The sequence below is a fragment of the Crassostrea angulata genome, chromosome 10, assembly GCF_025612915.1.
Source record: "Crassostrea angulata isolate pt1a10 chromosome 10, ASM2561291v2, whole genome shotgun sequence".
In the NCBI taxonomy this organism is placed as follows: domain Eukaryota; kingdom Metazoa; phylum Mollusca; class Bivalvia; order Ostreida; family Ostreidae; genus Magallana; species Magallana angulata.
Window position 1 is genome coordinate 39,027,651 of NC_069120.1, and position 119,305 is coordinate 39,146,955.

At 33.7% G+C, this 119,305-nt stretch overlaps 10 protein-coding genes, 1 long non-coding RNA gene and 2 pseudogenes across 13 annotated transcripts in view; 7 read left to right on the forward strand and 6 right to left on the reverse strand.

Moving 5' to 3' along the window:
• LOC128164544 (uncharacterized) overlaps positions 1–2,189 on the forward strand; it is a 2,753-nt gene extending 564 nt beyond the window's left edge. Inside the window, exon 2 of the mRNA XM_052828452.1 lies at positions 1–2,189. This exon is cut by the window's left edge and continues 306 nt beyond it. Within this exon, the coding sequence (XP_052684412.1) occupies positions 1–1,862 (1,862 nt within the window). The 3' untranslated portion in view covers positions 1,863–2,189.
• An 8,725-nt stretch (positions 2,190–10,914) lies between these two features.
• LOC128166903 (uncharacterized) lies at positions 10,915–14,529 on the forward strand. The gene is made up of 2 exons (XM_052832357.1): positions 10,915–10,974; positions 11,142–14,529. The coding sequence occupies exons 1-2, from the start codon at positions 10,968–10,970 to the stop codon at positions 13,301–13,303; spliced, it is 2,169 nt and encodes a 722-aa protein (XP_052688317.1). The 5' UTR covers positions 10,915–10,967; the 3' UTR covers positions 13,304–14,529.
• Positions 14,530–22,367: 7,838 nt separating this feature from the next.
• LOC128167861 (uncharacterized) lies at positions 22,368–25,693 on the forward strand. The gene is made up of 3 exons (XM_052833806.1): positions 22,368–22,452; positions 22,620–23,902; positions 25,507–25,693. Exons 1-3 carry the CDS (start codon positions 22,446–22,448, stop codon positions 25,579–25,581), a joined length of 1,365 nt encoding a protein of 454 aa, XP_052689766.1. The 5' UTR covers positions 22,368–22,445; the 3' UTR covers positions 25,582–25,693.
• LOC128167860 (uncharacterized) lies at positions 25,601–29,926 on the forward strand. The gene is made up of 2 exons (XM_052833805.1): positions 25,601–25,740; positions 25,917–29,926. Exons 1-2 carry the CDS (start codon positions 25,734–25,736, stop codon positions 28,094–28,096), a joined length of 2,187 nt encoding a protein of 728 aa, XP_052689765.1. The 5' UTR covers positions 25,601–25,733; the 3' UTR covers positions 28,097–29,926.
• Positions 29,927–31,315: 1,389 nt separating this feature from the next.
• On the forward strand, positions 31,316–32,379 carry LOC128168116 (uncharacterized). Its single transcript, XM_052834222.1, has 2 exons — positions 31,316–31,708; positions 31,805–32,379. Exons 1-2 carry the CDS (start codon positions 31,477–31,479, stop codon positions 31,942–31,944), a joined length of 372 nt encoding a protein of 123 aa, XP_052690182.1. The 5' UTR covers positions 31,316–31,476; the 3' UTR covers positions 31,945–32,379.
• Positions 32,380–34,716: 2,337 nt separating this feature from the next.
• On the reverse strand, positions 34,717–59,881 carry LOC128166214 (uncharacterized). 2 transcript variants are annotated; one of them, XM_052831225.1, is made up of 34 exons: positions 59,775–59,881; positions 59,498–59,546; positions 59,214–59,416; positions 55,571–55,628; positions 53,309–53,485; positions 52,722–52,852; positions 52,253–52,481; positions 51,839–52,027; positions 51,108–51,278; positions 50,790–50,854; positions 50,452–50,653; positions 49,927–50,094; positions 49,083–49,682; positions 47,151–47,318; positions 46,333–46,592; positions 45,960–46,122; positions 45,397–45,519; positions 45,030–45,268; positions 44,445–44,745; positions 41,921–42,072; positions 41,568–41,706; positions 40,058–40,184; positions 39,013–39,421; positions 38,795–38,879; positions 38,593–38,656; positions 38,195–38,259; positions 38,002–38,044; positions 37,412–37,681; positions 36,978–37,126; positions 36,810–36,876; positions 35,811–35,866; positions 35,352–35,451; positions 35,134–35,177; positions 34,717–34,917 (listed from the first exon to the last, which is right to left on the reverse strand). In XM_052831225.1, exons 1-34 carry the CDS (start codon positions 59,790–59,792, stop codon positions 34,805–34,807), a joined length of 5,397 nt encoding a protein of 1,798 aa, XP_052687185.1. In that variant the 5' UTR covers positions 59,793–59,881; the 3' UTR covers positions 34,717–34,804. The 2 variants fall into 2 exon arrangements, with proteins under 2 accessions (XP_052687185.1, XP_052687183.1); XM_052831223.1 differs by lacking the exons at positions 34,717–34,917; positions 53,309–53,485; positions 55,571–55,628; ... (1 more) ...; positions 59,498–59,546; positions 59,775–59,881 and having other exon boundaries at positions 35,096–35,177; positions 52,687–52,805.
• Positions 59,882–63,382: 3,501 nt separating this feature from the next.
• LOC128166215 (E3 ubiquitin-protein ligase TRIM56-like) lies at positions 63,383–68,403 on the reverse strand. Its single transcript, XM_052831226.1, has 2 exons — positions 67,143–68,403; positions 63,383–66,795 (listed from the first exon to the last, which is right to left on the reverse strand). The coding sequence occupies exon 2, from the start codon at positions 66,775–66,777 to the stop codon at positions 64,645–64,647; it is 2,133 nt and encodes a 710-aa protein (XP_052687186.1). The 5' UTR covers positions 66,778–66,795; positions 67,143–68,403; the 3' UTR covers positions 63,383–64,644.
• A 641-nt stretch (positions 68,404–69,044) lies between these two features.
• On the forward strand, positions 69,045–70,165 carry LOC128164605 (uncharacterized; annotated as a pseudogene).
• Positions 70,166–73,615: 3,450 nt separating this feature from the next.
• On the reverse strand, positions 73,616–81,709 carry LOC128164392 (E3 ubiquitin-protein ligase TRIM56-like). The gene is made up of 3 exons (XM_052828184.1): positions 81,559–81,709; positions 76,491–80,300; positions 73,616–75,607 (listed from the first exon to the last, which is right to left on the reverse strand). Exon 2 carries the CDS (start codon positions 80,293–80,295, stop codon positions 78,304–78,306), a length of 1,992 nt encoding a protein of 663 aa, XP_052684144.1. The 5' UTR covers positions 80,296–80,300; positions 81,559–81,709; the 3' UTR covers positions 73,616–75,607; positions 76,491–78,303.
• A 2,612-nt stretch (positions 81,710–84,321) lies between these two features.
• On the reverse strand, positions 84,322–88,268 carry LOC128164542 (tripartite motif-containing protein 55-like). Of its 2 annotated transcripts, none has more exons than XM_052828450.1 (2): positions 88,165–88,268; positions 84,322–87,722 (listed from the first exon to the last, which is right to left on the reverse strand). In XM_052828450.1, the coding sequence occupies exon 2, from the start codon at positions 87,716–87,718 to the stop codon at positions 85,712–85,714; it is 2,007 nt and encodes a 668-aa protein (XP_052684410.1). In that variant the 5' UTR covers positions 87,719–87,722; positions 88,165–88,268; the 3' UTR covers positions 84,322–85,711. The 2 variants fall into 2 exon arrangements, with proteins under 2 accessions (XP_052684410.1, XP_052684411.1); XM_052828451.1 differs by lacking the exon at positions 88,165–88,268 and adding an exon at positions 87,866–87,958.
• Positions 88,269–89,591: 1,323 nt separating this feature from the next.
• LOC128168345 (uncharacterized) lies at positions 89,592–90,982 on the forward strand. Its single transcript, XR_008241326.1, has 2 exons — positions 89,592–89,710; positions 90,151–90,982. It is a non-coding gene; the product is annotated as an uncharacterized LOC128168345 (long non-coding RNA).
• Positions 90,983–98,131: 7,149 nt separating this feature from the next.
• On the reverse strand, positions 98,132–104,672 carry LOC128164541 (E3 ubiquitin-protein ligase TRIM56-like). Its single transcript, XM_052828449.1, has 2 exons — positions 104,546–104,672; positions 98,132–101,838 (listed from the first exon to the last, which is right to left on the reverse strand). The coding sequence occupies exons 1-2, from the start codon at positions 104,584–104,586 to the stop codon at positions 99,906–99,908; spliced, it is 1,974 nt and encodes a 657-aa protein (XP_052684409.1). The 5' UTR covers positions 104,587–104,672; the 3' UTR covers positions 98,132–99,905.
• Positions 104,673–107,505: 2,833 nt separating this feature from the next.
• Positions 107,506–111,434, reverse strand: LOC128166680 (E3 ubiquitin-protein ligase TRIM56-like; annotated as a pseudogene).
• Between the last annotated feature and the right edge of the window lie 7,871 nt (positions 111,435–119,305).

Genomic DNA, 119,305 nt, shown 5'->3' on the forward strand with positions numbered 1-119,305 from the left:
TACCACCTGGGTATGTAAAACTTGCTGTACAAACCCCTCATACGCCAGTTGCGCACATAAAAGAATCAACACATCGAGTGAATGGAGATTACTATTTGTCGAGCGAAGAGTTTGTAAGATGGTTCCATAAATTAAACCCCAATGGAGTTCCTCATGGACCGTGTGTGATGGAAAGACATGAACAAGGACCAGATCATGATAGGGCATTTTGTCTGGAATTCAAAGAATGGCCTGTGTATGCAAACGAATGGGTTGAACGAAGAAGGTCATACGGATGGCCATCACGGGGACTCATTGAAAAAATCAAATCACAAGGATGTCATTTAATGGCCATTGGATCCAAGAAGCTAACAGGAAATTTAATTTCAAACAATTTAGAAAATAATAAATGGATTCAGGATCCTTTTCAGTGGAGACTGTCTTTTTCTCTTGCAGAGAAACAATTGATTTACTCTTTCAATAACACACAGTTTTTGACATATGGAATTTTCAAGCTTTTAAATCAAGAAGTATTTTCACAAGATTCAATTGTCTCAGACTGTATCTGTTCTTACTTTCTAAAATCAGCTTTGTTTTGGACAATTGAAGAAACTCCATCTGATTACTGGAAGCCAGAGCGTTTGGTTTTTTGTGTCGACATTTGCTTTCAAAGGCTACTTGAATGGACAAGAAACGGGATTTGCCCGAATTTTTTTATTAGAGAAAACAACATGTTCATGGGTAAAGTAGAAGAATGGCAATTGGAGTACACATCCTTGAAACTTTTTGAATTATACAGTGAAGGATGGAGATGCTTATTGCGTTGTCATTCCTTAATTCATTTAAAAAAAGCCTTAGAAGATGCCAGAAATAAGATAAGACCTAATTCATTTCCTACCTCAAACCCAGAGGAGGACTTCAAATGTTTGCGTTCCTCTGTAAGGGACAGAACACAAGTAGAAGGAAATGTGGACGCAGTGCTATTTAGCGAAATACTTTCAAGACGACCAAAAAGTCCATCATTAGACCTTCTGGAGTTAGAACTGAGGAATTCACTGAAACTGGAGGTTCAAAGAAGACTTGATACGTTTGATCTTGAAATACTTAGATTACGTCGGTTTCAAACTCTTCGTCAACTGGCTCTTATATATCTTAACATGTCTCTGACAAAACATACTACTCGAAAAAAGTATACATACATTCGAAAGGCTTTTTGTTATCTACATCTTTCTCGATTTTCGGATATATGCAAAGGTAATCTCACGCTTGCAACTGCCTATTACTGTTTAGGAAGGTTCGACTCAGCTCTTAAATACATCAAAAAATACGATGATATACTAAAGGAAGACCTTGGTTATATACATACACATTTACGACATGGTGTAGTTTACCAAACTCCGATGTATTGTTCAACCTTCTGCGGACGGGGATTAAGCAGCCTGGATAAAATGTCGTTGGCGGTATCATACGATTTTGAAGTCCATCGACCATTGCCTCTAATTCCAAATGAGATAGCGCTCGAAATAGTAATGATGAGAAAAACAGAATCCAGTCTTTTTATTCTACCCGGTCTATACTCAGTGTTTCTGAAAATTCTTTGTTACACTAACAAAAGCAATTTAAAAATGGTGGAGGAATTGTCAATGAAACTCAAAGAGTTTTTGCATTGCTCAAAAAAAGAAGACATATATATGAACTACATCATGCTTGCAGTAGCTTTTGTTAAATTAGGAAATTACGATAAAGCTTTGAAATATTATTGCTTGGCCCATGTCCACAAAAGAAGGTTTGTCATGTGTAACCGGGGTTGTCCAGAATGGCAGACTAGAACATCAGTTTTATTTTACATTGCTCAGATGCTTCAAAGTTTGATGCCAATATGAAGCACTATACAAAACATATGCTACGTCCAGTAAAAGGGCAAAATAAAAGTTGCAGATTTGCCAATGGTTAATTGTAATTTTTTCAGACCGATTAAATGTTTAGTCGTAATAAATTAAGTTGTGATAAATCATTCTTCTTTTTAGAACTGAACGATATGAATATTTATGCAAGATTTGTTCCATTTCCATATAAAGTCGTATATTTTATACAACCTAAACAGTTTTAATAAATTTAAAAACAATGCATAACATTGCGAACATTTAAAAAAAATGATGACTGTACGCTTCCAGTAAACGTTTGTTGTTTAAAAAATATTAAATTTTATTTCTCAGAAGGTTGTTTGATTATTATTTCAAAATGTAGTCTAACTCCAAAAAAGGAATAAAATCAATTCATGAAAATATATATGCCATTTTTTTTAAATAAAATTATAAATGCGTCAAAACACTGATAGATGAGTCTTAATGACCTAAACTTTATAGGTCCACTAAACTAGCGCGTTCTGTTGGGGTTATTGCGAGGATATTTCGATGGCAATAAACAAAAGATATGAATTCTTGTTTATCCTATACTTATTTTATATTTTATCATTTAAGGAACGAAATAAGTCGCAACTTATTTCTTTCTTCATCTTTCCGTTGACGATAAAGTCAAATAAACATGAAATGATGCTTACTTTCTGAGGCACATCATTCCATACCAATATACCAGGCTTGGGGTAATGCTAAATGTAATGGTAATGCATTGCAATGCATTACATGTTTTCAAAGTAATGCTAGTAATGTGTAATGCCTCAAAATTAGCATTACAAGTAATGCTAATGTAATGCATTACTTTCCAAAATCTAGTGTAATGCTGGCATTACATGGCATTACTTTGCATTACTATGCATATTTATGCATGTTTACTTTAAAAAATGTGATGAATAAATGAATAGTTGAAATTGAATTTGATTAAATTTATTTTTAAAGAAGAAAGAAATAATTCTAATTGAGAAAAAAATGTTTTGATTTTACATGTTTTATTAAAAAAGGTTTTTAAAAACTCATTTTTGAATTGTTTATATTACTAGATAACAGCACAATTTCATAACATTTTTAAGAGTGTTGTTATTAAGAGTTTTTAAACAATTTACTCTAATTAGTTTTCACTTCAATAAGAAATGTGTCAACAACACACTATGCCCCCAGGATAATCTAAGAATCAAAACAATCTATTGTTATAAGAAGTGCTAAACACCCCAATCCCCTTCCCTTCGCTATGTCACAGTAGAATAGGAGACAGACATGCACCTTTAAAAGCAAAATGAATGCACTGTTCATCCATGATGAAAATCAATATCACTTCCAATATTATAATCCATTTGAAAATAATCTTACTTATTTTCTCTCTCTCCCTCTTTCTGTCTCTCTCTCTCTCTCTCTTGTATATTATATATCATTACACTGTACATTAGTTTGGACTGATAGAAAATACAAGATTTATGTATTTAATCTATTATTGCACTTAATATATCCTAAGATAAAGATCGTCAAACAGTATTTTCCAGTCCAAGCTTTGACTGCTCCTGCAAAACATTTATTTACCGGTATTTTAGCCCGGAAGATGGATGCAGTTAAAAGATGAACCCTTTGAAACTTCGATCATAAAGTGCAACAGCAATCTTTTGTCTTAAAGTGTCCTCCGTAAAAAGAAATACGATTAAAATATATTAAGAAATATAACTGGGAAAAGTCATCTGTTTATAAATTAATAAAATTAAGTGTCCAAAATTATAAAGATTTGTGTAATCTGAGAATATATCTATATTTAGCTTTTAAAAACCGCAACATTATTTCATGAATTGTTTTTTGTTAAGCATGTTATCCTGTGTCTCTATTTCATATCTGATATTGTATCATGCCAAATGTCTATAAATATCATTTTACTTATGTAATATTTTGTTCATATTGCCACAATATGATTATATATTAAGCAAATAAAGAAAGACTCTTGTTTATTCATTGAATTTGAACCTGATACTGAGCATGAAGCTGTAGATATGTTAAAGAGTGTTGTATATTTGAAACATTTGCAAAAACTCTTTATTAGCTTTACTTAAAAAAAAAGTAATGGTAATGGTAATGCATTACTTTACTCATGTAATGGTAATGTATTGCGTTACTTCAAGAAAATCAAGTAATGGTAATGGTAATTTAATGCCCAAATTCATGAAGTAATGGTAATGTAATGCATTACTTTACAATGTAATTAGCCCCAAGCCTGCAATATACCAATGCCAGTTAAAATCGCGAACGTTAATTTATGTATTTGTGAAAGGATATGCTTAAATCTTACAATTAAGTATTTCGAATTGCATCTTTATCAAACTTGCTCTATATATAGTCACAATTTAATAAAAAATGAAAATTGCATAAATTTTTATTCATGATACCATATACATCTACCCGGCACTTAGTAATTAGTTTTTATGTCGCCGCCTGACACATCTATGTAGAATTTCGATTCAATATAGCATAATTTTTTGATCATTTAATTTCATTCATGAAAGGGGATTCTTGTGACATTTTTGTCATTTTTCACAGAAAACAGTCAATAAGGAAGAAAATGAATGGGACACGACAAGAATTTCCGATATGCCATGGCAGATTGCTTTATAACTCTTCAATTAGAAACACCGGAAGCATGTAACTATAAAATATTGTTGACTTTCCTTGTTTACGCACACGTCAATGAACTTATTCTTATAAAACAAAGTGATATCTTTAGTTTCCAACAAAATACTTACAAATCTGATATTGCGTTTAACACGATGGCAGTTAGGAGCATGTTATATCTTAATTTACTATTTCAACAATTTTCTATGAAGTCAAAAATGTTACATTTTCAGTATCAGAATACGGTTGAATGTATTTCTTATCAATTCAGATTTTGTTTGAGGTGTTTATGAATGATAATAAAATGTGTTAATAACATACACCTATCTTTGACTTAGGAATCAGATCACCGTGGCTCGACGATTCTCATTTGTCATATTTAATTGCGGACAGTTTGTTGAATGCAATTGGGGATCCAGACTTGCAAAGAATACGGCGACACATAATGGATGTTTTAGATCAATTAAGTTTTTCAAATAGCCAAATGGAAGTGATTAGGTCTGGTGGGTGTGCAGAGGGATTCTGCATGAAAGGAACAGATGTAGATCAAATGTACGTGGATAAGTTGACCAAAGTTGTTGCAGAAACTCCCAAGAACCTTTGCACTTCTTTAGCAGTCGTCAAACTAATGCAGCTCTCAAAAGTACCACCCGGGTATGTAAATCTTGTGGTGTTAACTCCTCATACATCAGTGCCACATATAAGGAAATCAATGCAAATGGTAGCAGGCCAATATTTTTTGTCGAGCGAAGCATTTGTGAGATGGTACAAGGATTTAAGTCCTGATGGAATATTACATGGACCATGTGTAATGGATCGAAGTGAAGCTGAAACAGATCACGATAGAGCATTTTGTCTGGAATACACAGAGTGGCCTGTATATGCAAACGAATGGCTTGAAAGGAAAAGGTCATTTGATTGGCCACCAAGACAACTCATCAAAAAAATAAAAACCCTGGGGTGCCATTTAATGCCAATTGGATAAAAAAACTAAGGGAAGATTTTGTGGCGGATCACTTTGAGAAGTCAATGTGGATAGGAGACCCTCTTCAATGGAGGCTATCTTTCTCCCTTGCAGAAAAGAAATTAGTTTATTCGTTTAATAACACACAATTTTTGGTTTATGGCATTTTCAAGCTTTTGAACCTAGAGGTATTTTCACCAGATTCAATTGTCAAAGACTGTATCTGTTCTTACTTTCTAAAAACAGTCTTGTTTTGGACAATTGAAGAAACTCCATCTGATTATTGGAAGCCAGAGCGTTTGGTATTTTGTGTCGACATTTGCTTTCAAAGACTTATTGAATGGACAAAAAATGGGTTTTGTCCAAATTATTCCGTTCGTGAAAACAACATGTTCATGGGAAAAGTAGAAGAATGGAAGAAGGTTGGGGACTGCTAGCCGAAGTAATTCTTTCATTCATACTAGTGCTTACAGTTCTCATGGTAACAGTAGACGAAAACAAGCAGCAGTTATCTCCCCTAGTCACTGGTTTATCGATAGTTGTAGGAGTTATGGCGGGGTAGGTACAGTTTAAATACTATACATATCCTATAGTATAATCAGAGCTTTTAAAAAAGAAATCAAAGTACTGATAGTCAGACACAAATTTATGTATTAATCAAATTTATTTCACAAGATTTGAAAATGGTCACTGAAAAGTAGGTGTTGTATTGTTTAAACAATCTTATAGTGTAAAAAAAACCTCAAACAGCTTTGTTTGTAAGCGAATATAGTTTGCCGAACTGCTCTTTAAAAAGTTAGAAATTTTGATATCATCGAAAGTCCGAATTCTGTTTATGACTGATCTAGGGCATCGTTGACCGGCGGATCCATGAATCCAGCAAGAAGTTTAGGCCCGGCCGTGTGTTACTCTCTACATCAGGACGGCTCCTATGTGTGGAACTATCACTACATCTATTGGGTGGGGCCAGCAGCGGGGGCGGTGGTGGCAACCCTTGTGTTTAGGCAAGTCAGCGTTATTTTCGCAGACTCAAAAGTTAAATTTACAAAAGTATGAGATTTAGTGTAAATAAATATATGTATCTACTTTCAGATTTCTTTTTGCCTCCGGTTCCAGAGAACAGTACAGTACTCCATGTAGAGTCTGGTGGTGTTCAAATCAGAGAGAGAGAGAGAGAGAGAGAGAGAGAGAGAGAGAGAGAGAGAGAGAGAGAGAGAGAGAGAGAGTGTGTGTGTTTGTAAGAAGTTAATCATAATAAATCTTCTTACGTACTCACATTAAATTTTATATCTCAAAAATCAGTGGCGTTTTTTTTGTTTTTAATTTAATGCCACACTAGAGTAAATATGTTTCTAGTTTACATAAGGATAATCTACCACATTCTTGCTGTTGAAATTAAAAAGAAAAAAACAAATTAAAAATTTAGCATTTCTCCACCACTGGAAATGCCATTGATAGGGTTACTAATAATAGTGTCCTTTCTAATATGATCTATTTTAACAAATAAAATATACATCATGATTATTTTATATCAGAAAGGACTATAATACCAGAACAGAAGCAAATGCTGTTTATTGGTTAAAAATATAATGAAGTCTTAATTATAAGTTGCTACAGTAACTACATATGTAGTAGTTCTTTTTAAGCGCTAAGCGCATGTGCTAGCGCTTATTAGGGATGCACCAAATCTCACGATCTTTTTATAAGCGCCACCTAGTGATCATGCTGACCGACGCTCGAATTCTAAAAATAATAAGATCATGGTATCTTTAAGTTTCTATTTAGATCCCAGGTTTTGCAAAAGAACGTAGAGTTGTGGGTTTATTTAATCAAGATCAGAACAAATGGCAAACTTTCACAATATCAGTGAAGTCTGAGGGTGCATTGGCGATTACACAACTAAACATGCCACGAGACATTTTATGCTGCTATTATTAGTTGCATGTTGGGTGACCGCTGTGCGATGTAAACAAAGGATGGCAAGTGGTGCAGATCTCGGAGTGTCAAAGCATGTGATCAGAGATATTCCCTTGTCTTGTTGCTATATCAAAAGTTTACATAGAAAAAATTTGAGACCCTCAAAGGCCGACAAATTTATCAACGTGATATTTTTAAAAATATTTGTTGTGTAACTTTGATCTTTTGATTCATGTCGTGATTTTCTCGTGCAATTTGTCGATTTTAAATTCAATGACATTTAGTCATATTTTACGGTTTCAATTGGTGAAAAGGTACCGTTAGTTTGTTTTCACTCACTGAGTAAATGTATTCAAAACTTGCCGTAAACTGTATACATCAACAAGGTTAGCATTTAAAAAAGGAAATAAAGTCAGCCAGCGGAATATTAATTTTAGATCAAAAGTGAATGTACAACCTATTAAAATACAAGATATATAATGTCCAGAGCGATATTATGCGGGTGTACATTGAGTTTTCACGCTTTACCTTAATAACTGTAGGGTAGGAAACGGGCGTGCAGCGGTACAGTGTATGACTGCACATCAACTTTCGTTATTTATAATTAGACTTTTAAAATTGCAAAAATCGCTCTCTGAATTTTAAACCTTATATCCACTAAAATTCGAGAAATGTATATATGCGGACTCCGGAAACCCAGGGACAGTCAGTTTCATAACTTTGAATTTCTTAAACCAAGAATGTCTATATATAATTCCTTCTCAGAATTCCAATGTACACAAGCGCAATCGAATTTTCATCCCAACTTAATTAGTCAGTCCGTGGGCTGACTAATCACTTAATATACATTACAAACTCCTTTCTTCAAACTGATTGAAATGGTATGGTCAGGATCTCATACATATGATGCATTATCATGAAACTGTTTTTTCTTTTACTTTCTGTATAATTATATTTTTAAAATATTAACAATTAACAATGATTTGAAAAAAGTAGCATTGAGGCTGGCTTAGCACTTTACAGTACTCTGAGTACTTTGATTTTTAATGTAAATGATTAATGGGTAATTAAAGAAAAACAGATTTTCGATCTTAGATGAAAAAATGAAATAAAAAGCAGCCATAACGAGCGGCAACGGCGACTCTTAACAGGTGCATGCTGATGATTCTATTGGCTATCAATCGAATGACATCGCATGTGATATAACAGGGTCAAGGTTAAAGGTCTAGGTCAAACAAACATCCCCCCCCCCCCCCGGCGAAGAACGAGATGTGTATGTGGCAAGTGATGGGGGTGTTTCATAACGTACATATAAAAAATCTACCATTTGTTGCATATCATGCATTGCCCAGAATAAATATTTTAACTAGGTAAAAAAAATAATAAAAGGTCAAGGTCACCAATATAGCGGGGTGAAGGGCATTTAATATTTTTCCTCTATTTGTGAAATTAATAAAATTCATATTGTAATTACTGGTATAAGGGGACATCGGATTATTTCACTTTAATTATTCATATCTTACGATTTCAGAGGAATAGCGATAACAAGCACCTCTTACATGTACAATAGGGCCCGGACAACGTTGAAACTATTTCATGATGGGAAAGGAAGGACTTCTTTATGAAATGTCTCAAGAATTCTTTTAAATCCAATTCAATACAAGCAATTTTTTCTATACACTTTTTTAATTGACCGAGGAAAACGCTTTTATTCAGAAGAAATGCAAAAGGTCTTTCACAAGAAAGGTGGAAAGCCTGACAAACTTGAACCTTTTTTTAAGCATAGGCTTGAAGAGGCTTGGTCGTGATTTTTTTTCATTTTTTCTGATTAAATGTAAACAATACTGAGGTAATGCATTTTTATTCGTTAAATAAAATTTGAGTGTCATTTGTTGAGTTATAAGCGAGTTACAAGCTTGCAATTCTTTGCTATGTAAACAAAGCCTTTGTTAACATTTTGTTAACAATTGTTAACAATTTAAAGTAAAAATTATGAACATGCCCTATTTACGGGACATAGTCACGAAGGGCGCAGTAAGTTTCAAATTTTTTTGTTCAATGCTTTATGTTGAGACTGCTTCAAGATATTTATAACAAATAATCTGAATTTGAGTGTAAATCAAAGTGTTATAGGCAACGTACGTACAATATAATGTTATAAAGTTATATAAACAAAGATCAGGCCATGTTTTGCTTATGTATTGAGAGCTGAAAAGCAAAGTTTCATATGAAATTAAAAGTGACCTACAATACATGTATATACTGTTTATTCTATTTCTTCATGAACTAGAAAGCAGAAAAAAATCTGCTAAAATCATAATTTTTACTACAGCCTGGCCTTAGTTATTGCTTCTACCGCTTTTTGATGATTTTTTTTTAAAATTACACATCCCTATGAAAGAAAACAATTGATATCTATAAAAGGAAAAAATTCCAAGAAATCCCCATTTTCAATCATTAAAGATTACAGGAACGAAAACAAACTTCTTAAGGATAAATATAGTGGGAAATGTTTGCCATTCGGAACTCACTCAGAATACCAAGCATGATTTTTCAAAGTTATTATCCGGGCTATTTAATTAATGGCTAGCGCTGATAAAATTCAAACTCCCATTAGAGTTGTGTATTGAAACCTTAAGCGGTAGATGGGGCGTTTCAAAACAGATAATCTGTACATTTTGCATATTAGCAGATGAATGTATTTTGAGCACAAAGGTATATATGATTATCGAAATATCAAGTGAAATGTGGTGAAGCAAAAACTCGGAACAGAGTATAATATATGTACCAAACATAAGCAAATGTAAAGTAGAGCCTTGATCTGATTTATAAGAATAATGAGCTTTGTATCTTTAATATCCTTCGATAAATGACATAAATGATTAAAAATACATCACCAAAGCATTGTAAAATCAAAAGTAGATATCTAAAAGTTTAAATCGGGACCATGCCTCTTTAATTAGAAAAAAAGAAATTCTGTTTTTGGAATAAATACAATCATATTGATGGCATAATACATGTTTCCTACTTCCTGGTACAAGCTCACCAATACACATGTAGTACATTGTAGTTTAGTGTCGTGACTGCTTAATTAATCCAAACTGCAGACATAATGGTTTGAATAAATGTTTTTAAAAAGTCATAAAACTCCCCTAAGATAGAAATGTTGACTCTCTACTTGATTGAAACTCAAAGCTAACGCTTGAAAAATAGTTCCAATATTTGAACATTGTGTGTTGCTAACGTTATTGTCACTATGACTTGATAAAAAAATCATTGCGCCTCTATCCAAAGAAATTACAAATTGATATAAAATATATATTTTTGCTATTGAGGAATGATGGAAGATAATTTGACGCTGCTCTTTATGTAGTTTACATTCACATTAGTTCTATAATACACTATAATTTTGTCAATGAATTACTCTCAATTTAGGAACAACCGGGAAGCAGGCGCTAAATAAATGTCCTTGTATGCGCGCATGAGTATGACATTGTGATAAAACCAAGGAAAATCACGGAATGCGATATATTTGAACTAACCATTGTCTCGTTGCACAGAAAGTGATGGCGGGTAAGAGCAATTTACATTTAAATAATTCAATTTCGACAAGTTACTTTGAAGTCGATAAAACTTCATGGTATAATCATGGTGGGTGGTTCAAAAGTTTAATCATATCTTCTTGATGATGATAATTAGTAATCAGAAATCTAATTTATTATTTTCCCCCTTAAAATCAGGACACTCGACGTTGTGGATAGATGATCCTCACCTGTCCTATCTAATTGCGGACAGTTTAGTAAATGCAGTAGGGGATCCAGATTTGCAAAGAATAAGACGACACATTATGGACATTTTGGATCAATTGGATTGCCATAATGACCAGATGGAAATAATTAGAGCTGGTGGATGTGCTGAGGGATTCCGCATGAGGGGAACAGATGTAGATCAAATGCATGTTGATAAACGGACCAAAGTAGTTGCAGAAGTTCCCAGAAACCTTGGAACTGACATGGCCGTCGTCAGATTGTTGAAGACTGCTGATGTACCACCTGGGTATGTAAAACTTGCTGTACAAACCCCTCATACGCCAGTTGCGCACATAAAAGAATCAACACATCGAGTGAAAGGAGATTACTATTTGTCGAGCGAAGAGTTTGTAAGATGGTTCCATAAATTAAACCCCAATGGGGTTCTTCATGGACCGTGTGTGATGGAAAGACATGAACAAGGACCAGATCATGATAGGGCATTTTGTCTGGAATTCAAAGAATGGCCTGTGTATGCAAACGAATGGGTTGAACGAAGAAGGTCATACGGATGGCCATCACGGGGACTCATTGAAAAAATCAAATCACAAGGATGTCATTTAATGGCCATTGGATCCAAGAAGCTAACAGGAAATTTAATTTCAAACAATTTAGAAAATAATAAATGGATTCAGGATCCTTTTCAGTGGAGACTGTCTTTTTCTCTTGCAGAGAAACAATTGATTTACTCTTTCAATAACACACAGTTTTTGACATATGGAATTTTCAAGCTTTTAAATCAAGAAGTATTTTCACAAGATTCAATTGTCTCAGACTGTATCTGTTCTTACTTTCTAAAATCAGCTTTGTTTTGGACAATTGAAGAAACTCCTTCCGATTACTGGAAGCCAGAGCGTTTGGTTTTTTGTGTCGACATTTGCTTTCAAAGGCTACTTGAATGGACAAGAAACGGGATTTGCCCGAATTTTTTTATTAGAGAAAACAACATGTTCATGGGTAAAGTAGAAGAATGGCAATTGGAGTACACATCCTGGAAACTTTTTGAATTATACAGTGAAGGATGGAGATGCTTATTGCGTTGTCATTCCTTAATTCATTTAAAAAAAGCCTTAGAAGATGCCAGAAATAAGATAAGACCTAATTCATTTCCTACCTCAAACCCAGAGGAGGACTTCAAATGTTTGCGTTTCTCTGTAAGGGACAGAACACAAGTAGAAGGAAATGTGGACGCAGTGCTATTTAGCGAAATACTTTCAAGACGACCAAAAAGTCCATCATTAGACCTTCTGGAGTTAGAACTGAGGAATTCACTGAAACTGGAGGTTCAAAGAAGAGTTGATACGTTTGATCTTGAAATACTTAAATTACGTCGGTTTCAAACTCTTCGTCAACTGGCTCTTATATATCTTAACATGTCTCTGACAAAACATACTACTCGAAAAAAGTATACATACATTCGAAAGGCTTTTTGTTATCTACATCTTTCTCGATTTTCGGATATATGCAAAGGTAATCTCACGCTTGCAACTGCCTATTACTGTTTAGGAAGGTTCGACTCAGCTCTTAAATACATCAAAAAATACGATGATATACTAAAGGAAGACCTTGGTTATATACATACACATTTACGACACGGTGTAGTTTACCAAACTCCGATGTATTGTTCAACCTTCTGCGGACGGGGATTAAGCAGCCTGGATAAAATGTCGTTGGCGGTATCATACGATTTTGAAGTCCATCGACCATTGCCTCTAATTCCAAATGAGATAGCGCTCGAAATAGTAATGATGAGAAAAACAGAATCCAGTCTTTTTATTCTACCCGGTCTATACTCAGTGTTTCTGAAAATTCTTTGTTACGCTAACAAAAGCAATTTAAAAATGGTGGAGGAATTGTCAATGAAACTCAAAGAGTTCTTGCATTGCTCAAAAAAAGAGGACATATATATGAACTACATCATGCTTGCAGTAGCTTTTGTAAAATTAGGAAATTACGATAAAGCTTTGCAATATTATTGCTTGGCCCATGTCCACAAAAGAAGGTTGGTCATGTGTAACCGGGGTTGTCCAGAATGGCAGACTAGAACATCAGTTTTATTTTACATTGCTCAGATGCTGCACAGTTTGATATGAAGCACTATATATACAAAACATATTCTACATTTAGTAAAAGGGCAAAATAAAAGTTGCAGATTTGCCAATGGTTAATTGTAATTTTTTCAGACCGATTAAATGTTTAGTCGTAATAAATTAAGTTGTGATAAGTCATTCTTCTTTTTAGAACTGAACGATATGAATATTTATGCAAGATTTGTTCCATTTCCATATAAAGTCGTATTTTTTTATACAACCTAAACAGTTTTAATAAATTTAAATACAATTCATAACATTGCGAACATTTAAAAAAAATGATGACTGTACGCTTCCAGTAAACGTTTGTTGGTTAAAAAATATTAAATTTTATTTCTCAGAAGGTTGTTTGATTATTATTTCAAAATGTAGTCTAACTCCAAAAAAGGAATAAAATCAATTCATGAAAATATATATGCCATTTTTTAAAAATAAAATTATAAATGCGTCAAAACACTGATAGATGAGTCTTAATGACCTAAACTTTATAGGTCCACTAAACTAGCGCGTTCTGTTGGGGTTATTGCGAGGATATTTCGATGGCAATAAACAAAAGATATGAATTCTTGTTTATCCTATACTTATTTTATATTTTATCATTTAAGGAACGAAATAAGTCGCAACTAATTTCTTTCTTCATCTTTCCGTTGACGATAAAGTCAGATAAACATGAAATGATGCTTACTTTCTGAGGCACATCATTCCATACCAATATACCAGGCTTGGGGTAATGCTAAATGTAATGGTAATGCATTGCAATGCATTACATGTTTTCAAAGTAATGCTAGTAATGTGTAATGCCTCAAAATTAGCATTACAAGTAATGCTAATGTAATGCATTACTTTCCAAAATCTAGTGTAATGCTGGCATTACATGGCATTACTTTGCATTACTATGCATATTTATGCATGTTTACTTTAAAAAATGTGATGAATAAATGAATAGTTGAAATTGAATTTGATTAAATTTATTTTTAAAGAAGAAAGAAATAATTCTAATTGGGAAAAAAATGTTTTGATTTTACATGTTTTATTAAAAAAGGTTTTTTAAAACTCATTTTTGAATTGTTTATATTACTAGATAACAGCACAATTTCATAACATTTTTAAGAGTGTTGTTATTAAGAGTTTTTAGACAATTTACTCCAATTAGTTTGCACTTCAATAAGAAATGTGTCAACAACACACTATGCCCCCAGGATAATCTAAGAATCAAAACAATCTATTGTTATAAGAAGTGCTAAACACCCCAATCCCCTTCCCTTCGCTATGTCACAGTAGAAAAGGAGACAGACATGCACCTTTAAAAGCAAAATGAATGCACTGTTCATCCATGATGAAAATCAATATCACTTCCAATATTATAATCCATTTGAAAATAATCTTACTTATTTTCTCTCTCTCCCTCTTTCTGTCTCTCTCTCTCTCTCTCTCTCTTGTATATTATATATCATTACACTGTACATTAGTTTGGACTGATAGAAAATACAAGATTTATGTATTTAATCTATTATTGCACTTAATATATCCTAAGATAAAGATCGTCAAACAGTATTTTCCAGTCCAAGCTTTGACTACTCCTGCAAAACATTTATTTACCGGTATTTTAGCCCGGAAGATGGATGCAGTTAAAAGATGAACCCTTTGAAACTTCGATCATAAAGTGCAACAGCAATCTTTTGTCTTAAAGTGTCCTCCGTAAAAAGAAATACGATTAAAATATATTAAGAAATATAACTGGGAAAAGTCATCTGTTTATAAATTAATAAAATTAAGTGTCCAAAATTATAAAGATTTGTGTAATCTGAGAATATATCTATATTTAGCTTTTAAAAACCGCAACATTATTTCATGAATTGTTTTTTGTTAAGCATGTTATCCTGTGTCTCTATTTCATATCTGATATTGTATCATGCCAAATGTCTATAAATATCATTTTACTTATGTAATATGTTGTTCATATTGCCACAATATGATTATATATTAAGCAAATAAAGAAAGACTCTTGTTTATTCATTGAATTTGAACCTGATTCTGAGCATAAAGCTGTAGATATGTTAAAGAGTGTTGTATATTTGAAACATTTGCAAAAACTCTTTATTAGCTTTACTTAAAAAAAAAGTAATGGTAATGGTAATGCATTACTTTACTCATGTAATGGTAATGTATTGCATTACTTCAAGAAAATCAAGTAATGGTAATGGTAATTTAATGCCCAAATTCATGAAGTAATGGTAATGTAATGCATTACTTTACAATGTAATTCGCCCCAAGCCTGCAATAAACCAATGCCAGTTAAAATCGCGAACGTTAATTTATGTATTTGTGAAAGGATATGCTTAAATCTTACAATTAAGTATTTCGAATTGCATCTTTATCAAACTTGCTCAATATATAGTCACAATTTAATAAAAAATGAAAATTGCATAAATTTTTATTCATGATACCATATACATCTACCCGGCACTTAGTAATTAGTTTTTTATGTCGCCGCCTGACACATCTATGTAGAATTTCGATTCAATATAGCATAATTTTTTGATCATTTAATCTCATTCATGAAAGGGGATTCTTGTGACATTTTTGTCATTTTTCACAGAAAACAGTCAATAAGGAAGAAAATGAATGGGACACGACAAGAATTTCCGATATGCCATGGCAGATTGCTTTATAACTCTTCAATTAGAAACACCGGAAGCATGTAACTATAAAATATTGTTGACTTTCCTTGTTTACGCACACGTCAATGAACTTATTCTTATAAAACAAAGTGATATCTTTAGTTTCCAACAAAATACTTACAAATCTGATATTGCGTTTAACACGATGGCAGTTAGGAGCATGTTATATCTTAATTTACTATTTCAACAATTTTCTATGAAGTCAAAAATGTTACATTTTCAGTATCAGAATACGGTTGAATGTATTTCTTATCAATTCAGATTTTGTTTGAGGTGTTTATGAATGATAATAAAATGTGTTAATAACATACACCTATCTTTGACTTAGGAATCAGATCACCGTGGCTCGACGATTCTCATTTGTCATATTTAATTGCGGACAGTTTGTTGAATGCAATTGGGGATCCAGACTTGCAAAGAATACGGCGACACATAATGGATGTTTTAGATCAATTAAGTTTTTCAAATAGCCAAATGGAAGTGATTAGGTCTGGTGGGTGTGCAGAGGGATTCTGCATGAAAGGAACAGATGTAGATCAAATGTACGTGGATAAGTTGACCAAAGTTGTTGCAGAAACTCCCAAGAACCTTTGCACTTCTTTAGCAATCGTGAAACTAATGCAGCTCTCAAAAGTACCACCCGGGTATGTAAATCTTGTGGTGTTAACTCCTCATACATCAGTGCCACATATAAGGAAATCAATGCAAATGGTAGCAGGCCAATATTTTTTGTCGAGCGAAGCATTTGTGAGATGGTACAAGGATTTACGTCCTGATGGAATATTGCATGGACCATGTGTAATGGATCGAAGTGAAGCTGAAACAGATCACGATAGAGCATTTTGTCTGGAATACACAGAGTGGCCTGTATATGCAAACGAATGGCTTGAAAGGAAAAGGTCTTTTGATTGGCCACCAAGACAACTCATCAAAAAAATAAAAACCCTGGGGTGCCATTTAATGCCAATTGGATAAAAAAACTAAGGGAAGATTTTGTGGCGGATCACTTTGAGAAGTCAATGTGGATAGGAGACCCTCTTCAATGGAGGCTATCTTTCTCCCTTGCAGAAAAGAAATTAGTTTATTCGTTTAATAACACACAATTTTTGGTTTATGGCATTTTCAAGCTTTTGAACCTAGAGGTATTTTCACCAGATTCAATTGTCAAAGACTGTATCTGTTCTTACTTTCTAAAAACAGTCTTGTTTTGGACAATTGAAGAAACTCCATCTGATTATTGGAAGCCAGAGCGTTTGGTATTTTGTGTCGACATTTGCTTTCAAAGACTTATTGAATGGACAAAAAATGGGTTTTGTCCAAATTATTCCGTTCGTGAAAACAACATGTTCATGGGAAAAGTAGAAGAATGGAAGAAGGTTGGGGACTGCTAGCCGAAGTAATTCTTTCATTCATACTAGTGCTTACAGTTCTCATGGTAACAGTAGACGAAAACAAGCAGCAGTTATCTCCCCTAGTCACTGGTTTATCGATAGTTGTAGGAGTTATGGCGGGGTAGGTACAGTTTAAATACTATACATATCCTATAGTATAATCAGAGCTTTTAAAAAAGAAATCAAAGTACTGATAGTCAGACACAAATTTATGTATTAATCAAATTTATTTCACAAGATTTGAAAATGGTCACTGAAAAGTAGGTGTTGTATTGTTTAAACAATCTTATAGTGTAAAAAAAACCTCAAACAGCTTTGTTTGTAAGCGAATATAGTTTGCCGAACTGCTCTTTAAAAAGTTAGAAATTTTGATATCATCGAAAGTCCGAATTCTGTTTATGACTAATCTAGGGCATCGTTGACCGGCGGATCCATGAATCCAGCAAGAAGTTTAGGCCCGGCCGTGTGTTACTCTCTACATCAGGACGGCTCCTATGTGTGGAACTATCACTACATCTATTGGGTGGGGCCAGCAGCGGGGGCGGTGGTGGCAACCCTTGTGTTTAGGCAAGTCAGCGTTATTTTCGCAGACTCAAAAGTTAAATTTACAAAAGTATGAGATTTAGTGTAAATAAATATATGTATCTACTTTCAGATTTCTTTTTGCCTCCGGTTCCAGAGAACAGTACAGACCTTCCATGTAGAGTCTGGTGGTGTTCAAATCAGAGAGAGAGAGAGAGAGAGAGAGAGAGAGAGAGAGAGAGAGAGAGAGAGAGAGAGAGAGAGAGAGAGAGAGAGAGAGAGAGAGAGAGTGTGTGTGTGTTTGTAAGAAGTTAATCATAATAAATCTTCTTACGTACTCACATTAAATTTTATATCTCAAAAATCACTGGCGTTTTTTTGTTTTTAATTTAATGCCACACTAGAGTAAATATGTTTCTAGTTTACATAAGGATAATCTACCACATTCTTGCTGTTGAAATTAAAAAGAAAAAAACAAATTAAAAATTTAGCATTTCTCCACCACTGGAAATGCCATTGATAGGGTTACTAATAATAGTGTCCTTTCTAATATGATCTATTTTAACAAATAAAATATACATCATGATTATTTTATATCAGAAAGGACTATAATACCAGAACAGAAGCAAATGCTGTTTATTGGTTAAAAATATAATGAAGTCTTAATTATAAGTTGCTACAGTAACTACATATGTAGTAGTTCTTTTTAAGCGCTAAGCGCATGTGCTAGCGCTTATTAGGGATGCACCAAATCTCACGATCTTTTTATAAGCGCCACCTAGTGATCATGCTGACCGACGCTCGAATTCTAAAAATAATAAGATCATGGTATCTTTAAGTTTCTATTTAGATCCCAGGTTTTGCAAAAGAACGTAGAGTTGTGGGTTTATTTAATCAAGATCAGAACAAATGCCAAACTTTCACAATATCAGTGAAGTCTGAGGGTGCATTGGCGATTACACAACTAAACATGCCACGAGACATTTAATGCTGCTATTATTAGTTGCATGTTGGGTGACCGCTGTGCGATGTAAACAAAGGATGGCAAGTGGTGCAGATCTCGGAGTGTCAAAGCATGTGATCAGAGATATTCCCTTGTCTTGTTGCTATATCAAAAGTTTACATAGAAAAAATTTGAGACCCTCAAAGGCCGACAAATTTATCAACGTGATATTTTTAAAAATATTTGTTGTGTAACTTTAATCTTTTGATTCATGTCGTGATTTTCTCGTGCAATTTGTCGATTTTAAATTCAATGACATTTAGTCATATTTTACGGTTTCAATTGGTGAAAAGGTACCGTTAGTTTGTTTTCACTCACTGAGTAAATGTATTCAAAACTTGCCGTAAACTGTATACATCAACAAGGTTAGCATTTAAAAAAGGAAATAAAGTCAGCCAGCGGAATATTAATTTTAGATCAAAAGTGAATGTACAACCTATTAAAATACAAGATATATAATGTCCAGAGCGATATTATGCGGGTGTACATTGAGTTTTCACGCTTTACCTTAATAACTGTAGGGTAGGAAACGGGCGTGCAGCGGTACAGTGTATGACTGCACATCAACTTTCGTTATTTATAATTAGACTTTTAAAATTGCAAAAATCGCTCTCTGAATTTTAAACCTTATATCCACTAAAATTCGAGAAATGTATATATGCGGACTCCGGAAACCCAGGGACAGTCAGTTTCATAACTTTGAATTTCTTAAACCAAGAATGTCTATATATAATTCCTTCTCAGAATTCCAATGTACACAAGCGCAATCGAATTTTCATCCCAACTTAATTAGTCAGTCCGTGGGCTGACTAATCACTTAATATACATTACAAACTCCTTTCTTCAAACTGATTGAAATGGTATGGTCAGGATCTCATACATATGATGCATTATCATGAAACTGTTTTTTCTTTTACTTTCTGTATAATTATATTTTTAAAATATTAACAATTAACAATGATTTGAAAAAAGTAGCATTGAGGCTGGCTTAGCACTTTACAGTACTCTGAGTACTTTGATTTTTAATGTAAATGATTAATGGGTAATTAAAGAAAAACCGATTTTCGATCTTAGATGAAAAAATGAAATAAAAAGCAGCCATAACGAGCGGCAACGGCGACTCTTAACAGGTGCATGCTAATGATTCTATTGGCTATCAATCGAATGACATCGCATGTGATATAACAGGGTCAAGGTTAAAGGTCTAGGTCAAACAAACATCCCCCCCCCGGCGAAGAACGAGATGTGTATGTGGCAAGTGATGGGGGTGTTTCATAACGTACATATAAAAAATCTACCATTTGTTGCATATCATGCATTGCCCAGAATAAATATTTTAACTAGATAAAAAAAATAATAAAAGGTCAAGGTCACCAATATAGCGGGGTGAAGGGCATTTAATATTTTTCCTCTATTTGTGAAATTAATAAAATTCATATTGTAATTACTGGTATAAGGGGACATCGGATTATTTCACTTTAATTATTCATATCTTACGATTTCAGAGGAATAGCGATAACAAGCACCTCTTACATGTACAATAGGGCCCGGACAACGTTGAAACTATTTCATGATGGGAAAGGAAGGACTTCTTTATGAAATGTCTCAAGAATTCTTTTAAATCCATTTCAATACAAGCAATTTTTTCTATACACTTTTTTAATTGACCGAGGAAAACGCTTTTATTCAGAAGAAATGCAAAAGGTCTTTCACAAGAAAGGTGGAAAGCCTGACAAAATTGAACCTTTTTTTAAGCATAGGCTTGAAGAGGCGTGGTCATGATTTTTTTTCATTTTTTCTGATTTTAATGTAAACAATACTGAGGTAATGCATTTTTATACGTTAACTAAAATTTGAGTGTCATTTGTTGAGTTATAAGCGAGTTACAGCCTTGCAATTCTTTGCTATGTAAACAAAGCCTTTGTTAACATTTTGTTAACAATTGTGAACAATTTAAAGTAAAAATTGTGAACATGCCCTATTTACGGGACATAGTCACGAAGGGCGCAGTAAGTTTCAAATTTTTTTGTTCAATGCTTTATGTTGAGACTGCTTCAAGATATTTATAACAAATAATCTGAATTTGAGTGTAAATCAAAGTGTTATAGGCGAGGTACGTACAATATATTGTGTATAAAGTTATATAAACAAAGATCAGGTCATGTTTTGCTTATGTATTGAGAGCTGAAAAGCAAAGTTTCATATGAAATTAAAAGTGACCTACAATACATGTATATACTGTTTATTCTATTTCTTCCTGAACTAGAAAGCAGAAAAAAATCTGCTAAAATCATAATTTTTACTAAAGCCTGGCCCTAGTTATTGCTTCTATCGCTTTTTGATGATTTTTGTAAAAAATTACACATCCCTATGGAAGAAAACAATTGAAATCTATTAAAGGGAAAAATTCCAAGAAATCCCCATTTTTAATTATTAAAGTTTACAGGAACGAAAACAAACTTCTTAAGGATAAATATAGTGGGAAATGTTTGCCATTCGGAACTCACTCGGAATACCAAGCATGATTTTTCAAAGTTATTATCCGGGCTATTTTATTAATGGCTAGCGCTGATAAAATGCAAACTTCCATTAGAGTTGTGTATTGTAACCTGAAGCGGTAGATGGGGCGTTTTAAAACAAATAATCTGTACATTTTGCATATTAGCGGATGAATGTGGTTTGAGCACAAAGGTATATATGATTATCGAAATATCAAGTGAAATGTGGTGAAGCACAAAACTCGGAACATAGTATAATATATGTACCAAACATAAGCAAATGTAAAGTAGAGCCTTGTTCTGATTTATAAAAATAATGAGCTTTGTATCTTTAATATCCCTCGATAAATAACATAAATGATTAAAAATACATCACCAAAGCATTGTAAAATCAAAAGTAGAAATCTAAAAGTTTAAATCGTGACCATGCCTCTTTAATTAGAAAAAAGGAAATTCTGTTTTTGGAATAAATACAATCATATTGATGGCATTATAAATGTTTCCTACTTCCTGGTGCAAGCTCACCAATACACATGTAGTACATTGTAGTTTAGTGTCGTGACTGCTTAATTAATCCAAACTGCAGACATAATGGTTGGAATAAATGTTTTAAATAAGTCATAAAACTCCCCTAAGATAGAAATGTTGAATCTATACTTGATTGAAACTCAAAGCCAACGCTTGAAAAATAGTTCCAATATTTGAACATTGTGTGTTGCTAACGTTATTGTCACTATGACTTGTTAAAAAAAACATTGCACCTCTATCCAAAGAAATAACAATTTGATATAAAATATAAATTTTTGCTATTGAGGAATGGTGGAAGCTAATTTGACGCTGCTCTTTATATTATGTAGTTTACATTCACATTAGTTCTATAATACACTATAATTTTGTCAATGAATTAATCTCAATTTAGGAACAACCGGGAAGCAGGCGCTAAATAAATTTCCTTGTATGCGCGCTTGAGTATGACATTGTGATAAAACCAAGGAAAATCACCGAACGCGATATATTTGAACTGACCATTGTCTCGTTGCACAGGAAGTGATGGCGGGTAAGAGCAATTTACATTTAAATAATTCAATTTCGACAAGTTAGTTTGAAGTCGATAAAACTACATTGTATAATCATGGTTGGTGGTTCAAAAGTTTAATCATATCTTCTTGATGATGATAATTAGTAATCAGAAATCTAATTTATTATTTTCCCCCTTAAAATCAGGACACTCGACGTTGTGGATAGATGATCCTCACCTGTCATATCTAATTGCGGGCAGTTTAGTAAATGCAGTAGGGGATCCAGATTTGCAAAGAATAAGACGACACATTATGGACATTTTGGATCAATTGGATTGCCATAATGACCAGATGGAAATAATTAGAGCTGGTGGATGTGCTGAGGGATTCCGCATGAGGGGAACAGATGTAGATCAAATGCATGTTGATAAACGGACCAAAGTAGTTGCAGAAGTTCCCAGAAACTTTGGAACTGACATGGCCGTCGTCAGATTGTTGAAGACTTCTGATGTACCACCTGGGTATGTAAAACTTGCTGTACAAACCCCTCATACGCCAGTTGCGCACATAAAAGAATCAACACATCGAGTGGGAGGAGATTACTATTTGTCGAGCGAAGAGTTTGTAAGATGGTTCCATAAATTAAACCCCAATGGAGTTCTTCATGGACCGTGCTTAATGGAACGATATGAACAAGGACCAGATCATGATAGGGCATTTTGTCTGGAATTCAAAGAATGGCCTGTGTATGCAAACGAATGGGTTGAACGAAAAAGGTCATACGGATGGCCATCAGGGGGACTCATTGAAAAAATCAAAACACAAGGATGTCATATAATGGCCATTGGGTCCAAGAAGCTGACAGAAAATTTAATTTCAGACAATTTAGAAAATGTTAAATGGATTCAGGATCCTTTTCAGTGGAGACTGTCTTTTTCTCTTGCAGAGAAACAATTGATTTACTCTTTCAATAACACGCAGTTTTTGACATATGGAATTTTCAAGCTTTTAAATCAAGAAGTATTTTCACAAGACTCAATTGTCTCAGACTGTATCTGTTCTTACTTTCTAAAATCAGCTTTGTTTTGGACAATTGAAGAAACTCCTTCCGATTACTGGAAGCCAGAGTATTTGGTTTTTTGTGTCGACATTTGCTTTCAAAGGCTACTTGAATGGACAAGAAACGGGGTTTGCCCGAATTTTTTTATTAGAGAAAACAACATGTTCATGGGTAAAGTAGAAGAATGGCAATTGGAGTACACATCCTGGAAACTTTTTGAATTGTACAATGAAGGATGGAGATGCTTATTGCGTTGTCACTCCTTAAGTCATTTAAAAAAAGCCTTAGAAGATGCCAGAAATAAGATAACACCTAATTCATTTCCTATCTCAATCCCAGAGGAGGACTTCAGATGTTTGCGTTCCTCTGTAAGGGACAAAACACAAGTAGAAGGAAATGTGGATGCAGTGCTATTTAGCGAAATAAAGGTTTGATTCAGCTCTTAAATATATAAAAAAAATACGATGATATACTAAAGGAAGACCTTGGTTATATACATACAAGTTTACGACATGGTGTAGTTTACGAAACTCCAATGTATTGTTCAAACTTCTGCGGACGGGGATTAAGCAAAATGGATAAAATGTCGTTGGCGGCATCATACGATTTTGAAGTCCATCGACTATTGCCTCTAATTCCAAATGAGATAGCGCTTGAAATAGTAATGATGAGAAAACCAGAATCCAGTCTTTTTATTCTACCCGGTCTATACTCGGTGTTTCTGAAAATTCTTTGTTACACTAACAAAAGCAATTTAAAAATGGTGGATGAATTGTCAATGAAACTCAAGGAGTTTTTGCAGTGCTCACAAAAAGAAGACATATATTTGAACTACATCATGCTTGCAGTAGCTTTTGTAAAATTAGGAAATTACGATAAAGCTTTGCAATATTATTGCTTGGCCCATGTCCACAAAAGAAGGTTGGTCATGTGCAACCGGGATTGTCCAGAACGGCAGACTAGAACATCAGTTTTAATTTACATTGCTCAGATGCTGCACAGTTTGATGCCAATATGAAGCGCTATATATACAAAACGTATTCTACATTCAGTAAAAGGGCAAATTAAAGTTGCAGATTTGCCAATTGTTAATTGTAATTTTTCCGACCAATTAAATGTTTAGTCGTAATAAATTAAGTTGTGATAAATCATTCGTCTTTTTAGAACTGAACGATATGAATATTTGTGCAAGATTTGTTACTTTTCCATATATAGTGGTATTTTTTAATACAACTTAAACAGTTTTAATAAATTCAAAAACAATTCATAACATTACGAAAATTTAAAAAAAATGATGACTGCACGCTTGCAGGAAACGTTTGTTGGTTAAAAAATATTAGATTTTATTTTTCAGATGGTTGTTTGATTATTATTTCAAAATGTAGTCTAACTCCAAAAAAGGAATAAAATCAATTCATGAAAATGAATATGCCATTATTTTTAAAATAAAATTATGAATGCTTCAAAACACTGATAGATGAGTCCTGATGAAACTTTATAAGTCCACTAAACTAGCGCGTTCTGTTGGGGTTATTGCGACGATATTTCGATGGCAATAAACAAAAGATATGAATTCTTGTTTATCCTATACTTATTTTATATTTTATCATTTAAGGAACGAAATAAGTCGCAACTTATTTCTTTCTTCATCTTTCCGTTGACGATAAAGTCAGATAAACATGAAATGATGCTTACTTTCTGAGGCACATCATTCCATACCAATATACCAATGCCAGTTAGAATCGCGAACGTTAATTTATGTATTTATGAAAGGATATGCTTGAATCTTACAATTAAGTATTTCGAATTGCATCTTTATCAAACTTGCTCAATATATAGTCACAATTTAAAAAAATGAAAATTGCATAAATTTTTATTCATGATACCATATACCCGGCACTTAGTAATTAGTTTTTTATGTCGCCGCCTGACACATCTATGTAGAATTTCGATTCAATATAGCATAATTTTTTGATCATTTAATCTCATCCATGAAAGGGGATTCTTGTGACATTTTTGTCTTTTTTCACAGAAAACAGTCAATAAGGAAGAAAATGAATGGGACGCGACAAAAATTTCCGACATGCCATGGCAGATTGCTTCATAACGCTTCAATTAGAAACACCGGAAGCGTGTAACTATAAAATGCTGTTGACTTTCCTTGTTTACGCACACGTTATTTAACTTATTCTGATAAACCAAAGTGATATCTTTAGTTTCCAACAAAATACTTACAAATCTGATATTGCGTTTAACGCAATGGCAGGTAGGAGCATGTTATGTCTTAATTTACTATTTCAACAATTTTCTATGAAGTCAATAACGTTACATTTTCAGTATCAGAATACGGTTGAATGTATTTCTTATCAATTCAGATTTTGTTTGAGGTGTTTATGAATGATAATAAAATGTGTTAATAACATGCACCTATCTTTGACTTAGGAATCAGATCAACGTGGCTCGACGATTCTCATTTGTCATATTTAATTGCGGACAGTTTGTTGAATGCAATTGGGGATCCAGACTTGCAAAGAATACGGCGACACATAATGGATGTTTTAGATCAACTAAGTTTTTCAAGTAGCCAAATGGAAGTGATTAGGTCTGGTGGGTGTGCAGAGGGATTCCGCATGAAAGGAACAGATGTAGATCAAATGTACGTGGATAAGTTGACCAAAGTTGTTGCAGAAACTCCCAAGAACCTTTGCACTTCTTTAGCAATCGTGAAACTAATGCAGCTCTCAAAAGTACCACCCGGGTATGTAAATCTTGTTGTGTTAACTCCTCATACGTCAGTGCCACATATAAGGAAATCAATGCAAAGGGAAGCAGGCGAATATTTTTTGTCGAGCGAAGCATTTGTGAGATGGTACAAGGATTTAAGTCCTGATGGAATATTGCATGGACCATGTGTAATGGATCGAAGTGAACATGGAACAGATCACGATAGAGCATTTTGTCTGGAATACACAGAGTGGCCTGTATATGCAAACGAATGGCTTGAAAGGAAAAGGTCTTTTGATTGGCCACCAAGACAACTCATCAGAAAAATAAAAACCCTGGGGTGCCATTTAATGCCAATTGGATCAAAAAAACTAAGGGAAGATTTTGTGGCGGATCACTTTGAGAAGTCGATGTGGATAGGAGACCCTCTTCAATGGAGGCTTTCTTTCTCCCTTGCAGAGAAGGAATTAGTTTATTCGTTTAATAACACACAATTTTTGGTTTATGGAATTTTCAAGCTTTTGAACCTAGAGGTATTTTCACAAGATTCAACTGTCAAAGACTGTATCTGTTCTTACTTTCTAAAAACAGTCTTGTTTTGGACAATTGAAGAAACTCCATCTGATTATTGGAAGCCAGAGCGTTTGGTTTTTTGTGTCGACATTTGCTTTCAAAGACTAATTGAATGGACAAGAAATGGGTTTTGTCCAAATTATTTTGTTCGTGAAAACAACATGTTCATGGGAAAAGTAGAAGAATGGCAATTGGATTATATAGCCGTTAAACTTTCTGAGTTACATAATGAAGGATGGAGGTGCTTGCTACGTTGTCATTCATTACACCATTTGAAGAGAGCCTTAGAAAACGTTAGACTAAAATATACAAGTACTACAAGTTCATTTTTCATCTCAAACCCAGAGGAAGACTTCAAATGTTTGAAGTCCTCCATAAGGAATGAAGATAAACTACAAGTTGAAGCAAACGTGGATTGTGTCTTATTTAGCGAAATACTAACCAGAAAACCCAAACTTCCGAATGAAGTCGTTCTGGAAACAGAACTGAGGAAATCGCTTACACTGGAAATCCAAAGAAAATTCGATGCTTTAGATCTGGGAATATTAAGATTGCGTCGATTCCATGATCTTTGTCAGCTTGCTCTAATATACTTGAATATTTTTCTAACAAAAAACAGAACTCGAAGTAGTTATACATGCATTCGAAAAGCATTTAGCTACTTACATTTTGCTCGTTATTCTGATATAAGCAGAGGGAATTTAACACTTGCAACTGCTTACTACTGTTTGGGGAGGTTCAATACAGCTTTGAGATACACCAAGAAATATGATGACATACTTAGTAAAGGCCTTGGTTGTATTCACAACCGTAATCGTTCACGTGTTGTTTACATGGATACGAATTATTGTCAAAACTTCTGTGGACGGGGACTCAGCATCTTGGAAAAAATGTCACTGGCGGTATCGTACGACTTTGCAGTCTATCGAACAATGCCCCTCATTCCAAATGAAATAGCGCTGGAGGTAGTAATGATGAGAAAAACAGAATCGCGTTTTTTCATTCCACCTGGTATGTACTCGTTGTTTCTGAAAATTCTTTGTTACACTAACAAAGGCAATTTAAAAATGGTTGAGGAATTGTCAAAAAAGCTTGAAGATTCTCTGCGTCAGATTGAGAAAGAAGACCTGTATTTGAACTACATCATGCTTGCAGTTGCTTCGGTTAAATTGGGAAACTTCGGAAGAGCTTTGCAGTATTATTGTCTGGCTCATATCCACAAAAAAAGACTGGTCTTGTATAACTTTGATCGCACGGAATGGCAGACTAGAACATCAGTTTTATTTTACATTGCTCAATTGCTTCGAAGTTTGATGCCAGTATGATGCAGAAAAAAATCCTATTATTGCTCCTAAAAGTCTTTAAAAGTGTTTGTGAATACGCGTGCAGAAGAATTCGTAATTGATGTCTTGCGTGGAATTCCGTTATCTGTGGGGAAACTAAGAAATATCACATTTCCTGGTTCAAATATAGATGCCACTTTAGTCTACAGTAGCATTTTAGTACAAATATCAGTATCCTTATGAAAATCAATGAAACACCTATGACAGTATTATTGACCGTCATGTGAATCTACGTGAATCTATAAATGGAGCTTGATTGAAATCACATTCTTTTATGGCATCTATGGATATTATGTGCAATTCTAATAGAATCCCCTGATTCATACTTGTAGGACATAATGGGTGTTACTTTCTGGACAAAATCGAAAGTGATTTAAATAACGTCTTGCTTTTAATCAGCGAAAGAATTCGATATATTTTCAAGTTTTATTTTTAATAAAACAATAACACAATAAAACAGGAACAAATAACTTTGGTAAATAAATGTTAACATGTGCTTTTTTGGTTTTTGGATAATTTTTTTTGTGAAAATACTTCAAAGAATATAGCCCAGCTTTTTTTTTTTGAATTCGATCTAAATTCAGAACTGGTTTTCTTTGTGAAATCAATTTTTAAAAGAAAAAACCCCTCAGAATTTAGCTTCCCGTCGATATTCAGTATTAAATAAAGCTAAAACTTAAGTATAAAGTAGTTACGTGTATATTGTGTAAAAGTTTGTTAAATTTTTTTTTATAACATGAATTAAATTAACAGACATCATCAAGAACAAGTTTCCCAATGGCCACATCGTAACACATAAGTAACAAAACCCACCAATTAATCGTAATTGCTTTATGCTATCAAACACAAGTTATTTAGACAATTAAGCACAGAATCTTGTTTAAAAAGACGCAAGATAAACAGAGGGACGAAAAAGGTACAGTACCGATCAGACCCAACCTAACACCAGAGTAAACCCCAACTAAACCCTGGGTTTACTTTTGGTGTTTACCTGGGGTTTACTCTTGGTTTGCTTTTTGAAAATTTGGGTCCACTCGGGGTTTACTTTGTTTTTACTCTGGGTTTACTTTGAAATTGCTTTTGAGGTCAACTGTATGCTTTGAAGTGTGAAGCAGACTAGTATTTTATCATACCATCCTACTGCCTGTAATTCCTACCCTTTGTATATTCCGAATACACAGTAAGGGTCTGCTTTCAGGGGTATACTTCTGACTGGGTTTACTCTCTGTGTCCACTCTGCAGGGTTTACTTTGGGTTTACTCTGGGTCCACTCTAGTAAACCCGAAGTAAACCCAGAAAGTAAACCCAGGGTTTAGTTGGGGTTTACTTTCTGTTAGGTTGGGTCTGATCGGTACTGTAGTCAGAATAGCTCACTTGAGTTTTCAGCTCAGGTGAGCTTAAAATTATAGATTGAACATTAAATGTTAAAAACACATTGTTTTTATTTATGGCTTTTTTTTTTAAATTCCTTTGGACTGTCACTAATTTGATCTAATTTTGATATTGTTACGAATTGGATTCTAACCAAAAACCATATCTATTAATGGTAAACTGACATAACTCCGACACAAGAAAGTTTAACGGAGTTATACACAGTTCTTCAAACACCGGTATACATGTAAATACTGAAGTTATTCATCCATTCTTCTTCATAGATATCAAATTAACTTTAAAAGTCATATTCTGCACTGAAAAGATAGATTCACTAAATATTTTTTTCATAACCTGCTAATTACGCGGGTTATGTATTTTTTCTGCAATGACCGCGACCGGCATATCCGCATGAACCACCGAATATGTTTAAATGAACGTACTAATCACCCCTGCGAATGTGTTCGGAATGTTTTCTTTATGGTTGCTAAGTAAGTAATAAATTCAGAGGAGTTCGAATGAAAGTTCACGAGACTTCACCGATATTTGTTCACTTCCTGTGAAATTTCGAGCGGAAGTATAAGTGTTCGGATAATATTCTCAAAATACGTAAGTACTGGTCGTTTTTCATATCACATCCTACTGTGATTTATGTTAAAACAGGAAAAGCTTTCAAGATGTATTTCTTATTTTACCATCTAGCAGTTATTTATATTAAACGATAATATTCAGAACAGAGTTATCGTTCGTGTTCAAACACGTGTAGAGTGGTTGAAAATATAACCATTGGGTTGCTTAATAAAATCATAGCCATGTTTGATGCTTGTGGTGTGCTATACCATATTTAAAAAAAAAATAATTGGTGTCTGTTTTGCATTAAAACTTAGTATATCGAGCCATTTTCAAGGAACATTCTGCATAAAATGGTATAGTCTGTTTCACTATTGATGTTATTACTAGGTCAGGCGCGGATCGAAAATTAATCCTCGGGAGGGATCTCTTTTAAGCATGTTAGTTGTTGCAACAGCAGACAAAAACTTATTTTTGTATAGTCACATTTATTTCTAGAACACATTTTATTCACCAATTAATGAAGATAAAGTTTAAAATCAATAAACCTCTAGATTTTATATTTGACTACTATATAAAGAACCTAGATACATGTACTGTGAAATAGACTTTATACACGAGGTACGATTTTTACTGCGAAACTGAAAGGGTCAAATAAAACCACGTGGTCTAAAATTTGAATGACAATAACATTCGCAGGGGTGTAATGAGCGGTGTAATAATGCTGATCTAGTTTGGTTTGAATAATATCAATATGTACGAGTAATATGTTTACTTTGATTTAAATATCTTTATAACATACGGGTGCTTCCAATAAACAGTTTTGTACATGTTAGTGACTTGACAATGATTACTTCATTTGAATGTGTAATGGCAGTATTGCAGAACTGAGTTCTTGCGTAAGATAATGAATCTACAGTATTTGAGAGAAAGAGAGGGAGAGATTTTTTATTAAAAATTGGAGTTTTATGCCACAAAATAACAGCCAATAATGGGTGAAAACTTTATAAATCATACACCTGAATCAAACAGGTCACAATCTCTTAAAAATCGGCATTTTTGTTCTGAAAAAAGAGAGCGGCGGATTTTTTATAAAGCAAGATCTTTTTAGTTTCTCATTTTTTTCTTACTAAAGATACTTACGCTACACAGCTGCTGCAATCTGATTATTATTATGGGGGGAGGGGGGGGGGGGAGAGACGGCAGATCTGCCCATGTATAATCAATTGCACATACATGACTGTGTGATATCAACTATCTTTAGCTATTGGCTTTTGAAAGTGTGCGCCAATCATTCCCAAAATATGAATTTCGGTGCAGATTACTGTAGCTTGGGTTGATTGATACGTCACAATAAATGTGACGTCATAAAGGCGTATCATTATGATTCCCTGCTGTTGTTGGATACAATCACAAATTACATGGGTATTTTCCAAAGCTGTCTAGCAAGAAATAATAAGGTTGGGGTGATGGGAAAGGAGGAAGCTGAGGAGTACGAGAAGGTGATTCGTACAATGGTCACCGAAGAAGTGACGGAGAAGAAGGGGGGAGTAGCATTTGGCTTGTCCTTCATCTCAGAGGAGGGGACACCGAAACCAGTGCCGAGCAGACTGACGTGTGGCGACAAAGAGGAGGACTTTGAGAAATGGAGAGGTACAAAGTTCGACTGCATTCATAAAATAAAACTAAAATAATAATTAAATTTAAGAATATAAGCGTTTATGAAATTAACCCCATCCTTTTAAATAGAAAATCAAGAGAAGGTTCAGTCAGAAAAACAAGACCGTGCACAACAGAGAAGAGAAGAAGCTCTCGTGCAGAAGAAAATAGAAAATGCCCACAAGGAAACAGAGAGGCTGGAGAAATATGTGAACGCCGCTGATGGCTAGATGTGAACACTGCGAAAACTGCGTTGAAGTTTTGTTTGAGATTACGGACACGTAAATGTTGATAATATCAAGTTGATATTTTGGTGAAGTATTCTTTGCCAAACACTTTCGAACTAATTAAGGAGGGACATCCGATTTTTCCCACATGCGATTTCAAATGACTCACTGCCCATTGCCCGTAATTGTTTCCCTCTTAAATAGATATCATTTTGAACACTTTTTCTCAAAATTCTACTTATTTTGGTTTTAATTTTACAATTATCTCTTGTAAAGAGACAAGCGAGGAGTTTCCGAGGTATGGTCTATCGAACATCCGGAAATGCACACTCCACTGTTATATCGAGAAGTATCCCTTTTTAACACGATGTAAAATATCCACATACATCAATCAGGAGAAATCTGAATACAACCCTGTCTGTATTTTCTACACTGTGTTAGCGCTTGTATTTTATTTCTCTAATAAACTGAGTTTTAATTATTCTGAATTTGCGTTCAGTATCTCTGTCAAATTATGAGGACTTAAAAAAAAAAGAGAAATCAGTACAAGACAAGCCATGGTTTGAGTGAACTACAACAAGTACCGAATGGCGATCAGACCCAACCTAACAGAAAGTAAACCCCAACTAAACCCTGGACTTACTATCTGGGTTTACTAGAGTGGACCCAGAGTAAACCGCATTTAAACCCAGAGTGGACACAGAGTGTACCCCGATCAGAAGTACAATGTATTTTAATTTTCAAAATAAGACCCAAGTAAACTCCAAATTTAAAGTAAACCCGGGGTTTAGTTAGGCTTCACTCTGGGGTTAGGTTTGGTCTAATCGATACCGTGTGTGTGAGTGTGTGTGTTTCTTCTCTCTCTCTCTATATATTTTATCAATATGCGATACCAAGTAAATTCATGTTTATAAAAACTTACTTCATAACCAATTTCATTTTACATCCTTTAATTTTCATCACATTGTACCTTCTAACCACATACAATCATGTACGAGGGTCAATCAAAAAATACGAAGACAATGCGGCTGTCTATCATATATTTTTCATGAAAGTCATACTTAACAGATTCATCTGTGCACCAACACTTATGTTATTGATATGCGAAGTTTTGGTCCATTTGATGAAAGGGTATTTTTGTTACCCCTTTTTAAAAACAGCATGTTTTGTCACCACGGCGCACGGTAACGTTCAAAACATGACGTCAAGATTAAACAAGCACAGTTTATAGATAAACCCCATCTTTATATCCCGCTTAAGTCTCTTGTACCTTTCTCCTTACAATTTAAAATGGCACTGAACCACTTAACATCTTATTTGCACACATTTGCTCGAGAATCATAAGTTAGTTCTCCAATGTTTTCATTTTCTAACCGTGTATCTCTTAGTTTACAGTAAGGATAACCCTGAACGTCGGTTGACGTTATTTATTTACTGACCAAATATTTACAGATATTCTACTCTCTTTCGGACTGTTTTATATTCAAAATACAATGACCACCACCCCCACAAAATTTATTACAGTAAAACACAAACTTGCATATAATTGTTGACTTATTTTTTGCACCATTGAGCATTTTCACAGCTTGTATCGACTTTTACCTCAATTAAATCCATTTTATTTGTACTTCTCGTTGCGCCATGACGTCAGGTGACGTCGATGTGTTTAGTCAATTCTAAAGAGGACTATCTGACTTTAGTTACTAATATCTGTTCGACAAAACAATATATCCCGTCATTATTTGGTACATAGAATACCATGACTATACTTAATTCGAAGTTTCAATATAATTTGGTTTTCAGCCAAATTTATAGAGATAATACTTTCAACATTATATGGTTTATTGTTGACATAACACAAATTTTGACCGTGCGCCGTGACCTCATTTTTGCAGGATTAAATTCTAAATAATTCTTAGAAATGAAGAAATTTATTAACTTTTTTTCTTGCAAATTGTCTGAAACTACTGCTAAATTATGTCTACCAAATTTAGTAATGATATGACGTTAAGTAACATAGCTATGACAAAAGTCTTCGTATTTTTTGATTGACCCTCGTACATGTATACATATTTGCAAAACGCATAGCGCTGCTTACTTGCATTATTTTGTTTTTATTTTAAAAAAAAATGGTGAACTAACGTATGGCACAATTACCGTTCTAATTCTTACATAAGTTTTCATTAATGTTTCTTTGATTTTTCTTAAAACAAATAAAACAAAATGGACTGCCGCTCCGTCAGAGTCAAGTTAAAGGGTTTGATAGTGAGAAAGAGTTAACAAGTGACATCTTAACGCGACGTATCAATTTTTCTGTATAAAACTTGAAACTAAAAGCTAACGTCTATAATTTCCCGAGAAAAGAGAAACATGACTTTTTTAAATCTCCATGTGACATATGCATATGGCACAGTTTCAAGTTGTAATACACACCAAAATCATGCGCATTTCAGTTCCTCAATTCTTATATTAATCAAACCTTCTTTAACAAACGATTTCCAGTTTTAAAACATACATTGTAACATCAAGAATTCAGCAATTTAAGGTACCACCAATTAAATTAATTACCCTTATCTCAGATTCAATATATATGTAATTAAATATATGTAAGAGATTATTCATATGAATTTTTGTTGTTATACGCAGTCCCTTCTGTGCCAACCTTTGGATCAACTTATTTCCGTTAACTGCTACAATTCATCTAATTTTCTGTCCCTTTTCGAAAACGACTAAATTATCTCAACATCTCAGCCATAAGTTTAAGTTGAAATTGAATAACAAAAAACATCTTGATGGGGTTAATGACACAATTTATTCTGACGATGGGTACATTGCTTTGCTCCTAGCCTCAAGGGAGGGGCCATCATTTCTTTTTGCTGTTCCGACCAATGGGTGGGGCTGATGGTGCCATCGGGGGTGGTGGGGGCGCAGGTGGTATGGGGGAGACTCCCACTGGTGGGGGTGGGGCTTCAGGTACTGAAATAAAACGACCATCAGAATGTGGAAAAAACTCGCTCCATGTGGCATGTATAAAACAACCTTTCATGAAATAAAAATGCATGAATCATATTCAAGAAATCAATGTGTGAGAGAGAGAGAGAGAGAGAGAGAGAGAGAGAGAGAGAGAGAGAGAGAGAGAACAGTATACTCAATATTAAGTACACTTGTTTTATAAATTAATCATTGACCTACCCACAAAGTATCGATCTCTTCCTGAAACTTCAACCAGTTCTTCTCTTCAAGAAAAGAAGAAAAAGGTCATGATTCAACAACAACCCAAGATTTATATCATTAAAATTGTTTCAAATAATACATAATAAAAACAGTCCAAGTCTCCTTCCACAGTCTCAGACTTTGATCTATTGATAATTTGATTACTTATAACAAATAATTGACCATTAGGCACTTACTCTGGGACATCCTTCTGAGCATTGTCCATGGGTTTGTCGATCTTTATGTTTCTGTGGTCACTGTAGGAATGAGGAGCAATGAAGGACAACTTTGCCTTGTCTGTCAAGTTAACAAAAATTTAGGGATATATTAAATTGCAGATCAAGCAGTTTAATTCTTTAGCATCTTTTTTAGTACATCTCTTTTTTTCTATCTTTTACCAAAATATAAGAAGTAGAAAATCTTTACAAAGATGAAATTAAAGAATTGTCAGACAGATTACTATAGGTCACTTTGAGGAATGTCACACAATGAATACATTGTACCCACAATGACATCTTTCATACATATATTCAGTTGTGTGAGAGTATGGGTACTGTACATGTACATTGTCATTTTGTCTATGACCCAACACTATATATTTATTACAAACTACCTCATGCTATTACACAAATACCAGTATTAAAACCAATACTTACCATCTTTGGGTGTGCTCTGAACATTTGGGTTTCCAACCATTATTCTAGTCTTAAATCTATTAAGTAACAAAGAAAATAAAAGTAAAGGTAAGCATATATGCATATATGTGTATCATTTTTATGTAACAATTTATACTAAAAAACTATAAAAAAAAAAAAAGCCAATTATGAAATAACAAATATATCAAAAACATTATATTAACAATTTTAAGTAATTTAATTTACCATGGGAATAAGATAAAAGACAAGTGAAAATCTGTAAATGTGACAGCAAACCGGATTTTCTTTTATGTGAACTGTATACATAATCCATGTCAACCCTAAATTGATAAACTCTACTTACCATATCCAGTGATATGGAGTACCCTATATGCAATATTGTGCCTAAAAATGACTAGGTTCAAAAGCTGGTATTTTTTTTCATAAATTATTAGAAATCAAAATCCTACCAATATGCAAACCTCTGATATATGTACAATTGATCTGCGAAAGAACAATTTCCTATCTTAAAAACTGTAGGAGGAATTATCCGTACAATGAGGGTACCAAATATGCAATATTGTGCCCAAAAATGACAAAGTTCAAAAGCTGGTATTCTTTTCATAAATTATCAGAAATCAAAATCCTAGCAATATGCACATTTCTAATATATGTACAATTGATCTGCAAAAGAACAATTTCCTATCTTGAAAACTGTAGGAGGAGTTATCCGTACAATAAGGGTACCCCATATGCAATATTTTGCCCAAAAAATGACTAAGTTCAAAAGCTGGTATTTTTTTCATAGATTATCAGAAATCAAAATCCTAGCAATATGCACAACTCTGATATATGTACAATTGATCTGCAAAAGAACAACTTCCTATCTTGAAAACTGTAGGAGGAGTTATCCGTACAATGAGGGTACCCTTTTAGCAGCCGCCCGCCCGCCATTTTCACCATTTTAATAACCGGATTTTTCCATTGGAAAACCCTGTGAAAAATGAAAGATCTACTCACATCATGGGTGGGTCAGCAGGCTGCATGTAGGAATTATGGACATCTTCCTGTTCCAAATATGGTTCCCCTGAAATTCAGATAAAAATACACAATTAGCGCAATTCTACATGAAATCAACAGCCATTGGTTGCTAAAAAATAACTCAAGTGGAGATATAAATGTACTGACTTTGAGGTGTCCTTGGATGATCATTCACAAACTCCGGCTCAACATCGTCTGTCATCACGATGCCACCCTGATTTCCAAATGTGGATGCCATGTTTGGCAACACCGTCCTTTGAGCAATACTACTCCGTGAATCAGTGCCATGCTGAAATCTAAAAAAACGAAATGAATGCCTGCTTGTCTAAATGCGAAACTTTAAAAACTGAATTTTTTACACATATTCAGTTGTGTGCTTGTAAAACTTGGATATCACAAACATATATAATTATCTCAAAAACCATTGATTTGTCAAAGTGAATTTATATAACAAACTACTGTTTCTTTATGTAATTGAAATTCTACAACATTTCAACGGGGTTATTTTTTAGTCTATTGAAACTGAAGATAGCATTTAAGGTTTGACTTTATCATAATCATGACCCAATTTAGGAACCAACCTATGGCTTGGAGATTGGCCCATACCAATATTATACATGGCAGAGTCATTTCCTCTGGTGGGATACCCTTGGTCAATCACATCATTAGAGAAAATTCTCTCCCCCTCCCTGGAGTGCATGGGAGGGAGACCACTGACAGAAGTCCCCCTTGTTTCATACACGTTGCCCTGAGAGTCTGTTACATATGCAACAGATCTATCTTTCACACTAGCTTCATGTCGACTTCGAAGAGTGTCAAAATATGTTAATGGTCTTGGTATATCTTCTGATCTGAAATGGAATCAATGGACATTATTTGGACTTTTCATTATCATTTGCTATACATTTATAAAATATGCTTAGCAAACGTTTAACATGTACTTGTAAGCACATTAGTAATAAATTCCTTATATTACACGGGTACTTAATTCCGCGATCCCGCTGGTTTGCATCACATCGCGAGAATATATAATCGTGAACGTGGAACTTTTCTCCTTATTTCTTTTAGTTCTCAGCTCTCAAAAAATAATGGCGAGATTTTAAAATCCACTTCTCCCAATTTTACGCGGAAATTAATTTCTCGCGTTTAATAAGGAATCTACATTAATTACCCATCATTTGTGTATCCTTCCATCTGTCTTTCCTGTGAGACACCTAATTTAACATAAAAGAGAGCAACTGCAACATCATTAATATAATTTCAACAGAGTTTTAAAATATCACATATTCAAATTTTGTTCATTTTTGAATATTTCTAAATTAGAGGAAGTGGAATATATTAGGGTTTTTTTTCCAATACACCACCTTCTTTACTGCGTCTTCTTGAAGAGCTTTTCTTTTTCTTGCTAAGGGACCCTCTTGAAGATTTTCTTCAAAATTATAAGTGCAATTACTATAATGATTATAAACTTAATAATAACAGATTTGTGTTTTTCTTATGTCATAGTGTCTCTAATAGGCCTAAAAGAAAAAAAAACTTATTTCTGTTGATGTTTTGCGATAATCAGTTCAAAAACTATTCAAGGGTTTATACCTTAAGCCAATTAAGTCACATTTTAAAAAAAAATTGTACACAGTACATGTATGAGCTGCACATTCTGATTTTTGTATGTAGCAAAATTTTATACTGGACAGAAGGCACATGGACTGGAGGCAGAAGAACAAACAGATATTTCCAGTGCATAAAAGTAAAGAAATGTTACCCCAATATGGCATCTAGAGCACCATCAATATTTTCTTTCAAATCTTCATCTTTCTCTGGGAATTCTATAATCATTAAAATGTATATATGTACCTATCTGGTGAAATTATAGAGACTTTCATTTGAAGTAGGTAGCATGTGGAATTAAAAAAAATATACAGGACCTGACTCATTATTTTCTTTTTTTTTTCTAAAACACATACCTTCCATGTATCCTTGTGGCATCTCATATCCTTGTGGCATCTTATGTCCTTGTGGCATCTCATACTCATTCCCTTGAAAAAATACCTTCAGCAAGAGTAAAATACAAGTATAATTACATATAAAAAGACAATTTTCATACTTTTTTAAAACAAATAATCTATGATGAAAATTTTCTTTCATCTATATACCGCAGATAATTAATAAACACGAGTCAAACCTGTTTGTTATGCATGGTGTTTCTGTCACCCCCGTAAGGTTCCAAGTACGTGTAGTCATCAAGGTCTTCGATAGTGTCATAATAGTTTTCTTCCAAGTGATGAGGCGGAATCTTGTAATGGCTAGCATCTCTGTCACGAGGCGTCGTAACGTTACTAGTATCCTCGTCCCGTGGCGTATTCAAATTACTGGTATCTTCATCGTCGTCTCTTGGCGTATTTACATTGCTGGTATCTTCGTCTCGTGGTGTATTGAAATTACTGGTATCTTCATCGCGCGGTGTGTTCAAATTACTCTCGTCCACATATTCATTCATGTTAGCCACTCCCACATTTTCTTTATTTTGTGCTATATGTAGTTCAGACTTCCTGATTTGTTCTATTGTCTGTAACTTGGACATTACTTTAGCCCTAAAACAAACCATCATTAATTTCAACATTTGTAAACTGAGATAAGTGATATTAATTCCATCAAGAATTTTTTTAAAAATCATACTGAATTACAGGATAATATTAGAGTCTTTTTGCCTTCCACCTTGAAATTGGCAAGGAATAGTTCATATATACATGTAAGGACTATTGAGACTCAACCATTGTGGAAGAAGAACTAAAAACTTCAAAATTTATAATGAGGTACTATCAGCGACAATAAAATGTGAGCCAATCTTAAATCCAATTTAATTTTTCATGTTTATTTGAAAGATTTTTAGTTCTATATTTTATACTTATTCATCCTAATTGGGATTTGATCCATCAACAAGCAACATTGACACAAAAGGATTTTAAATCTTAATCTCTCACAATTCTCTATAAATCAGGGTCAAAGAATAAATAAAATGATCCACTCTTCAAATGTGACTTGATAACAATACATATAAACATGCCTGGCTCAAAAAGCATATTAAATAAATTTCAGCAATTAGTGATAAATCATAAAAAGTCAAACATTCAATAATTACACCTTTGTTTAATACCATGGCAATTATGTCACCTAGAAAAATGTAGTACAATGTCCCAAAATAATCTTTCAACCCTTTGAACACTTACACTTTCTGTTTTCCCACTAAATCAGCTCTGTACCGACAGACCAAGATCAAACAGATGATGAACACCACAGGAAGGATGGCTGCCACAATGCGGACTCCCACCTCCTCCTTCATCGCCATGCTCCACACTGCAACAGAGGACTAATAAAGTCAAGAGATCTAACATCTACTGTGGAATCATTATTGTTCGTGGGGGACCAATGGCTTTCGTGCGTAACCCTTGTCCATGAATTTATACATCCCCACGAACCAAAAGAAAATCATTATTTTAATATATATTGAAATTATCCCTATTACACTATACCAACAAAATTATGTACCCACCAACCAAGAAAATTTTGGCTACCCACAAACATTGACCTCCACGAATAAAAATGATTCCACAGTACTTTGTATGCATACAGATCAACTGTTTGAACTATTGAAATGGATTTCATGGAATGATAGGTGGTTTATATTTTCAAATAATCCACACCAATTCAATTTCTTGCTCATTGGACCCGTGCGCGCTATTTAAATAAAGCTATACAATTAAAATTTTTTTGAATTTCCCAAATTCTGAAAATTTAGTTGTATTTTCTGTTCTATTTCCATTCTATTTTTTGAATTTTAAATCAATTTAATTTCATGAATCAGAAAAAAAAGAAGAAACAATTGTCAGCTAAAATTTATTTACGTACCACCTAAATATTTTGCCTGCAAAAAATACTGACAAACAAGAAAAATATAACTGGTGTGGCCTTATGTCAAAATATCATGCATTACTTAGATAATATTTTTCAGTATTTTCAAATATTTTGAATCATTCATTAGCATTATGGTTTATTTTTGTTAGGGAGGGAGGGGGTTGTAAATTTCAAGGTTTTCTCACTGGTTTGTAGTGACCAAAACTTTTTTTTTATCTAAGAGATACTATCCTTTGTTCTGAACACTTATGCATATACATGTATTAAAATGCCACTGCTTTTCTATGGCCTTTTATAGGAAAGTCCTACCAAAATAAGATATTAAAATGTGTGTGTTTATGGTCTCATTGAATACATTCCATTTGTCACCTCTAGATCAGGCAAAAATCAGACTCAAACCAAATCTAATTTTTAGTATACTATATACAGAGAAACATTTGCCCCTGTTTTATTCTTGCTATTTTTTCCCTCAATGTCAGCGATCAAATTTAACACTTGGCAAATTCCAATGTTTAATAATTTCTCTTTTAAACACAACTGTCTGGGTGAATTCAAAACAGGGCAAGACTGTCTGCAAATGTACAAGGGCAAAAATTACACGAGGCGAAAATAACCCTGCATACAGTCGTTAGCAAAGTTTTACTGAACATTCTCTTATACCTTTGAAAATTAAATAGCCATGTACTGGCCAGTGAATGAGGAAACTTTTGTAAATGCGTCTTTGTTTTATTTTGGAGGGTGATAAAACATGTAAGACGATAGATGAATCAATAGACGTATGACGTATAAATAACCATATAACCATATAAATCTACAGTATATTACCATTCACAGGAACAGGTTCTTCCACAATGAAGGCGTGCTGTACCACAATCACCCCGGAGTGATGAACGGCACACAGGTAGATCCCCTCGTGTCCATCCCCCACCAGTTCTAATCCACTTGTGAATGGCTGACCACGCAACTGAACAGAATTTAACAAACTAAGAATTAAAAGCGACATACACTTTATATCATTTGCTATTCTAAAAAATGTCAGCTTAAACTCAAAAAAATTTACAGATATATTCATACCTGAGATAAACCGTACAGTAATGTATTAGACATTGTCTTTGGTCATAACATAAAAGCCATATTAAATGTAAATGTAACAAAATTAAGAATGCATTAAGTATAACCTTGTCATGTATTCTCTTGGTTTTGTTCTCATGGACAAGTCTGTCGCCCTGAAACCACATAATGTCTACATCTTCCGTTTTCCTTGCGTAATATGCATAGTCACATTTCAACATGACATCACTCCTTTCACTTTCTTTGATGACATCACTAGCTAAAATATACAATAGAATACAGTATATGTAAAACAACTTTTTACACCTTAGCCAGTGTGTATAAAATAACCATAGCATACTGTTGGTAAATATCTTATACGACGTCAAGGTGCATGTGACGTTGTGAGACATTGCTATTATGATGTCATCATAATATGACGTCATGGTAACGTGACAATAATTATGTTTATGTTCAAATTAGTTTAGATAAACCAGTCAAAGCATTCAGATGTGTTTTCATTCTATCTGACTCAAAGACCACTATACAATCGCGACATTTTGGTGCCGTGACCAAACGGAGAGATGACTTCTAAACTTAGAGCAGTTCGTTCAGGACAAAGAAGTGCTGTAACAAGACTTTTGAGAAAATTGGAAGAATCCTTTTTAGAGGAAAACAATTCAGAGGATACAGAAACTATAATAGCGCTACTGGAGGAGAAACAAGACACGTTAGAGAAAATCAACAGCCAGATCCTACAAGAATTATCAAGAGAAGAAGAGATCCAAATGGAAAACAGAGATTCAGTTGAGTACATGTTACATTTAAGACTAAAATTAGCAGAGCTGACAAAGAGCGCTTCATCTACCAAGACTTTAGAGAATGTTCATCAATCTACATCGATCAATTTAAATGTAAATGCACAAGAGTTTGCTCAATCCAATGACACGTCACAAGACAAAATAGGAAAACCCAAGATTCATAACACCGTGGACAAAAAAGAAGATGATGATGATATCTGGGATTTACAGTCACTAAGGAGAGCCATAAAGGTAGAGCCATGCATTCAAGATGCTGGACAAGCTAGCAATCTAAGATCAAGCCAGGAATTCATTCCAGCAGCTACCTTTGGAGTTGGGTCAAGTCATAAAAAGATTAACAAGCCACAAAATATTGTGAAGCTATGTTTATTCTGCAATGGTAAACATTCACCAACAACTTGCCATATTATTCAAGATTGTGAAATGAGAATATCCATCATAAAAGAAAGACAAGTATGCTTCAATTGTTTAGGGAAACACAAAGTAAATAATTGTCAGTCACGTTTCAAATGCAGGATTTGTAAGAAGACTCACCACACCAGCATATGTTACAAGTCGCAATTCCTGAAGCCATCATCTAAGAGCTCAGTCACAAATTTAGAGAGGACAAAGGAGAAAGAGTCACATCAACTAGAGCAGTTAATCCAACTACATTACTCAAAACAGCTGAAAGGAGATCGAAGTAAAGAGGAAGAGAAAGTACCCACATCCAAGGAGACAAACACACTGAATACCAAACTACAGAAGAGAGAAACTGCTCAGTCAAGAACAGAAAAACAGAAAAAATCAGCTTCCAACACAGTCGTTAATAAAAAGAAGGAAGACCAAGCACAAGAAGATCTGGTGGAAAAACTTAAATCAGAGATTTTGCAGTTAAGGAGAGAGAATTTCAAACTAAGAAGAAATTCATCATTCAAGAATCACAAAATCCAGAAAATCCAGAGAGAAAATTCAGTTTTAGAACAGAAGATGAAGATCCTAGAAGATTTGAACAACCAGCTTCAAGCACAAATGCTGAAAATTCAATCCAACGTGGAAACATGCAGTGAGACCTTCACCACATCACAGGAAATGGCAAACAAAGATACAGCAGATTTGAGACACTACCTGGATGAGCTAGAACTTCGAGTGATCAATCTGGAGATGGGAAAGAATATTGCTACTTTAGAGGAGATTATGAAACAAAATTCATCCTTGATGACACAGCTATGGAAATTGGATCCATATACCCATAACAACTTGGAGAAATTCAACTTCTATAGAGCATTTGGAGAAAACATTATTCATCAGAGACATTACCACAATAGAACAGGAGCTACATTCAACGAATTCAAGATTGGAGAATTGGTCCAAGAACATACTGACTTTCCCAAAATATGAAAATCAGAGCCAGAGTTGAGGAGAAGTGAAAGACTTTCTAATTAATATTTCAAAACACAACGCGACCTATTATGAACTTTTAATATTTTTTAAATTGTGATTTTGTACATTTTGCGGCCCAGAGTATGTTGGTAAATATCTTATACGACGTCAAGGTGCATGTGACGTTGTGAGACATTGCTATTATGATGTCATCATAATATGATGTCATGGTAACGTGACAATAATTATGTTTATGTTCAAATTAGTTTAGATAAACCAGTCAAAGCATTCAGATGTGTTTTCATTCTATCTGACTCAAAGACCACTATACAATCGCGACACATACCCTATCTGAAGTAAATTATGATTGACACATATAAAAATAAAAAAATTAAGGTGTTTAAAAAGCTAAGTGAAAAAACGGATACTTTTAAATTGCAGTGTTGGCATCCATATCTTTATTTCTAACCTGTGTAAGTCATCCCCATAGAGTTAAGGAAACCTTTTACATTCATAATGGCTGCTCCCTTCATGTCCACTTGCTGCCCATTTATTTTAAGGCGATAAATGTAGCCCACGAACCCAGCATGTGTTTTCGCTCCTCTGTCCAGTTGATACTTATCCTCGATTTCCCCTCCACCAATGAACAAAGTTCTGCCAGCTGAGTAGTGTGGACCAATGGAGTTCAGTTCTATAGCTGGGCCATTATTCAATCTTATTTTAGCTGTTCTTTTCTTCACTACTAAGGAAATGTAGTACCAAGCTTTTGGCTGAAAACAATGTTATTCCCCCAAAAATTAATAAGACTTGTACAAGTATACATCTACAGTTTGAATATGTAATAGAAGAGAAGGAATGACCATAACCAGGCTCGAACTTGGGACCCTTCAGTTTAAAAACCAATTTACGCTCTACCGACTGAGCTAATTAAGGGCTAAGCCACTATAGCTAGTGTTAGTAGGAGTGTGGCAGTACTGAGTCCATTATATACACACTATTACACATACATTAAAACACATTTCCTCCTCCACTAGTGTTCAAACATTATAAATACCTGAATAATTCCTAAGCCTGTACACACACGTTTCTTGCCGCAATTAAAACAGAAATCTAGGACTGCTTTTTTCATCTTGATAAACAAGTACGAGTTTTCCTCATTCCCGACATTGAACAGCAGAAGACCACTCAGTCTGGAAGCGGAAAAAATGATATCCACGGAAAACCGGGTCGTTCCCACAACAGACAGCTTCATGTAGTTGTTGCCATGGAAAAGTGGATAGGCAACAGTTGGCTCTTGAGAAAGAAACGTAGAAGAAGCAACTCTTAATGAAATCATTTCAATCTAATCTGATTACAGTATCATTTTTTTTTTTTGATTTGTGTGATATATGCATGTAAATATCAGCCCCTTGAATTGATACCTAGCTGAAGATGATGAACTCCGACTTTTTTGTAGGGTGAACCATACTCTGCTTTAGAGGTATCTTTGAAGAGACTGAAGGCTCGGAAGTTCACTCTTAATGAGGCAATCTCTCCAACAAAGCCTGTAAAATATCAGATCCTACATGTAAAGTCTGAATCAATCTATAAAAAGTATGTATTCATAAGCTACAAGCAGCTTTATCAAATCTATAAACATAAGAATTATATTTTTAGAAAAACAATTACCGTGAATACTGTATATCCTGTTATTTTTATGTGTCACAAAATTTGTGATAAGGGAAAATGTTACATTTTTTTTTCTATGCGTCCGAGTCATCTTTAGCAATTTTAAAAAGTTTCTTATAGCAATTACCGGATATTATTTCTGCATATTCGATGTAAAAGTGATTGCGAAAAAAAAAAATCAACACAAATTAAACCGATATACTATAAGTTTTGAAAGTACATGTACACATCTATATATGTATCAGAGAATGTACTTTTCTGCTATAATCAATAGCTAATATATTATGTGGAGATTTTATTTTGCGCTTCGACATACCATTCTCTTTTGTTCTATGTTTGTCCCAGCCCACACTCATCATTGCATCAAAGTTCAACTCTCCATTGAATTTCACCGTCTTATTTCTGTGTTTCCCATCATCAACCCTCATAAATGCATGACTTCTGAAGATACTGACCAAAATAGTGTGCCAAATTTTTTTCTGGAATTTGATTTTATTAAACTCAATGTAGAATTGAAATACATACATTGTTCAGTGCTCAAGTGTTCTTGCCTGAGCTGATAATACATAAACTTAAAATCAACAAAACATATCAGGTAGTACTCAAAGGGTATATTTGTAATTCAAATGGTACATATTGTCAAAATCAGCAAAATGATGTACCGGTAACAGAAATGATGATTCCAATACCTTCAATTTGTTGGGATATTCAATTTCAAGTCCAAATTTTCCATCAGCAGCCTGCAACACGGGCTTTCCCTCTTCCAAGGTCAAAAGAACTTCGTGAGCACATCTGGTGTCATCGCATTTCCTAAAGCGATGTAGGAGCACCCCATCATCATTCAGAGGCTTAAACAGAATATACAGCACCAGAAAAGGTGTGGCTTTCTTGTGACTTTTGTAACTAAGAAAACCTTTGCCTTTAAACCCTATTCCTTTATCATCCAGATCTGAAAAATAAACAAATTTTTTTGGCAATAGCTTGTATAGGATAATAATTAAGAGTTCCGTAAAAAACATCTGTCAGAAAAGGGCTATAATCATAGAAGATGATCATATGACATTAATTTCCAGAGTATGACGTCACATTTGATACATTAAGACCCTGGTCATAAGTCAGCGTGCTAGATGAAATTAAATTAAGAAAGACAACTTTAAATTGAAATAAAGTGTCTAAATTATTTGAATTTCTTTAATATTTGTAAGATAATCCTTTAAATCAATTCTTGAATGTCACCTTACAAATGAAGTGTGAGCCTCATTTTTAACATATTTGTTGTCTTTTTGTTGATAGCATTTGTTGCCTTTTTGTTAAAGCATTATGGACAAAAACTTCTACTTCACTTTGATGAAAGAACATAGAGATTCTTATAAAAATTATACCTAGCAATGTGATTAATTCTGATTGAGGTGTCTCTAATGAAACTGCAAAACAGCTAGTTTTTATTACAAGAAAAAAATAAATATATATATTTTTTTTCCCTGATATGCAACAAATACTTCACTACCTGGACATGGTTTTTTAAAGCAGTGTGCAGTTTCCGTTCCTGATCCAACACAATTCTTCCCGCCATTAGGGAAAGGGTCTGTGCATGTTCTTTCTCGCACATGGACACCTTGCTCACACGTTTGACTACATTTTGTCCAGCTTCCCCAGTTGGCCCATCTGCCATCAACTACAAACATATTAGAGAAGGGAATCAAATCTACACAGAGAACTAGCATTATTTATATTTTTGTATTACTATAGATTTCTTATTTTACATAAGTACTTTAAGAGATTTTAAAATTCTTGAGATGACTTCTTCTCAAGATTTTACACGGATATTAATTCCTGGCGTTTAATTAGGAATCTACAGTATTTGATTTATCATAATGCAAAAATGTCCTTTAAAGGGACTTAGACACGATTTGAGCTCAAAATTCTAAAACTTATAGTTCCATTTTAAATGTTTATAATGATTAATTTGTGTATGTTTAATGATTTGTAAACAATTGTAAGTTAATTGGTGAGTTATAAGCAAGATAAAGAGTTTGAAATTCTTTGTTTTGTAAACAAAGCTCAAGTCTTCTTATTGTTTACATATGTGTTCTTTGGTATGAGTTTTGAATAAAAATTGCTTTTTCTGTCGATATTATTTATCAACACATGCTAAGTTTGCTACGAGCCATTTTTTCAAAGAAATGGTAATTCCATACTTTACATTATTGGTAAACAAATATAAGACTCAAGCTTTGTTTACATAAAAATGAATTATTACTTCTGTACCTCTCTAATAACTTCACTTCGAACATGCAAATTTTGGTCAATTACTCAAAATGCACAAGTAAATCATTTCATACATGAAAATTAAACTAGATGTACTGTGAGCAAGTTAACTGTGACGGTCAGACCGGTTCGAATACCGGCGCCAGATAGCTCAGTTGGTAGAGCACCTGACTAGAGATTCAGGGGGCCCGGATTCGAAACCCGGTCTGGTCCGTCATTATTTCTCCCATCCCGTTACATTTGGTGCCGTGACCAACCCCTGGAACTGACAGGTTAACTCCTGCCAGGGGAAGAGCCTGGGGTGATCTTCGGGGACGAAGATCATTTAAGGGGGGAGGAATGTGACGGTCAGACCGGTTCGAATACCGGCGCCAGATAGCTCAGTTGGTAGAGCACCTGACTAGAGATTCAGGGGGCCCGGGTTCGAAACCCGGTCTGGTCCGTCATTATTTCTCCCATCCCGTTACATAACAATCGATACCCCCCCCCCCCAAAGAAAATATAACATCTAAAGAATTTCTCTGTTAAAAAGTAATGGATGTACCTTTGTACTTATAGTGACCTTGAACAACATCAGGACATATTTATGGGTCACAATCAGCAATCTTTGTGTACAAGTTTTCCATTGCAAGATATGGCCTACACATGTATTATGTATTTATTTAAACAATGACCTTGAACTTGCAAAACTGACACTGGGTCAAGTTCATGACACATCCTTAAGCCATAAGCAATCTTCATGTGAAGAAGGAACTTCCAATGTTTCTCCATAAGAAAGGTATTCAGCAGTCACAAATTATAAACTTTTCTTTCATTGACCTTGAATTTGCCTGAATGACCTTGGGTCAAAATCAAGACATCTTTTGGGGCATCAAGAACTTCCAATGTTTCTCCATATGAAAGATAAGGACGATTGCACAGACATACTGACAGAAGGACAAGGTGATTCCTATATACTCCCCAAACTTTGTTTGCGGGGGCATAAAAATTAAAGTTTTGATCTAAAATCATGTCTAATTCCCAGTTGATCAATTGATGTCCTACATTGTAAATACATACATGAATAGTCATGACTTAAGTCATGGACAATACATACACCTATTGACTTAAGACATCAATCAATGAATCCAAATACAGAACATTTTTTAATCTTGAACAGAAAGGATCTTACTTGGACAGTCCTTTACATTACATCTGCTCCTCATGTGTGTGCCATGAGCAGAACAAACTTTCAACACCCTGACTCCTTTTGGAAGTTTTGGATTGTGTGGCTTTATCAGATTTTGTGTGTGGTGGTGCTGATTCCAGTGATATCTTGATTTCAAGTGGTGGCTTGCCACTGCTCGTTTACCACGCTTCGGCTTTGGCAAAATCTTTCGTAAAATCACTCTTAGTTTATCCTGTTGATTTTTCAACTTGTCTGCTTCATATTTGGTTTTCAAGTATTTTTCATAAGGAATTTCACCACTGTGTTTGTCCTGTTTAGCATTGTTATCAACATTCTTTTGCTTTGCCTTATCTTTACTGACACTGGGACCACTAGAGGTAGGACTAGTTTGCTTTCTATGCTGCTCCTTACTGATTTTCTTTTGGACTGGTGCTGATTTTGGAGCAGCCATTTTTGGTTGATAAGAATGACCACCAATGGCCCCTTTTGACTTTTTCCTGGGTAGAACAATACATTTTCTGGTACGGAATCTGGTTCCTTTTCGGCCACATGGTTGAGAACAGTGGCTCCAATTTTCCCACTCTCCAAACTGCAGATAGGCATCTTTTAATAAAATATTAAGCATATTTGAATAAAGTTACTGTCATATGATTCATTCCAAAAAACTGCTAACAAAGGTTTTCAAATGCATGTATAAGTAAAACAGGTTTAAGCAGGAATCCATACTTTTGCATATTTGATTCATCAATAACATTTAATTGTTACCAAAGGTTTTAACAAATTATGCATGTCCCAGGAGTTAAACATGCATGCTTTTGACATTGTTAAGTACCAAAATATGACTTACTTTTGCATGGTTTCATGTTGCATTTTCTTTCCTCTGAGGGAAACTCTGGGCAGGTCCCTCCTCCACGTGGGTAGGGGTTGTCACATTTCCGATATCTAGTCTCCACTCCCTGTCCGCAAGTGACTGAGCAGACGGACCAACTCAGCCAGGTACTCCAACCTCCCTGAACTGGGAAAAGACAGAAGAATAATCAGAAGGTTGAAGTTTATCATCCCTCTTCACACACTAATTTGTTCAAAAATTTTCAACCAATATCTACTTTTTATTATAAAGAGTATTATGGCCATAGAAGTTGTGGCCATTTTACGACTATACATATCTCCTCAAAAAAAGAGGTCTATATTAAGATATCAGAAAACATTCAAATTTTAAAGAGTAAATAATGCAATTTTTCTGAACTAGAGATTAGTTTATAGCTAAACAAATCCTTTTTTTAAATATAAGGGGGGATCTGAGGGTTGACTTGTTGACAAAGAGCCTCCTTAAAGCCAGCAAAATATTCAATATGCTCTACTCCTTCACTACCTGGGCATTTTGCAGTGTTGCACAACTGTCTCTGGAATATTTCTCCCGAGCATTTTCCCTCTGTCTTACAAGCTCTCTCCCTCCATCTGAATCCTCCCTCGCAAGACTTTGAACACCTAGTCCAATTGCTCCAGTTCGTGTAATTCTTCTCCACAGCTTTGATCAGCGGGTTACTGAACTTGTCGCCTTTAGCAGGAGTATCCTGAAAGAAATTATGGCATGGTCCTGTTCTTTCTATTCAATATCCAATGAAAAGATTTTTCAAATTTTGCAACTCAAGTTTGTTATTTTTGCATTCCATATAATATTCTATCATATTTATGAGATAAATCACATACCCCAGCTGTTGGTGCTAATTTTATTTGCAGCGCTGGTTTCTTGAATTTCTTTACTTCCATATCCCCTATTATGCATCAAAATATTATAACATTTATAAAACTGTCAGACTTTTTAACTAAACTGTTAAATGGAGAGATTCCGAGAGAAGCTAGAGTATGCAGACATTCAGGATAAAGAGAAAAGATAAAACTACAAATTCATTGTTGTGCTATTCATGTGCTACTAAAAATGGCCATTCAGCCACCATTTTCAGTTATTTCAATTTAACAAAAAGTCAAAGTTGTAACTTGTAAGAGCCACCTATTTACAAATCTTACAAGTTTCATCACACGGGCCTCGACAAATACTGGTTTCCACTTCGTTACCGATGCAGGACGCACTTCCTGTAGGGTATGGAAAATTACACAGGCGGAACTGCAACTTCCTGCCAATGCCACAGCGAGCAGAACAAAAATCTATAACCTGCCAGGAGGCCCAGCCTCCTTTTGCTAAAAAAAAAAAAATAAATAAAAAATCAAAACCCCTTTTTTTTTACTATAAAACACAGCTGTATTACCTGCATTTTAAATAAACAAGAAAACATGCAGCTTTTTATAGAGTAGAATTTACATTAAATATGCTAAGTACCATGCATACACCAGATTAAATTCAAGCATTGAGATTATTTAGCAAATTCCATCTGAAAAAGTTGCATGCGGCATTGGTGAGTTAATATACATTTACTTTGTAGGTCTTTCAAAAGTTTGGTAATTAATTTAAAATGTTTTGAGCCAGCATTTCCAATGTACTGCCCACAAATAAACAAAAACACAGAAGTCAAATTTATCAAATTAATTTTGACTTTATGTTTTTAATATCATTATAAAATTTTCCATTTAATTGTCTCAATTTACATGCATTAATGGACTGAATTCATGACACATTGAATTTCAACAAAAACTGAAAAGAACATTGTATAGACTTGGTCATGAAAGTAACAGCCTGAGGTTTTTCTATCATCTCATCCTAATTATCTAAGAAGCGTATGAATTTTTTACTTTTGATTTACCTGGACAATCTCCATTAAAACATGGTCTGAAGATGTGTAATGCATTGGTGTTGTTCCCAAGGAGCTGTTTCTGGCATTTATTTCGTACTAAGCATATCCGTCTTTTGGACTGAACTCCGTATTTCCCACAGGAAGCAGAACATGGCGAGAAATCAGACCAGTCCGAGAAATAATGTCCAAAAACCATATCTATTTCATCAAAGCATCTAGTGATTTATCATCACAAAATACATATGAATTAAATTTCCATACTATCAACTCTGTCAGCTTTAAATTATGAATGAAAATACAACTGCAGGACAATGCAAATTCAATTTGAAAATAAACAAAAAATATCTATTTACAATATTTCTTTTAAGAAATGTATTTAGATTTTAATCTAAAAGGTTGCATTAAGGGATAGAATGTTAATACCTGCTTTGTTGCACCTCCTTCCAAAACAATGATGATTTTGATAGGATTGTCCGATACACTGGTATCCCCCATTCCTAGGGTAGGGTTTCTGGCAGAACCTTTCTCGCTGTCGATAACCTGATCCACACACTGGCTGGCAAGCAGTCCACGAGCTCCATCTTGTCCACCCCCCATCCACAGGGCAATCTCGATTATTGAATATACACTGCAAACTGGCCCAATATTTTTCCTTTAATATGAATAAAATTGTTGATTAAAACTACTAACAAGCATAATTTTAGTAATGTTAATCTCAAAAGAAGTCAATCAGTTAAAAAAAAATGTCAATAGATAGCTTATATTTTCAAATTGTGTTTTACATAATCTTTTGTATTGAAAAAAAGGGAATCTTTTTCTCTTTTTTTTGGCTCCTGTTAGAATCCCTGTATACTTACATCCAATATGACACATGATACACAGAGTGACATACCATCTCCTTGCCATTGAGATAATGAGACACATCATCATATGTACAATGTCCAGATTCACATTCTTGTTTCAATTTTGGGAAGCCCTCATTCATATAACTGAAATATGTCTCTGCCTCCTTTCTGCCTTTTGCTTATTAAAAAAAAATTAAAAGGATTTAATTAAAACAGATAAGGACCTAATTATCTCATGCACATTTTTTTTTCATGATATATTTCCATTGTTCTTTTAATTACTTTTTCAAAAGACATACTATTACATGTATATTTATTTGATGTAATTTTTCTCGATCATTCTTAATTGTTTTATAACTCTGATAAATAACAGTATTGGAAGCATTTACTGAAACACAGCCTTTCCCTTTTACCAACTTGAAGCCTTTTTTCTCAAAATAACAAATAAAATATCAGTTTTTAGATCTGCTTCAAGATTTGCTTTTGTCTAAAACTAATTTAAATTTAACTCATATATTCATTAACATACAATACATATTTCTATCATGTTAACTTGTTAAGAATATTTTCACTTCATTTGTGATTCTGGTGCATACCTTAATCACCTGTCAGTACTTTTCAGTTCTTTGATTACCTGTCTTTTTACAATGTTTGATGCATCCCTTATAGTCAAGAGCTGGGCCTGGGCATAGCAAGCCATATCTTATGGGTATTGGGTTGTTGCACAGTCTGTTCCTCCACTGCTTTCCTTGTAATCCACACTTGACAGGACATTTGGACCAGGCAGACCATGCACTCCATCCACCATCCACTGGCAGGCATCAAAGATAAAAGTAAATACTAGCTTGCCAAAGTCATTATTAAATGTTATGAAAGAGTGCACCTAGCTACGACAATACATACTTTATATAGCTGACCTGACTCATTGTGTTTGATACTGTAAATGGCATGAAGTATTATAAGCATGTCATAAAAATATGACATATAATGGGGGAATAGCAAGCACATATAATTAATGAATCCAAATTAAGAATGCACTTAATTATGAGAACATAATGAAATCATACTACTCAGTAGTAACTTGCAGATATTTATGTTCATTTTATTACATACTTGATAATAAATATAGGGTTTTTTTGCATATGTGATACAGATGACATCACAAAACTTGTATTGGCCTCCAGGGCTGAAACAGGTAATCAGCCCTAAGGGCTGATACGGATCCGTATCACACCCCTTGCGGAACTTCTCTGCCTTTTTCGCTTCGGCATTTGTATACGTTACAGACGAAAAATAAAACATTTGTTACAGTCGACATTTTTAAATGCAGTTGAAAACTTCAAATGCTAGCAAATGTTTTAAAGCAGTAAACTTTTAAAACCTGAGTAAATTTCGGTTCTGTAGCTACATGTTTGTTAAAACAATTAGATCTCATATTATGTACATGTACAGACTTTTCTCAAATAATATGTAAAATCAATCTAATCAAGTTTTTTCAAAATTTTATTACTAAGTATGTAATAAATATAATAATAGATACCCTTTAATTTCCATATCAATACTTGTATCAGCCCTCAACCAATATCATCCCTTGGGCATTCGGCCCTCGGGCTGATATTGGAGTCTTGGGCTGATACAAGCTGTGATATTGAAAAGGGTATATATTATTCTCTATATATCTAGTTTATATTAGCTCTAATATATAGCTACTATACTCTCTCCCGAGATATATTCAATACACATTTTGCTTAATTACTCAATATCAATATACCTCAAAGTTAAAATGGATGTTCATTCAAAAGTATAAAAAAAATTACAAGATCTTTTTTAAAACTCCATCTCTATCTTATCAGGTTTCAATACACAGCATAAAAGAGTTATAGCACCTTTTCCCATAATTTCGCCTGTGTCCATGTTTGAATAGAGAGTAACAATTACTAAAATTTAACAATAGATACAGTACCTGTGACAGGCTGTCGCAATATAATTTTCAAAACATACAATAACATGCATTTGAAAAATCATCTTGTTGAGATTTTTAATGGGAAATGTTTACATCTTTCTCCATTAGGAAATACTTGAGACACCTAGCTCACATAACTTTTCAACACTATTATCCTTGTAATTTTCATGTCTGTTGCAATGCAAAATTCCTGTAGACTTTTTACTTTTGATAATGTATTGAAACCTGAAGCGAAAGAGGGGGTGTACATTTTAAACCGAATATCTGGACTTTTCTCATTCTAGTGGATGATGGTAGTTTGGCCAACAAGGCATTTATGATTATCAGAATTAATAAAAATTAAAAAGCAGTAGAAGCAGAAACTTGAGATGGAGTGATATTATATAAATAGTGCCTGTTTGGGAGGGTAACAGTTGAAATAGACACCCCGAGAAAACCATTGTCAACCGACGCGAAGCGGTGGTTGACAATGGTTATCGAGGGGTGTCAAATTCAACTGTTATCCTCCCAAACAGGCACTATTTATTTTGTTATACTGAATGTCTTAATTTTAAAGAAAACATCACTGCTTTTAGATAGGAGTAACGTGAATTCTAAGGCGAACCGTACGGCTATGCGCATGATTTTCACGCATGTAACAATTCTTAATGTTACCCGTTGCTAAGTGCGTTGCTAATGCTGAGGGTAATAGAACAGATTATGAACTGAGTCTACACCAATCAGATTTCAGTATTTAACATGAAGTATAACAAATACATGTAACATGCATGCAATCATAAAATTCTTAGCATTTAATTTTGACCAAGGGTATGATTTTCTCATATGGGCTATATAATCTTATTAAGAACAACCATCAATTCATTTTCACATTTATTTTAATAATTATGTTGTAACCCACTAACCCTTAATCTTTTCCAGTTAAAGGCAACTTACCTGGACATAGTTTGACTTGCTCGAATTTGAAGCAGTAATATATTTGATAAAATCTCAGCTGTAAAGAAATTCATAATTTGGTATCAGATTGTAAATGCAAAAACAAGAGGCCCATGGGCCACATCGCTCACCTGAGGAACAATAGGTATGATAAAATCAGCTTAATGGAGTCATAATACAAACTATCTGGACAATGTACAATAATACATGTAGATCCTGTATAAATAAAATCCATTTTCCCCCTGGATATTCTTATGTTTATAATCATTAGTCCCTTTTCTAACAGGATGATTTTATAGTCATATCATATGTTGAATATTGCAGTTCACAAAAAGATCCTTAACAATAGTTTATATACGGGATATAAACCTACAGCAAACTTTGAACCTTCTTGTGAGGCCAAAGAATTGTCCTGGGGCGAAAGTCTTAACAATTATAAAGAATCATCTGGCTGATTAGTTTCTGAGAAGAAGATTTTTAAAGATTTACCCTATATATTCCTTTGTTAAACTTTGACCCCCCATAGTGGCCCAAACCTACCCCCCAGGGGTCATGATTTTCACAACTTGGAATCTACACTACCTGAGGATGCTTCCACACAAGTTTCAGCTTTCCTGGCTGATTAGTTTCTGAGAAGAAGATTTTTAAAGATTGACTCTAGATATTCCTATGTTAAACTTCAACCCCCAATTGTGGCCCCACCCTACCCCCGGGGGTCATGATTTTCAAAACTTTGAATCTACACTACCTGAGGATGCTTCCACACAAGTGTCAGCTTTGCTGGCTGATTAGTTTCTGAGAAGAAGATTTTTAAAGATTTACCCTATATACAGTGGGGCCTCAGATATCCGGACGCCAGATAACCGGACGCTTCAGTTTACGGACGATTTTATTTGAGAACAGATTTTTTGTACGTTATTTTGTCTCATTTATCCGGAATTCCGCGTTCCGGATCCGGACGGTTTGTTTTTACCACAAAACACTGATTTTCAACTAATCTTGCTTCATTTTACCGGACGGTAAAATTTGATGATACCGCAGTCAGTACAAAAGATTACCCCTGTCAATCAAGTTTCACACCTTTTTACGTGCTAGTGCCTCATGAGGAGCTTGTATATACACTGACCTCCCAAATCACCTTTAAAATTAACGACAGTGTTGGCCAGACAGGATTAGTCACACCTCACAGCACGTGGCTTGGATATCTTAACCTGTGCACCTGTCAAGTACCATCGCTTTTTTAAACATCCCTCTATTTCAAATAAAAAATATGCTTATTAATCAAGAAAACTGGAACTTTTTACAAAGCTTTGTGTTTTATCTACCTATTCAAACGTTCTTTTTAAAACAAATTGTCCTATGAATGCTTTGTTAGATTAAGTCAAAACCGGAAGTACAGGAAGAAAACAAAATGAAAGCATATGAACTCATCAAAAGTGCATTATTATGTGTTGCTATTTGGTATGAAAGACAAAAAACCAGTATCAACACTGGGAGTCATTGTATACAACTACATTATCATAGACACATTTCAGATATCCGGACGCTTCACCTATCTGGACGATTGGACTTGTGGACGAAAGTGTCCGGATAACTGAGGCTCCACTGTATTCCTATGAAAAACTTCGACCCCCCGCCCCCCCCATTGTGGCCCCACCCTACCCGCGGGGGTCATGATTTTCACAACCTTGAATCTACACTACCTGAGGATGCTTCCACACAAGTTTCAGCTTTCCTGGTCTTATGGTTCATGAGAAGAAGATTTTTAAAGATTTACTCTATATATTCCTATGTAAAATTTCGACCCCCCAATTGTGGCCCCACCCTACCTCTGGATGTCATGATTTTCACAACTTGGAATCTACACTACCTGAGGATGCTTCCACACAAGTTTCAGCTTTCCTGGCTGATTAGTTTCTGAGAAGAAGATTTTTAAAGATTTACTCTATATATTCCTATGTAAAACTTCGACCCCCCCATTTTGGCCCCAACCTACCTCTGGATGTCATGATTTTCACAACTTTGAATTTACACTACCTGAGGATGCTTCCCCACAAGTTTCAGCTTTCCTGGCATTATGATTTTTGAGAAGAAAATTTTTGAAAATTTCTCGAAATTTTTCATCAATTTCTAATTATCTCCCCTTGAAAATGCGTGTGACCCTTAATTTTCACAACTTTGAATCCCCTTTGCCTAAGGATGATTTGTGCCAAGTTTGGTTGAAATTGGCCCAGTAGTTCTTGAGAAGATGTTGAAAATGTGAAAAGTTTACGGGCGGACGGACAGACGGACGGACGAACGACAGACAAAATGTGATCAGAATAGCTCACTTGAGCTTTCAGCTCAGGTGAGCTAAAAAGGAATACTGTAAACCAATTTTTTATTTGTGATGGCTAAGTTTCTCGATTTAACAGAGATAAACAGGTTAGCAACAATTTTTTCCTGATCAACCTTTTATAATTTAATTCTGTTTGTAATATGCAACATTTGATTGGAGAGAAAAATTCAGTTCAATTTGCATAACCTGGTTTGCACTTCACAATGCACCACCTTCAAAAACATACAAATCCGCTTGATGTTATGTTTGAATTTTGAACAGATTAATATCATATTTCAAAGTAAAACACATTCAATTTGTACAGAAAATTACAGAAAGTTAAATTTAAAAAAATGAACTCAATACCTACCCAATTTCTACTCATATAACCTGGTTGGAGCAATTTTTCGCCTTTTTATAATCTGCTTTGCGGGTTATAAAGCGTAAACTGCCCCAACCCAGGTTATACGAGCATAACTTGGGTACATTGTAGATATTGAGTTAATTTCTCAAATATTCATGCTCAAGTTATTTTTACACCCTTAGAGCAGACTAGCTGGTTCGCTGCAAGAGTTATCATTTGCAACAACGAGGCTCCAGCGAACCTTGTGAATATATATTGCACTCAAATAAAAATTGATGTACAGAATTCCATAAAATAAATACAGCTATAATAAAGTTTTTGCTTCCACCACTTTTTGCTTGATATTTCAATAATAGTAAATACCTTTGTGCTCAAACTACGATCATCCACTAATATGAAAAATGTCCAGATTATCTGTTTTGAAACGCCCCCTCTACTGCTTCAGGTTTCAATACACATCCCAAAATTGAAAGTCTACCGAGATCTTGCATTGCATCAGCCATTAATAAGCCCGGATAATAACGTTAAAAAATTGCGCGAGATATCCCGAGCACTTCCGAATGGAGAAAAGATATAAACATTTCCCATTATAAATCTCCGTAAGAAAATTGTTTTCGTTCCTGTGAAATTTTATGAGTGAAAAGAGATAATTGTTCAATGAAGATATCGTGGATATATTTCCTTTCATAGATTTTAATTGTATTTCTTTCACAGGTATGTGTATTTTTATTAAAAATCATCAAAAATTGATGGAAGCAATAACTTGGGATAGACTATAGTTTGCATATATTTCTCTTTAATATAAGGTAAATTATAATCTATAGAAAATAAACGGGTTCCTACAGATTTATGAAATTCGAGATAAAAATTCAATCCAGGATATTTCATAACAATACTTTGATTAAAATCAGACCTCAACTGCTCAACATGTATGTATAAAAGTTTAACGCATAGTCGCATACCCTTTCCAGTTGAGATACACCAGCTTTGAAAAAGTTCTTTGCTATCTTGTATGATAGAATCGCCGTTCTAGGACAGACATTCTTGGTTGGAGTCGCACATTGAGCAAGGAATCGATTTCGAAGTTTAGGAGAGGCTATCACATCCTGGGATTTGAGGAAAAGTTTTTCTAGATATTCTTTATCCTGTTTCGATAGCGCAGCTCCTAATAATGAATTCAAAACAGTAAAAGATCGTTCAATCAAGTTTTTTTTTCAAATTCGATGATGTGCAAATTGTCTCTTACCGTAAGAACCCTCTGTCACCAACCACAGAAACAAACAGGCCCAGTATGCCTGAAAATAGCAACGTGGAAAAGTGTTGACGAAGAACTGCTATTATCCGGAAATTTTCAAGAAAACGTCATTTTATGCAAACATTTCTTGTAGGGACATGGGGTAAATTAAATAATCTCATGCATTTTAGAGTTCTATAAAAGTAACCCCCGACAAGTGGGATCATCCTAACTGGGTGGAATAAAAAAAAAATCAAGTTGCACTGCATCAGTAGAATGTATGCATTACCTTACAAAACACAAACATCACAAGCGCGTTTTTTTCACATATTTGCTTCAACAGGAAATAGTAAATCTACCATTGCAGAAAAATCGCACGTCATCCAACTCAACATTATGACGTCATCAATAGGTGCGCTGATCTTTTTTAGCCTTCCGTACATCCACCCACATTAGGCCCTATATGTAAAGCATACATTTTAGTAGGTTTAAATTTTTATATAATGAAATCCGACAACTACAACAATAATTGTTATGTCTGCCAACGCATCCATTAATTCGGTCGTGCTTATATTGACAATGTGCATGCACTGCAGTACGTAACGTTACTAAAACTGAAGGTGGTTGAAAGTAGGCCTTACGTGTAAGGTCTACATTTGATGGGTTTTGTAAAAATCTTTACACATCTTGAAAGTATATACAGCAAAATTGAAGGTAAAGGAATGCAACGTACCCCCCCCCCCCCCCCCCCCGTTTTAGGGTTTTCATGATTTCGGGATTCGAAAAATTCCCTTGTTTTTTTCTTTCTATCTTTCTTTCTTCTTCTTTTTTCAAATTAAGATTTTTTGGATGAGACTGCCCCCCCCCCCCCCTCGTCACTTTCAAATTCCTGTTGTTGTTTCACCAACATACCAGCATACATTTTGTAAATTTTTATTTAATATAAAAGCTACATGATGAATAGTAAACTACGAAAGACGAATGGGGCCACATAAAAAAAATATTTTTATCTCGTAATTACGAGTAAAGAACTCGTTATTACGAGTTAAATATCTCGTAATTACGAGAAAATATCTCGTTATTACGAGTTAATTACCTCGTAATTAAGAGAAAAGATCTCGTTATTACGAGAAAAAATCTCGTTATTGCGAGTTAATTATCTCGGTATTACGAGATAATATCTCGTTATTACGAGTTAATACAAATACAAATACAAATATTTTATTGGCACAAACACAATTACAATAATTGGCAAAGGCCCAATGTATATATAAGAACATCATTGTATGTTTACAATAGTTGCATGTACAGTATATATATTTTTACTGATCTATATAGATCAGTTTAACATTTCCTTAGATTAATTGACATCTGTGTTCAAAGCAGTCATTAATGAATTTAACAGTAATATTTAAAATAGTATGTATTTCACTATTTAAACATACATGTTAAATGTATCTTTCTTTGTCCAAGTTATTGGCAATATTTATTTTACTTATCTTATAAAAATTACTAAAATAGCTGTTCCTTAGATGAGAATAGGCTTTACATTGAAAAAGAAAATGAGTTTCATCTTCAATTGCACCAGTTTTACAAGCATTACAATATCTTTCATTCCTAATTGTGGCATTATATCTACCACTTTCTATTGCAAGTTTATGTGCACTTAATCTTATTCTACTAATAGAGGATCTCTCAGATCTTTTCCTAAGTATATCAACATAAGGACTTCTTTTTCTCATATATAATTTTTGAAAAAATGAAAGTTTTTCTGAACTAAAAATTTTTCATGCATGATTGCTCTTGGATTCATTGATCAATGATTCTTTGCTTTATGTTTGGTAAAAAGTGTTGGATTGTGCTTTTATAATTACTTATCTCGTGTTATAATAGTTATTAAAAATAATAACCGGAAAAGTAAGCGTTTGTTCTGTCAAATCAATCAAATGATTTAATTGATTATTCAATTTGATTATTTTATTAACAAGTTGCTGTACAAAAAAATCAACAAACTTTTATCCATTTCAAGAAATGGGACATGATTGACCTTACCGAAAAAACTCAATTTTTAGCAGACGAAATCTCATTGAATTTTTTTCACCCACATTCTTTATCAAAGGTCATTTTAAAAAGCGTTTTCGTGATGCTCATGTACAATTTCTTTGAAAAATGTTCAATCAATTTGTTCAAAAGTTTATCAGAAACTTTAACTTTAAAATTACCGTCAATTATGAAGTTCTTTAGTTTGTAGTTATCTTTGAGAGCGATAGTTAGGCAGAAGGAATGCAGGGGGAGAGTGAGTGTCGGAGAATGGAACGAAATATTTAGTTAGCGGGTTATGTAATTTTTTTCTGCATTGATCGCTACCTTTATAACCCGCATGAATCATCAAAGAAAGTATTTTATTGTTTATATAAACATCTTTTTAAACTAATAAATTAATTAATTATGAAAAATAAGTAAAATTCACTAAATAACTGTCAATGTACGTAAGAACGTTAGCTAAAAGAAACAGCCAAATCGTCTCCTGTGAGACTTTGAGTCTGACATCGTCATGGTTATTTCGTGCAGTCCGTGCTTTTTTCTAGGTCGCTGTAGGTTTAGACCAATCGATAAACAACAGGGCGTGTCTATATCTGTCCTGTCAGTTTCTTATTAGTTTCAGCAGCTGTAGATAAACGGGGCGTGTAGATTTCAGTCTGGCTGTTTCTATAGAGCTATGAATAAACTATAGGTTTCCGTAAGAAATATAGGGAATAATATTTTGTAGATGTAAATATTATAAAGAAGTAATTTCATGAAAATCAAAACGCAGCTGCTTGTATTAGAATTCTTTGAGACATTAAATGTGCACTTGAATTTTGCAAACCGCCGTTGAAGAGAAATTAGTGCAACTTTAAAAAATGATCCTTATCATAGTAATTAGAGAATTTGTGAGCATTGGCAGTGTCGATCATATTGAAATATTGACAATGAAGCTTAATTAGTAAATAATCAGTGCATGGCCAACAGGTAGACTGTAACCCATTTGATGTTCATATTTGCAGCCCTAATTAAGTTCTTTAGTTTGTAGTTATCTTTGAGAGCGATAGTTAGGCAGAAGGAATGCAGGGGGAGAGTGAGTGTCGGGAGAATGGAACGAAATATTTAATATGTGAAGCACCCTATTCCATTGTTCTTTCTTTCTTTCTTTTTCTCACTAAATATCCCCATTCACTTTCGTCTTACCCTACCCTTCCTTCCTAATTGCTCACTCTTTTAGCCTTGGCTCCCAGTAGTACGAGAGGGAGTGGACGGGTGAGAATAGTGAAAATAGACAGTGAAAATAGGATTGGGGGGGGGGTAAGAATGTGAGAATGAAAGTGAGAAAAAGAGAAAGAACTGGGTTGAGAGAGTTTGGCGAATGATGTGAGAGACTTCGATTGGTAGGGAGCTCTTGAGAGAAAATGTAGTGTGAAAAAGTGAGGTGCAAGTGGGATGAAAAAGTTGGAGGAAAAGTAGGGCAAATTGGTAGAAATAGAGTGAAATAGTGAAAGAATGGGGCGAGAGAGTTAAATGAGAGGGCGATTTGAGAGTTGGACGAATGTGGTAAGAAAGAGGGATGAACCCTTAGGTAACGAAAAGGAGGCAAATGAGTAATGCCGTCACATTATTCTATGAAAGCAGAAATTTGACCAAAATATCTTAAATACAGCTCATATTGCTTTTATTCAATCGATTATTTGGCTCCCGTGATTGTTAAGCATTTTGACACGCGTTATATACATTGTTCTTCGGAATAAAATACGAAAATACGTACAAGCATTATTGTTTATTTAAAATTTCAATACCTTAAAATGTAGATCGGAGATCGATATTCGATCTTTCCGCAAACAATGAAACATAAAAACCTATAAATCAAAATTTATTGTTCAATTTATTTATATCCTACACATGTACATTTCTATTTTTCATAATACATAGACAGTTGATGTTCAGATATATAAAATGATATGATACATGTATATGTCGAATAAAATATTTTACAATTTTACAATTACTAATCAAGTCTGCATGGAAAATCTGAAATTTAAATTTATACAAATTGAAACGTGAACCATTTTCCCCTCTTTGCTAACACCAGTACAGTCTGTTTGGTTATTATAGAGAATTTTTTTTTATTCTAACTGATTAACTAGCATTTCTTGGGTAAATAATAATAAAGAATCAGTTACATGAATCATCAGTCTGTGTCTACATATAGCACACCATTTAATATTTGCTTATCGATAAATAATCTATTGAAATCATGACAAGCTATAAACCTGTACGATATTGTCATCGGAGGTCCTTAATTCGGTGCGGTCCTAGAGTCTGTCCCTTTTGTTTTCCTGGCGTATCTCGCGAGATTTAGTCCGAGGTTGATGAAAAAAAGAATGAATATAATGTGATAGTCATACGAAGAAACAAAAGTCCTTTATATTTTTGTTATTACTGATTTAAAAGAACAAATTTAACCATGCACCTTATGTGGCACAAATTCTTATTGTAACGACACATGGGCATCCGAGGATTATTAATTCAAATATTGTCTTGTTTCCATTGAACAAGTATTCAATTATAAAAAAAAAAATGCTCTAAAATTTGTTTCATCATAATTACGTCGTTAACTTAAAGTCCATCTAACATGCAAAGCTGTCAAATTTTAAAAGGCATTTGACAATCTTAAACATTATTCATGGCAAGTGTCTTGCAGTGCATTGGATTTAACAAAAATGTATTGCAACACAGCTAGGATCCATGTTTACTCAACAGGAATACAAGATTAAGTAAGTTACTCTCATGAAGTGCACATTGAATTACTCACTGCCTGGTAACTCAGCAATTTTTTAGTTTCACTTACAGTCTTTCCTTTATAAATGTTCTACAATAACAAGCACAACTAAATATCGTTATCATGCAAAGTCTTAAAAAGCAGCACAATACATAGCTTTTCATCTAGATACGCAACTAGCCAGTTCTTTTGCAACAGGGTCAAAACCGACTCTTCACTTGTTGTTTTGCTGGATCCTCTACATTTTCTACGCTGTTTTCAATTTTTATATCTTCTTTTTTAATTTTAAAACTTTGTTTAGATATTTGCAATGTTCTTAATTTCATTAACTCGATTATAAAAGGTATCACTTTAGCGAAAGGAGCACAACCTCATACTTGTTTGTCACCAAAATTGCTTCTTCACTATGAACAGATATTGTTCGTGGCTTATTCAGAATACATTTCAAAGAGATAGTACTCAAACAAGTTCCGTTCGTATCGAGAATGCAGATGGAGTTGGTTTCGTAACAGGTCATATAAATGCGATTATCTTGGTCACACGAAAGAGCCCGGATATGTCCAGGTAGCTTGATTCTGGCTAAAATGTGTTCGCTTTGATCTATTATAAACAGACAATCGAGAACCTTGTCTGTAATTGCAAAGGACTTATTAGGTAGACAACAAAATTGGAAAGGTCTTCTAAATACAAAAGAATTCCCATCTTCGTCCTTTATGTTCCTTTCCTCAATAGAGTTATTTGCGAAAATTATAATTTTTTCTTTCGTAACCCATATCAACTCAGATGAGCGTGATGAGAGTGCGTAAGCTCCCTTGAAAGTTCTTTCCAATTTCCATTCCGGATAAGAATAGATAAATATGTCCCCTGATTGTGTCTTACATGCAAGATAATCATGGAAAAAAGCAATAGCAACAATTCCTTTGACTGAATGGGAACGAACTATTGTATTTCCATGTACGTTGCTGATGATGATGGCAGTTTGGTTTTGTTCGTCGGCGATGGCAAAAGACGTTTTGTCAATCCATGTAACGGAAGTGTAACATCTTTCATCTTTGTTTGATACATCCGATAAGTCATATGTTTTTAAACATTTTGGTACAATAGACGTTTGACATTGTGCCTTGTCTGTGTGGAGTGTGCTTTGACTCTTTGACTTTGATTCATTGGCTGATTTTCTCTCTTGTGTATCTTTACTTCGTCCTTCAATGCTAGCTCGATCTTTGGATGCAATAATCATCGAGGCTGTTTCTGTGTCTTTTCTCTCAGGTAGTGTTTTACTTTTTCTTGTCTTGACGTTGCCATTTTCAATGCATGTTTCATCTTCGGACACTGTATTTGTTCCTTTGTCTACTACAGATAAGGTACCAGACTTCACCCCGACTTTAACATTTGCTTTATCGTCAACAAAAGTCTCTACTACATTTAAAAGCCTATCGATTTTGTTTTTGACATTGGTCTCTAAACGTTGAAAAGAACCCTGGTATTCCTTTTCATCTCGATTTAAACATTTCAACAAAGACGATTTCATATCGTCGAAGAAGTAAACAGCTTCCAAATCAGTACTATTGGACAGAATGTTCTCACAGAACAACACCGATTCTTTTAAGCCCTCTTGAAAATTCACATTTTCTTTTAAAATGGCATTGACTTTTTCAGTTTCTGCATTGCACTCTCTCTGAATCAATTTCTCTATTTGCTGACGATATTTGTTCATCTTAGACTGAATTTCCTTAAATTTTGAATCAACACTAGCTAAAAGGGAACTTTCATTTGATGATACTTCTTCCGATTTTGAACTAAGATATTGTTGCGTTTCTTTAAGCTTTTCTTGCTTTGCTTTTGATATTTTAAACAATTTATCCACCTCCTGTTCAATGATATTTCTTGCCTGTGCAAATGGAATATATTCATGATATCTATGTTCCATCAGAGCGCATTCACTACAGATTGGAACTAAACACTGCGGGCAAAAGAATCGTATTTTCTCTTGATGTCGTTCGCAAAGTATTTCATGATCTTTCTCTTTCTTATAGTTTCCCGCCAAATAATCGCTCAGACTGACAACATTATGATATGCAGTCTGTCTGGTGAAGAGATGCCTATGTCGCACACAGAAGGAACATAATAAATCTAAGCATGTTACGCATTTGTGGGTAGCCTCAACCTCTTTAGAATGCAGAATACAGAAGGAGCACAATCGTGTTGACGAAGGTTTTCTAGAGGGAGACAATCTAGTGATTATGTCCTTAAAGATAAAGTTTGTTTTCAAAGAAGACACCGATTTAGATGATATTGGAAACGTTTCTCTGCATGTTGGACAGGTCAATTCTGATTTATTTGACGATTTGTCCAATAGGATTTCTAGACAACCTTTACAAAATGTATGAAGACATGGCAAGCTTTTGGGTTCTATAAATAGTTCGTAGCATATCACACATGTCAAATAGTCTTCTTTCAAACTTTTAGCTATTGTATCCATTTTTACTACAGTGAACAACTGAAAAAGAATCGTTTTATATCTTTATTATTCAAAACACAGCTTAACATTTAGTGGACAAATATTACTAGGCGGTTATAAATGGGGGCAAATCTAATGATTGTTAATTGATGAAAGTGATTATATTTTCGAATGAACAGGTATTACTTTGAAGTGTTTCTTACTTAAGTTTATAGATCAAAATGTTATATTTTTCAGACAAGCAGATTTTGCACGATAAACTCTAAATCTAAGAGACATTCCTCACTAGTTTATGATTAGTATGATACTTGTTATTTGAGCGTCTTTAATTACAATTAAAAGGGGGAAAATAACAGCAACGATATCTCGATCCCATTTTTTATTACCTTATTTCAGAATTCTCCACATCCTTTTCTCACACCTGCAGGTAGCCTTTTAAGTACAAAATCGGTCAACGTTATATCTACTATTAAAATCCTCAAACGATCAATGATATTACCGGTAAATGCATGTCACCTGATAAGCTCCTTCTGCGCTTTTAATAAACTCTTTAAAAGGAAACAATTTGAGCTTTACCTGTCTTGCTATTGAGTGTGTAAACACCCGATAAACACTATTTCTGAGCGAGGCTAGATTGTCATGGCCATTTAATTTTTTTTTACTTCCGAACAAAGATGATTAAAAAAACCTCAGCTATATGTTGTAAAATAAAATAATTCATTAATTAACGCACTGAATTTGAAGTTGTACTTTGCCATTTTGCCAATTGTGGTTAGGGAAGCAATTTTAATTATACATGTTCAAAGACTATTGAGCATAACGGTGCCATTTTACATCAATGCTCCTAAACAGTTATGTCCTGAGGATACCGATGCCAAGATTAGATTTATTTGAGGACCGATACCCTTATTATTCTTAGTTTTCTATTGAAATTAAAACTTATCATGTTGTGTTTTTAAAAAGTTATTAAAGGAAAGAAAAAAAAATGTGTGTGTATGTGGAAGGGGTGCATTATATATGAATGACTCTTGCTATATACTTTTATCAACTTGACAAGAACATTACCCATTCAAATTCAATGGCTAAGGTTTGTTTTCAATTGCTCTAAGATTTATTTGCACACATATATTTTCTATTAGAAATCATGCTGTATCTTCGAATAAAAAATGCATTGTTATTTCTCTTCGTAAGTGTTAGTTTTTTTTCTCACTTTTTGGAAATATATACATGATATGGCCTAGATTTCACAACATATTGAAAATATTTGATCGGGATCAGCCATCATACTTCTTAAACGAGGAAATGTGTCGTATTTAACAAATACATTTTTTTAATTTATAAAAGACGCTGTCCGATAAATCTGGATGATATGCCATTAAGCAAAGTATGTGCGCCCAATGTTTCTGCTTTAAAAGTTACTAGCGGGACCTTTAAATGCCATCTTTACTGTGATAATGGTATGACCTCTGCCTTCATTACACTTTAAATCAAGGCCATAACCTGCTCAAGATCAGAAGCAACATATAAAAAGCATGATTAACTTTTGGTATTTATTCAGAAACATAGCAATTGCAATAAAAACAAACAAACAAAACTTGACGATTTTTATTGCGTCTAGCAATGTTTTATATTGCTATAATATTTGTGTTCCATTCTATTACATATCGCCTTTCGGCTCTACGAGGGTATCATGTAGCATTATCTCCGAGTGCAGCGAGGCGTTACTCAATTCAAAGAAGTTAAAAAATGACCTGTGTGACGTAAACACACCTGTGGTCAGTGGTATATAAAGCACAGCTCCACGTGCCGAAATCATTCTTTTTCTCTGAGCGGCGTGTGTTTATACCTGTACAACAGGTGAACATCTTATAACGGTGTGTATTAAAACTTAGAACGTTGTTCAGGTTTCTTGTCTTGTTTTCTGCTGTAAAACAGCTACCTTATTTAATTTTATGTAACGTTATACTGGTAAGGTAAGTTATTACAAAGTTGGGTACTTTACCGTAATGACGGAAAATCAGGACGATGTCCTGTCGTTCATGGGAAGCGACCATGAGAATTACTCAGACATAGATGAATTGTTTGGCGATAAACCCCGGACACGAAGTGTTATGGAGGACACAATAACAAATGCAACAAATAAAAGAACTAGAGGAATGAAGCGCAAAGCGCAGACCTCATGTTCAGCGAGTGCAAGTGCACCGCCACCACGGGTGACAAAACAATCTAAAAAGTCAAAAACTCAGACTGAATGTGTTCAAGAATTTAATGTTGACGAGCTAAAAAAATCAATTAGGAATAGATAAAATCTTACAATCTATTTCCTCACTCACTGACACTGTAAAACAGTTGGGTAGTTCCAATAGTATGGCACGTAATACGTGCAATGTAAATGACATGCGGTCCACCGAAACTACGGTGCGCACTTCGGGTAATAATTCTCCCGGTAATTTCACACAAAATGTACCCAATAGACCGCTAAGAAATTTGGTAAACATACCTGATTATGATTCACGACAGACTCTTGACGAAACCCCTGATGATTTTGACTTTGATTTTTCTTATTTGAATGATCAAGTTTCTCCCTCTATTGAAGGTGTTGACCCTCAAGAAAGTTTTAAGGGGATTTTAAATGATGAATCAATTCAGATAACAATTGATAACAATGATTGGGATATCCCACAATTAAATGCAAATGAAAAAACTGGTCCAAAAGTAAATGAAGCACTTGGAAAAGCTGTAAATGCAGCCATCTCTATTAAAAGTAGCAAAGAAAGCATGGTTGATTTAGAGAAAAAAATATGACAGACCAGAAAACTGTAATTTATTGAAAGTTCCCCGTGTCAATAAAGAAATATGGGATGCCATGAATAAGCAGGCCCATTCAGATGATCTCACTTTGCAAGTAATTCAAAAATCTTTAGCCACGGGTATGATACCTTTAGTACAGATGGCTGATATGCTTGTAAATAAAAAAGAACTTGAGCCTCACGTTTGTAAAAAGATGTTGGCTGATTCAATAAGTATGCTTGGCAATGCATTCTACAATGTCTCTATGAAAAGAAGAAATGAAATAAAAAATGTTTTGAATTTTCGATATCGCAAAATTGCTTCTTCTGAAATCCCAGTTACTGATCACTTGTTTGGAGACAATTGTGTCTCTAAACTCAAAGAAATGGGTGATATTACTAAGCAACCAATTGGAATGAAATCGAACTATGATACATAATTTAAAAATACAACTCAAGCAAAAAACTACATGTCAAACCAAGGGTATCAACCCATCCAAAACCCATACAGAGGCAAAAACCGCCAGCATTCATCATACCCTTCCCAAAGAGGCAGAGGTCAAAGGGGACAATTCCAGTACAGAAATGCAATGAAAAAGCAGTACAGTTACAACAAGTAAAGGTGAGAAAACTGAATAAACCTTACTGGAAAAAATTTACAAAAGACCGATGGATATTAAATATAATTGAACCAGGTTATAAAATTGAATTCTTTCAACAACCTCTTCAAACATTCTTTCCGAAACAAATTCATTTTAATGCAGTAGAATCTGAAATGGTATCAAAAGAAGTAAAACAGTTGGTTGATAAAGGTGCAATTGAAGAAGTAAAAGATATTTCGGATGCTTTTATTTCAAATATTTTCCTTGTACCTAAAAAAGATGGTAATCTCAGGCCAATCATAAACCTAAAATATTTAAATGAATTTGTTGAATATTATCATTTCAAACAAGAAAATTTGACATATGCTTTAGAACTGATTCAGAAAAATGATTATCTTACTTCAGTTGATTTAAAGGATGCATATTTTAGTGTCAGTGTTCACCCAGACTACAAAAAATTTCTAACTTTTTCTTGGAATGGAAAATTTTACAGATTTGTAGTACTACCTTTCGGATTAACATCATGTCCGAGAATATTTACAAAGATATTGAAACCTGTATATGCATTTTTTAGGGAAAATGGCATAAGATGTTGCTATTATATTGATGATTCCCTGATCATGAATCAGACATTTTCTACATGTCAAGAACAAACAAATATAGTTATGTCAGAATTAAACAATCTTGGCTTCACAATAAATGATAAAAAATCTATAACCGTTCCTTCACAGAGAATTGTTTTCTTTGGAGTTATAATTGATTCAGTTGAATTCAAAGTTTATTTGACAGATGAAAAAGTTGAAAAGATTTTAAGACAAAGTCAATTAATTTTGTCTAATCCAAGAATTCAAATCCGGCAATTGGCCTCATTGATAGGTTTATTGGTTCATGCTTGTAATGCAGTTTTCGAAGGACCTTTGCATTACAGGGCTTTAGAAAGAGATAAAGATCAAAATCTAAAATTGAATGGTGATGATTATAATTCTTTCATGACTTGTTCTGTTGAAAGTATTAATGAGATAAAATGGTGGTGTAGAAATATACAATCTCTAAATGGAAAAGATATTAGATCAAGACCAATTGATTTTTGGGTTGAAACTGATGCATCCTTGCAAGGTTGGGGTGCTAGATTTGAAAATAAAATGACAGGAGGTAGATGGACATCATCATATCATATCAATTTTTTAGAATTAATGGCCGTGTATTTTGCACTAAAATCATTTTTCAAAGAATACAGTTCAATACATATTTGTTTCAAAACGGACAATACAACAGTTGTTTCTTACATTAACGCAAAGGGTGGCATGCATTCAAAACTTGATGATCTTTCAGTAAAAATATGGAATTGGTGCATAAAAAGAGAACTCTTCATTTCTGCCCAATATTTGCCCGGATGTGAAAATATTTATGCTGATTTACTTTCTAGGCAATTTGCTGATTCTACGGAATGGATGTTAAAACACGATATTTTCGTGAGAATTTGTAAATAATTTTTTACTCCAGACATAGATCTTTTTGCTTCTCGTATAAATAGACAAATGAGAAAGTTTGTTTCCTGGAGTTTTGATCCTGACGCTTTTCATATTGATGCTTTCACTTTATCTTGGTCAAACTTATTTCCATATATTTTTCCACCTTTTAAATTAATTGGTAGGATAATTAATAAGATTTTAGAAGATAGAGTTAGACAGGCAATAATTATTGCTCCGTTATGGAAAACTCAAACTTGGTTTCCGCAACTTATGTCTGTTTTGATTTCTATTCCTGTTAGAATTCCTCGACACAAGGATCTCTTAGTGATGCCACACTCAGGAGAGCTACATCCACTCCGCAAGATAACTCTAACCGCCTGTCTTGTATCAGGAGATCCCTCTATGACAAAGGACTGGCAAGATTCGATAGTGATATCATCCTTGCTTCCTTACGTCCGGCCACAAACAAACAATACCAATGTTGCTGGCAAAAATGGATACTTTGGTGTTCTAAATGGAAAACCAATCCCTTTTCAGCCTCTGAAGAAATAGTTGTAAAATTTTTGATTTCTTTGATGAGTAATAAAGTTTCATATTCTGTTGTGAATACTCATAAATCAATGTTGATTAACACTTTGCCATATTTTGGTGTTTTATGGGTTAAGGAACCATTATTACTTCCAAAATTAATGAAAGGATATTTTAATTTGAATCCAAGTAGACCAAAAGTGAGAACATTATGGGATGTATCAAAGGTTTTGTGTTTTTTGCGCAATTTAATGCCAGTACATGAAATATCTTTACGTCTGTTAACTTTTAAATTAATAGCTCTTATTGCGCTTACAACAGCTTCAAGTGCCCAGGCACTTTTGGCTCTTGATTTGAGATAATATGTCAGTGTTTGCCGATAAGGTTATTTTTCAAATTCAGAAGTTATTGAAGACATGTAAACCTGGGACTCCTGTACATAGAGTTGTTTTACATAAATTTTCTGATAACAGACTTTGTGTGGTTTCCACGTTACATGAATATTTAAAAAGAACCAAAAACAATAGAAAATCATCTACATTATTTGTTTCCTACAAAACATTCAATCCTGTTTCAACATGTACGTTAGCAAGATGGCTGAAAAATGTCCTAGAACTGTCAGGAATCAGGAACTTTACTGCACATTCCTTCCGTGGAACTTCCGCTTCGGTGGCTTATTCGTCAGGCGTATCGATAAAAGAAATTATGGATGCAGCAAATTGGTCCTCATCAAAGACATTCTTTAAGTTTTACTATAAAGAAGTGAATATAGCTGGATGTGATTCTGATGGACATTTTGCGAATACAGTGTTAAATAGATAAACAATTGACTGTTTGATGATGGTGTACTATTTTTACATTGTTGATAAAATCAATTAAAATTGTAATAAAAAATTACTTATTGTAATGTTATGATATGTATGAATTTTGATATTGATTAAAATGTGGTTTATTTCGACTTTTTTATTTTATGTTTAAAAAATTATTGAATTTTTTGAAATAATGTCTTTATTCTAAATTTTTTGTTTGTGACCAACTCTTTAAATATGCTACATGATACCCTCGTAGAGCCGAAAGGCGATATGTAATAGAATGGACCCTCCTCCAAGCATCCTTTAGGATGTAAAGGATGAGGGTCATTCTATGTAATGAGCCTGAGGCTCAAGAGGGTATCATGTACCCAACCCGAATTGATAAAACTTTGAGGAAAATTACCCTCCCAATTTATATTTTTGGTTGTCACAAACAAGCTTTCAAGAATGATTTCGGCACGTGGAGCTGTGCTTTATATACCACTGACCACAGGTGTGTTTACGTCACACAGGTCATTTTTTAACTTCTTTGAATTGAGTAACGCCTCGCTGCACTCGGAGATAATGCTACATGATACCCTCTTGAGCCTCAGGCTCATTACATAGAATGACCCTCATCCTTTACATCCTAAAGGATGCTTGGAGGAGGGTCCATTATAAAGGTAAACCGATAATTTAATTTTTTCTTGTTAACTATGACCTAGCATGAAAAAGCTGGTTACTTGTTTTGTATGTAACATTTTTATATTTGTAGATAAGTAGAACAATAATATACAAAATAATGTGTACAGGGTTACTTTTGCCCGTGTAATTTCGCCCTTTTACCTTTGCAATGAGTTTCACCCCGTCTTAAATTCGCCCATACAAGGTCGTTTCAGATCATTTGCCCAGTCTCATGCCCGCGGACAAAATTGTTGAAGGGACGAAAATATAACGAGGGCGAATATTTCTCTCTCTACTATATGATAAATAATTATCCACATTTCATAAATTTTCTGTTAAAATACAAATGAATATAAAATACCATTAGTATATGGGTCGCTTTTTACATTATTTTAAGTAGAATCAAAAGAGCAAATGAATCTTTTTTAAAATTATGTTAGCTTAAAAACTCTATATTATGACTTCCATATCAGATTTCTCTTATTATTTTTTTCATCAAAAATCATATAGTTTTACGTATGCAGTACAGTTACACCAATTTTTCCTAGATGTTTAGGTCTTTTACACATGAGAGATAGAGAAAAAGAGAGAGAGAGACAGACAGACAGACAGACAGATGCAGTTGTTGAAAAAACAGACACCTACATATACATTGCAAGGAAAACCAACAGGTTAAATGCAATTCGTATGCAAAAATAAGATTTAGTTGTAGTTCTGAATTTACATATACTTAGCGATTAAATCCAATTTGCAATTTTGATTTATTGCTTTATTGGATTTAAAATATAAACATTCATCTGTTTCCTTTAAAGGGGCATTGTCACGATTTTGGTCGAATTTTGTTTTTCTGTTTTTAGTATTTGCAATGCTTTAGGAATGCATTTCTAATGATAAAATGAAATTTTGGTGCCAGTTGTTGAGTTTTAAGCAAGATACAGGGCTTACAATTCTTCGTCATGTAAACAAGGCTCGTGCCCTGTTTTTGTTTACATAGGTTCAATATACCAGTAAAAAATCTTTTTAAAGCTGGTTTTTCTACCTTATTATTCATTTTAAGCATAAATAAACAGTGCCTAACGATTAACACATTCATTTTAGGTCTAAAACTGTAATTTTCACTTCAACGTTCAAAATTTAAACAAACGCTTTGTTTACATAGCGAAGAATTGTAAGCTCTGTAACTCGCTTATGACTCATCAAATGACACTCAAATTTTGGTTGCCTATTTAAAATGCCTTACTGAAGCATTGAAAACATTAAAATCAAAAAAATAATTTTTGACCAAAATCGTGACCATGCCCCTTTAAGGGGCATTGTGACAATTTAGGTCAAATTGTATTTTTATGTTACTATTATTTACAATGCTTTAGAAATGCATTTCTAGTGATCAAATGAATTTGAGAGTCAGTCTTAAAGGTTTAAGCAAGATACATACCTCACAAATCTGTGTCATGTAAACAAGGCTCGTGCCCTGTTTTTGTTTTTCTTTTTTCTGGGAGATGTGATTTCTTACTATGATGACTGAATGTACAACATGTCTCAAACTAATTTCAAAACAATAAAGGTTGAAAAGTATGTATTTTTCTTAAGACCTATGTATAACTCTATTGGTTAAAGGTATATGTGGCGTATTTTAGTGCATAACAAAAACAAGATTCGATTATTCACTTCATTTCTTTACTAAGATATTCGCTTCGTTTCTTTACTAAGATAGGACTTTCAAACAAATTAGGCATTAGTCAATCGCATAACAAAGACACAAGAAATAAAAAAAAAATCAAATTTTTACCGGCACGGTAAAAAATACAACAGATTTGAATAAATTCCACTTTAAATGGGTCACGTGACATCCATCTCGGTCTATCAACAACAATGGCGAAGATCAGAAAGATAGGTATTCCTTTAAGTTTGACAGATTTGGCAATGAAAGAAAATAGAGGCAGACTGACAAGGATAGGAACAAATGGAAGATTGTCATCGGAGACCTATGGTGGCATATCTCTGCCCCTTGTGAGCAAGTTATTTTTCTATTAATTATGTGGACATGCAAGATAAATATGTTGACATGCAAGATAGTTATGTCAACATGCAACTAATTATGTTGACATGCAAGAAAACTGCAATCAAATAAGAGTTATAAAAAATCTCAAATATCGCCAAAATGTGACATTCAAGATGCTAGATACGCTACCTATTGATGTCAACATGCAACTTATTTATGTCGACATGCAACTTAGTTATGTCGACATGCAACTTATTTATGTCGACATGCAACTTAGTTATGTTAAGATGCAACTTCTTTATGTCGACATGCAACTTATTTATGTCGACATGCAACTTGGTTATGTTAAGATGCAACTTCTTTATGTCGACATGCAACTTATTTATGTCGACATGCAACTTAGTTATGTTAACATGCGACTAAGTTATGTTGACATACAATTAATAAGTTGCATTATCTCGCATGTTAACATAGCGAAGTTGCATGTAAACATATTCATCTCGCATGTCAACATAAGTAAGCTGCATGTTGACATAAATAAAGTTGCATGTTGACATAAATAAGTTGCATGTTGACATAAATAAGTTGCATGTCAACATATTTATCTTGCATGTTAACATAAAGAAGTTGCATGTCGACATAAAAAGGTAGCATCTAGCATCTTGGATGTCACAAGTGGGCGATATTTGAGAATTTTTTAGATTTTGTATAATTCTTATGTGATTGCAATTTTCTTGCATGTCAACATAGTTATGTTGCATGTTGACATAATTATTTTGCATGTCAACATATTTATCTTGCATGTCGACATATTTGATGGAAAAATAACTTGCACACAAGGGGCAGAGATATGCCACCATAGAGACCAAGTAGATTGATGGCATAGGAATTGAAGCAGAATTTAACTTAAGATGCCATCAAGAAGTTGTAGGGGTTTTGCTAGTCAGGTTCGTGCCCCTTGTGTTTCATGTCTGTACCTTTTTTTTAAAGATACAAATGTATAAACCACAAGTGGATTTTTGTTTACAGGAATTTTTGTATAAAGAATGAATAAACACTGTCAGTAAATGCATCACTCAGGAAGAGGGGGTACTCAGTATACCGTATCGATGATCATAAAAACGTGTTTCATCTTTATAATATATAATCAACAATTTTATCGTTCTACATTAATGAATATCGGAATATAAGAATTATCTATTTAAAAAACGAAAAACGTGATTTTATTTTGTTAACAAACTATTCTTCCATCGTACCATGAAGTAATGAAACCCCTTCTTATGATAAATCGTTAAATGCCCATAACGATTTGCGAACATTTAAACAATAAAATGCTTTCTTTGGTGATTCATTCGGGATATGAAGGTAGCGACATTGCAGGAAAAATACATAACCCGCGTTAGCGGGTTATGTTAATTTTTCCTGCAATGATCGCTACCTTCTTAACCCGCATGAATCATCAACGAAAGCATTTTATTGTTTATATTAACGTCTTTCTTTAACTAATCACCTGTAATAAACTGATTATAAAAAGTTAGTAAAATTCCCTAAATTACTGTTAATGTACAAAAGTACGTTAGCTAAAAGAAACAGCCAAATCGTCTCCTATGAGACTTTGAGTCTGGCATCGTTATGATTATTTCGTGCAGTCCGGGATTTTACTAAGGTCGCTGTAGGTTCAGACCAATCGATAAACATGGCGTGTCATTTTCAGTCCTGTCACTTTCAGCCGCTGTAGATTTCGACCAATCGATAAGTAGGGCGTGTAGATATCAGTCTGGGTGTTTCTATAGAGCTATGAATTAACTATAAGTTTCCGTAAGAAATAGAGGAAATTATGCTTTGTAGATGTAAATATATGATTGTACATAAAAAATTTAAGGGTCGTAACATTAGAAGTCACGAGTCAATATCAAAAACCAAAAATTCATTTATCTATAAACATTATTTTAATGAAGTTTATTGCTACGTTTCCACTATTCTATGGTTATCAAAGTAATATGACATCAAATCTAACCAGATTTTGAGGTCGGTCGTGACAAGCTTGTTAATCTTTAAAAAAAAGATTTTTCTAAAAATGTTTACAATGAACACAATTATTTTCAATCCTAATGATCCGTTTATCATCATATCAAATCGTAAGGCATTGTTACTAAGCGCAGTATATCGCATATAACCGTATCCCCCTATTCGTAATCCTATTTAACAATCTCAAGAGAGACAAAAAATACGCCGCGTTGTGTATAGTTGCAATGTGTCAATATGGTCATATAAATATATAGTCTTGGCAGAGTTGTCACTCTTATCGCGATCATCTTTCATCTTGATCGTTAAAAGAACCTCACTCAGTATCATGTCCCTTCGCAACAGAACACATCGGGACCGTTCTGCACGTATACAATTGTCCCAAATTGGGGGCTCGTGTCGTGAAATTAGAAGGTCGCATCAGGAATAAAACCTGGATAATCTTATCAGAACGTATTTCATCGTATCTAAATAGAAAATAGGATCATGACAAATAGCGTCTAAATTCGTCTAAAATACGTCTATCGTGACTCTACAGTAACTAGGCTCAACAAATCACACGTAAAAAAAAACATTTATCAGCATGTACCTAATTATAAAATTATAGCGAAGAGAAATTCCATCATAGTTTATTTACAGAGTTACACTAAGTGTTCATTTAAGCGAAAGGAGCACGACATCATACTTATTTGCAATCAATATTGCTTCTTCATTTCGAACAGAAATTGTTTTGGGTCTATCTAAAATGCAACGCAGAGAAATGGTACTAAAACATGATCCATTCATGTCAAAAACGCTGACAGAATTTGATTCATAGCAGGTCATGTAAATGCGATTATCTTTGTCGCATGAAAGTGCACCTAACTCTCCAGGTAGCGTAAGTCTTGCCGAGATGTGTCCTCTTTGATCTAGCATATACAGACTGTCAGAAAACATATCTCTGAGTACAAAGGACTTGTTTGGAAGACAACAGAAATGATAAGGTTTTTGGAATTTAAAGGACTTTCCCTTTTCATCTTTGACTATCTTTTCCCCAAGACAGTTATTTGTGAAGTTCATGATCTTGTTTTTCGTTATCCAAATCAATTCAGAAGAGCATGATGAAATTGCATAAGCCCCTTTAAAAGTTCTTTCCAAATTCCATTCCGGGTAAGAATAAATTACGATATCTCCCGACTGTGTTTTACATGCGATATAGTCATTGAAATAAACAATCGCAACTATTTCTTTAACCGAATGGGCATGGACTACAATTTTCCCATGCATATTATTTACGATGATTGCTTTCTGGTTTAGTTTGTCTGCGAGACCGAAAGAAGTTTTGCCAATCCAAGTAATAGAAGAATAACCTAACAGCTTTTTCTTTGATATTTCAGACAAATCATAAGATTTCAAACACCTTGGGACTACAGATGTTTTTGAACCATGTGGAGGTGATTTTGGCTTTTTGACGGATTTCCTCTCCGGGGTTTCAACGCAAGCTCCTTTCGGTGACCCAGTAATTGTGTCCTTGTCAATTTTTGTTGACGACTTAGCGCTCATTATAGCCGCTTTTGTATCTTTTTTGTCATAAACATTTTGTTTAAGATTAAACACCTCCTGAAGTTCCTTTCCAACATTAATTTCAAGTTGTGGTAGGGTAACAAAGCATTTAGTTGTGTCTTGATTTGATAATTTCAATAATGATGATTTCATGTCGTCAAGAAAGAAAACAATTTCCAAATTGCTTCTGTTGGACAGAATATTTTCACAGAAGAAGACCGATTCCTGTAAACCTTCCTGAATAACTACAATTTCTTCCATACAGGCTTTAATCTTATCCATCTCTACACTTGACTTTTTCTTTATCTGATCTTGAATACTTTGACGATGTTTGTCCAACTTAGACTGAATTACCTTAAATGTTGAGTCAACGACAGTCATTAGGGAAGTTTCATTTGATGATACTTCTTCAGATTTTGAAGATAAGGCTTGATGTGCGTGTTTGAGTTTCTCCTGTTGTGCTTTCGATATCTTAAAAACTTTATCCATCTCTTCATTGATGACGTTTCTTGCCTCAGTAAATAGCAAATATTGGTGATGTCTATGTTCCATCAGAGCACATTCACTACAGATTGGAACTAAACATTCCGGGCAAAAGAATCGTATTTTTTCTTGATGTCGTTCGCAAAGTATTTCATGGTCTTTCTCTTTCTTATAGTTTCCCTCCAAATAATCGCTCAGACTGACTATTTTATGATACGCAGTCTGTCTGGTGAAGAGATGCCTATGTCGCACACAGAAGGAACATAATAAATCTAAGCATGTTACGCATTTGTGGGTAGCCTCAACCTCTTTAGAATGCAGAATACAGAAAGAGCATAATCGCGTTGACAAAGGTTTTCTAGAGGGGGACAATCTAGTGATTATGTCCTTGAAGACAAAGTTTGTTTTCAAAGAAGACGCCGATTTAGATGGTAATGTAAACGTTTCCCGGCATGTTGGACAGGTCAATTCTGTTTTCTGTGACGATTTGTCTAATAAGATGTCCAGACAATCTTCACAAAATGTGTGAAGACATGGTAAGCTTTTGGGTTCAATGAATAGTTCGTAGCATATGACACACGTTAAATAATCCTCTTTTAAAGATTGAGCAATTTTATCCATTTTAACTGCAAAAAGAGTAACATATAACCTTAATTGAATATTTCAAATAATATTAGCATTGCTGGGTTTAGCATCATTATTTCAAAACAATTGTTTTTGTAATAGAAAACTCTTATAGTTGACTACAAAGCTTATTATTAGAAAGTGGTTTATGAAAGCTTTGAATGGAAAATAAAAGCATAAATAACCAAACTCTCTTTAAAATATTTGTTTTAACACATTAAATGTTCAATCCATATTTAAAAGGCATTTAAAACACATTTAGCGCCAGACATGCAATCTACATAATGAGAATATGATTTAATTTCATTTTTTTCTAATGATTGGAAAGTTAAGAATGATGAATTGTTGTTGAGAAAACAAATAATGAAAAAAATGAAGATACTCATACACGACTTCAGTTGCTTTGTTCCTAAATATTTAATATATGTTTCAAATCCATAGATCAAACATATGTTAAATTACGCAGTTAAGGCTGTCAATAAATTTCTTCACACAAAAAGTACGGGAAATGTGCATTATGACAACACAGTATATTACAAACCTCGAAAGTACGTATTTATTCATTTATTAGCAAAATTAATCTTTTAATTAAAAACAACAAAATGCTATTTCTTACAATTTCGATGTACGTTATATTGTACACGCTGAAAAATAAGCGAGAGGCCGTTCTCGCTGTACTACAAAGTATGACGTCTATGCTTCAAAATGATGCATTAAGTTAAGTTATTGAAAACTATCATGCAGTTTTTTAGCAGAAAAAAATGTTATAGATTAACGGAAAATTAAAAATGAATACTTTGTTTAACATTATTATTAGTAAAATGCTATCTATATACCTGTAGTCTTATTTTTAATTTGTTATAATTATGCATCCTGTAATGAGGCAACCTCAGTTTTGTAAAAATATCATATATCCTAAAGCTGGGTACCTAAATAAATCATTAAATTGCAAGGACATACACTTATCTGATCATGAAAAACTTAAACATATGAAATTGAAATATGCTATGTAATTAAAAATTTCTGAGATCCTTGTAAAATCCTTGTGAAACTAATAATAGTAAACATTTATAGTAAAATTTGCAACAGTGGGACAAATCTCATAATAATCATGTTTATTATTCTGATATTAATTTAATTTGTTCGACAAATGTTTTTCGTGCTCAGTGATATGTTTACGAACATTAGATCAACACACGTTGACAAACTTTTAAATAAGCCTTGCTAGAGCTGTTTAGATGCTAAAACACAATACATTACCTTTTTTGCAATAGTCTTCGCATATTTTTCCTGTACGGAAGTTTTAGGGACAGAACACGAGGACTGTCAAGCGTTAATGTAATGCACACTGTAATGCACTCAATCTTCTTTTATTATCAGACAATTATCAAACACTCCAGGCACGTCTGTCGAATTTCACGGATTTGTCCACTATATTGATTAGCGATAGAAAAAACGTCGAGCCAATAACCGTCAGCTGTGACCATGAAATAAAATATTGAATATATTTTGCATCCCTTTATCCTAATTTTTATAATAAATTTTTAAAGGCTTATTTACATCCCGCAGGATGACGCAATCGTCCGACTAACAGATGGTAGTATTTTCAACCCTTTCCTCTCCTTTTGCATAGTTAAGACTAACAGTTCCACTTAAAGTACATTAGATATATGTTTGTATGCATTTTCAATTGTACAGAACTCATGCGGTTTGTTTCACGTACTTGACTTATCGCTTCACCTGATATAACTTCCTGTTATGAAAAGGGTTAATAGGACTGGCATTGACGTGACAGATACCAAGCGGATAGTTTCCGTTCGAGAACTCTCAGTATTTTAAGCGTAATTATTGTATTCGTTTTAACTTTTTATTGTACTTAAACCGTGAGATCTGTTAGTTGACTGCTTGGTTTATATGGAACATTTCCGGTATTTTTTTTCAATTCCTCTCATACGCTTCAATGCTTAGATCATGGAAACGTCCAGCTGTGCCATAGTTGATACTCATCAAAGGACAACTAACGGATTGGGTGTTGTTGTCGTCGTTTTGCTCCGCTATTCCTTAAAAGATAGGTGTGACTGAAGCATTGAAATATTACTTGACACTTGAACTAACTTGAGATATACAAGAAATTATATGTATTAAGTTTAAAAGGACCAAGCATAGCTCAGCGCCTTAGTGTCGTTAGACTTCTACTTCCAGTGCCTCAAATAAGCCCCCCCCCCCGCTATGAACAAAAATATACATAATTTAAACTGGTAAGAGAACCAGTTTCAGGGGTTTACGCACATAATTGCACGGGCTATTGTAAATCTAATGTGCGGGACTTAAGCACATCATTACAGGGGCTGCCATGCAGTGATGAGGAAATATAGTGTGCATACAGAAGCTGAAATGTAGAAAAATCAAATCGATTCTTTCTAACCAAGCTTGCACAAAGTAAATTACCTTAAGAACCAAACTAGGTTAGCGTTTTTAATATTATCAATACTTTGATTTGTTTAAAGGATTCGCCCCAAAGATTTTATTCTACGTATACATATGTTCCAACTATGATTGAGTGTACGTCGAATAGAATCACTGGCGGCGATAATCTGTGCATCTAATTTAATCCCCTGAAAGGTAGTCAAAGCAAAGCGATTCGGTAAATGGATATTGTTTGTTAAATTTAGTTTGTATTACCGGTTCATGTCATAGATCCATGTATGTATCTTTCCATATAATCATTTGTTTTGCCTCGGTTTGGAATGTCTCGACGTCATTTGATGAATAGCGTCACACGATTGCCTTATAAATTTCTTTACACGATGAACGTCAAAATTTATACGGCAACATGGCGGACGCAACGTTATTTGAGCTGATTTTTTTTACACAAACATTCAATCATACCTTTAATTTTTAAGCCCCAAAATATTAAGAGTGACCCCCCCCCCTTTGCCCGTGACGTAATATTATGATCCTACAATGTGGTATCCAGGTTTGCACAGACGACTGACGAGGAAGGTAAAAAATTAGAGAATTAAGTTATGGATTTTAATGTTATGTATTATCTTTTGTTTGTTAACATATCAAACTTTAGGTCCTCGACAAAACAAAACACTTATTAGGTTTGTTACTGACTGTGTACAGAAATTTGCGGGATCAGTAAAGTCCATAGAAGGCGAGGCGGAGCCTCGCCTTCTATGGACTTTACCGACAAATCTGTACACAGTCAGTAACAAACTTAATCAGTAAAATTGTTCTTTGATTTTTATACATATATAAGGCAAGAGGCTTTAAAGAAAAAAATCACCTAATAACAAAGACATATAGATCATATCGTTTACTTGTCAGCCACAATGCTAAAAATATTTTGAAATACTAATAAAGTTTTGTTTTTTTTATATCAAATATGATTAAATTTTATCCATGGGTTTGCTTTCTTTCGGCCCATTTACGATTTCCATATGCTTTGCGATTTACGTTCATTTACAGTAATTATTTTCACGTTAAGTACGCTTTTCTTTGATCTATACAATTTACGTGAATATAAAAAATCTTTTCTTTATGCGGTCGTCGAAATTGATATTAAGTGCGAGTTGTTCCCCTTAAAAAGTTTACAGGTACACATGTGAATAAAAACACTAAATATTGTTGTGAGAACATTACACGGTGTTCTTAATAAAGATTATAATTTAAAGGATTGTCTATCGTTCTGTAATTGTATCTGAAAACCATTTTTCAACTGAATATCCAGATTTTCCTTAACAAAGTAGATAACAAATATACCTTCAGTAAGACAATGCTGCCTAAAATGAAGAAAAAAGATAAATCACAAAAAGTGACCAGTGTGGAAGTTAACCCAGGAAAACATAATATCTGTCTTTTTTAGTGATGCTATACCCCCCCCCCCCTCGAAAAAGAAACTCTTGTGGTTTTATTTAGATATGAACGCTTTGACTAATTACATGTTTTTGGATTCTCTAAGAACATAATGTTCAGTTCAATACCACCCATTGAACACTTAATGTTTTCTAGAAAAAAAAAATAAAAAAGAAAGATTTGAAATGTCAATTTTTAATCGTTAATGCATTCAGAGCAACCCTTGCAATCAGAAGCTACACATTTTTTTAAATTTCAGACTAAATCAAAAGTATTAGAACATCATAAACCAGAAAATGAAATTAGCAACTAAAAACCAAGTACAAAATCAAACAAAATATCACATTAAAACAAGTTGTTTAAAATAATAAAATAGATCAATATTTTTTACGTATATTCATATATGAGGTTCACAAAAGCTCGAACAAAAGGTTAGGATTAAGATTTCATAGACCAATCCACACTTAACAAAAGTTATGTCCCTTTGCCGCCATCTTTGGTGGAAAACCCATATATTTCCCACAGTAGCCTTTGTAGTTTAGAGGGTTGTAACTTCGTCATTTGACATTAGAATCCGGTTTCGCTGTGAATTTTGATTGCCCCAAGTTGGGGCAACCCACACATCGAAGTAATAAAATGATTCCAAGAGATTTCTTCACAGGACGCCTAAATATTTTGCTGCATAAAGAAGGGAAAAGTTGTTTTTTCCCTTTTGACCTTTTGGTTGACACTGTAAAGGGGAACAACTTTTGCAAAGTGTGGATTGGACATTTGTAAAACCGATAATTACCAAAATTCTGAAAGATGATTTTTATAAGATTATTGTCGCTTTTAATGTAAAAACACTATTTTCAAAGTTTAGTTAACATTTAGAAATGAAAATAGCAAGATAGAAAATAACTTTTCTTTTTTGTTAAACATATTAGACTTTGTGTCACATATTAAATAAATCTGATTGATTTTTGTAATTAGTTGCTACATCAAAAACTTAATTTTACAATATTTACCCCCTCCCACAAACCTTCTTGATATGAAATATAGAATTGTTGATATCTGTTACAATTTTGTGTGATTAGTCCTAAAATATATTTGAAATTTATTACACTTGAACACATCTTTCTGTCCCAAATATGACATAATTATATACGTAAATTTAGTCCAAATTGTTCCAGAAATCCCTTTTGAGTAAACTAAATTCAGAGATGTTTTTGGTTATATTTCTATACAAGAAATTACTTACATACACATTTTATCAATCGATAAATCTTGTTTATATGAATTTTGATTGAACTTAACACATTCTACTATGATAGTTATAATCTTATCTTAGAATTCTTACGGGTATCAAATAATTTACATTTCTTCATGTTTACAAACGCGTTTTATTAATTCCTAGTATTGTAAGTACAATGCATTTTTCTTAATTTATTGTCCAGTTAATATCTTTTCTTTCTTTTGTTTACACGTATTTAGGTATTATTTTATACTAATGAGTTTTTAAGCATATTTGCTACATTCTGCTTTTAGTCCAATTATAGTGTCACATAGAAATTCATGTAAGTGAAAGAAGAACGACTTCATCTCTATTCGCAACCAACATTGCTTCCTCATTTCGAACAGAAATTGTTTTAGGTCTATTTAGAATGCAACACAGAGATATTGTATTCAGACATTTTCCGTTTGTGTCTAGGATGCTGACAAAATTCGATTCATAGCAGGTCAAGTAAATGCGATTATCTTGGTCGCATGAAAGTGCACCTAGTTTCCCAGGTAGCGTAAGTCTTGCCGAGATGTGTCCTCTTTGATCTAACATATACAGACTCTCATAATACTTATCTGTAAGCGCAAAGGACTTATTAGGAAGACAACAGAACTGGAATGGCCTTCTAAACTTAAAGGACTTTCCCTCTTCATCTTTGATGTCCTTTTCCTCAATAGAGTATTTCGCAAAAATCATTATCTTTTCTTTCGTAACCCAAATCAACTCAGAAGAGCGCGATGATAGGGCGTAAGCTCCTTTAAAAGTTCTTTCCAATTTCCAGTCCGGATAAGAATAAATATAGATATCTCCTGACTGTGTTTTGCATGCGAGATAGTCGTTGAAATAAGCAATGGTAACAATTTCCTGAACCGGATGGGAAAATACTTTGGTTTTTCCACGTGCATCGTTGACGACTACTGCAGTCTGGTTTTGTTCGTCTACGAGAGCGAATGAAGTTTTACTAATCCAAGTAACAGAAGAATAATTTCTAGGCTTTTCGCATGAAATTCCTGATAGGTCATATGTTTTCAAACATTTTGGAGAGATAGCTGTAGGACCTGCAGCATTTGTCTGTGACTCGTTTAAGATTTCCCTTTCCAGTGTGTTGTCAGTGTTATTTTCTGAATACTCTGGGTCTGTTGACTCAGTGTTTTGTTCCTCGTCGTGAGCAGTAAGAGACGTGTCAGAGTTCACTGTGGCTGATGTTGAAGCATTAGCATCATTGACAACTTCTTTCAAATTAAAGATTTTGTGAAGTTCTCTTTCGACATTGATTTCCAAACTTTGAAGAATAACCTGGTAATTCTGATCATCTTGATTTGAGCATTTTATTAATGATGATTTCATATCTTCCAGGAAGAAAACTACTTCCATATCACTTCTGTTTGACAAAATTTTTTCACAAAACGAGACTGATTCTTCTATCTGTAATTGGAGATTCAAATTTTCAGTAATGTAGACCTTGATTTTTTCATTCTCTTCACATGACTTTCTCTTGATTTGTTCCTCAATATTAAGACGATGTTTGTTTATTCTTAATTGAATTTCCTTAAAAGTTGAATCAACAATAGCAAGGAGGGAGGTTTCATTCGATGAGATCTCTTCCGATTTTGAAATAAGAGAGACTTTTGCTTGTTTAAGTTTTTCTTGTTTTGCTTTTGATTCCTTTAAACTTATCTCTATCTCTTCTTTTATAATGTGTCTTGCCTCTGCAAATGGCACATATTCATGATATCTATGTTCCATCAGAGCACATTCACTGCAGATTGGAACAGAACATTGCGGGCAAAAGAAACGTATCTTGTCGTGGTGTTTTTCGCATAGTATTTCATGGTTCTTCTCTTTCTTGTACTTTCCCGCCAAATAATCGTTAAGACTAATAACTGTATGGTACACAGTCTGTCTAGTGAAGAGATGTCTATGTCGCACACAGAAGGAACATAGCAAATCTAAGCATGTTACGCATTTGTGGGTAGCCTCCACCTCTTTTGAATGAAGGATGCAGAAGGAGCACAATCGTGTAGGCCGAGAAATTTTAGAGCAACATAATTTGACGATAATGTCCTTAAAGATAAAGTTTGTTTTCAAAGAAGACACTGATTCAGATGGTAATTGGACAGTTTCCCGGCATGTTGGACAAGTCAATTCTAATTTGTTAGACGACTTATCTAATAAGACTTTCAAGCAGCCTTCACAAAATGTGTGAAGACATGGCAAGCTTTTTGGTTCTGTAAATAGTTCGAAGCATATCACGCATGTCAAATAATCTTCTTTTAAACTTCTGGCCATAAAATCCATGTTTCTGCAAATAATAATTTATATTATTTAAAAAACAATTTTATAATTCATTATCTATAATGTTTTTAACTAAATGAGGCTAGTTGGTGAAATATAACTCATCAAATCTATTGTTATATTTTGAATTATATGCTATTAAAACGTTACCTGTTATTAAGTGAAGAAAACTCCTGATATTAAACCTTTAGATTTTGAATATTTTCATATATCTTTATAGAAGGAACCCAGGTCGTCTCATGAAGTTTAATGCTTTTTAAAAATGTTTAAAATGGTCACAACTATTCAGAAACTCAAAAAATAACATACAATTATTATAGAGATGTGATTATTGTTAAATGCATAAGTAAAATCAGTTTGTTAATCAACGAAACAAATTAAAGTAGTATTAAAATTATGAAGCTTGATTTAAGAGAATATCCTTAATGCTATTCAACATTATATGTTACCTATTTGCAGAGATTTCCACAGTCTTCAAGAATGGCAGCTAAATGACACAACACACTAGCATGTGTTTAGTTCTTTGCATTAACTCCAATTCATACAATACAATCTGATAAACTTTAAATGAAGCGACGCTATTCGTTCTTTAATAGTGGCATAAGGATCAATCTTTTTTTAATCTTTCCAGTTAAATAAGTTTTGCAACTTCTAGTATTGCTGTCTGCAATTTATGTTTAATAAGGAACTATACCGCACATTCAGAATTTTAAAAAAAATCATCAGTAAGGTGTTGTACAAATGCATCAGTGTCAATTAAATACAAAGCAAACATTTCTGTAAACATCTCTCTACACACTGGGCATGGATTTTAAGCTAACCTTACCTAGTTGTTTTATTGCTAATATTCAAAGCAGTCTCTGGTTTTCTTTAAATCGGGATAGTCATAATTTCTCTGTTATGATCGACATTAACCTATAACACACGTTTATAAAAAGCACACGTACTGCCTATAGAAAATACAATAGGGAATAAATGTATGCAGTAAACAAGCTCATTTGCATTACTAGAGTTAGGCAATAAGTCAATGTAAACTGAACGATGAATTATGCAGTCAATTTTTCGGAAGCGTTTGTAAATATGTAACAATTTTAACCATACAATACTTGACAAATAAAAATACATATAACATGCAATACTAATTAATACCGGTATGCGTTTTAAACTCATCTAGATTGTATCTTTACGCATTTAAATGCCATAGATTATCATCGTCTTTCAACAATTTAAACCTTGTGTATTAATATTATGAAGAACAAAAACAGTATGTTCTGAATAATACAAGCTGGGAACATACTGACAAATTTAGAAGTAAATTCCTTCCGTTGAAAAAATCAAGAACAAGTTTGAATTATTAGGTGCATTGCTGGTCATCTTATCGGTCCATGTACTAGAAACATTCCGGAATTGTTTATTATGTTCAGTTATAATCCTGATTTATATATACATAACCGGTTCAGAGATTATAGTAGTACTTCCGCTCCACGAGCACCATGCACAAATTCTCAGAACCACGTTCCTACAGTTGTTTTTATGACATAGAGACCCACAATGTATGTATTTTGTATTTCTTATACAACATATAGAGTTCTGAACTGTATATTTCTTATGCACTTTGACTTGTATGGAATTCCATTAAGGTATATTTTACTATTTAAATGGGTTATGTTTTTTTTATAACTACGATATTTATTAAAGCCTTTACTAGATTTAAAATCAGGTAATATACATGAAGTTCATTGCATACTTGTTAACTTTCATGCATACGTTAACAAATTCATATCAAGAACTAGGATTCACTTTCTCGTGTTTTGTGATTAAAGCCAGGCTCCCACTACCCCCATCCTAAAGACTCCGATCTGATCCGGTACCATGCGTTTCATGCGGGAGGAAGGCGTACGCGACATGGACTTTTAGATGCAAAGGACACCCGTTTCCATGACTTCAGGAAAACTATGGGCGCGCGTACGAAGGAACTTGCATCTCACGGAATCGGTATGTCTGTCAAGCAAGCAGATCCGTTAAGAACAAAAGGACGAGCTTAAGAAGAAGAATTTCCCTGGATTGCATTTTTCAAAAAGCTACATAAATACAGTGTTTTACTATTATTGCCAGCTTTTTGGATTGCCGGACCTAGAAGAACACAGAAAATTGGAGATTTGTCAGTTGAAATGCTACGTTTTCGATGGCAAAACTTATACATGTATTGAATTTCATGAGTGAACATTAAATAAGTTTGCTGGGGGACTTCACCAGAGAAACATTCTTGCAAAATCGATCCTCAACTTCTCTTAATCGGGAACGCCACGATATATATATATATATATATATATATATATATATATATATATATATATATATATATATATATATATATATATATATATATATCTATATCTATATATGCGCATCTCATATCTCTATGGTGGAGCAAGGTCCTTAAAATGCCACTACCAGGACCCGAAATCCGCTTTGGAATTCAACCTATGGGGGTCAACAAATTGGAACCCATTATCAAGACCATTTGTGCTGAGAAAGGGTTTGTTGGGAACTTTTTAAACCACTAAGGGAAACGTACTTGCGCAACGACCTTGTTTCAGTACGGTAAGTTGTATGATTCAAGTGATAAGAGTATCAAAATTATCTGTGTACTGTAATTTTTGTTGTATGTGTGTTATGTTTAATTTGCTTTTATTTGACTATGTTTTGAGGAACGGCAGATAATGGAAAGAAAAGGCCACCGAAGTTCCGCCGTAAGAACGTACTAGAGGCAATCTGAGCAGCAACTTGTTGAGGTGAGTCGTGCATTAGAGCCACCTCGGAAATCCCTTTGGCAGAATAGAAATGCCGGGAAGAAAAACGCAATAACAAAGGAGCCGGAAGATGCCAGAAAGAGAAACAGCGCGATTGTTCTTGTCTGAAAACGCTGGAAAGGAAAATGGGCAAATTCCTATGAGTGAGAAAATTATTCACCTGAAGAATTGTTCAGTACCAACCCAGGAGCCGGAAAATGACAAAGAAATAAACAACGCGATTCCAATGTCCGAAAAGTCTCCGGAAAGATAAATGTGCTAGGTCCAATAAATGAAAAAATTATTCGCTTGGATAACTGATCAGTATCAATGTTATTTTTGTAAAGAAATGGCTTATTGTTAAAGACTATTTGTAGTTTTTATTTCTGCACAAGAAATGTTAAGACTTCAAACTAGCCAAATTGAACTGCTATGATTATTTACTAGTTTTGTTGATAAAACTTTACCATTGATAGTTCGAATGTTTCATTTCCGTTTTGATGTTTAAATTTAAATTGAAATTAACATGATCTTGCTTCTTTAGCATAACTCCTCCTATATGATATATAAATTATCTCCACACTTTTGATGATAAGCGAAACACACCTTCATAAAGATTAAGGGAAAGTTATTGGTCATGGGATAAATGTTGTTTAGTAGCTGTCTGTGACTCATTTCGGAACATTGGATAGCATAGTCAAACTATTCATCATATAGAGGTATAAAGATTTGTACCAATGCTTGGCGTGTTTTCTATTGTTAAAAGTGTGGGTTATTCCGTACATACCCCACAATTTTTCAAACTCCGCCCAAAATGTTAGGAAAAAACAACAACTACCAAACTAAATATTTTTAATCAATCCGTACTGAAATAAATAAAAGCAAAAATACATTATTGATAAATGGAAATTGATATTTGAACGCAGTTTTTATTGCAAATTAATAGTGCAGAAATTAGGCGTTTCCTCAAGCTCATCCCCCGACGACGATGGGATTCCAGCTTCTGAAGCACCTGACTTTTCGTGCAGCATTTCCAAGCAGGGTCTTTTGTACTCTCTACTGATCTATGTCCAGTCCTTCTCATTATTTCTTGCTCCGGAATTCCCGCTTGGTACAGGGATGTAGCGCATGTACGCGTACCTGAATGGTTTGTGAAGAAGCCTGGAATGTTAGCTTCTGTGCACATGCTTTTTAGGTCACCTGAGTCACTCAGGTGACCTATTGCAATTGGTCTTCGTCCGTCGTCGTGCGTTGTGCGTCGTGCGTCGTGCGTCGTGCGTTATCAATTTTACATTTTTAACTTCTTCTTGAAAACTACTAGGCCAATTGTTACCATTTTTGGTGTGAAGCATCTCTATGGTAAGAAGAATCTAAATTGTGAAATTTATGGCTCTACCACCCCTGGGGTGCCACGGGCGGGGCCAAATATGCAAAAAAAGCCAAATTTTCAAAAATCTTCTTCTCTAATTCAACACATGTGAGGAAAAAACTGAATGCATGGTTATGATGTCCATGAGGCCCTCTACCAAAATTGTGAAATTTATGGCCCCTGGGTCAGGGGTTCAGGCTCTAGGGTGGGGTCAATATGGCCATATAGTAAAAATGTATTAAATCTTAGAAAATCTTCTTCTCTACTACCATATATATTTGTTAAAAACTAAATGCATGATTATGATGTCCATGAAGCCCTCTTCCTAAATTGTGAAATTCTTGACCCCTGGGTCAGGGGTTCAGGCTCTAGGGTGGGGCCAATATGGCCAAATAGTAAAAATGTATTAAATCTTAGAAAATCTTCTTCTCTACTATCATATATATTTGTTAAATACTAAATGCATGATTATGATGTTCATGAAGCCCTCTACCAAAAATGATAAATTCATGACCCCTCGGTCAGGGGTTCAGGCTCTAGGGTGGGGCCGATATGGCCAAATAGTAAAAATGTATTAAATCTTAGAAAATCTTCTTCTCTACTCTCATATATATTTGTTAAATACTAAATGCATGATTATGATGTTCATGAAGCCCTCTACCAAAAATGATAAATTCATGACCCCTCGGTCAGGGGTTCAGGCTCTAGGGTGGGGCCGATATGGCCAAATAGTAAAAATGTATTAAATCTTAGAAAATCTTCTTCTCTACTCCCATATATATTTGTTAAAAACTAAATGCATGGTTATGATGTCCATGAAGCCTTCTACCTTAATTGTGAAATTCATGACCCCTCGGTCAGGGGTTCAGGCTCTAGGGTGGGGCCGATATGGCCAAATAGTAAAAATGTATTAAATCTTAGAAAATCTTCTTCTCTACTCCCATATATATTTGTTAAAAACTAAATGCATGATTATGATGTCCATGAGACTCTCTACTAAAATTGTGAAATTCATGACCCCTTTGTTAGGTGTTCATGCTCTAGAGTGGGGCCAATATGGCCATATAGTAAAAATGATTTAAATCTTAAAAAATCTTCCTCTCTACTCCCACACATGTGGGCAAAAAACTGAATACATGGTTATGATATCCACAATCTCCTTTACCTAAATTGTGAAATTCATGGCCCCTGGGTCAGGGGTTCAGGACATGAGGGGGGGAGGGCAATATGGCAATAAAGTGTTAATGCATATAATGTTTAAAAATCTTCTTCTCTATTCTCACACATCTGTATAAAAAAAACCGACTAATAATTATGTTTACCAGGAAGTCCTCTACTGAAATTTTAATTTTCATGTCCCCTGGGGTATGGGTTTTGACTCTAGGGCAGGGCCAAAATGGATGTATAGATGTTAATGCATATAACGTTAAAAAATTATCTTCTTTACTCCCACACACCTGAAAGGAAAACTGAATTCATTATTTTGTAGACCAGATCTTTTAGTTTTTCACCAAAATTATAGGTTTCACAGTTCTTTTTGAATTAAATGTGGTTGTCATTACAAATTTATAATTTTTCTACTCCAGTATGAAACCTAATTAATTATAGATGCATATATGAGACTCCATGACAAGTTTTTGTATTGGATATATACTACTCAGGTGACCGTTAAGGCCAATTGGCCTCTTGTTAAAAGGTTAGATAGTTTGTTAACTCCGAATGGTTGGGAACTGAATAGTACATTTCCATTCTCTTCGTTTTCTAGTAGTCGTAAATAAAACGTTCTAAACCTTTTTCTTTGACGCAATGGATGTTAACTTTATAGATCTCATATAAAAATTCTTTTGCAAAGTGGTGTTTCAATTCCTTGGCTGTAATATGTCGCAGATTAAAGCCTCCTGACAACATACAAAACAAAATTTATTATTCACCTTTGTTAAAAACACTCCTGCAGATCAGTTGACGAAATGATATAATATGATATCGGACTGTAAGATACTCTATAATATCAACAAGTGGTCACATAAAGCCTGGTTTGCTTCCTGTTATCTTATTGCTATAATTGCCATATTGTGAACAAACTATGTACCCAAATCAGAAAAAAATATCAATTTATTTCCTTATAATATTATCAACAAATTCCCCGATTAATTCAATATAAAACAAGTTCTGACTGACCACGTGTTACTATTTACTACAAAAAGTCGCAGACCATCATTCAATGTCATTGTTCAGTGCTATCATTTGTATTTGATATGCAAAATAGTATTCATTGCATTGAAATCTGACAGCCAATCGATGCGCAGTATTGTAATCGAAGTACAAAGTTTGAGCACGCACGGTCAAGCAAATCACACGCTGTTGGTGGAATGAAAGTTTGACTGACCATGCATGTATAGCTATTCATTTGAATACGTGATAACATTTATTGGTTAATGGTAGTGTAAATGCAAAAGAAGTATACATTACATGAAAGCAAATAAAAAGTAATATCATCAAGCTAACTGTTATATACGAAAGCCGAGAAGGATCATTCGAGATTCAAGATTCAAAATACGAGATTCGATATACGAGATTCAAGATTCGAAATTCGAGATTCAATATCTAAATTAACCAATCAAATCATGGATCTGAAACCTGTATCCTAGCAACATCAAACGGTTCTAAATAAAGATCATTCGTACATGCTCTTTCCTACAAATAAATGTCTTAATAGCTCTTATATACTGGTTATAAAATGGTTAAATTAATATTGATGAATTAACCCCACACAGTATAAACAATTAAATTAGTGATAACACTGTTGGCTTTGCGAATCTAAGTGATTTTGTTTACCCTGTATGTATTCCCCCCGAACAATTTTAACCCGAAGTGTATCCCCCCACCCCCCAACTGTGTAAAAATCGGCTCGCGAAGAAAGATGTTTAATCTAAATAATTAAAACTGAGTGTGGTTTTAGGCTATGAAACGACACTCAATGAAATAATCGACATGTCAAAATATAGGTTATGATATAGATTTAAACCATAGAAGATATAATGATTTACAACCTCAACGACAACAATCCAGATAAGAATAGTGTATTGCAGGGTATGACAATGCCATTGTCGATATGAGAGAGAGAGAGAGAGAGAGAGAGAGAGAGGGTGTGTTTTGTAGTGTCAAATTCAATTTTGATTTAGAATTTGAAATTGATTTGAATTGATACAGGAATATATAGACAATAATTAAACCTCTAAAAGGAGAAAAGAGAGGAGGTAGCTAGGGTAGGGCAGACCAACTAGCAAGCTTTAATTTTAACGGTGTTAGCGCACCTGTGATTTACATCGACTCTCTCTCTCTCTCTCTCTCTCTCTCTCTCTCTCTCTCTCTCATCACCAAGCATGCATTCCTTTTCCGTGAGGGGGTTTGGGGTATTTGTGATGTCTTACATTAGCTAGCGAAAATGATAAAAAAAACATGAAATTTTCTTTAAATCGTGTGCGGATGTTGTACTCAATAATCTGTTTTCAGTATACACATTTCAAGGGGGGGGGGGGTGCTATATAGTCTTAATAAATTTGTCAGTTATTCTCTCCCCACTTTGTTTTCTCTTCGTTTTCCAGGTTTTTTTTATTTGGCTCGGCAAATTAATATAAAACTTTCTGTGTAGCTCCATAACGATGCACTGTAGATAAATTATGAGTAGTTTTACTTTCAATAAACAGGTACATATCCGTACTTGATTTTTAATTTGACTCTTTAAATCGGATTTATTATTCCAATAAATATAGGATAGGAAAGAGAAGACGGGACTCTTTTGCGCACATCCTACTGTACCATTCATTCAACACAGGTATTTCCAATTACACTGTACATAGCTTCTATCATGGATTTTGATCCGTGCGATAGTTAAAAACAATTTTCAAAGCATTCAATGTAATTCAACCGATCATTTTTGAAATTTAATTTTCTGGATCCCCGCCTGATACGTCCGCCTTCTTGTATATTAGAATTACATGTACGTTGACCATATGTACACATTACCTTAATCGGCTATGTTATGTGATGATAACATTTTTTATCAATGTTTTTGCAGGATAGGTAACAAATAACAGCCTATTTGTTGGTTTTTGCACTGATTATTTGAGATAATTTGCCGCCATCTTTTATGCATTCCACACACTACTCACAGTTTCTTTATTTGGTGTTCTGTGTGTATGGCGACAAATTGGTAAATTTGCACCACTCGCCCCTTGTAGCTTCACCCTGATTACATTTTATCTGGCTAAGTGTAATGTAGTAGTTTATTAAATACACACATCTTTGTTTGCAGTGCTTATTTACATCTTTAGAGATTTACTTACAAACAAAGTAAACATTTGTATGATTAATATGTAATTATTGTCAATGTTGGTGCACATTTAATTTTTTTTTTAAGTTTTACTGTTCTCTGCACAAGAAATCGGCAATGTGAACAAATTGGCACCCTATCATCCCTACCTTTAATTGTAGAGAGTAGGTATCCTTCTATATTGAAAACAATTCCAAAAGTAAGACTCATAATAAGTTGTTTACTGAGGAAAAGGACAAAAAATGTATTAATAATTCCGTATGATGTGATAATATCTCAATGATTTGTTTATCATCAAAGTACTAGTGTATGACTGTATACATACATAAAAACGATAAGTAATGCTTATATTTACTGGTGAAACCGGACTGATTATTTATAATTAGATTATTTAGATACATGTACTAATCTTCATGCGCGTATCTTTCTTAGATTCCTTGGATTGGGTATATTAAATATTTCAAAGTAAAATCAAATTAATAAAGTTTTTGGGTAAAGATGTAGCCAGTGATGTTAATTAAAATGCATTTTACAAAACGAAGCCTGTTTTGCTCGATTATTACCACAAGTATATATTTTGATAATTGCGTAAATGAGAGAGAGATAGAGAGAGAGAGAATTGTAAAATAGGGAAAACCATTACCTTTATATGTCTTGTTGGCCCTCCCGGAAAATTTGATAAACTTTCCCTCCTAATCAGTCCCCAGCTCAAACTGATCCACCGAGAGTTGCCTGTGTTCGTTCTCTGCATGCAGTCCAAATAACTTACAATTATAGAAGAACACGATGTTAACTATAGCCTTTGCTGTCTGGATGCCTAGTAGACCCAACTCCCACAACTTGTTTTCTGTTTCAATGCTAATTGGCTCTGCCTGTTTTACATGTGATCGAACACCCTCGGTCGTCAGTTGTGCCATTCGTGCACTCAATTGTTTACGAAATTCGTAAAAACCAGATTTTTTTTTCGTCCAAAAAATTGCGATGGTTTCTATTTTCACGCATGTAATGGAGTAGGCCAACAGTAATTATGTATGAAGAACGAGGGGGTAGGGTGGTCTATCCTTTTTTCGTGCTTCAATTACAAATTTACCCAGTAATGAGTTGATGTTTTCGGTATCAAAAAGTGCGAGTTCAGGAATGACTGTTCCTTTGGTCGCCATTCTCTCTTTTCTCCACTCCATAAATACGGAACAGGACAATTTGGTGTTTTTTCTCGTATTCTTGCTCTCTGTAGAGATAATAAGATTTGATACGTCAGGGTCCTCTACGAAAGCAACCTGGCTATTTCCATTTGTTCGCATTGGAAGTTGTCCTCTAGCATGTTCATCACGTTAGTGGCTTGGGACAAGGCAATGTCGTCAATGGTTTCGTCTTTTCCGTTCCGTTTCCATATTCTCACTCATGTGTCCAAATAAATTGAGAAACACGTGCAAGTAGAAAAACGGGTATCATGTATAAAGTTTTTATATGGAAAAAATCACGTGATAAGAACGCGTTTGAATGATAAACTTGTTTTGTGGACAGGGTGAATAGGGCTAGCCATTCGGATAAGTCGTTTGTCATTTATTGTTTCGCGCCACATATTTCTAGAAATATTTTTGTTCGCTTATGTTTCATTGATTATCTTAAATATAGAAATCTATTGTATTGTATATTAAACGTGTTTACAACCAAATTAAAAGAACAAATAGTATTATAGATACAAGGTAGCAAATAGGATGTTTAAAAGAGTAACTACCACCATCAACTGAATTTACACCGTAATTACTAGTAATTCTCTGAACAGAGGCATTGCACAGATACATGTATGAGTTCTTGAAAATTAAATTGCATTTATGTAGATTCTTTGAAGCAAATACCGGTACTGGAAGTCAGAAAATGATTAAATGTGAAATAATAAATATAACAACGAATCGCCAAAATATTTATATGATTTTTTTTAATGATTGTATAAGACAAAATAACGTTTATCTTTTAATGTGGATAGAAAGTTATACAATAGTAATACATGAAATACACAGTGCATTGTAAAGTCACCAAAATTGGTACCATTCTGTATATAGGCAAGTGTGCACCAAATAACTACATGTTTTACAATATATAATGATGTTAGTAAACAATGGTACAAGTAACTTACCCCGTATAATATTGTTGATTATGTGCAGATACCCGATGGGCGTGGTCATAACGACACTCGGGAGCTACGCTCCCTCGTGTCATTATGACCACGCCCATCGGGTATATGCACATAATCAACAATATTATATGGGGTAACAACTACATAGAGTTTAAAACAACATTTCGAGGAGGTTATTTTGCAATATTTACGAAAAGTCGTTCCTTTTTTCCTGAATAAATTAATAAAATCAAATTTATAGCTTAATTAAACGAATTACAGAGATTCCCATTTTTACTTAGATTATCGTATCGTGCATACAGTACACTTTGAGTAGATAGTTTGAAACTTCAAACTCAAACAGTCTGAGATGCTCTTTGTAAAAGTTCATGCAGATAGAGAAATAAAATAATCAGCTACATGTACAAATGTACTTATCTAGTCTTGCAGTGTGCTTGCTAAAATGTGTGCAACATGAAGCTCTCATTTTAATGCTTAGCAAAAACAGCGAATGCAAAATTTACGTATGCAACGAGTTTCTGAAGAAAAAAAAATCAGCAAAAAAGAAATAAGGCTTATAATAAGGGTACATGACTTCAGATACTCGGTTAATTTTAATTATGGCAGCCATTGTTCTAATCGGTTTGATGACTTTCTATGGCAATTTAACATGATTTTAATTTTTTTTTATAAGGACCCTACATTATTCGTATTTTTTAAAGACTCTTGGTATATGATAAGATATTGATATGAAGTAATGTTCTGATCGAGTCGAACCTGAGTTTTCTCAAGATAATAAGACTGTTTTGCACCAATCTAGCTGTATGAAGAATATGGCTCCAAATGACGTTGGTAAAATTAAAATGTCTGATGTGTTTCAAGCCTGCCTGCAAGACCCCCTAACTGATATATGATGTCCCAGAGTTAGATGGACTGCAATAGGTTTAAAAGGTAATCAGCTACTGATCTTCAAATTGTGCGGTCGGTACTCGCTTGGCCTTTTACATTATTTTCTTTAATACACATTTTTAAAATTCATTAAATGACCAAATACTGTACAATTTGAAATTTACAAAAGATGATTTCATATTAAACATGATGAACGTTCATCCATATGGATACATTAAGGTGTCCAATACCACTTTGAAACTTATTTTTTTTATAAGACAAATAAAAATAGCTCTATAGGTTTTCATTTAATCAAAGCGGACTAATATGAGTGTATGTTATTGTAAGCATAAGCATTATTATATATAAGATTGTCTCGATAAAAACACAAAAATTGCAAAGTACATCCATTAAAATCAATCAAAATCAACGACCTCTGTATGATGATATAGTGTGACTACAAATATATTGATAACCGCTATTTCATGATATTCTACTGTTTAAATTTATTTTCATTGTAAATAAAGGATAGAATTGTCTTAATTAAAAATTGGCAGATTTAAATTGATTTTGCTATTGATATGCGAGTCACAAACTTCATCAAGAATCAAATTAATCTGGTAAAAAAAAGTCTATGAAAATGCACAATAAAAATCATATGGTTAGGTCTAACTTTAAGACTATGAAAAAACTTAGAAAAGCTCAATAATAACGACAGATTTTCTGTTTGCAATCAACATTTGCGAGTTGTTATCTCCATTAACGGATAGACTTCTAGGGTTTTGTACAATGGAACCTATATTTATGGAACGCAATGTCTTCCCAGATAGATCGAAAACAACAACGATATTTTTCATTTCGACGCATGCATAAATATTATTGCTCGAATCTGATGAAATAGCACCTGGAGGTGAACCATCATAAGTGCAATATTTTCTACGGTCCACTTGTCCTGATCTGCTGATGATGAATACGCAATTCATTTTCCAATCCGAAATTGCAAACTTTCCGTTTGACAAAACATGTCCAAATTTAGGCTTTCTCAAAAGTGGCCCATCGTTGAAATCCCAAACACGAATTTGTTTGACTTCTTGCTTTTCTAATACACATATGAAATCGTTGTTGATCATCCAACATGGTTTACTTGATGTTGCATTCGATGTCAACATCGTCAAAGCCTGCGGAAAAGTTTTTAATATTGTTAAGGAACTACTAAGAATATGTAAATTGTTTTGTGTTGTTCTACAAACCATTCCTTCCTTTAAAGAACTTATTTCCGTGCAGTTGGATATAACTACCGACTTAACTTCCGAGTATATTTTTGAGATGATGTTTAACGTTTCCTTTTTTTGATCGACAATTGCAATTCTATCTCCGTCTACCCAAGCCACACTGCTGAAAATTGAATTGCAGTCATTTGTATTTTCATTTAATTGAATCGCATGTGTTAGATGGGGCCATGTTTTATTAACATATCCTTTTTTCTCCTGGGACTTTGTAGAAATTTTATTGACATTTTCTTGGGAATCCCTGTTATATTTAATCAATTGAAAAATAGATTTCTTCTTACAAAAATGAAAAACGGGCAAATCAATGTTTTCTATTATGCAGTTTTCAAAATTATTCTGCGTTTGCAGAATTGATAAACGCTCTTTCATCTCTTTTGTCATAGAAAGAATCTCCATATCGCTTCCACGTCTCAAAATGCTATTGCAAAAGAAAAAGGTATTATCAAGCATTTTTTTATTTGCTTCGATAGCGTCCATTTTTTGGTGAAGGTCGATTTCTGTTGATTTTACCAATTCATCAAATTCAATTTCAACTAAGGATTTTGAATTCATAATTTCCCTTAAGATGGTATTCATTTCTATTTCTAATGTCTCTTTGAAATGTTTTTTACCTGTTTCTACTTTATTCAATTCAGAAACAATTGTTTTCATCCCAATATCAGTATCTGTTAGTTTTCTTCTCAAAGAGGTCATGAGAGAGTCAAGCTTCTCATCCAAGTGCTTTCTTGCATCTGATGGAGCCAGGCACTTGTGGTTCTGGTGACCGAGAACAATGCAGTCTCGGCACACTGGAACGTCACAAGTTTCACAAAAGAATCGTAATTCTTCTGATTCGTGTTTTCCACAAGGAATTTTTTGCTGTGCACGAATTTCATCGTTATATTTTCCAGCTGACACATCAGCAAGGGGAACAACTCGATGTTGAAATGTTAATGTTGTTGATCTATGGCGGTGATCCGCGCATTCGGGACAAAGAAAATCTTCACAAGTTAAACATTTTGCGGTTGCCTCAAAGTCTTCGCCGTTTAAACGACAAAATGAACATTTTTTCGACGTTATTGTGGTCGATGAGACAAATTCAACAAGGTTCTTTAAACAGAAGTTGGTTTTCATTCGACCAACACCTCCTTCAGGAAGATGAAACGTTTCTCTACATTCCGGACAAGGATGTTCTGCCTTACTGTTATTCTCCTTCGTGTAATTATCAATACAATCTGCACAAAACGAATGCAGACACGGAAGAGTTTTGGGGTCATTGTAGACTTCCAAACAAATGGAGCAAGTCAGAAAATCCATTTCTATACTGGATGACAATGAGGCCATTTCTTCATTTAATCTAAAAAGGAAATACTATTCCTATCAAAATTAACAAATAAGAAATGACATTGAAACATGTTTTTATACTATAACGTTGTTATTTTTTTTATCAGGAACATTTTGACAAACCATGCATGTAATTCGACACCCCCCCCCCCCCAGTGAACAAAAAATCTTATCATAAGTGGCTTTGCATTTATATATATATATATATATATATATATATATATATATATATATATGTGTGTGTGTGTGTGTGTGTGTGTGTGTGTGTGTGTGTGTGTGTGTGTGTGTGTGTGTGTGTGTGTGTGTGTGTTTCAGTATCTTATTTTAATCCTTTAAAAGTAATATCTTGATAACTGTACATGTACATACAGAGTTTTTGCGGAAGTACATAGCATTATGGGTTATGAATTGACTAGACAAGAACAATGTATGTTTTATGACTTTGCTAGTAATACGAAAACAGATAATGCTTCACTGCATGTTTTTTGAAACTGAATAAATATAAATCCTCTGTGGCATTTATTAATAGGAAAATTAATATTTATATTATGATTAAAATGTTAATTAAAATAAACACGTAAGAATCGACACTGTTCCATAATTTAAAAGTATCCATATTACACCAGTGTGTGTTTATATATATATATATATATATATATATATATATATATATATATATATATATATATATATATATATATATATATATATATATATATATATATACTTAAATAAATAAAACAGAATGCGACAGTCCAAATTAAATAAATTGTTTACTGTTAGCGCTTTCAGAGTTCATCTTAGCCGGACTAAAACTTGTACTAGAAAATAACACTTTCCTCTTTGATGATGAAAATTACCTACAGATAAAAGGTACTGCCATGGGCACAAAAGTTGCCCCTACGTATGCCTCACTTGTAATGGGGTACCTTGAAGAAAAACTTTATAGTATATTGCCGGATATCTTTGATGCCGATTTTACGCTATACATTAAAGAGAACTGGAAAAGATACCTTGATGATTGTTTCATCTTTTGGACCAAAACGGAAGAGGATCTTATAAAATTTCATTCTATCTTAAATGAATTGCAGGCCTCGATAAAATTCACTATAGACGTTCATCGTGAGAAACTCCCATTCTTAGATATTCTTATTATCAAAGACGGCGAGAATATCATTACCGATTTATTTAACAAAGAAACAGATTCCCATCAATACTTGGATTTTCATTCATGTCATCCGTCTCACACAAAAAGGAATATTCCATACAACATGGCACGGCGTGTATGTACTATTGTGACTCACCCTTCTCTTCGCCTACAAAGGCTTCAAGAGTTAAAACAACACCTTAGACGACAGAATTACCCCGTGGAACTTATTAATGACGGAATCAACCGGGCTATGGATATTCCTTTAGCACAACTTAGAAGGACCCGCCTTAAGGAGGAGAAACAAGATGAGAAAATTCCGTTTGTAACTACACATAATCCGTGTAACCATAATATTTTTAAATCAGCAAAACGTTTTTTTCCAATATTAGAACAATCAGAAAATATGAAAAAACTGTTTAACCAATCATCTATAATAAACAGCAGACGACAAGCGCCGAATCTGAGGAAAATTCTCTCCAAAGCAAAGTTCTCGTCCAGCAATACTATTTCCATCAAAAAGTGCGGCGACCCCCGATGTGGAACATGTGACCTTATACAGGAGGGAGAAGGAATAATATTAAAAAGCGGCCAAATTTTAAAACCTAATGCCCCAATGAACTGCAAATCGTCTAATTTGATATATTGTGCGACTTGTCCAACATGTGGAGAAAATTATATTGGCCAGACTAACCAGCTCAACGCCCGAGTGAGAGTCCACAAACAACAAATAAAGGACGAAACAGTGAGAAACACTCCATGTTCGGAACATTTTGCGAAGTGCGGAAAGGGAACATTTAAAATATTTCCGTTTACAAAATGTGGAATTCAAATGAAATCGCCCGAACCACAAAAGAGGACTATTTTATTAAAATATTTAACCCGAAACTTAATCGAAAATAGATTTATCATATATATAATTTCTATATGTATTGTATTATATGTCTATGCATTGCTTAACGGCGTTGATAAAGTTCACGCCATCGCTACCTTGATGTACATTGTGACGTCATAATGAACTTTAAAAACACGACGTCATTGACAACGTTACAAACAACGTTTTTAATTTTGTATAACTGTCTGAAGAGCCGACATGGCTGAAAGCGCTAACAGTAAACAATTTATTTAATTTGGACTGTCGCATTCTGTTTTATTTATTTAAGTATTTTTTGCTGTACCAAGGCTTTATTTATCTACATATATATATATATATATATATATATATATATATATATATATATATATATATATATATATATATATATATATATATATATATATACACACACATGGTGTTGTTGGCCTGAAACCTGATGTCGAACACATTGCATAAATCTTTCGACAATCGTGCTATTAAAAAAATGCAAAATAATCAAGAAAACAGGAAAATGGCGACGTAGTGTGCAGATACATCAACTCATCGTTAATAATTTTGCACAAGGGTTTTACCTGTTTCCAGTGTTAGCTTATGGAGAACTAGCTATCATATACCTTTGTGTGAATAACATCAATGCAATATATCTATCATCAGTGATAAAATGATCTTTTTAATTTATGATATCAGTATACTTACTTTCTGACGCTTAACGCACCTGAATAATGACAACATGTCATCCTATGGAAACCTCAAGGAGATGTAAATCTTGGTCATTTAGTTGTTGTCATCCTGCTTGCACAATACGTTTTAAATAACATTTTTACTAACACTGTCATATAGCATTTATATATATATATATATATATATATATATATATATATATATATATATATATATATATATATATATATATATATATATATAATCTTATCAGTTTTCAGTTTCAGAAAATGCATGTTTGCATTGTAGTTGTAGCTGATAAAGGACAATGAAAGGGTTAACTAAACAAGACTTTACTTTAATGCTGATTCAAAACTGTGTATAGCTACATGTATTTTGCAAATTGTTCTATGTTTTTCACGATACTATTTATTACTTCTATTTAGAGAGTCACTTGACTTTATCTATACGAGTTTAACAGGTGAAGAACTAAATAATATCTATAAGTACATGTCTACAATGATCTTACAGCTTTGTTACCCGGTTCAGATTTGACATAATTATGTCAATTTCTTTCTTACAAAGGGTTATTCTATAAAATAACTTATCTTTGTTATTCAATAAAATTATATCATAATTTGAAATCCTTTTTGATTTATATTTTCGATTTGCAGAATGACTAATATGTTCCATTTCTATTTATTCAAATTTGTTACATGGTTTGTTGTGCATACTGTAAATTACCAAGATTCATTTATGCAATGATACCTTGTCAGTTACATCATCTAAGAAATACGTAGAAGACTAATTCAATAAATTTGTTTGCAACTTGTGAAGTCAAGAATCCAATGCTTTTTTCTAAATGTGTTTATATTTTTTCCAAAATCACGATTCAATGTAATCAATCCATGAAATTTTGAAATACACTTTTTAACAACATCACAGTCCTATTATGTTATATTTCTCTTAGGCATTTACATTCTAGATCATTCATAATGTCCGATAGGGGTGGATGTGAATGTTTTATATAAACTGTTTGACTTGTGCAGTGAAAATCATGTAGTATATTCAGATTACATGTATTCATTAGCCTGAAACTTGACAGGACTTTATCCTTTAGATGACCTACATTTACTAATCTATTGACACTTACTTTGTACTTTACCCATTTCCGATAAGATACAAAATCATAAACAGAATCTGACAATTTTGATTAAAGAGCTGATGAGACCATAAGGCTCCAAACAACTTAAGTTTTTACTGACAATCAAAAACGGGGTTGATTATCTCTATCTAATACTTGTAGTTCTCGTCTAACCACCTCATTAGTGGGTCCTTGTTTTTAAGAAGGGGGAGGGGGTCTTGGATGTCAAATGTCTAATTTCAACAACTTTCTACTTACTATATAAATTGCATTTTTTTACGCTATGGACCTTGGCACACCTATCCCTTAATATCATGGAATAGGTATTATTTTTGTTCAGCCATTCAACCAAAAATGCGTATCAAACATATTTCGATGTATTAGAAATTGTCTCTTTTTTCAGTTTGGACTGAGTTTGAATTACAATGACAATGGCAGTTTACCAGATCAGATCCATGAATCGTGATTCAACGTAGAAACCCGATGTTTTCTTTAAGTAGACACCTGTCTACGCAATGACAGTAAACGGTAGTAACATTTTTATTTAATTTTCGGTCGGGTTCGGTATTTTTGTACTACTCATAAATATATTAACTTTCGGAAACTTACAATTTTCTCCATGAAATAAAATCTAATTATATCATCAAAATTAATAACTACGAATATAGCCCATAAATATTATATATAGATCGCAACGTGTTACGGGGTTCAGACTTTTATACTATTACGCATGCGTATTTACAATAAATAAAACACATATAGAGATCGAAAAAAATCTCCTGGAAAGGTCTGTTTATAAAAATATATTTCCATTCAGTGTATATTTCCCCTTATGTTTGTATTGGAAATCTGCGACGTTCAATTTTCTGTAAATACACTTTGCTAATCACAGAGATATACGTCTTCACGTGTATATATTTTTAAGAGTAAATGAAACTTTCATTCTTACATGACCAATTTGATATGTACTTTTGAAAAACAATCATTAATATATATCTACTCTTTAATAAAAAAGATTTTTCTCCACAAAGTATCTGGCATTATATTATATTTTTTGTCGCGGAAGCTAACTAAATAACATGTTAGTATGGCTGTTCCATGTATGTTTCATATCCCTGACTAAGAGTGCAAATACTAGTAATGGCTTTATAGCAGCGATACACAATATTTCATACAAATAGATATCAGTATGAAAATATAAATATAAGCATTACACGCGGTATTCGATTTGTCTGCACCGCGTGGTGTGTCATAGGACCAACGACTATAAAAAAAATACCTTTTCTACTTCTCCAATGTAATAATTGTTCAAAGTTTTATGATAACCAGAATTATCATTTTGTAAGCATGTATTTTGCGTATTTATCACAGGAGTTGCTCCAGCCAAAATTCATTTTGTAAGTGAGGCCCCTTGAGGGGTTATTTGGCGTCCTTATGTCTGTTCATTTTGAAATGAACTGAAATTTGTAAACCATTTATAAATCATCGAGAAAGTGATGATGTGTTCCGTTGTGAAAAGATTATTTCGGTTTATACGACCCTTAGATTTCTGGAAAATCATATTTACATTCATTAGGTATGTGAAATGGATTTTTATGTACTTTAACTGTCGTCACAAACAACGTTATTTATTATTTCTAATGATACAATGGGTAAATCTGAAGTTAAACAAACATGTGTTTTCGGCTATACTGTCTCTTTAACAGTGTAATAGTAATCGGTTTTTTGTTTAGAAATCTATAAAAATACTTTGTCTAACAGTTTTCAAAACAAAACAATTCAACCTGAAATTAAACATATTAAATGTCTATTGCATAGTTTCTTCTAGTTTGTGATATATAAGGAAAAAACATATCATTTACGATAAATTTATCATTGTGAAATACAATACCATTATGTTTATAACTTGATTTAATTTTAAGATTACTGTCTAATTTCAAAGGAAATTAAATAGAGTTAACATTCCATAATTCAACCATGAAACTTTTTTCAAATCAAAAATCACTTAAGCTCAATCTCAACAATGGATTTTCCATTTGTAATCAAAGCCTTTTGATTTCTTAAGGCAATACTTCTTGGGTTTGGTGCAATTGCTCCTAATTGAACTGAATGTAATGTTTCTCCACTCTGTGCAAAAATCACCACAACGCTTTTTTGAAAGTCACACACATAAAGATTACACATAGAATCTGAAGAAATGGATCCAGGATTAGAATTAGAGTCAAAATATTTCCTTCTTAAAACACACCCTGTTTACACAGCCTACATCCCAATCCGATACAGCAAACATTCCATCCAGTAGCATGTGACCAAACATGGGATTATGTAAGTTGGAATCTGTGTTTGGATCGTATATAGCGATTTCTTTGACGTCATTGCTTCTTAATGTGCATATTTTCTTCAAGCCAGAAACCCAACATACATCAAGAGTTTGAGGATGACATGTCATTAGTGTTAAAACTGAAGAAAAACTTTCTCTTAGTTCTAATGAACGGTTGAAAACTTGCATTGTGTTTCCATCTGATCTGCATGCTACCCCATCTTTGAAGGAGGTAACCACTAAACAATTTTTGATGAATACCATCGTGGTCACGCTTTTTCCTCTAGAAATGAGTTTAAGCTTTTGATTTCCTTTGTCAACAACAGCTATCGTATTTTCATCCACCCAAGCCACACTCGTGTAACATGGCTTTTTGGTTTCATGTTGATCGTGAAAGTCTTCAACGCCTATTTCATCTCTTTTATCCTCTTTATGTTCCTTTCCGACAACAGCATTGCTATGCGATTTTGGTTTGCTCGGTTCTTTATCTTTTGTACTTATTATCATTTTAAAGATGGTTCCCTCGTTGCAAAACTGTATATCTGGCAAAACTACTCCCTTTATATCGGATATTTCTATATCATTTGAATATTGTAATTTTGATAAACGTCCCTTCATTTCTGTTTTCATTGAAAGAACTTCAATATCGCTTCCGCATCTGAAAATATTACTGCAAACTGAATAAGTTTCGTTAAGTAGCTTTCTTTCCGATTCGATAGATGCCTCTTGTTGATGTAAAATATCTTGCTTTGATTTCACAAACTGGTCAAATTCTTTTTCCACTGCCTTTTTTGAATCAGTTATCTTTTTAACTAAGGCACTCGTATGCCTTTCCAAATTTTCTTTAACTTTTTTCTTTTCTGTTTCAATTTTCTTCTGAGAGGTAACAACCTTTTCTTTCGCGTCTGTGAGTGTTTTTATTTTTTGGTTTAACAAATCCATCAGAGAGTTCAGATTTTCATCCATATGTTTCCTTGCATCTGTGGGGGCCAGACACTTGTGGTTCTGGTGACCAAGAACAATACAATCTCGACAAACTGGAACGTCACAAGTTTCACAAAAGAATCGCAGATCTTCTCCCTCATGTTTCGAACAAGGGATTTGCTGTTTTGAACGAATCTCCTTGTTATGCTTCCCAGCTGTCACCTCGGCAAGGGAAACAACTCGGTGATTTAAGGTTAATGTCGTTGACCTGTGTCGATGGTCCCCGCATTCTGGACAGAGCAAATCATTACATGTAAGACACAGATATGTGGCATCAATGTTTTCACCTTTTATACGGCAAAATGAGCATATCTTTTTGACTTCCTTTGTTGACGTGACAAAGTCAATCAGATTTTTTAAGCAGAAGTTTGTTTTTAAATCGTTTGCGCCCTCTGTAGGAAGTTGAAACACTTCTCTACAAATTGGACATGGAATACTGTTTTTACCAGCTTTCTCTTGTCGTAAGTTATTGATGCAGTCTTTGCAAAAGGAATGCAGGCATGGGAGTGTTTTGGGATCCTTGTAAATTTCAAAACAAATGGAGCAAGTCAGAAATTCCTCTGTTATTGTCGATGTTACAGACGCCATTATTTTTTGTTCTGCAAATACATGTTAAAATTTTAAATATATCATAATAAAGAATATTTCATGTAAGTGCATTTTAATTTGAGTTATGTTTTATCCGTTCACTAATTGTTCTTCAAAGGACTGTGGTATCGTTTAATATTACATCTTATTATCAACATGCTCATTTTGTATTCGATCCCTTTTTTATATTCGTCCTTTGCTGTGATATTCATATCGTTTAACAACATTTAAACGTATGATAAACAATCATGAAAAATAATTTGAGCTTCTTGATTAGTTTTTATACTAACATTTCAAATAATATATTATATTAGCTAATTCTTAAAAGGATCGGAATTTCATTAAAAAAAAACCTATATAGTGTGCTTTTATTTACGCCAATTTTTGCAAGAAATAAACTTAAAAATATAACACAGATATTCAAAAAAGAATATTTACATCTACCGAGTATGATTCTCTCCATCTGTTACGCAAAGTTATTGTTAATTCAAAGCATTATAAAAACTGACAGGACTGATATGTACACACCCCGTTTATCAATTAATTGAAACCTACAGCGACTGGTACTGACAGGATTGAACTCTACACGCCCCGTTTATCCCATTTATCGATTGGTTGAAACCTGCAGTGACCTAAGAAAAATCAGGGACTGCAAGAAATAATCATAATGATGTCAGACTCAAATTGGAGACAATTTAACTGTTTCTTTTAGCTGACGTAATGATGTACATTAACAGTAATTTAGTTATTCAACTTTCTTTTTACAATCAAGTTATTAGTTTGTTAAGAGAAAGATGTAAATATAAACAATAAAATGTTTTCTTCGATGATTCAGGGGGGTTATGAAGATAGCGAACTTGTCCGACAAAAATATTAATGTAATTTTTTCTGCAAGTCGCCATCATCATGTCCTGCCTGAATCACCAACGAAAGCATTTATGTTAAGTGTACTCGAGTGGCCTAACCAATTCAAATGTCTCTTAAGTTGTATTTTAGTTTTCATGAATTTTCTTTCTCGATTTTTGACGATGTCACTGCAAAAATATTATTACATGGTCTATTAAAGTACAATTATTTAATAATATCTCCGATTTCGTCACCATGTTTTGCACATCGATCCTTATATTTCTCAACTTTGGGCCATATATCGATTAGGTAAACAAGTGGTATTCTATTTCATTCATAATCTCTTACTTTATTCCTTTGACGCAATCATATATACAGGTTATACTTGTAAGTGATGTCTTTAATTGGAATCATAAAAACTTCACAAAAATAGAATAGGGAAATTCAGCAGTTTTACTGACTTTATGAGTACAAACTTCCTGTTTTAATCAAAAACAGCATATTGGGGTACCATTTAGGGATATAAAAGTAGGAAGACATACACCATGTGTGAAGCACGCCAAAAGTATATTAAATTTTAAAGGTTAATACCGACTAGATTTAGATGTCAGGAGTTTAATTGGGTATATAGCGCACGGCGAATACCTGCATACACCCTTCATGTCACGTATCCGACATGGATTCTTTGTTTGTAAACAAAGAAATACTGGCATCATCGACGTACGGGTTATCTTTTGGATATTGGGTCAAATGATATGTATGATCAATGTATACACATTACATTGATCATATATATTGCTCTTGAAATGCCATACATAACATACAGACTTAACATCTTATACCACAATCAAAACTTTACTCTATTTTTTTAAATAAGATAACGTTTCGCTCATAAGATACTTTTGAAATGACACAATTCCTCTAATTGAAACATCGAACAAGTAAATGACATTACCTGAGAGTATTTCAAGTAATATACTCCATGGTAACTTTTGTTTTCAAATGATCTGTACTGCTTTGGCGCTAATCTCAGTGAACTTTATACTATGGAAGCCTTTAGGGGACAATTTTATAAAATAACGTTGTATTTGTTTTACATATAAGCACTTTACATGTATATTGATTTCATATATATATATATATATATATATATATATATATATATATATATATATATATATTGCAAACCATTTTTTATTTGATCTTTTCACAATTTAAAAACTACGGTTTTCAGATTTTAAAGATTATATCGCGCCCAATTAACATTTGAGATACAGTTTAACGACAGAATATGATTTTTTTTATTGGATATGTACCAATTTCTGTGAAACCTTATTTTTCGATTCTTAACTATACTTTTCGCACAAAACTATTATTTATATGTTTATTTATAACTATGTTTATTTACAAACAGAGAATCACATATTTACAAACGTAAAGTACAGTTTATAAGCATTAGACAAAGTTTATCAGATCCAGATCCATTAACTATAGTTAACACTTTGAAAACTATAGTTAATACTGTATTTTCAACCTATTTTAGCAAATGTCTGTGAATCTGTCGTGTCATTTTTTAATAGCTATAGTGTATAGTCTGCAAAGTCCTGAGCCCCATATTTAGAAGCGACAGTGTTTTTAATTTACTGTGACGATTTTCTGGAAAAAAGCCATTATTTTCAGGAAATTGTTTATGCGTTGCATGCATCAGAAATAAGTTTAGTTCCAAATGATAAACGAACGAGTCTCCCAAACGAGATTTTCACTGGTGACCTCCAGATATCCAAAGTGTAGGTCATTTGCGGTGATATTCATATCGTTTAACGACATTTAAACGTATGATAAACAATCATGAAAAATAATCTAAGCTTCTTGATATATTTTTATATTAACGAATCATCACATTGTACATAAACATGTGCTTGTTGATGGTCTTGCCAGTAAACTGATAATAGGTATACTCTGTCCCGAGATTTTGCTTCCACCACTTTTCGCTTCATATTTCGATATTCATAATACCTTTGTGCTCAAACTACCTTCATTCACTAAAATGGAAAATGTCCAGATTATCTGCTTTGAAACACCCCTTCCCTTCTTGTTTATCAGAAACTTAGTATTAAAATTCATTTGCATCAACCTCAACAATGAAGTGTCTACTTGCAATTAAAGCCTTCTTGTCGTTATTTATAGCAATATATTTTAAAATAGTTCTGGGATTTGATGCAATTCCTCCGATTTTAATTGCCCGTAACGTGTCTCTGTTTAACGTAATTTAACCACCACAAGGCTCCTGTGGAATTCACAAACATACAATGTAAAGATTTTTGTTAGACTCAGAGGAAATTGAGACAGGTTTAAAATCAATGGGTTTTCTTCTTTCAATATATCCTGATTTTCTTATGATAAAAACACAGCGCTTCTCCCTATCAGAAACTGCAAACATTTCATTTAGAAGTACATGACCGTACATTGGAACACCTAAACCCGATTGTGCGTGTTGAAAGTGAATTGCTATTTCCTCTCAATCGACAGATATATGTTAACCCGTCATTCCAGAAGACATCTGTGGACTGGGAATAGGATTTATATAATAACTATAGCATCAATACTGCCAGGCTATGTACAAATCTCACGGTTACATCGCCGATTTGACCCATTCACCAACATTATATTTTCGCTAGTTACTAGTATCTACTAGCTATCTTTCTTAATCAAAATAAAATCAGACACTTATTCTTTGATTTGCCAAAGTATAGATATTATTTGACGTAATGTATTTTTTTAAATGAAAAAAAAATTGAGTCACATATTCTGAAAAGGTTTATTGCCTAATACAGTACGCCAAAACGATGTTTACCCTTTTCCGACACATGTATCACCTCTGCGAATGTTATTGTCATCTAAATATAGAGCATGTGGTTTTGTTTTACCCTGTTTCAGTTTCGCAGTAAAATCATGCCTCGTGTTTACAGTCTATTACCTGGAATCTAGGTACGTACTAGTCAAATATAAAATCTAAACGTTTATTGATTTTAAAATTTATCTTCATTCATTGGTGGAGTTCTAGAAATAAATGTGACAATTGAAAATATAGGTTTTTTCTGCTGTTGCAACAATTAACAGTACCGATCCCCCTTAAGGTCAGACGACACGTTCCTCAATTTTAGATAACTTTGTCCAGGAATTTGTTAATGGTTTACTACTACTTTGACAAGCTTTCTTGCAAAAAATTAGGGTACCTTACCAGGCATTTCTGCAAAATACTAGAGTATGCAATTCCCTTTATAATCTTCTTGAAAATACACTTGAATTGCTGATATAAAATAAATACATCTACAGCACAGCAAAATTCACTAAACTAGAACTATATCTCCGCCGGGGCGGGGCTTTGAACTCACGACCTCTAGAACCTATACGCTTTTGGCAGAGAGCGGCCACGGTTCTAACCATTCGACCAAGTACACATATAACCATGTTGAAGTAATTTTTGATCATTTTTAAAGTAATTATAAAATTAACTAGAGCAAAGCTCGTTGCAAAGCAACGAGTGGGTCTCCCGTTAATGTCGGAAGTAAAGCTGGAAGTTCCTGTAAGAAGCAGAGCTCTTAAACCATTAACAAGAGTAACTAAAATAAAAAGATGAAAAAATCGAATATTCCTGGTACGACTTAACAAAATACGAATGATTTTAGGTACGACTTAACAAAAACCTTTTCGATTTTAAGAACGACTTAACAAAAAAATCCGAATGTGTTCAAGTACGACTTACCAATTATTTTTGGTATGAGTTAACTTTACTTTGAACATTACGCTATTTCTTAAACCAAGGACGCGGAATCAAAGTTTCCGGAAAAATCAATTTTTAAACTCCTATATCTCTGTAATGCATCGTCCGATTTTCAAACGGATTTCAGTTTCGTATTCAGCATGACCAACTCTACAAACTTCGTAAACATTTGAAATTGAAACGAAAAATTCGAAAAATCGAAAATTTTAAAACACTTCCGGTTTGGACCGGAAGTGACGGAAACTAAAATCCAGCCTTATGTCCAAATAAACACGATCAATGCTTCAACACAGAAAATTCCAAGTCTGTATCTTAAAGCGTTTTTGAAAAACGCCCTGGACAAAATCACTTTTTTAAAATTTACAAATTGACGTAACGTAAAAAGGAACGTGACGTTGTAGTTGTAAATTTAACATCTTTGGGGCACAATAATGCTACATCATCCCTGAAAGTTTCATGTAAATACGTTGAAAACTTTTTGAGATATTAAGCTTTGAAAAAGTCAGAAAAATAAAGAAAAAGAAAAAAAATAATAATAAAAAGAAACAATAGAATAACAAGAGGGTCTTCCGTTGAAAACGGAAGACCCTAATAATTTTTATTGGAACTCTTTATTACGAGGAGATACAAAAAAGATTCTCGAGGAACGTGTCGTCTGACCTTAAGAATTAATTTTCGATCCGCGCCTGACCTAGTAATAGCATCAATAGTGAAACAGACTATACTATTTTATGCAGGATGCATCTTTTTTGTTCTTTTTTCATCGTCAGGATATGTCTGCAGCTGCTCAGTTCCACAGCAGTTCTAAGTGGTGAAAAAGGCAACATCTACACTTGTTGAATATTTACATGCAAAAACATCATGTAAAACATCATATTTATTGGGTTTTTTTTAATTTTTTGACAACAGTTTTGATCCTTTTTAGGCAAAAACAAGCAAGTTCGAGAAATGTTAACATTTAAGTCCACATTTCTACAATATTGCTTTACACCCCCCTTAATCATACTCGTACTCAAACCCTCAAATATTGGTGCTTTACATTTCCAGTGCGTCAGATGTTTTGAGACATGAGCTGGATTTTACGATTTTGTCGATCGTTCATTCGTACAAGATGTCAACTCTTGTAGCATATTTTCCCAATACAGATGAAGATGCATTGGCGCACGTGAGGTAGCCATATACAAAAACAAAAAACACCAAACAAACAAAACCAATAACAAAACGAAGGAAAAAAATACAAGAGGCCCATGGGACCACTTGCTCACCTGAGCAACAATCACTTTAAATGAGCGTTCAAAAGATATTGTGCCATATGGCCCCTCGGTAGAATAACAAATTATAAATATTGTAAAGTGTTTGAATTTTACACTTTTTTGAATACACGTAGTCTTTGAAGTTGTACCTTTATGGAATACTATTTTTACCGAGAATAAGAAAATCCTACGCAAGATATAAAACTAAACATTTGGTAGGGGCACACTGTTAACTCCCTACATTTCCGTTCTGCACCACCCCCACCCCCCTCTCCCCCACTTTATAAAGCGAAAAATATATGAGAGCATTTAGGAACATTTTCTTCCTCAACTACTTACTAGTTGTTGTATTTTTCAAAAAATATATAATAATTTTTATAGTTATTGTATTTCATTTAAAACAAATTCTATAGATTTGAAGAAGAAAATTGTACCTCAATGCGCTTAATTCCTCAAATTAAAAACATTCAAAAATTTAAGTTGTCTTCCCCATTATGGTTAAACGACTGTTGTTTACCTGGCGTAAACTCGTGTAACTTTTATAACCTTACTCACAGTTGATTGATGAATACAATGGAATGAAAAATATTGTCACGTGACATGTTAAAGAGCTTAAAATCAATGTATTGGCGGGCATATCAATCTTTTTTTTACTAAGGCCCACCCATTATTTTTATCTTTATTAAAAAATAACAAATGACTACAAACCAGGATAATTTTCCACTGTAATATTTTCTTAGGAAACGCGATAATGCCTTTATCCCCATAACAGAAATGTGACAGAGCTATTGAAACTGTTTTAACGGTGTCGTTTTTATTTACTCGTGTCTGAAAAACTTTCAAAATAGATGTAGATTTCATATTATTCATTTTATAAAGAGGGGCCCCCAGAGAATAGTTACAGCATATCATACTTTAATTTTTTTTTACAAGTACTTAACGTTTAGCGAGACATTTCTAATGATCAACCAAAATTTCAGCGTCAATCGTAGAATTATAAGCAAGATAAAGAGTTCACAATTCTGCTAGGTTTGAGTCATATTTTGTTCACATGAGTTTATAACATTCAGCTTAAGATTTTTAACTTGGTATTTCCTGCATCTTATTTTTGAATGTGATAATGTATTTGAAATATGGAATGCTTTAAATGTTTACACTAAAATTGATATTAAGTAGAAACATGTACTTCTAGTTTTTTTTTCATGAACAAAATAGAAAAATTGTATCATTGAATACCCTCATTTCATTTGTAGCATACATAATTCATAAATATAAGATGTATTGTCGGGTACATTCCTTATGTCATGTACAAATTTTGATTATCAATAATCTAAATTTTTGTAAAGGACATGTTATCGTGTCAAAGATTTTACTTCTGTTTATTTTGTTTTTCTTCTAAATTTTAGCGCGATTTTAATCAAAATACTTTCTCAGGGTTTCAATATGGCTATTATTTTGAAAAAGCTTTTATTAGGTTCAAATGTTGGTTAATCTCATTTACTCGTTTATCTACGTTCATGATAGTAAAAACGTCAAATGTCTTAGAGTTTTAGATAATTGAATTTCCTCACCTGTCATCTTTATTTTGCTAAAAGCATTTACAGGCATTATATACTTCAAAGAGAATTAATTGGCTAGGTAATTTACTTAAGGATTAACTCAGGTGTCATGGTCTGAGCTATTATTCACTTATCGTTTTACACATGTTACATAATTTTTGTTTTATATACTGTTGAAATTCTGTTGTACATTAGTCGGAATCGGACAGCCGTCCCGATATCACCGATCTGTATCAAAATTACTGTCAGGTCCTGAATAAATGTTGAAACGCTGATTGGACTTTACTCGGTTACTTTTACCAAACTGAGGGCTACCACCCGAGTGTTGATCGGGTTATAGTACAGCCGAGTGTTGATCGAGTTGTACAGTAGTCCTTATTGGTGGTGCTAATTTTATTGTCGGTAATCGTCCCAAACCTTTCTGGACTGGACGTTGCCGGCAAAATCCTTACGGACATTCCGGGGAAAAGGATAATTAGTTGTCATGTACAAATTTTGATTATCAATAATCTAAATTTTTGTAAAGGACACTTAGAAGAAACAAATTATAATATTTTGAACCATGTAAAGGTATCTACTGTATTCTATGCGTCTGTTTTAAAAGGTCACAATTCATACGTAGACTATAGAATTTTCCAAAATTTTGTAAAATCAATTTAGAGAATCTACTTCTATATGTATATTCTATATTTTGTTGATGTTACCTTTGTTTGTTTTATTTGATGTAAAACTGATATAATGAATAAATCTATAAAAAAAACACTTGGTATTTCCTATTCAGCATTTCACATGGAAACCAAAAATTGGCCTCAGATCTGTGTACAAACATAGAATTGTGAGCAAAGCTCAGTATCTTGCTTATAATTCAAAGCTTAACATTCAAATATGGTTAGTAAACATAAGAAACATGCACTATAAAAAATAAAAAGCACAATTTATTTTTTAAAAAGATTCATATATATACCTACATATTTCCGTCAGCGATATTAAACTCTATTTAAACTGAATAAACTCGAGAAAATGCTGAGCATCTCAACAAAACACATTGCATTATTCAACCGTTACGCAAATGATCATACCGAATTACCGATAGAATAAATTGTATTTTAATACTTTGTTAATACATCAGATTTTGCTTAATTTGCGCAGGTAAACTGTCTGATTTACCGATCGAAGTCTCTGTTTGATTTGATGTACGTAAAGATTACAAAATACAGGCGATAGTTCCCAGGTTACAAAGCATAAAGAATGAAAACGAAACAAAAATCAAAACAAGCTAACACCATCGTCATATGTTTCACCTCAATTGACTTCACAAATTCGGCACCAATGTACTTTGCATGTTTCAAAGATTCCCTTCGCACGCGAACTGTTGCACAACAAACAAATTCATCTTTTTCAGATCATGACTGCTTTAAACAAAGAACCTTGTTTTAGAAGTATGAAATTAAACATGAATTATTAAGTTTTTTCTTAAATAAGTCCACAAACCCGTAAGATGTCGACCCGGGTTTGTCTACCCATTTTACCAACTTTGATATCAACAATCGTCAATAAATTCCAAAATACGCATTGATGTCTATCAATATTTACTTGTACAGCGAATACAAATATACCGGTCTGTAACATATCCTGAAAATTTTAATGACATAGGTTGATTATTATCGACGTAAAATGAAAAATCTCAATCTGCCCAGGCCTTTACCAAGACTCGTATGGAATGCCGAACCCGAAGCTATAAACTGATTGAAACACGCCTTTCCTTTATTATTATTTTCGTAATAACTCAGATTTGAAACAGAATTAGTCCATAATGTTTCCAATTTATATTTTCCTTTACATAAGGATTATTCATGCTAAATTACGTTGAATTTTACTCAGTAGTTCTTGAGAAGATTTTTAAAATACACCCCCCTTTTTCTACAGTTTCGAGGTTTTCTCCGCTTTGAATAAAGATCGGTCTTTCATTTCTGCAATTTATATTCGCCTTACCATAAGGATGCTTTGTGCCAAATTTAGTTGAAATTAGCAGCGGTTTTACAGAGGAAGTTCAAAATGTAAAAAGTTTACAGACGGACAAACAGACGGACGGACAGAGGGACGACGAACAAAATGTGTTCAGAAAAGCTCACTTGAGCTTTCAGCTCAGGTGAGCTAATAAAAACAGAAAAACCATTATACAAAACTTACAAACGGCATATACGTTACAGAAAGTACACGTCATTCGCTGTTGTACGTGTATGTATGACGTTTTCTTTTTCTCTATAGTGCACTTTGGATAATGTGTAGAAAAAATAATCAATAAAGTAATTTAAAGT

Bases quoted from the DNA above. Each gene is read 5' to 3' on its own strand.
- LOC128168116 (XM_052834222.1), top strand. From the start codon at position 31,477: ATGGGTATTTTCCAAAGCTGTCTAGCAAGAAATAATAAGGTTGGGGTG. The intron at 31,709-31,804 runs GTACAAAGTTCG...CCTTTTAAATAG, and splicing joins GGACTTTGAGAAATGGAGAG to AAAATCAAGAGAAGGTTCAG.
- LOC128167861 (XM_052833806.1), top strand. The intron at 23,903-25,506 runs GTTTGATTCAGC...CTTTTTTCACAG, and splicing joins TGCTATTTAGCGAAATAAAG to AAAACAGTCAATAAGGAAGA.
- LOC128166215 (XM_052831226.1), bottom strand. From the start codon at position 66,777: ATGGATACAATAGCTAAAAGTTTGAAAGAAGACTATTTGACATGTGTG.
- LOC128164542 (XM_052828450.1), bottom strand. From the start codon at position 87,718: ATGGATTTTATGGCCAGAAGTTTAAAAGAAGATTATTTGACATGCGTG.
- LOC128166214 (XM_052831225.1), bottom strand. The intron at 47,319-49,082 runs GTAAGATCCTTT...ATATGTTTGTAG, and splicing joins TAATGTAAAGGACTGTCCAA to TTGATGGCAGATGGGCCAAC. The intron at 38,045-38,194 runs GTGGTGTATTGG...ATGTTAAATTAG, and splicing joins AAGAAGACGCAGTAAAGAAG to GTGTCTCACAGGAAAGACAG.
- LOC128164392 (XM_052828184.1), bottom strand. From the start codon at position 80,295: ATGGATAAAATTGCTCAATCTTTAAAAGAGGATTATTTAACGTGTGTC.
- LOC128164541 (XM_052828449.1), bottom strand. From the start codon at position 104,586: ATGACATGTTGTCATTATTCAGGTGCGTTAAGCGTCAGAAA. The intron at 101,839-104,545 runs GTAAGTATACTG...TTTCCTTTTTAG, and splicing joins GGTGCGTTAAGCGTCAGAAA to ATTAAATGAAGAAATGGCCT.